At 41.2% G+C, this 144,179-nt stretch overlaps 1 protein-coding gene across 1 annotated transcript; it reads right to left on the bottom strand.

Moving 5' to 3' along the window:
• Positions 1-32,967: 32,967 nt before the first annotated feature.
• On the bottom strand, positions 32,968-109,094 carry cwc22 (CWC22 spliceosome associated protein homolog). Its single transcript, XM_033023836.1, has 21 exons — positions 108,878-109,094; positions 79,160-81,675; positions 75,968-76,158; positions 74,919-74,986; positions 73,471-73,584; positions 70,388-70,621; positions 67,064-67,192; positions 65,885-66,053; positions 65,722-65,775; positions 61,082-61,217; positions 60,410-60,616; positions 59,865-59,927; positions 55,100-55,207; positions 52,241-52,325; positions 49,776-49,836; positions 42,925-43,002; positions 40,064-40,216; positions 39,430-39,557; positions 36,841-36,942; positions 36,531-36,754; positions 32,968-33,924 (listed from the first exon to the last, which is right to left on the bottom strand). Exons 1-21 carry the CDS (start codon positions 108,886-108,888, stop codon positions 33,341-33,343), a joined length of 5,415 nt encoding a protein of 1,804 aa, XP_032879727.1. The 5' UTR covers positions 108,889-109,094; the 3' UTR covers positions 32,968-33,340.
• Between the last annotated feature and the right edge of the window lie 35,085 nt (positions 109,095-144,179).

Genomic DNA, 144,179 nt, shown 5'->3' with positions numbered 1-144,179 from the left:
TCCAGCACTTTGTGTCTATCTTTGGTATAAATCAGCATCTTCAGTTCTTTCTTTCTAAGTTTTAATGTTCAGCTTGTGGACCGGGCGTCAGAGCTGGGAAAAGTAGGAAATTAAACCAGTTGTAGGGAAGGAGGAGGAGAGGAGGGAACAAAGAGAATACAGGTAGTGGAGGTCAAGACAGGCTGAATGGCATAAGTGGCAAGTGGTGGTGGACGGGATGATCATCGCTAACTCTCCCCGTCCTGGTGAGTATTTCCAGCATTTTCTGTTTTTTAAACGCCCAATTTCCCAAATCTCCAATTTTGTGTTTTAATTAATATCTAGTGGTTGTATTTGCAGATGCAACAACGATATTGGAGCAATTGAAGTCATTATGGAATGGTGACAATCCCAAAAGAACGGGATTATCAACCCATCAAGTCTATTTGTGTGCAACCGCAGTGTGCTGTGATCATCCGTTCTGCTGAGCCAGGCACTCTGTACAGAACTGCACAGAACCGAGGAGCAAACATTGGCCAGGGGACTTGGGATGTCTCCGCTGTTCTAATGTTATGGCGTATCGTGCTTCGGTCAGAAAGCAGACACGGTAATTTGCCACGTCCGACGATGCAGTATCACCGCTGACAACGAACGGGTCGCTTTGGGACAACCTGCCTTACACTTCCAATCCGAAAATGCGAATAGCTAGAGATTCACAGATTGTTGGGCAGACCTATTTAACCGGAATTCCAACAATAACCGGGTAAGAAGAGTGATGAAGTTGATCAGAACACGGCTATTTAATTAAGACCACCCCACCCCTCCAAATACACAATTTCTATGTCAATTGACGAGAGAAAGTGTGTTTATACGGTTGCTACACTGCCCGCATAAGAATAAATTCGAAAAAGTTTTGTCTCACTCCCGCACCGTGGAGAATTTGAAAATAAAAGTTGAACGAAATCAGAGCTAAATCATGGGGACATTGAATTTAATCCAAGGCTTTCTCACAGTAATCCTGGTACAATGCATATACAAGGAACTGCATACGCTGGAATCTTGAGCAAAACACAGAGTGTTGGAGGAACTCAGCGGGTCAAACAGCATTTGTGAAGGGAATGGGCAGGCGATTTTCGGGACGGGAATCGTCTTCTTCAGACCGATAGTAGGAAGGGGGAAGAGGGCTGTCAAGGTATATCGATTCGCATTCTGCAGCGAATCTGATATTTTCAGACTGCTGACATCGTTGAACAACACAACTTGTTCAATCGCCCTGCCCTCGCAGTGGTAAATGTCGTGGTCCCTCGCTCCCTCCTCTGATAGTGTTTCAAGGAACAGAGTGCGATTCTGGCGAGGATTGTGCGGCAATATAATTTCTCCTCGCCCTTGCAGCCTGCTGCACAATTCTCAACTACAAGTTTCCCCGGGAGAACTGGTGATACCCGCCAGGAGCAAGGAGTTATTAAAACAGACCCAATTCCAGAGCATTTAATGTTGATTCTTTTCTTTACTCGTTGCCCGAGGACAGTCAAAAATAGGTCAGTGGTAGATGGATAAAATGGGATTTTTTAAAGTAATGTAGTAGCAATGAATGCCGCCATTAGGTGGCTTTATTATCCTGACTAATTGTACCTCATCTAACCAAGACAGCAAGCGGACAGATGTTACTTGTCACGTCAAACTGCTGGTATAGGTATATCTCTCTCAAACGGCAATATAGTTCATCTTCGAAAAAGCTTGCATATGTATAATGCAGAATTGGTCATCTGGAACTTTTCCCCCCACACACAAGCATGGAGTGAAAAAGCTCGCTGCTGTAATTCCTTTCTAATCATGATTATCGCAGACATTGCACGGGGATCAAGGATGCTCTCACTTGAGTCTCCTGGTTTCTCAGGTGGCTGATGAGGCCCCAGTGGAACCCTTGATGTTGGCACTGATGGGTCTGAAAATGGCATATGGAGAGGATGGGGAATCTGGACTCTGGTGAATTCATTCCACCATTTACGCTTCTGTGTGCTCCTGCTTCACAGACTCGTTTCGTAACACTACACAAAGTGATCGTTCTCTCTTTAGAGGCGAGCAGTCATGGATCAATACTTACCAAACGCCACTCGTCTATCTCCATCTAACTTTCCCTTTTTCACGACACTTTTCACATGGAACGGTGGACGTTAGCCTTTTGCCTCTTCCCTCTTCCCTTCACAATGTTCACATTAAATTAACTTAATCCAGGTAAAAGTGATGCACTTGCACTTCTTTCAGTTCGTTCTTCACGATGGCTCATTTGCACAGCAGAAACTAAATTGGGTCATCGCTGAGTAGAACACCTCTACTTAGTCTGAAGATAGACACAAGACTCAGTGGGACAGGCAGCATCTCTGGAGAAAAGGAATAGGTGACGTTTCGGGTCGGGACCCTTCTTCAGACTAAGAGACAGGGAGGGGGACACGAGAGGTATGGGATGGTGCAGAACAAAGCTGAGCCTGCATCATGAATGAATTGAAGGGTCTCGACCGGAAATGTCACCTATTCCTTTTCTCCTGAAATGCTACCTGACCCGCTGAGTTACTCCAGCATTTTGCGTCTTATCTTCGATGCAACCAGCATCTGCAGTTCCTGCTTATTACTCTTCTTAGTCTGCAAGGGTGGCCCTGCGTTCCAGTCACTCAGCACTTTAATTCACCGTCCCACATCCAGACTCATTCCTGACCTCCCCACCTCCATCCACCCACACAAGCTCAAAGAACAGCATTTCATCGTCCATCTGGGAGAGTTGCACTCCAAGGTATTTATATGTCTGCGCCACCTCAATGTCAGCCCCTGCAACGTTGACCGGCTGAAGGGGGAGCTTGGACCTGCCAAAGTTAACCACCATCTCTTTAGTCTTGGCTGTGTTCAGGATGAAACAGTTCTCTTTTCTCCAGGCACAGAAGGCACTGGTCAAGTTCCTGTATTCCTCCTCCTGCCCGTTCCTTACACATGCCACAATCGCTGTGTCATCTGAGTATTTCTGTACGTGGCATGTGTCAGACTTATAGTTAAAGTCTGCAGTGTACAGGGTGAAGAGGAACGGGGCCAGAACCGTTCCCTGTGGGGCTCCAACATTGCACACCACTGTGCCAGAGACACTGTCCCCCAGCTTGACAAACTGTGGTCGACCCATCAGGTAGTTGTATATCCAGGAGATAATGTGGAATCCACCCCCATCTTGTCATTCAGAATCAAGGGTTGGTTGGTGTTGAACACACTTGAGAAGTCGAAGAACATAATCCTCACATAGCCACCTGGTTCGTCCAAAAAGGAGTAGATCCAGTGCAGCATGTATAGGACTGCGTCATCCACCCCAATGTTCTCCTGGTACGCAAACTGTAGTGGGTCGAGTGCGTGCTGGACCTGTGGTCTCAGGAGACGAATGAGTAGCCGCTCCATTGTCTTCATGATATGGGATGTGAGGGCCACCAGTCTGTAGTCGTTGATCTCGGTCGGCCTCCCTGCTTTGGGAACCGGCACGAGACATGATGTTTTCCATAGACCTGGTACCCTCCCTGACTGGAGGCTCACGTTGAAAATGGTCTGGAGCGGCTCCGGCAGCTGAGCTGCACAGTCTTTCAGTAGCCTGGGTCATACACCATGAGGGCCAGCTGCTTTACCAGGGCGCAACCTCCTCAGCTCAGCTCTCACTTCGTCCGCAGTGAAGAACAGTTGAGGGGGTGCCGGCATAGGAGGTGCTGCAGTGGTGTTATTGGGGCTGCCTCATGGAGGTGATGGGGGGGGAGAGGCTGCACCTGTGGAGGTGGGAGGGGATACCAGATACTCATTGGCCTTGTCCACGTCTCCTGACGGCTGGCTTCTCTTCTCCTTGAAGCCAGTGATGGTTTTCAGTCCTGTCCACACCTCTTTGCTGTTGTTGTGCTGCAGTTTCCTCTCCAGCTTCCTTTTATAGTTCCCCTTTGCCTGCTTCATGCTCCTTTTCAGGTGGTGCTGTACCCTCTTGATCTTTTCCCGATCACCAACTTTGAAAGTCTCCTTTTTCTCATTTCGGAGGCCTTTGATGTTGCTTGTAATCCAAGGTTTGTTATTGGGAAAGCAACAAACAGTTCTTACTGGCACAACACCATACCTACAGAAGTTGATGTAGTCCGTTATGCATCCAGCCATCCTGTCAATGTCCATACTGCTGTTGAATTCCTGTGGCTCCATCAGTATGTCCCAGTCTGTGCATTGAAAGCAGACCCTCAGTGATTCACTGGCCTCTGGTGTCCACTTTCTGGTTGTAGGCTGTCTCAGTACACAGGATTTGTAAGAAGGCCTTAGATAAACCAGGTTGTGATCTGATTTGCCAAGTGGTGGAATGGCTAAGACACTATAGGCCTCCTTGTCATTGACATAGCACAAGTCCAGAGTCTTATTGTGCCTAAACATACAAAAAGTGAAAATAAATAAGGGGATTACACTTTCTATATCCAAAGAGCAGGTAACATTCCCTATAGGACTTAACTAATGATGGATGCCAGGCAGAACTATTAACAATAGTGATCATTCCTTGTGTAAGTGTAATTAATTTACAATCTATCCAAACATTTGACAATTCAACAAGATTAAATGTTTCCATCAATGATCCAGACACACGTTTTTAAAATTAATATATCCCTTTAATTTCCATTGCAAATGAGATTTCATGTAATACATAACACAATAGTAAGTTTCTTGTAACTTAAGTAGTTATCAATGATATATTTAAGTCATCTTGATTGTTTCCAGAAAATGCAAAATAAATTGGCCACATATATTTGATACTGAAGGCAGAAGCTGTAGTGCAGTAGTGTTTTCTGTCTAAGCTGTGAAGTTGAGGGGCATTTAATCGAGAATGTCAAAACATTCAATACCAGGGGGCATTGGCTTAAGATGATCACTGGATGAGAGAGAGTGAGATAAATCACTGTAACAGCAGACAAGAAAAGGTAAATATCAAACATTCTTACATTTAACAAGTATCACTTGCCTACAGCAGACATCTCAATGGTGCATGGCCGTCATAAAAGCTTTCATAAAACCCATTTGATTTTATTGAAAGTACTTCATACAACAGGATTTTGAAGATAACTGTCAAACAATATTGAAAAGATTTTTCAAGCCTTTGATTTCCAAGTAAAACTTTTATAGGGCTGTTTGTGTCTTAGTGGAAGGGCAAATAGAATTGGCCCGTGTGTTGATGTAGTTTTGCCTCGATTTGCAGTGTTAAAAAAAAGTCCCAGTTTACCTCATAGGCTGAACCAGACTATTCTGAGAAATGTTCCATTTGATCTTAGGCTGATTATCAAATTGTATCTCCTCTCCATCACTACTGATATTATTTTGTTCATCGGATGTGTATGTCACCATCAAAGCCAACATGTACCAATTATCTCTGAACTAAGCTAGTGGTCGAGTCAACCACACAGGCCAAAAGGGAAGGATGACAGATTTTCTTCCCTGAAAAATGTTAGCAAACCAGTTAGATTTTGTACACCAACCCGTTTTCTCTATGGTCACTATGAATGATGTTTGCTTTTTAATTCCAGGTTTATTTAATTACCCAAATAATATTATCTCCATCTGCAATCACCCATCTGGTGATGAAATTGGCATTGGCACCTTCAGACTCAATTGTTCCAGTCATCTCATTCTACTCAATGTTCAGCTGAACCTCTGCTGCTGTCATCTTATCCTGCATCTTCTATTGCCCTATCTCCAGTGACCTACATTGATTTCCAGAATGCCAAAGTCCTCATGCTTAAATCTTTCTCTGTGAAACTTTCAAGAGTTAGATAGAGCTCTTTAAGATAGTGGAGTCAAGGGATATGGGGAGAAGGCAGGAACAGGGTACTGATTGTGGATGATCAGCCATGATTACATTGAATGGCGGTGCTGGCTCAAAGGGCCAAATAGCCTACTCCTGCACCTATTGTCTATTATCAAGTTAGTAAACTTTCCTCATCTCTCCTTTACTCAGACACTATCTTCTTAATGAGGCCCCCAATTCCATCTGCATTATGCTTCCCAATTCCCATGCTTCCAGCATTATTTTCTTCAATTCCACTATCCCCAATATTTTATCAGAAGCTCATCCACCTTACCAAGATTTAAATCGTCTTCAGTGCTATCAATTGTTTCGTTCTGCTTCAGTGTAAGCGTGGGAAGATCTCACTACATTAAAGACAAAATACAAGAGATAGATTTGTATTGAAATATTAGTGCAGTGCTTCAGGATTGTTAAAGAGCGTGTAATGTTGAATTATGACACTCTGGAAGTGTTCAAATACATGCAAACACAATGGCACGGAACACAACGGGAGTCTGTCCAGGCTTTCAATCAAGATTTTGGCTGTTTTAACTTTTTGGCTGTTTGCACTTTTCACTATATCCTTCAATTTCCAAAAATCTATTGATGCCTGTTTTGATTTTAACTTTAAGCCCTGTAAAACATTTCAACATTTTAATCTACTCCAATGTATCTACACTCTGGGGAATACAGATCATGCCTCAACTCAATCACGCCTCTTACTGCAAACCTGCAATGCCTGGAAGCAGGCAAGCAAGTTTTCTTTAAGTGGAGAGTTTTATTTAATGCACTTCCTTAATGGAGAATATTTTTTTTGGATTAGGAGACCAAGAATGTACACAAGTTTCCAACTCTCTCACAAGGCCCTATTAATGCAACATGTCACCTGTCCACCTACACTTAAATTGTCCCATTATAAAGGCAAACTTGCCTTCCCCTTGATATGCTGTACAATGGCTCTTGGTGACCTGCATACAAGTATACCCAATACCCTTGACCATCACCTTTACTCAAATCTCACCAATATTTCTTCTTCATCTGAATCAAAGACAGTGCTTGCTTATCAATTTAATTTACCGTTTATTGGACTAAGCCGTGCTAGATAATATATGATCTTACTCAACAATATTTCTACTTCAACCATATATCAGTTTGTGAAAGACACCAAGGAGACACCTTACATTTCAATTGCCCGTCACCCATTGCTCAGTGCTGCACTTGAGTTAAAAGTTTTACTGCTGTAGGCTGCCAACTTTCCTTCATGAGTAAACAACACATGCTCATACATGCAAGTTCATCAGTACAGGCTATTAGAATTGGGTTGATACTTTAGCTCTTCAACTTTTTGCAAGTCAATTTGAGGAAAGAATATTGAATATTATTGGAAATGAATGAGGCAATGTTGTTTCACATGAGTATAATAGCTTGGACAATAACGCCATTATTCAAAGGGAATAAATTATATTTCAAATTACCAGGGTCCAAAATTTGGCTTTGGAATTGACAGGAAAAGGAAATGTGAGAAATAATTTGGCACGTCATGGATAAGATGTATGCAGAGAGATTGTAGTGAGCAAACAATTGACAGAGATCAAGAGATGGAGAAAGTTAAAGCAATCAAAAGATAAGACTCCATTAAAGTGAACTGGAAGTGGACAATCACAGTCAAAAGAGTGGAATATAGAAAGGAATTAGAAAATGGGAGGGAAACAATCAAATAGTGAAATGAAGAGAAACAAGTTTTACTTTTGTCTGAGAGGAATGCGACAGAAAAGTGATGGAATTTTAGTTAGTTTCTGCTGGTTCAAGGACTATACTGGACCTTTGGAAACATCTGTTAGAGGGATCTGCAGTTACAAATATGTAACTATTTTCCGCAGCTCCCTTCTTTTGAACAAAGATACTTAGCACGACATGGAAATCAAACAATGGCTTTCGTAGATCTGAAATTATGGATCCGGTATTCGTTTTAAACAATGGTGAGAAATGAAGATGACATCAAGGAACATTTGAGGATAGACATAAAATGCTGGAGTAACTTAGCGGATCAGGCAGCATCTCTGGAGAAAAGGAATGGGTGACATTTCTGGTTGAAACCCTTCTTCAGACTGAAAGATAGAGGGGAGAAAGGGGGGGGGGGGGGGGGCGGACCATGGGCAGAGCAGTTAAAAAAAAAAATCAGGGACATTACAATTCATTTTAAGACCGGCAAGAAGCTTCTGCTGATATGTAGCCAATAAAATGTGGAAAACAGGTGTCAGGTAGAGAGTTGAAATCTTATCAGTTCATGCTGAGCCTCCTTCTGGACCCAGTCCTCAAATTCTTTAAGCTTCTGCAATATGCACTTTGTTAATTTATTCAGCTTTCTTACTTTCAACATATTTGCAAGGCAGAATATTTTTGTCAGCATGATTTCTTGAACCATTTATTTGCCAGAAAAAGAAAACAACCACCAAATTAGAGTCAATTGTGCTTCTCAATTAGTGCAAAAGCTCAAAACAGCTCCAAACAAAAATGCAAGTGAGGTATCTCACTTAACACTCAAACTGAATACAAAGTACCGCAAGTATTCAAAATTGACAGTCTAATCATTTAGCAAGAAAGTCAGTGGAGTTCAGTTCACAACATTTGCACAAAGACATCTCAAAGTAAAAAATTTGAGGAAGAGAAGTTAAAATTAACCAGAAAGGGAAAAGATAATCTGCTCAGTTGCAAGAGATATTTTTTTATTATTTTCGAAGCGGGAGGCCAGAAACAAGGAGCAAGGGAGGAAATTAGGATTAATTCTGGACAGTGGATTTTTATGATGGAAGGAGAAGGATTCAGGATAATAGTTTGACTGTGGTGACCTGATGGGTAAAGTATGCATCTCTAGAGTGGAACACAATAGGTCATTTTTTGAAGATGTAAGCTGAGATATTGGGTTTAAAATTGGATGGTTGAAATGGCAAAACTTTAGAAGAATTTTAAGATACAGGTATTACAATGTTATACTTGGCCATGGGGAGCCAATTAAATCAGCATTTAAAAAAAAGTGATTTTATTTTTGTTCTCAAAAGATCAATGTTGTTGATCACTTGCACATTCATGGGCAGTGTTCAGTGTGAGCTTTGGGTGGCCAGTGAGAAAAGAATGGGAAGGTTATGTTGGAAGAAGGACAGAGATCAAATTTGTGTATTCATGCTCAGATACGCTGAATTAAAAATTGAAAGCATGTCAAGTGTGAATCTGCTACCATTTATTCCCAGTGAGAGATTTGGAGGATATGTTCAAGTTGCCTGTAAAATTTACCTTTATTGTGATCATTAGTTTCTGCTGCATATTGGAGAAGGCTTTGAAGATGAATTGTTCGATCGAATAATCACATTTGCACTTTCTATGTAATGTTACATTGAACTTTAATGTTACTCTTCAACTTTACATAAAATGTGATTTTAAAAACAGCAAAGTTCAAAGGGAGAATACATAGAGATAAAGTATATTGTTTATACTAAGTTTAATTAGGACATTAATGTGAAGGCAGAATTTTTGCAATGCTAATCTAAAACATAGTAATTTTGGAACAGGTTGAAACATTTACCAGGATAATCTATTTAATAGAGAGCTGAGTTTATGGAATATATTGCAAATCTAAATATTCAGTGGTTTTCCACTCAACAAAATAAAATGTAAAATTTAAATTAACAAATTAATCAAGTCCACGGCAGTATTATGAACATTTACTGTAAATGTTACCAGGATGTCTTCACTGGAATGTAAAACCTATAGTTCAACTTAATCGGAGTGTACAACTGCTGCTAATTCTTTTCTCGTCTTCCTGATATTATTTTTGAAACTGCCTACATTTAAAAATTCAACTTCACTTGCTAAGGGAGAAACATACTAGATAACATGAGCACAGGAGTGAGCAAGCAATGGATTAAGAGATTAAATTGCAAATTATAGTATCACAGCTGTTTGAGAAGGAACATATGCAATTACAGCATGGGAGATCATTATTCATCCGATCTCACAATACCTGGTCCTCTATTAAAAGAACATTAATTATGGTTTGCATGTCTACCATTGTTTCTCAAAACACATTCAATGTACCAGTGGTTTTCAAAGTGTCTTTCTGCTAACTTCTCCATTTTCCTACTCTGATCTATAATTGATGTCCTTTGAAAAATACTAATTTCTATAATTTCATCCTATGAGGGAACTCATCAAAAATGATTCAATTATTTTGCTAGATCATGCTCTTTGTTCTAATTAAAAGAACTTTGCTATCTCACATCACTTTGCACACTTATGTTTCTCATCTCCTGTATAATTTGAATAAAGCTCTCTTGTATTCTCACGATATATTTTGAAGTAGGGGAGAATAAGATGTTTTCTGTCCTTATTAAACATTTTTGTTTGAACTTGCAGTCCTCGCCCTTAATTGTTAGCAGAGATTGGTCAATCAACACGAGGTTGGGTGGGGGAGCAATGTGTCCTTACATCGAAGGACAGTTCAGATGATCTGGAGCGAAATGTCTCATCTTGAGGACTACACAGTCATACAGCATATTCTACTTCAAATAGATGTCTAATTGCGTTCCTGTAGAACGCGATTATATCAGTTTTAGGTGTCATGTTCTGGATACCAAGTTAGATGGTAGCATGGATGAATGGTTGCCAGGAAGACAAGATATTCTATCCACATTAATGCCTTTGTGCATTATTTTAAAGGTGTAGATGACTGGTTATTAATTTGCTTATCCATCACAAATGTTTCTCCTCTTTTTCCCTATTAATATCCATTACAAGCACCTCACATATGGAGCTGGGGACCTACCTCCGTGGAGCTGGCCAGCTTTGGAGCGTGGAGAGCTGCGGTGGCGCGCTGCTGCGACCCGACTCCAGTGGAAGGTGACACCGGGAGCTCGCGGGTCTCCGGTGGGAGACTGCTTTGCGGGGCAACGGCGACTTCTCCCGCCCGAATTGCAGGGTTGAGAGTGACCTGGAGCGGGGCCTTACAACGCCCGGCGCGGCTTTAATTTGCCGCGGACTTGCTAGCGCCCGCCGGGGGCTCCAACACCAAGACCCGGGGCAGGGCCCTACATCGCCCGGCGTGGCTTTGAGTGGCCGCGGACTTGCTAGCGCCCGCCAGGGGCTTTGACCTCGACTTCGGGAGAGGAATGGAGAGCAGGGGAGAGACAAGACTTTGCCTTCCATCACAGTGAGGAGGAGACTCACTGTGATGGATGTTTGTGTAAATTGTGTTGGTGTGTGTCTTGGTTCTTTTCTTGTATGACTGCAGAAACCAAATTTCGTTTGAACCTCATGTGAGGTTCAAATAACAAATAAAAGGTATTGTATTGTATTGTATATTACTGAAGAAGGGTTTCGGCCCGAAACGTTGCCTATTTCCTTCACTCCATAGATGCTACTGCACCCGCTGAGTTTCTCCAGCATTTTTGTGTACCCTCACATATTACGTTTGATTTATCCCTTTTTGAAATAATGTGCTTTATTATTTAACAATATAACTTAATTTACATGCTGTATTTTTTAAATAATGCGTACAAATTTACGCATGTTAAAATTCATATGGTTAGTTTATGCATTTTTTAAATCATGTGCTGCTTTTTAGGAACATAACCTCCATGTAGAATGCTTGGTGCCTGTATATACAGTAGTTTTGGCACCATCTTTTAACTCATTCTCATGCAAAAATTGCATATGGAAATCTGAAATAAAGACAAAAATTGCTGGAAATGTTCACTAATTAGGTGGTTAATAGTGAAATTATTGCCCAAATGTGGATTTGCATCTAACAATATAAAACAACAGTGACCAATCTTCCCAAGAAACTGGTATTTGAATATCATACCGTGTTGAAAACCTGCAAGGTAATTAGTTTGCCTACAGCAGTCAGAATGTGCATTGAAGTTTGGGAGAGAGATAGGATCATTTCAATGAACCACTTTAGTTTCATATCAGTTTCAGGATAACTGCAATTGAAAAAGAAATCCCTTTCGGAATGCTTTTCAAATTAGGAAAGATGCAAGAAGACATGTTGGATCTTCAACATTAAAAAATAAAAAGATTACTGCTGCTCTAAGCATTAACTGTGCCTTGGCATTTCAATGTGTGGACACTTCATTGCAACTTCCTCATCATGGACCTGCTCACCAAGAGTAAAATGTGTGCATTTCAAAATTTAATACTAACAACAAAGGCCAAGTTGGCAATAAAATGATCAATAGATAGATCAAGGGGTCCACATGGTTTTGTTCAACATCACAGATGTAAAATGTTATTTCCAGTGCCACATCCCATGAACAGGTCATAGTCTGAGAGCAGTGATACTCTCTCTTACACATTTTATATACCTTCTGAGGCAAAAACAAGAATAAATAAGCATCAAATTTAAATTTTAATCAGTGTTGGCGGATGTTTTAATATACTGTAATCATTCCCTCCTACAAAATAATGTTAAACTGCATTTGAGACTAAGGATTGTGATTGCAATTAGGAATACAAATTAAACATTATCAGAGAGAGAGTACAATACATCACCTGATTAATAACAACAACAAAACTGGTTCTATTGAAAGTGTGTTTCCAATGTAATGCCTTTGTAAGATTTAAATATTTTCACAGGATCTGAACATTCCCATTCCCAGGAGCTGCATATTAATTTGGGGCTTGGGGAATGGGAACACAGCAACAAAAATGTACTTGGCTCAGGTTTTATAAAGCTAAGCATATGCACAGTTCTTTTATTTTGCAATATCATCAAAATGTACGGTCTGACTACTAAACCAAAGTGGACCAGTATTGCTTACCTGGGCATTGACAAAAGAGTAGAAACAAAACTAATTATGCAGGTTTTGATACTGTACATATTTGATTTTTATTTTCAGAATTAATAGTTCATAAGTCATAGGAGCAGAATTAGGCTCTTCGGTCCATACTCTGGCATTTAATCATAGGTGATCAATCTTTCCCTCTCAACCCCATTCTCCTGCCTTCTCCCCATAACCCGACACCCTTACCAAGAATCTGTCAATACCCGCCTTAAAATTTACCCTGGTTTGGCTTCCACGGTAGTCAGTGGCAATGAATTCTACAAATTCACCACCCTCTAACTTAAAACATTTCTCCTCGCCTTCTTTCTAAACGCACATCCTTTTATTCTGAGGCTATGCCCTCTTGTCCTAGGCTCTCCCACTGGTGGAAACAATGGTGAATCTAGGACCAGAGGCATTAAGCATTAAGAGCAATAAGCATTACCTGTTAGTTAAAGGTTTATAATACTTGGATGGAATGTGGCAGAACATAAAAGAAAAACTGTTCAATATAGTTTGATCCGTATCCATTGCCAGTCAGAGGCAACAACCCAGATTGTATTTATTTTCAGTGTAGAATATATTTACTGTGGTAACGGCAAAAAATGTTCCAGACACCAAGAAAGATGAAATATGTTTTTATAATTACAAGAAATGATGCTCAATACAATGCACAACCATAGCCAATATTGTACAAGTTATAGCCACATTTCAGTGCAGATACCATAAGCCCTTTGCAGTGCTTGCCATTGATGTGCTGCAGCTTAAGTGTATTTGGTTGGGTGGGGAATGAGAAGGATGGAAGGGGAGCACCACAGGTGGTAGTCACAGGACTGTCATTTAGGAATTATTACTTCTGTCTGTAAAATAAATGGACTGCTTCAATCAGCTGCAATTCATTCCACTACTCTTCTGTTCACCTAAAATTCATATATTTCATTTACTCAAAATTAGTATATTTCATATACTCTCAATCCTTCAGTATTCATATTTGAGATTGACCCAAAGATGAATCAAAACAATAGTGTAGAAAGATTAAATGTAATTGATGCACAATCACAAAACTAAATAATAGTCTATTTTCCAAATCATTACAGAAGTGCAATAGTTCATCAAAATGCTCAGATAAAACATGCTTCAAGGGTTGCATTTTGGACCCTATGCAGACAGCACTGAGTGGTGACTTTACAACATGTTATGAAGCAGGTTCATTTCAGCACTGTGATTCACTCAGTGATACAAAACTGGAAGTGATGGGTTACCGGTCAAACAAATCATCCAAGATTATAATGAGAATACCTGCAATAAATGCAGGAAAAGCGTAATTTTCAAATGCATTCTGGAGCTTATAGCTTCGAGTATGCTGGTTGAGTTAGATGAGGGCTAGCGGAATCAAAGGATATGGGGAGAAGGCCGGGTTACTGATTGTGGATGATCAGCCATGATCACAATGAATGGCAGTGTTGGCTCGAAGGGCCAAATAGCCTCCTCCTGCACCTATTTTCCATGTTTCTATTAAATGGCCCTCCCTTTTAGTGATGAAGGCTCAGTGCTAAGTGCAACTGAAATTAAGGTGGCAGTAATGGTCAAGAGCAGTTTGCTCATCCATAGTATGTGGGATTGGGTGGACAAGGTTCTGTAGCATTGAGATTCTGCACTCTAGGAGCAAAAACTGAAAAGACCAGTCTGCGTTCTTAGGTCAACAAAATATGTTGTCTCACCACTTCATAGAAGAACAGGAAGGTTACCACACCTGCCAATATTTATCTCTCATGCAATATTGAATTATCCAATTGATTATCTGTAATTATCCAATTGTCACTCGTGGAAACTGCTGTGTGAAAATCATGGTTTTCACACAATATATATTCCCATTCACTGCAATCCTGTTATGGATTTCAGAAGGTGAATGCAAAACAGGTATCACAAATGTACAAAGTTTGACTGAAGGCAAGGTCAAGAAAGCAGGAAGACATCAAAGGCTCACCAACAAAGCAGTGAACCAGATGTACCTGTGCCTCACTCACAAGCTACAGATGTTAAAATGTTCACTTCCTGAGGTCATGAAAAGTGATATGTTGATACCAAAGCAGAATAGCAGAAAATGGCAAAGATTGAAGGGTAACATCAAATTGACATCACATCATTCAAACATCTGTAAATGCGAGTCTCAGAATACAAGCTCAGAGCCTCCACTGATCATTGAGCTCATTGTTGCTGCAGAGATCTTTAGTGAACCAAGACACCCAGTTGCCAAACACTTTAATTTCCCCTCCCATTCTCAACACTGATTTTTCTGTCCAAGGCCTCCTCCATTGTCAGTCAGGCCAAACACAAATTGGAGGAACAGCACCTCATCTTTTGCTTGGGCAACTTACAGCTCAGCGGTATGAATATTGATTTATCTAATTTCAAGTAACCTTTTCATCCCCCTTCTTTCCATCCCTCCCCCACCCATGTCGTACTAACTTCAAAGTTGTCCTGTTGTTTCATGGTCTGTAACTCGTTTTCACTGAGCTCACAGCTAACAATGGCCTGTTTCCTTCATCATCGTTACTTTTTTCATATCTTTCATTCATTCATTCTATATCACCATCTATATCTCTCGTTTCCCTTTCCCGACTCTCAGTCTGATGGAGGGTCTCGACCGAGAAACATCTATTCCTTTTTCTGCAGAGAAGCTGTCTGACCCATTGAGTTACTTCAGCTTTTTGTGTCTATCTTCGGTTTGAACCAGCATCTGCAATCCCTTCCGACACACCACTGGTTGCTGGTCTACGCCTATTTTTGTGTGTAGATGAACCTTGGATCTCTCTTTCCAGTCCTTCCATTAGTTTACAGACACAGCATGGAAACAGGCACTTCGGCCCACCAATTCAACGCCATCCGTTGATTACCCCTTCACACAGGTTCTATGTTGTCCCACTTTTTTTTACACATTGAGGGCAATTTTGAAAAGCCATTTAACCAATAGACCTGCATGTCTTTAGAATGTGGGAGGAAACTGAAGGAAACCTATTCCGTCACGGAGAACATGCAAATTCCACACAGACAGCACCCAAGGTCAGGATCAAACCAAAGTCTCTGGCACTGAGGGTCAGCTGTGCCACTGTGCCGCCTATTACTTTAGGCAGCTACTGCCATCCTAGCAGAGATTTCAATTGCACCTCTTACGACCTCATTTACTGCATTCAGTATTCCTTCTTCATTCGTGTGACCAAGCAGAGACGAGGCAACCGTTCCACCGAACGCTTGCACTAGGTCTGCCCACGTGAGAAAGTTTAAAGAATTAAAAGTTACAAAATGGATTCAGCTGTAGATATAGAAGCAATAAAATAGATGCTTTCACCTTTCTCCTATTACACTAGCAAGGCTACAGCACTATGACAAAAAGATCTTTTCGCCATTCTTCCATAACACTAGCGAGATAACAGCACAACTACATGAATGTTTCCCTTTATGATATAAACATCAGGAAAATGTTCATTGGCTCGTACTCTTTACTCTATAAGATTACAATGTGTGTCAACTAGGTAAAAAAGCCAAATGCTTGATCTGCAGAAAAATAGCTTCTGCAGCATAACCATATATGGGCTAACCTTTCCTCTCTCAGAAGAACCTGTCAATCTTAACAGTACAATGCTCTGTAAGATAAAGTATTGCTGAATTGCTGATTATTGGGGTACAAATATATCTGATTGATCATTACCTCTTTGTGTGGGGATAGAGTGGCTCTATATTCTGTGGTTTACATACTGTAAGAGTTTACTGCCACACCCGTCTGGCAAAATAAAGATTTTAATGCTTTATTACTAATTTTTGTGTTATCTGTTTGAAGTAAAAACGAACCTTTACACACGCATGTTGGAGTTCTCAGTTGCTAACCATTTTAACACCCCATTCACGTTCCTATTCTGCACTTTCCATTGTCAGAGTGAGGCCACATGCAAAAGAACAGCAATTCATATTCTGCTGTGATAACCTACAAACCAACTGCATGAACATTGACATTGGCAGGCCCTGAATACCACCACAGGCTGGAGGACAAAATCAGGGTGAACCAAGCATCTCCAACAGATGAGTTCAATGCCCTTTTCACAAAGCCATGTCCTCTATCTTGCGCTGGTGCTGTGCCATACATCTCAGTGGCAGAAGTTAGATCTGCTTTCATGACAGTAAACTCTCGGAAGGCAGCCTGCCTGGATTCCCTGGATAGCTTCCGAGTTCATGTCATCAATGGGCCACAGTCTTCAGTGATATTTTATCAGTTTATTGTCCAGTCTCCTACTGCTTCAAGAAAATATCCATCTCTACAATTTATAAAATCTAATGAGTTGGGGAAATCATAGTGGCTTTTGTGTTATCCACAGGTTAAACTGTTTGGTTCCATTTTTAAAGGTGACAAATGACACTGAAACATTTCTGGCCCTGCGATATTGAAGCTGGTGTAAAAGCAATTACAAGTTAATTGTGTGTGATGAAAATGTTAAATAGGAAAGGATTTGTAAGCCAAGCTGTAATCAATTACCCATTTAAATATCTGAAACCTGCAGTCATCTAAACAAGCCTCAGCCCTTGCCAATTATTATTTCATTTGGCAGGATTGTGCGCCAAAACCCATGTTTGACATACTATCCCAAATCTATCTCTTCCACAAGCTTTTAATACAAAACGATAACCACAGCTTATGCATTGATACCATTCAAACCAATACTGTATTGGTAGAATTCATTACTGAATGCCTGCTGGTCTAGCTTACATGTTGGCTGAATTACATGAATTACACCAACATTTGCTGGTATTTCGTGGCAAATATCAGTAAAGGGCTCAAACGTCTTTTAACAATTTTATGAAGAGGTATGTTTTTATACATTTATTCTCCTGTTTCACTGAATATATGGGAACATCCATCTATATATTAATGCGTATAACAAGGTTTAATCATTTTTGATAAGCAAAATATCAATACCAAAATTGTTATTTGTGTCGGATTTAATCAAATGAATCCATCTTCATGGAATAGATTCAGCAGATTGAAGAGCGATCCTTTATCTAAAAACTTGATTTTTCTAACATGGCAGTATTCTGATCTGATACTTAAGTTCAGGACTGAACCCATCTGAAGGTTTTCTTCCTTGCCATCATGTCTCTGTTGCCTTGCTCTGCACTCAACATTCAAAAAAGCAGGACCCCAGTAATTGTGTCCCAAACATCAGTCCTATATTCCATTGCAAATTGTTTATACTTATGTTTAAATGAAGACAAAAAGCATTTCCAGTATTTTGTATAACAGGGCATCAAGCGCCTCTAAGCTGGTTGTTGATATGTATTTGTTGCAACGTGACTGGGCCTGATTCGCCATCACTCCAATGATGGATAATCAGGTTGTTTAATACTATATAAAATAAATGTCAGCTAACAACTTAGAGGCTATCACCTTGATTCGACTAATGCCTAACAACTTACCACCCTGCCCAGCCTTTGACATTAGTGTTGTTTTTGATGCCTCCCTTATCCTCGCCAAGCAAAAATTACTTAATTGACATAGTACACAGCAATATTTAAGTCTCAGCTGCAGAGAATGGAAATTTCTAACAAAAGGCTAATGCTATTAATTTACAATAGGATGTAAAGTGCTGATGTATTTATATATTCATCCTGTTATGGAATATTCTATACGTTTCAAGTTAATTAGAGCACATCAGCATTTCAGCATAAACAACTGCTCTATCACGAAACGTAAAGACATGCCAAATAGCACACAAAATTGAAATGCAAACTATCATTTATGTCAATCAAATTGTTGTTCTATGCTCAATAGCCAAAAACATTCAACATTTGCTATTTTGAGTTTATTGGAAATGTGCGACTAAGCAAAAAAATAAGCAAAATAAGCATGAAACATTTTTGTTTTTGTTGGCATGAGGTTTGGTGTCTCGCTTTCTCCTTGAATTCAGATCCTCCATTGGTCTTCTCCATCTTATACATTTCTTGAGAGGATAGCAATTTCAACCTGCTGCTGAAATCATGTTTCATTAGCTTTTGGAACACTTGAATAGTAGCAATGTTAAAAGAAGCAGAGAATCAAACTGCATTGCTTTATTTCAAGTAAAAGTAGGTCAAAAAGGAACGATAAATCAATCTTAAAAGAACACCACGCAGCCTAATTAAAGCATTCTATATATTCAGTAAGTTGGATAGTTGAGTACACAGTAGCTTGATGGTATCCATTATATAAAACAAATAATTCATTAGGAGCAGTCCCTTCACAATCTTGAATTGAAAAAGGATGAGACAACACGTTAAAACCCCTTCAATTAAAAAACTGCACAAGAACACAATCAACTTAACATTTTAAAATTCGTAGTGATGGATAAATATACTTTTACATAATCTCTCTTTATCCATGCCCACGATTCTTACACAAACAAAAAGATTGCATTGACTGCAAATTAACATTTAATTCCAAATTAACACAATTTTCTCATTGTTGCTTCAGGGCTTAATTATGACTCTCCAAATCTTGCAGATACTGGAAATAAAAGAAAAATCCAAATCCAAAAATTCCTTTCTTAGGAAACAAAGCTATGAAACCTTAAACATCTCTGCATTCACAGCAGAACATCATCTTAAACACAAATATGTGACCAGTTCAGGCATGTAAAACTTACATTCTACCTGGATACAAAAATTGCAGCATACCAACAAAATCATGCAAGTTTACAAGATCAACATTTTAAGTTGTGGTGCACTAATTTTTTTTTACACTCAAAGAAATACTTTAAAAGAATAATTTGTGGTATTAAATTGAAACAGTGTGTCTGATAAATAAAGCAGGCGGTGCCCTTCATGATACACATTAATTGCAAATTTCAATACCAATTAATGTACCATTCACTTCTTTCGATACACTTTACATTTTCAATACCTTGTAACTATCTTTTGACTGGTGGCAGACCAATTTCCCTCTGGCATAAAGTGGTATCATATCATAAATATTTTACATTTCTAACAGCATTGCAAACAATTTAAATGGCAGGAGTGATCAGACACCCCGTCATTCAGTAGATGCCACATTTAACATAATTTATTTGATCACCGTATGAGCACATTTTCTATCAATTGCTGAGGTGTCATGTTAATCTTCATGCTCTCTGGCCTGTGTGAGTTGGAGTAATCTCATTATGTGAAGGATGACGTCTTTTTCAAGGTCCTTCAAAACTGAGTGGAGGAAGTGCTGCCCATGCTCCAAATGTTTTAGATGTCCCAATGCAGAATTGGCACTTTGTTTAAAAATGGCCTTCTATGGAATGCAAAGGACCTTCTATACTTCTGAAGAAAGGTCTCGACCCCAAATGTCACCCATTCCTTCTCTCCAGAGATGCCGCCTGTCCCGCTGAGTTACTCCAGGTTTTTGTGTCTATCTTCCATACTTCACTGCTACTTGGATTAACATTGGTCATACCTGATCATAATTCTCCTCAAGTTGGAGATTCTAGCATGTCGTCCAGATTACATTTCAATAAAAACCATCTTTAGCTTTTTACCCACAAGGTAGTCTACAGATTTCCCGAGCCACTTAACTGCTGCTTCCCTCACAGGAATGCTCCTATTCCATTAGTCTCTACTGCTCCATCTTCTGCATAGTATGCTGGGCCACAAATACATCGCATCCTCATCACTTTCAACATCCAATATGTTTACACTTCTATATCTGAGTAACAAATTTACCAACCCACTTTTTTTAGTTTCCCCTCCTTGCAAGTTTTTGCCCCCCAATGAACAATCTAAGCTTGAATTTAGCTCGAACCGGCGCGTTAGCGTTGTATTTTGGCAAGTTAAAACAGTTAGAGTAAATGGCGTGGACCTGGAGAATATTATAGAACAGAGAGGCCGAGGGATACACGTTACATAGTTCATAAAAGTGGACAGTAGACAGGGTGATTTAAGGTGTTTGACATGCTTGCTTTAATCTGTCTGGGCATTAAGTGCAAGAGTTGGGATGTTATGCTGTAACTGTACAAGATGTTGGTGAGACCACACTTGGAATATTGTGTGCCGTTTGAATTGCCTAAGTAAAATATGTCATTAAGCTGGGAAGGACGCAGAAATTCACAGGGTAATAATGAGACTGAAGGGCTTGAATTACATGGGGAGGCTGGATAGTCTTTGGCTTTGTTCTCTGGAATGTAGAAAGCTGAGGGAGTGTTCTTAGAGGCATATAAAATCTTTTGAGACGTAGATCGATAAGGTGAATGATCAGTCTTTTTCAGAGTGTAGTGGAGTCTAACACTAGAGGGCATAGATTTTATTTATTTTTTATTTTATTTTTATTAGAAGTACAATAAGTTACAATAATACACACCACATATATCTTATTACATTTGTTGTACCCCTTCATTTTTTGAGCTTTAAGAAAGATAGAAATAAAAGAAGTAAGGAAAGTGAGAAAGGGTCGTGATAGTGCAAGAAAGTGTTGGGAAAAGAAAGCCCATTAGAAAGAGTGTCAAAGGGCTTTCTCACGGTGCGACCTGAAGCAAGACTTAACAAGAGTTTAACATCGTGGGAACCTTCTGCGATAGCAGTACGGCATTCGTGGACCACCGAGGACCTCCGTGGCGCTAACGGCAGGTAGTCGTGTAACTTTGTAAGGTCGGGAGAAAATTCAAAACATTTTGAACTTCTCCAAGAGTGACTTGAGCAGCATTGCAACATTGTATGAACGCAGATGCCAGTGCGATATTCGTGCGATATCCGTAATGACTCTTGCAGGTACCGTGGGAACTCCTGCGAACGGTAAACCCGGAAGCTTGACAGAAGGGACATAAGGTGAGTAAAAAAGGTGGTCTCAATATCGCCAATGGACCATGTGTCCATCGAGGATGTCCCACCTAATTGTCATTGTTTGAGAATCTTTTTCACAGTAAAAAGACTTGCAGAGATGCCTCTCAGAAAAGCGCAAAGAAAGGGGTCAAAGAAAGTCAGAAAGTTTTTAGCCATGCAGGTAAATGAGGAGGAAACTCAGCAAGAGACAGGTGGAGAGGCAAGAGGAGATGCCAGAGATACCACTGCCTGTGGGCTCCTTGGAGCAGGGAGAGGGTGATCAAGGTGGATTTGAGATTGCCTCCCCAGTAGCTGTTGCCTCCCCAATATCCTCAGCAGACGATAACATAAAGGTAAGATGGCAGAAGGTAAGGCCATATAACTTCAACAGGGAACAAGAGGGGGAACTGGTGGAGTGGTACCAATGCAATGAGATTCTCTATGACAAATCCAGAGAGGATTATAGAAATAGGGAGAGAAAGCGCAACCTGCTGGAGACGAAGGCTGCGGAGTATCCCGGGTGCTCATGTGAGTGGTGATGTGATGCTCATGTTGGTGGCTCCACATTTTATTATATCCTGAAGTGTGATAAAGCTTTTACCTCAGCATTTTGATTGTCATTGCTTGTTTACCTCACTGCTAAATAAATTTATTTTTTACTATCAGCTTGATGTCTGCAAATCGTCATTAATACATCACTACAAGATGAATGTCTCTAATGTTATAATCCCTCTCATGCTGAAACACAAAATACCTTAATGGAGGTGATATAATCACATTTTCACTCATTTACATTTTTGAGTGTGCAGGACCCTGAAATGTTCAGCTATTTAAACGTGTTCTTCACCTCTTGGTAGAAAATGAAATAAGACAATCAGCACGGTAAATGTGATACAAAGTCTTTATTCCTATTTGACAATATAAGAAGACGAATTCTGTCACATATTGAGAGGAGATGCATCACACAAAACATTTGTCTGTAAAAGGGCCTCGCAAACATGAAATACAACAAATGAGGCACGCAAGATTATTTAATACACATTATATCCATCAACCTCCGCTACAAGCGTGAACTCAGGCATTTAAAGGGACAATGCAATGTTCTAAACGGCAGGTTTTGCGGACGAACATCTTATAGGAAGCACTTTTCAGAGGACAACACTAGGAAGTCAGCTTATAACATGCAGTAGTGTTCCTGTGGTCGGCTACCCATCAATATAGCTGTCCTGCCACGGCACACTCCCCAATTGTGAATTGTAGTAAGCGCAGAGATGGTCTCTTTGCTCTTTCACACTGGATGTGCCCGAGTTACCTTTCAAACGCTGCAGTGAGACCATTTTCAACTTGTTCGCACCACTTCTCCAAGCACCTAGTGTTACTTCCCCTGTGTCACTGTCCACTATGTCACCGTCCACTATGTCACCGTCCTGGATGGATGTTGCTGATCCAGCAGCTGCACCTCTCATTCGGATCAGGTTGTGCTGAACACATGCTGCATATACTATACTCTCCACATTCTGGGGCCTCTGCTCCATTGTCTTGAGCAAGCATCTAAATCTGTTTGCCAAGATGCCAAAAAAATTTCTACTACCCTCCTGGCCCTTGACAGCCTGTAATTGAAGATCCTCTGTTCCCTAGTTAGATTCCTCTGTGGATATGGCTTCATAATCCAGGGCCGTAGTGCAAAGGCTTCATCAGCAACCATCGCATATGGGATGTCCGGGCTGTCTTCTCCTGACAGAGGTTCTGGATCAGGCATGCCTGCTGTTCTACCTTCCATTTTCTTTCCAAGCCAGGTTTCTTTCCAAATTCGGCCATCACCAACACTTCCAGGTGTGCCCACATCCACATACAGGAAGTCGTAGTTATAATCAACCACCGCCATGAGTACAATTGAGTGGAATTTCTTGTAATTGAAATAATTTGATCCACCTCCGGGTGGTTGACGAATTGCCACATGCTTGCCATCCAAAGCCCCACATGTGTGAGCAAAGTTCCACCTGTTTTCAAACCCCAGTGCAACTCTCTTCCACGCATCTGGTGTACTGGGGCATTCCATCACTTCAGCTGAATAAAATTGGATGATCGCCTCACAGGTTTCTCAGACAATACCACAGATGCTGTTGGTGGCGACAAGAAAGTTGTAAGATAGACTTTTATAAGAATCGCCTGAGGCCAAGTAGCGGAGGGTGATTGCTATGCGCAACCCTGGTTCCAGTGCCTTTCTCATTACAGAGTCAGTCTTCTTCAGCAGAGGTCCCAAATTATTCTTTAACTCATTAAAGAGCTCAGGTGAAATTCTGACAACGTTTTTGAATGCACTTTTATCCTCTTCGCACAGCACATTAAGCAGTTGCTCATATTGTCCAAATTGAGGTCTCCGTTGAAACATGGGCTTAACCCAGTGAGACTTCCTCTTAATTCTCTTTTTAATTAATCTCACCCTTCTGCCTTCACGCAAGCGTTTTCGATGCACATGTTGCGCTAATGCATACAGCGCGTCAATGAAAATAACAACCAGCCTGTACTCGAACCAACTTTGTATAGGCATGTCTGCAAATGAGCCAATACTACGAACGGAGGATATTTATATAGTGTGTGAAAAAAAGTGACATAATTTGTGCCACGAGATTAACTACGCTACAGTCCACGATGTTCATTCACGATTAACGGGAAAGATCGGGAGACGGACAAGTCACTCGCACAAATGACAGAATTGCCGAGTACCGTGGGAACTCTTTATCTACCCCCCGTTATATCGTGCGGAACTCGTGCTGGACCACGACCACTTCACTCTTGTGACATCTTGCGTCAGGTCGCACCGTGAGAACCGGCTATTAGAGAAGAAAGTTAAGAAATATACCCTAGAAAAGAAAGAAAGAAAGAAAGAAGGAAAGAGAAACAATCGCTCTATCATAAAAAAAACTCCGCAAAAAGGGATATACCAACCATATTTTTCATCCCCCGTTACCAGATCCTGGCACCATTTATTTTTTAAATTACTATTGCACCTTATGCTTGTAGTAAGTCCATAAATGCAGACCACGTCTTTTGGAAGTGGTCTGCTTTGCCTGCGAGGAGGAGTCTCATATCTTCCAGGTGTAATGTTTCGAACATGTTTGAAATCCACATTTTTATTGTTGGTATAGGAGCATTTTTCCAGAATTTGAGTATAAGCTTTTTTCCCGTTATTAGCCCGTAATTAAATAAATTCTTTTGAAACACGTTTAGTTCAGGGCTACCTTCCATTATTCCAAAGATAATCCATTCTGCTTTTGGTATCAGTTTTATTTTAAATAATTTTGTGAAGATTTCAAATATTTCGTTCCAGAATTTTTGGATTTTTATACAAAAAACAAGAGAGTGCGCTATGGTAGCTTCTCGAGACTGACATTTATCACAAATGGGTGAGACGTTAGGGAAAAGTTTGTTTATTTTGGTTTTTGAATAGTATAATAATAATAATAATGGATGGGATTTATATAGCGCCTATCTAATACTCAAGGCGCAATACTCATAGTCTATGTAATGTTTTGAATTGAATTAGAGTGTGTCTTACATTGATCGAGCATTTATGCACATATAGTAAGTGTTTATCCCAGCTCTTTTGACATTTTTATAGCTAGTTCTTGTTCCCAGTCTCTTCTAATACTGTCAGTTGTAGGTATTTCTATATTTAAAATAATGTTATATAAGTATGATATTAAGTTTGCTGATTCGGCCTTTGTCTTCATTGCTTCGTCCAGTAAGGCTGGAGGCATATTATGATAGTCTTTTGTATATTTTTTCAGATAGTCACATATTTGAAAATATTTAAAATATTGATTATTTCTCAAATTATATTTCAGTTGTAATTGTTGAAATGATAGTAATTTTCCAAATTCATACAAGTCTCCGAGCGTTTTGATTCCTATTCTTTCCCATTGTGTAAATGATTTATCTATAGTAGAGGGTTTAAACGACAGATTATTGACTATTGGCGATAAAAGAGATAGATTTCTTAATTTTAGATTCTGTTTTATTTGTTTCCAAGTTCTAATTGTGCTATGTATAATTGGATTTTTATTGTAATTTTTGTTATTCAGATTCATTGGTGAGAGGAGAGTCGCTCCTATATTGCACGGGGAGCAGTCCTCTCTCTCCATTACAATCCAGTCCACCTGCTGGGCAGAGTTGTCCAGCAGGTGAATCATATTTTTAATATTTACTGCCCAATTATAGTACATAAAGTTAGGGAGTGCTAGACCACCCAGCTCTTTGGGTTTGCTCAGATGTGTTCTTTGTATTCTGTGGGATTTATAGTCCCATATAAAATTTGTAATGTTTGAGTCCAGTTTTTTGAAACACTTTTTTGGAAGGTATATAGGGATTGATTGAAATAGATATAGGATTTGTGGTAGAAAGATCATTTTTATAGCATTTATTCAACCTATTAAAGACATCAGGAGCGTTTTCCAGACTTTGATTAGAGTATTTAGATTCTTAAGTAAGGGACTATAATTGTCATTAAACATAGCTTGATAATTTCTAGTAATTTCAATTCCCAAATATTTAAATTTTTCTGTGGCTATTTTAAAGGGGAATTTTAAGACATGTGTTGAGTCTTTCGGTTTTATCGACATAATTTCACTTTTGTTCCAATTTTTTCTGTATCCTGAGAAAGATCCAAAGTCCTCAATTAGATTTAGTATGTTTGGTATACTAATTTGGGGTTTTGTGATGTACAGTAGTACATCGTCTGCGTATAAAGATATTATGTTATTTGAATATTTTGTATTATAACCGTAAATATCCAGGTGTGTTCTGATTCTTTTCAGCTAAAGGTTCAATTACCAAAGCAAATAACAGCGGTGATAATGAGCATCCTTGTCTATTGCCCCTTGATAATTGGAATTTCGTATATAGTATATTATTAGTTAATATTCTAGCCGTAGGTTTGTTATATAATTTTATCCATGCGATGAAGTTCTCTCCCATTTGAAATTTTTGCAATACTTTAATCATATAATCCCATTCTACTTGATCAAATGCTTTTTCTGCATCCAATGAAATGATTGATAACTCTTGTTCTTGAGGTTTGTGTGAATGCATTATGTTAAGCAGACGTCTCAGGTTATTAAATGTGTCTCTTGGGTATGAATCCCGTTTGATCCGCGTTTATTAATTTACTAACATATTTACTTAGTCTTCTAGCTAGTGTTTTTGCTAATATTTTTTGATCCGTGTTTAACAATGCAATAGCTCTATATGAACCTGGTTCTTCTATGTCTTTATCTTTTTTAAGTATTAATGTACTAGTTGATTCTGCTAGTGTTTCAGGTAGGATTTGTTCTTTAAAAGCATATGTATACATTTTCTGTAAACGTGGTGTAACTATGTCGTAAAAACTTTTATAAAATTCATTACTGAATCCATCTGGTCCTGGTGTTTTTCCATTCTTTAATGTGTTTATTGTGTCTTCTATTTCCTTAGATGTAATTTGTGCTCCCATTTCCTCTTGTTCCTTCAATCCTAGTTTTGGTAGATTACAATTGTCCAGGAACTCTGAAACTATTTTTTTGTCTGTTAGCATTTTGGATGTGTATAAATTCTGGTAAAATTGAGCGAATCTTTTATTGATATCATTGGGTAGTGTTAATAATTCCCCTCTATCTGATTTAATCTTTAAAATTGCGTGGTCTTTTTCCCGTATTTTCAGTTGGCGTGCCAGATGTTTGTGGGGTTTATCCCCGAATTCAAAGTGTTCCTGTTTTGTAATTTGGAATAGTCTTATAACTTTATCAGATAACTTATTTAGTTTAAATTTCAATATTAATATTTTATTATGTTTATCCATAGTTGGATCTTTAGCATTATCTATATCTAGTTGTCTGATTTGTTCTTCTAATTGTCTTTGTTCGTTCTCATTCTTTTTGTTTTGAAAAGCTTGGTATGAGATAATGACTCCTCTAATAAATGCTTTGAAGGATTCCCATAGTAAAATGGGCGATATGTCTGGTGTATCGTTTGTCTCAAAACATAAGTCCATCTGCCTTTTTAGATATATACTCCCTTGTGGGTCTTTTAAAATTTGCAAGTTAAACCTACAAAACGATTTATTTGTAGACATTCCTTCCAGTTTTAAAAAGAAAGTTAGCGGGGAGTGATCTGAAATCGTATTGGTGTGATATTTAGGGTTTATAGTATAAGGGATTAGTTTTGTATCCACTAGGAAATAATCTATACGTGAGTATGTTTTGTGTACCATTGAATAAAACGAGTATTCCATTCCAGTCGGATTTGCGATCCTCCAAACGTGTTATGTTTGTATTTTTTATATATGTATTTAAGAGTTCACTAGTTTTAGATTTCATAATACCTCTGTTTTTGCATCGATGTATCTAAGTACGGGTCTAAAACACAATTAAAGTCTCCTCCAATTATAACATTTTGGTAGTTGAACTCTGCGATTGTATTCAAGATTTTATTAAAAAATTAAGGATTATCAAAATTGGGCGCATATATATTTACCAAGGTGATTGGCGTAGCATGGACCTCTCCTGTAACTATAAGATATCTCCCTTCCTTATCTGATATAATGTTCTTTGATTTAAATGGTATTCCTTTGCAAATAATAATTGCGGCACCTCTGGATTTCGAGGTGTGTGAAGAGTGATATGTTTGGCCTATTCAATTCGCCCTCAATCTCATCTGATCTTGGTGTTTTAAGATGCGTTTCTTGTAAAAAAAAGTTATGTCCGTGTTGTATGATTTCAACTGAGCTAGTATCTTGCCCCTTTTGATTGGTTCATTAATACCCCTTATGTTCCAGCTACAGAATGTGATTCCTCCCATTTTCTTTTGTTTATCGTCTTGCATTTTCGCTGATTTTAATACCCTTAATTCTCATGGTGCATCCATATCTCAGGTCTCTGGATATTTGGGAACGTTTACGCTACTAAATTCCTTTGGTAGATCCCTTTTGCGATTGTCCTTAAAAAAAACCCACCTGGTTGTGACATATTGTGATAAAAAAAATAATTGAAAAGGTGAAATTAGTGTCTAGAGTAGTCGACACTGTAGTAAGTGTCCCACACGTCTGTGGGATTTGACATCAATTCGACTTCCAATGTTGATGTTATACAATTAGCTCCGCTCCCTTTATTACTCTTAGCATAGGAGGGCGGGACCTTTTCAAACTCAGTTGTATTTCACCCGATTACACTATATATATATATTTCATTAAGACTTATCAAATCGTAGATAGGGCATAGATTTATGATATCTTCAAGAGAGTGATGTATATAGCTATAGGGCTAACGGAACCAAGGGATATGCGGAGAAAACAGGTGCAGGGTGCTGACTCTGGATAGACACAAAATGTTGGAGTGACAGCGGGACAGGCAGTCTCTCTGGAGAGAAGGAATGGGGGACGTTTCGGGTCGAGACCCTTCTTCAAACTGATTCTGGATGATCAGCCATGCATTCCTGCACGTATTTTCTATGTTTCTAAGACGATAATGGGAAGATTGAAAGGCGACCCCCAAAAAGCAAATAATTTCACACAGAGGGTAGTGGGTAGACGAAATGAGCTGCCAGAGGAAATGGTCGAGGTGGGTATAACTACATCTAAAATACACTTGGACAGGTATTTTGATAAAAAAAAGATCTTAAGGGTCATGGACCAAAAGCAGGCAAATAAGACTAGGTCGGTTAGGCAACTTGGTCAATAGGGACAAGCTGGGCCCAAAGACCCATTTTTGTGTTATTCAAAATTCAAAGGCACTTTTCTCACGAGGCTTTGGAATTGGCACCCAAGAAATCTGGCAGATCTAAACTTCACAAGACTGTGAATCAGTAATGTTCTATAAGTTTGATAACCAGACCTCACTACCTCTTTGATGTGTCATTTTCACACCTTGAATTCTTTATCTGTCTCCCTCTCCTCTGATTCTGTCTGAAGGATCTCGACCCAAAACGTCACCTATTGCTACTTTCCAAAGATGTCCCGCTGAGATACTCCAGCATTTTGTGTTTATCTTCAATGTAAAAGAAAATCTGCAGTTCCTTCCTACATATGTATTTTAGCTTGTTCGACAGTCTTTGTAATATTATATGTAAGGGGTGCAATTCTGCAACATGGCATGGTATGTCGGTTTAATTTTCACTTAAACTACATTGGGAAACATTCAAGTAAAGTAGCAAAAAACGAGCACCTTGTGCTTCGACTTTGCAGCCGATCGATCAGTAACCTCATTTGAATTAAGTCGTATGCTTGTATGCGAACAAACAGATTTTGGTCCAAGAGCATTGACTGCTGAAGATGAAGGCAACGATGCACTCAATTTACCAGTGGAGTCTGCATTCAGGAGCTGTTGCTATTTCTAACATGTAGATAGCATTGATATCCTCAGAGACCTGGTGTTAGTTCATTTTCATGAAAAATTGCAATGGAACTCTGCCAGACTACATCAGGTTGAGAATCAACATCAACAAAATGGTAGAAGAAATAACTACGACACAGTTCATGCAAATACAAAAACTGTTCACTTTGAAGTTAGTTATCCTGCATGAGAAAAGGTAAACCCGTGATATAGTATAAAGATAAATATAGCCCTTAAGGGATAGAGCAATCAGCAGTAACACAGTGGTTCACTACAACATTCTGTGACATTGTAATCGAGCAAAAAAATAATCCAGGAGATTCTGTTCTAGCTCAACAGAGCGTAGATACGTATGTCATCAATAGTTATCAGAATCACCTTAACTTATGAATTTATTAACCAGCAAAAGCAAGTAGCGCTCCAATTTTGATTGATCTTATCAGGGACATGAATGGACCAGATTGGAACTCTGCACCGTTGACTCAAGCAGTTTGAAAAAACTTTTATAATTATTAAACTGTTGACTTTGCTCCATCTACATTGGGAAACATTCAAAGCACACCTCCTTTTCAATTATTGGCAGTCAGTGCTGATTTCAGAACAGCTATCCACACAACACATTTACCAACTGAGAAACTATTCAAGCCTCCCCCCCACCCCCCTCAAAAATGGAAGAATACCCAAACTATTCAACAATGATTGCTGCCGTTGATCATGAAATTGAAGGAATCATTGATTGCCCCATGGAGTGACAACTACTTAAATGCTTAGTTGTGCAAACATCTGCAGCACTCAATTACAGACTTCATCATAGCCTTATTCGAGTCATAGAGATGAAAGCTGAACATAAAAGGAGAAAAATCAAAAAGCATGAAGTTAAAATAGCTAATTAAAGCTTGTAAGCATTTCTCGTTCAAACAAGGTTAACTGAAGCACCCTTTCAAAGGCGTGTGGAAAAAACTGCCTTGCCTGGAGGCCACTAGCACAACTCCTGAACTTCACTTCTAATGCTCCCCAGAAGAGTTTCTTTGACTAAGCAGTTTTGTCACAGGTCTGACATAAAGCTGAATTTATGTCAATTGATGATTCAGCTCCATTCTGAATTCTTCTAAAGGACAAATGTCATAACCTCTTACGGAACAACTTGGCCAGTATCCAGATTTGGCCGATTAGCAGATGTTTAGCAGCATCAAGTAAAGGCTAGGCAACAATTCTTCTTCAAATGAAGATGACCAACTCATTTCAACACTTCACATCAAAGTCCAGGGCGATGACTATCAAATAAAAGCAGAACGTCCAAATTACAGTCAGAATCTTTTTCTCCCAGAATGGAAATGTCCAACACGAGAAAGCAGAGCGATATGGTGAGAGGATGAACGCTTATGGAGATTTAGACTTTACTTTAGACCACCAATCACCCCGTTCACTAGCACTATCCTACACCCGAAGCCTATTTACCGAAGCCTAATTAACCTACAAACCTGCACATCTTTGGAGTATGGGAAGAATCCAGAACATCCAGAGAAAACCCACGCGGTCACAGAGAGACAGCACTACAGTCATGATCTAACTCGGGTGTCTGACACTGTAAGGAAGCAACTCTACTGTTGCACCAGTATGCCGCCCTAAAGGTGTGTGGCGTTTTTTTTTTTTACAGAGAGTAGTGGGGGCCTGGAATGCATTGCCAGGGTGGTGCTGGAGGTAGATACAATAGTAGCATTTAAGAGGCTTTTAGATAGGCACATGGAAGTGCAGGGATTAGAGATGTGAACCATGTACAGGTAGTGAGATCTGTTTAACTTGGCATCATGTTCGGCACAAACATTGTGGGCCGAAGAGCCCATTCTTGTGCTGTACTGTTCTCTGTTAATACCTGATGAACCTGGCCAAACTAACAAGTGGGTATTCTCAAACAGATTTCTTCCTTACCTTTTCCATGGTCAGCAAGACTCATTGGGGAAAAATGGTTTACCCGTCATTCACCTAGAGGGTGTGTATTCAATATCATTTAAAAAGCTCAACCTCATCCTTGATCAAGAGGAACCCTGGCTGTTTAACTCCATTGCTGCAATATGTAATGTTGAGATGTCCTGCGTCAGAAATACCACTGTGCCCTGACTTTGAAAGCTGATAAAACAAAATGAGCAAGTTATGCAAGTATAACTATCTTCTGGTTCTCCTTATCCTACCAACGACCCTAAATTGAACATGGACTGACATCGTGTTATTAATGTTGAAATGCCCAATTCAAAACTGCTTAATTAATGCAAATTCTTTGGTCGTTCAAGGAGAATTCTCATCATCCATTCTCAGGGTGCAGTAATGACGTGGTCTTGGCAATATCACCCAAATCTGGAGAGCTTCTTTTTTTAAATCATAAAACGGATCATAGGTCAATTTGGCAATCGCTGAAGTAGATTGTATGTTGATCATTTTAAGCATGTGGCCATTGTAGAAGGATTCACCTTTTCAAAAACGTATTAAATAATATTAACACACTTGAAATGCCCGTCTACAGATTCATCCAGTACTTCAACAATCATGAGTATACTCAATAATACACCAGATTTTCCCAACTGCAAGGGAATGGCATTTGTTTTGGCTTGCAGCATTGAAGACATTAATATTAAGAGACAGATTTTAGTATTTGGTTAATAAAACTATAAACGATAAAAGGATCATGTTGTTTCTCTGACTAAGCTAGATTTTAAATTTATAAAACCAAAATTAGGCTTTAGATTACCAGTGAAGTAATAAAACAACATGATTACATTTTACAGAAGCAACACTGAAAAACTGTTGACATCACAAGATTAAGCAGTAATGCAGTGTTCATGTATTGAATGACATTTTCCAGGATAATTTGCCTGCAGTTAATACTAATTACCCAAGATTCAGAAAAGGCACTTTGAAACGTTAATTTGCAATTTTACTATACATAAGCACTAAAGTAAACATTAATCTGGACAAATGTTCATGATATACATATCAAATTAATATGGTACAAACCAGCATTTAAAAAATATAATGGCACATTTTCATAAATCAAACTATGTCTACTTCTTTAAGTCACAGGTTTATTGGTGACTCTCAAGTCGTAAACAATAATGTAAAACAGAACTTATGAAAACAAAAAAGTACTTGATTAAAAACCTCCAAATGGTGACATATCTGCACGATTTTTATTTGAGTTGACAAACAAAACATTTACATGAAACAAGAGAATGTCAAATCCTCTATAAATGCATTATCAAATGTATCACTGTCCACAAAATAATTCTGCACACCTTTCAGGTTTGTCCAAAAGGAAGAATTGGTTGAAGGTATTTACTCAGACTTTTTTTTTTTAATGCAGATTTCATTAATTACAAAAGATGACAACTGGAAATAGCAGTTTGTAAGATTCCAGTGGAAACGTACAGATCAGCAGTTGCATTCAAGACGTGCTTCCTTTTCCTTTCATTATAGGATTTATACTGCCTTCAGAGTTTGGCAATGCAGTTTTTTTAAAGTAGCAGCATTGTAAATGCTCGTCAGTGTCTTCTTGGAGAATTTTCCCTGCACCTGTCATCTTCTTTTCTACAGTCCTTAGAACGTTCTGAATATCTACTCTCCTGGCGATCATTCTTTCCAGGTCGCTTATCGACGCCATTTTTTGGGCGGTCTTCTTCACTACTTCTTGAGGTCTGGATTTCTTCACGACACTTCTCTCTAGATTTTGACACTTCTTCTCTATGACTGTGATGATCACCTCTATCCTTGTTCCTGGAGCTGTTCCTATCATTTTCAGAACGAGAATGGTTTCTTGCATCATTTTTCCTGTATTCAGCACGTTTATCTGCAAGGTCTCTGTTCCGCTCATATTCCTTATCCTTATCACTTTGTTTACGATCTCGTTCACTCCTCTCCTCTCTATCATATCTGGCAGAGTCCTCTCTTCTCTCTCCAGAATGCCGGCGAGTTCTGCCACCACTTCTTTCCTGCTCCTCACTGCCACTTCGATGTCTGCTTCCCTGCTCTTTTCTAGATCCTTCTCTCTCATTTGGTCTTTTTCTGTTTGCCATTTTGTCTTCACCTTGTTCCTTTTTGTTCTGGACTTTCTTGTTCTTTGAATCATCTGGAGAACAAAAAGCATAAATGTGTCCTTAAACTGTCCTTTACAGCAAGCAAAGAAATTTCATCTATAATAGATCTATAATATAGATCTTCAGCTCAACTGAATGGGAAATTGAGAATGCACAATCCTTAAGAGTTCTATGACATGAATTGTACAATTATTATGTGCGAGAAAATGGCATTTATATCTAATGTTTCACCTGCATCTTCCATCTAATTTCTGGTAGTAATTATATATAATATATAATTTCAATAAAAATTGCTGAAAAATATCCAGGTGCCCAAACTGCAACACTCAGTAATTCTTTAAATGGAGAAATAACAGCACCTACATTGTCATGGCCCATCAAAACATTAAATCTGGAATTTATGAAGCGTGCCTCAGCAGAGCTAAAGAAATATAAATCTCTAGAGTGAAACAAAGGAGGCTACAGTGAGATTTTTATGTTCAAACACTGCTATTGTTTACAGATTATCACCCAGCTATTCCAACATGGGCCTGATGGGACTGGGTCACGTGGGTTGGGTTTGGATTGGGTCAGCAAAAATTCAAAAAAACTGCATACACTGAAAACCTAATCGAGGTGGTATTCCCACTCTAGTACTTATCCTTGGTGGTAGAGGTTGCTGTTTTATGATTAGCCTGAGTAAATGCAATACATTTCATGGATGGCGCATACAGCAGCCTTGGTGTAACTGGTGGTAGGAAATATGAATTTTATAAAAGGGCATTTCATTGAAATGGAGGCAGACTGGATGCAAAGGGGTGTTTCCCCGAGTTCGGGGTGGGACCTAAAACAAGGGGTTACAATCTCAAGACACAGAGTATGACAATGAGTATTGAGCCAACAAGAAATTTTTGCAAAGCACAATGAACCTATGGAATTCAGCTAAGTTGCTGAATATATTCAAGGAGGTAGACAAGAGTGGTAGACGCAAAAGGCACTGGGGGATTTGGGGAGAGAATATGAATATGATATCAGGATACAAATCATACCAAATGGCAGAGCAGATTCAGGCTATTATTAATACCCTACTCAAGCTATTAGTCAGGGGAGTGGGAAATTAAAGATATGGAAGGGTAAGGGAAAAGCAGATCAAAGCAGACGATAATCAAGGAAATGTGGAATTGTTCATTCATTGTTAGCTATGGGGAAGGTGACAACGAGGCATACGATCAGTAAAATTAATCAGAACAGTGAAACTAATCGGAGAATTAGGTTGGGGGATGCACAGAGAGAGAGGGAAAGCAAGGGTTACTTGAAAAACAATGTCCCGGTTCAATGATCTCAATGATAATCTTCAATGATAAAATGGGACGACAGATGGCACAATGGGCTAAGTGTTCGGCTGGCAACCGGAAGGTAGCCGGTTCGAATCCCGCTTGGAGTGCATACTGTCGTTGTGTCCTTGAGCAAGACACTTCACCCACCTTTGCCTGTGTGTGAATGTGTGTGAGTGTTTGGTGGTGGTCGGAGGGGCCGTAGGCGCAGATTGGCAGCCACGCTTCCGTCAGTCTGCCCCAGGGCAGCTGTGGCTACAGAAGTAGCTTACCACCACCGAGTGGGACTGAGGAGTGAATGAATAATGCGATGTAAAGCGCCTTGAGTATTAGAAAGGCGCTATATAAATCCCATCCATTATTATTATTATTATTATTAATGATCTCAGTCAGAAATCTAGGATGGGCAGCAAATTGGCATTTATTCTTTTAGGAAAATTAGTTTAATCAACTGACCACTTTTCTGCACAGCAGGTGTCAGTCTTTCATCTTTGCTTGAACTAATTGTTGGAACCTCCTAGTCATTGTAGGAGCAGTATCATCAGAAAAACTGAAGTGGTTCAAAGCAGCATCTGACCACCGCTTCCTCAAAAGCAATCAGATTATAAATATTGAGTAACCAATTTTCCCAGATGCCCAAAAAGAACAAATTACAAGATATCATCATGCCTTCCTTCCCAACCATCCTTTAGCACTTGCTGCTAGTGTTCACATAAACGGAATCAATTTTGAGCAATAGATGAGAACTCTATTGAAGCCCAAGGAGATGTACCTCAAACACGTGTAGACAAGAAGCCTTCTGTAAATATTATAATTTAAAAAAAAGAAATTGTGTTCATGCCACAATTTGTGTTCATGTCAGGGGTTATTGGGAGAAGGCAGGAGAAGGTTAGGAGGGAGATATAGATCAGCCATGATTGAATGGCGGAGTAGTCTTGAAGGGGCAAATGGACTAATTCTGCTCCTATCACTTATGACCTTACACTTGCTTTGTAAACACAGCCTGAGCATTTCCAAAAATTGGTTATGACAAAACAGAATGGAAGAAATGTACCTCTCCTTTTGTAAAATAAGTTTCTCAATGTAGTCCACTTTACAATGAGAGGAGAGAGAAAAAAAATAAAGCAAATAACACCATAATTATGCTCGGCATGAAATGGGAATCTCGCCAGACTTCATATTCATATCTCCGAGGTAAATTCCACAGCAAAAATAACAGGAGTAGGGGAATACGTTGCTGAAGAATTTTATTTTATTTTTTCACTTTTTAGTGTGCAGACATGTTTAAATATGAAGCAGGGATCGAAAGCCCACCATGTACATACCCGAGTCACTGCTACTGCTGGAGGATGAGCTGCTACTAGATGATCCTGAACTGCTATCACTATCACTGCTGCTGCTGCTACTTCCAGATTCCGAATCAGAGGAAGAATCAGAGTCGGAGTCAGAAGAGGACGAGGATGAAGAAGAAGAATCTGATGATTCAACATCTTGCCGCTGCGTCATTATTATTTTCGGTGCATTTTTCAAATGTTCTCGTAATTCATCTCTGTATTGGGAAAAAAAGGTATCTCATCTTATTAGAAATATAGACAAAATACAGCATGAACAAAAAAAAAAGACATTTATACATACGTTAGTCCTCCAAGACCAATAGAAGTAAAGAAATTGATAGCAAATCGAGTATTGCGTGGGTTATCCCTGGGAAAGAGACCTTCAAAGAAAGGCTGCAGGGTCCTGTAATAAAAGGTAAAAACCACTTAAAAAAATCATTGCAATATTTGAAAGATGTAGAAACTTTCATGAGGTCAAATTATATTGGTCACGTGTATTATACTAATATTAATACACCACTACTCCCAAAATCTTTGCTGATTTTCCAATACTATAAAAAGAAATACTGGGTACATGCATTTCGATTAGCTACTAATATTGTGTAAATTCAAGCCAGGCAATTCCAATATAATTTTTGGTGAAGGGCATGTGATGGAGTATTTATTTTATTGTAATGTTTACCAAGCTACTTCAACAAAAATCATAAAAATCCACCAAGACCAAAATGCTGTAATTGTTACTATTTATATCCCAATACATTTCCAGAACAAATTACAAGACTATCACACATTATTTTGGTCATCAACAAATATAATTTTGCTGATGACCAACCTGAACGTCTACCGCCCGGTTGCCCTAACTCCAATCCCAATGAATTGCTTCGAAAGGCTGGTCCTCTCCCACATCAAATCCAGCATCCCTGCCTCACTGGATTCTCATTGATTTGCATACAGGGCAAATAGATCAACAGAGGATGCCATCTCTCTGGCTCTTCACACTCTCCTGACTCACCTGGACAGACAGGGCACGTACGTGAGGATGCCCTTCATTGACTATAGCTCTGCATTCAATACGGTCATCCCCACCAAGCTCACCACCAAACTCCACCAGCTAGGCCTCAGCTCGCCGATATGCGATTGGATCCTGAACTTTCTGACGGAGCGACCGCAGGCAGTGAGACTGGGCCCGCACCTGTCCTCCACTATCACCCTGAGCACCAGCACACCACAGGGCTGTGTACTAAGCCCCATGCTCTACTCCCTCTTCACTCACGACTGTGTTCCTGCATTCGACACCAACATCATCGTGAAGTTTGCAGACGACACAACAGTGATTGGGCTGATCACCAACGGTGATGAAACAAAATGCAGAGCGGAGGTGCAGAACCTGGCGGACTGGTGCGCACGTAACAACTTGTCACTAAACACCTCCAAGACCAAGGAGCTGATTATTGACTTCAGGAGGTCCCATAATGGAGAATACGCCCCAATCTCCATTTACGGGGAAAGTGTGGAGAGAGTGTCCAGCTTTAAGTTTCTGGGCACTCACATTTCAGAGGACCTGCGCTGGTCAAGAAGGCATAGCAACGACTGTTCTTCCTGAAGACATTAAAAAAGACTGGTCTGCCCCAACAGCTGCTGACAACGTTCTACCGCTGCACCACAGAGAGCATATTAACGTATGGCATCTCTGTGTGGTATCTCAGCTGCATGGAGGCGGAGAGGAGAGCTCTTCAGCGCGTCGTCCACAGAGCGCAGAGGATTATTGGGACACAGCTACCAGCCTTGGAGGGCATCTACCACACACGGTGCCTCAGGAAGGCCGTCAGCATCCATAAAGACTCCTCACATCCTTGTAACGGACTGTTCGAACTACTTCCCTCCGGCAGACGTTACAAGGCCTTCTAAGCCCGAACCTCCAGACTCAGAAACAGCTTTATTCCCAGAGCTATAGCGGCTCAGAACCGGCCCTGCTGAGTGCCCCCCATCCCCCCTGGACTGTCTCCCTCGGATGGTCACGTCACACAGCTTATTTATTTATTTTACTTTTCTTTTACATCGGTTGGAAGCCGTATACTAAATCTCGTTGCACTGATGTGCAATGACAATAAAAGATATTATTATTATTATTATTATATGCTTTTGTTTGAAAAGTACGTGCAAATATTTCCATCTGAACAAAAATAAAATGAAGGCATGAGCTATATTTCAAAAACATGGAAAACTAATTAACTGAGATGAGAAAGTAGCAGGAAAATGAATGGAGGAAAGGTGGGGACAGGTGGGGGGAGTGATTACATGAAATTGGAGAATTCTACCTCTATGGTTGGATTATAAGCTATCAAAGCAGAATATTAGCTGCTGTTCTTCCAGCAGAATACGAGATGCAGCTCTTCCATTTTGCTTGTGGCCTCTCTCTGGTCATGGATGAAGCCAAGGATAGAACGGTGGGCATGGGAACCGGGAGTTAAAATTGAAGGAGACAAAATGCTTAGCAAATGGGAGATCCAGCGGGCCTTGGTGGGCAGAGCGCACGTATTTGGCGAAACGGTGGCCGAGTCTAATGCTTGGTCTCTCCAATGTAAAGGAGGCCATATCAGGAACACAGAATGCATTAGATGAGTTTGGAAGAAGAACATGTGAACTTCTGATTGAAAGGGCTGCTAGGATCCCTGGATGAAAGTGATAAAAGAGATGCACGGACAAGGTGTTGCATCTCATGCGGCTGCTGGGGAAGGTGCCTGAGGAGAGGGGAGATTGGGTGGGAAGGGATGAGCAAACCAAGGCAACAAATACAAGTTGGAGCACTCAGCCTATTAGTTTGCTTTGGTAATTTTATTCAGGATACAACTAATATAAAGCACCACCATGGAGATCAGTTCATACTTACATGTCCTGCAGCCTTTGATTTAGTTTGGGGAGTCCCATATATTCACAAAGCTCTTGAAAAAGGATCTTTACAAAGATTCTGCTGGAAGATGTTGTTGTATCTTCACTTAAATGGATGCATTCAAGTACCTGTAAATATGCAGGCAAATGAAAATTAACTTAATTAACTACTTAAAAAGATTAATTAGTTTAATTTTGTATTTCATTCTTCAGCAATATATGAAGTATTCAAAAGACACCAAATACCATAAAATTATATAATTGAAGCATTGCTAATTTTCAAAGGATTAAGGGCTGTATGAAGCAGTTCACAAAGGTATGAACTTCCGTGTTGGAATTTGTAATTCAAGCAGTGACGTTGTCAACACTTAAGAGCAGATGACAGCAATGGTAAAAGGGAAATATAGGAAAATATGTAGGGGGGGAATAAGTTGAGGATTAGAAGGGGGTAAAAAGATTGATTGCGGAGAAAACTATTATTTGTCCAATATTTTGATTTTGATTTAAAAGATACATTTTGAAACATTTTGTTGCACAACTTGAAACATTTATTGGGTCACAATTTGTACAATTTCAGAAAACAAAAAGTATTTGCAGAAAATATCAATGTGAATTTGTCAACGGCTATGACTTACACTCCATGGAACTGAATCCGTATAAAGGAGGTGTGCAAACATTTTGGCCACATTGCGTAGTTTGTTTGTTTCTAAACGATGTATAGTTTCATACTGCTCTTTGTAGATACCTTCAAAAGCTTCCATATAATCCTTCTTCAACATGCAAAAACGCTGCAATGATATTGAAAAAGAAAGTGTGAGGCATTCAATACTTTCCCCATTCACCAAAAGAATATTATATTGAAAAATATGCATTTAAAACCATTCATACAAAATTATTTTCATAGCAGTCTTCTACACATTTAATTATTAACTCAACCAAGTGGGACCCGTTGGGTCCTGTTCCCTCAATGAGCTGTTGCGGGGGGGGAGGGGGGGGGGTGGAGGCGGCCTGCAGCGTCACACACACTAACCACCCCCCCCCCCACACACTAACCACCCCCCTTGATATTATATTATTATTCATTTGCTCCTTTTACCCCATACCCCGCCGTATTCCCTCACGCATAGCCCCCAACTCGCAGGCGCGTCTAGAGAGGGAGAGGAAATGGGGTAGAGAGAGGGGGCAGAGGGCAGGGGCAGAGGGCAGCGACAGAGGGGGCAGGGGGCAGAGGGCAGCGACAGAGGCAGAGAGAGGGCAGCGACAGAGGCAGAGAGAGGGCAGCGGCAGGCATAGAGAGGGCAGCGACAGGCATAGAGAGGGCAGCGACAAGCATTGAGAGGGCAGCAACAGGCATTGAGAGGGCAGCGACAGGCATTGAGAGGGCAGCGACAGGCATTGAGAGGGCAGTGACAGGCATAGAGAGGGCAGCAACAGGCATAGAGAGGGCAGCGACAAACATTTTCAGTAATGTCAAGAATTAAAGCATTACATTTTCAGATAAGTAGATTTTGGACTCCACGGGAAAAATGTCTACCAGAATATGTAAAATATTTTACCGTTACCGTATCGTTTTTTCGCGAAGATGTGATTATAAACAAATACACACACACACATCCAAGATCAGACTTTTAATAGTTACTAGACCAAATGGGACCCGTTGGGTCCCGTCCCCTCTACGCGCGACTAACCACCCCCCGCACACAAAGGGCAGCGACAGACATAGAGAGAGCAGCGACAGAAGCAGACACAGGGGGCAGAGAGAGAGGGGGCACCACTCCACCACTCACCCATAGGTCCCAATACTCACCAGTTCCTAGAGAGGGAGGAGAGCAGAGAGGGTGGGGGGGGCATAGAGTGAAGACTCGAGGACCCGACCGAGGACCGGACCCGCGGACCGGACCGGACCTGAGGACTGGACCGAAACCGGGGAGGGAGGGGGGAGGTGATGTCCCACGCAGCGTGTGGCAGAACGACGCGCGGAGCAGACCCATTGTGACGTCATCAGCGAAAGGCAGTCGTTTTTTAATTTTTATCATATTTGTTGTCATAGTTTTTAACATTTTCAGTAATGTCAAGAATGAAAGCATTACATTTTCAGATAAGTAGATTTTGGACTCCACAGGAAAAATGTCTACTTAGACATATTTAATGTCTAAGTTAAATATTTTACCGTTACCGTATCGTTTTTTCGCGAAGATGTGATTATAAACAAATATACACACACACACACATCCAAGATCAGACTTTTAATAGTTACTAGACCAAATGGGACCCCTTGGGTCCCGTCCCCTCAACTCGCGACTAACCACCCCCCACACTAACCACCCCCATTGCTATTATATTAACATTATTCATTCACTCCTTTTACCCCATCCCCCACCCTATCCACTCACGCATAAGCCACAACTCGCAGGCACGGCTAGAGAGGGAGGGGTGTAGAGAGAGAGAGAGAGAGAGAGAGGGACACAGAGAAGGGCACAGAGGCACCGAGAGGGGCACAGAGGCACCGAGAGGGGCACAGAGAGGGAGGGGAGAGGGAGGGGGGGGGGGCAAGAAGGGGGCAGAGAGGAAGCGGGGGAAGGGCAGAGAGGGAGGGGGTAGAGTTTGAGGGGTGGGGCGCAGCGTCACAGGGGAGGGCTGGTTCCCGAACGTAATATTCCCTCGCTACCAGCTGCAAAACGCACCCGTCCCCTACCCGGTGCCCCCACGGGAGGTGTGGGGGTCAGAGAGGGAGTGTGAGGGGGCAGAGAGGGAGGGGGGACAGAGAGGGAGGGGGGACAGAGAGGGAGGGGGGACAGAGAGGGAGGGGGAACAGAGAGGGAGGGGGGACAGAGAGGGAGGGGGGACAGAGAAGGAGGGGGCGGGCAGAGAGGGAGGGAGGTAAGGTTTGAAGGGTTGGGGGGGGGCGTCATCAGAGGGGAGGCCTGGTTCCCGAACCTCGCTCCAGGCTGCAGGCGGGGCCCGAGTACGGGTGGAGTGGTCAGGGGGGGGTTTCGGCAACGACGGACCGGACCCGAGAGCTCTAGTACAGGGCCCGACTTGCTCTTTCTTCACTCACAGCGCGTGCCGCAGTCTTCAGCTATGATCTTTGGTCTTCAGTCGACAGGGCGACCTTTGTATAACGGGGGGAGGAGGGAGGGGTGAGGGGTGGGAGGTGATGTCAATCGCAGCGCAAGCAGACGGCAGGCAGGCAGATCCATTGTCACGTCATCAGCAAAAAAAAAAGGCGTTTTGATTTCAAAGTTTTATCGGATTTGTGAAGATTTTTATTAATAACTCAAGAAATAAAGCACAACATTTTCAGATAAGCCGATTTCGGACTCCAGGGGGTAAATCTCTACCGGAATATGTAAAATATTTCCCGTTCGGGCGCCGTTTTTTCGAGAAGATGTGAAAACACACAAACAAATAAATACACACACACCCAATAGTTATAGTTATAAGGATATGATATATATGCTAAAACACATCACAATATTTACAATGAATGACTCACCCCCGCTAAGAGACCAAAAAATTTCTCATATGTTCTTTGTTGTGCACAGCAATCTAGAATCATGTTGCATAGTTCTTTCTGTGGAGAGAAAGACAGGTTTAATGGGTTTTCTTTAAAAAAAATGCAAAGTAGGGAAAACAAGGCTAAATATTAGAAACATTGCAGAGGAAGGTCTTTTTCACAGCATGCTTGATTTATTAACATATAATTCAATTTAAGCCATATTTATGCAAAGATGTAATCCTGCCATCGTGAGTCACAATGAGAACAAGCAGGTAAAATTCCAATTCTTTACATATTTTAAAATCTGCAAAATTATTACTGCCTCCATTATACTCACATTGATATTTTACAAATTTGTAATAAAAGGAATATACTAAGAACTGCCAATACAACGCTGTGGCGAGTACACTGAAAGATAACCACTTTATAGGTTTCAAAGTTGAAATAGGAAGAACACATGAATCTGTTCGCATTGTAAGAAAAAATATCGAAACAAATCTATACATTATGAGGCAGCAGCATATTTACTTTCAGCAGCTCATTGTTCACGGAATAAGTATTCCATGACAAGATTCCCTATCACATTTGCCAAATTATCAATTTCTTAGTAGCAGAATTAACATGGCATCATAATTCAGCAAGACATCCAGACTGCATTAGCAATAGTGATAAATATTTGGTATAAAGCAACTTTCAAATATAAATAAACTGCTGCTGAAATAAATGCATTTATGTAATAAAAATATGTAAATCTGCTGCGCTTTCCATTATCTCTAATGTCTTACAAAAAATTCACATTACCCAAGATTATTGCATTTTTAAAAAGCTATTAAAAGTGTTATGAGTTTTAAAACATTTATGATCTATTTAATGAAGTCTGTCTTTACGACTATTTCTTCAAATTTAATTTGTTTTCCACCAAGGTGCACACAAAGGTATTCATATTTACTTATGCACAGTGATAAAATATCACATTGAGTTACTGATTAACTGGAAAAGAGTTACTCTAAAGATCCCACATTGTGCTCTATACAAGCTCACCTTTTCAAATATCACATTCGAACACAAATGGAAAAGACAGCATGATATTGTCTACAAATGCATTTGTGGTATCAGGATAAGGGGTTGCCCATGTAACACTGAGACAAGAAAATGTTCTCTTCACTCAAGAGCACATCTTTAAACTTTCCATTAGGAGACGCGACATGCAGTTGTGATGCTCAGTTACTGTACATGAAGGGGATCATGAGATATGGACATAGTCCAAACACTTAATCTTGACACAGATGGTCAAACATGATCTTGGTGAATACCAGATGAAGATGAAACCTTTTGACCAAACCTTTTGACCATTCCATGTTATCAGCAATAGCAAATACAAATGAAAATGAATTTTAGGCTTCATTGCCAGTTCTCCAAAGCTTGGGGACACATGTGAATATATAGCAAGTTTAGCACCAAGTTCAATGCAAATTATAGCTTCTTATAGGAACTATGGATGAGATACCATCTAAAGATAGCAAGTGGAAGTAAATGCCTTGTTCAAGCACATACATGATGAGGCAATTGCCTGCCTCCTGTTCCATAAATGTTCAATAATTCTATAAAATAAAGCCCAACTTGAGAAACAATATTATCTACTGGAGGTTAAACCTATTTCTTGCAAATCCAATCACCGGTCGTTATTCTCTATCATTCTCATCAATGATTTCCCACTTAGCCACACTTTACATTCGTGAGGAAATCAAATCCTCCCCATTCAAAATGCTTCATTGTCCCTTTGGTTCCACGATAAGATGCATTTTTAAACACAAGAATCTTCAGTTGACTGGGAGATAAACTCCAGAATTCCCACCACCCCATTTGCACTTCAAGAAAGTTTAATGAATACATTGACAATTTCTCTCCAAAAGGTATGTGAATAGTGCAACTCAAAACTATAATCAGGCAAAAATTATTGGGGGGTTTTCTGCAATACCAATCAATTTCTGTTAACAACTGATACTCAATAAAACTGGTTATGTGTTCGTTTGTAAACGAATGAAACAGAACCAATTTTATTCAAAGAGTACTACTGACTAATGAAGCATAATTTACAGGAAATTTACAGACCTCAATTCATTCAAAGTAACACCATAACTTACTGTGTGTCTGGTTGGTACAGGACTATTAATGAGACCTAAAAATATAAAGTTTCCATTATAATTATTTTTTTAACTGATTGCTCAGACCCTATAGAATATATCCATCTCGGGCTATACTGATAACATAAGTTATATGCTTTTTTTCCCCTTCTCTTTCTTCCTACAATGCACAGATTTTCCAACAATAAAAACAAATAACAGGCCATAATTCAAGTCACTGAGTCGGTCTGAAATTATCAAAGAAGGCCTAATAATACCGTCCATTTTAGGCTGAAAACAATAGACAATATTTGCTACTGTTACAGCCTTGGGTGGATTTAAAATTATTCACAGGCAGAGCCACTCTATAATAAAATAAAAACTCCTGCGGTAAAGCTAAATAAATCACTGGTCAATAACTCAAGCATAAATTATAACTAGCAAAAGTATTTTGTAAAAGCATGTCCTTAATACATAATGCCATTTTATGGAGATAAATTTAAAAAGTAAGTTAGCATGTGATTTGGAAGACAAATTGAATGTTGTTTTTCTTACAAAGGGGATTGAGCATAAGGGTAGAATTTCTGTTCCAATAAGCGAGTTCGGTATTCCGACTGCGCATGCACAGGTCATGGGTCACTCGGGATAAACACTCTCGGCGGCTGAGCCGCTGCATGGGTGCAGACCTGCGTCTCGTCCCTAACCGGCCGTCACTGGGCCGTCCTTGTCCGCTCCCGAGTGTCCTGTCCGGGGCGACCCCAGGCCGGCGGGAGACGGAAGGGAGAGGCGGAGCGCCGACTCCAGCTCGGCTGGGCGACGGCCCAGGCCCGCAGGCGGCATGGAAAAGAAGCACCCACTCCAACTCAACCCCGCCCGTCCCGCTGGACATAGGCAGAGTCGAACTGGAACCGGCGCCTCCCCTTCGTGCTGGCCTGGGCTGACACTCCCGTCCGCGGTCCTCTGGACAGAAGACCCTCCTTTCAGACTTCCTACACATTAGACTTTTGCGCCATGGCTGGGATGGATGGGAGTGGGGAATCCCGCGGGCGCAAGGAACAAATGACCTAAAGTTTGCGTTGAGTGAACTGAGTGTTCTTAATGTCCTCGTCCTCGCCGTACACCGGCGTTTTGTGAGAGTGGTTGGATCCAATCTTCAGCTCAGCCAACGTCGGTTACATTATCCGGACAGGCGGCGCGGGATCAGGAGCTGATGTGAGGCATTGGCGATGCTCTGGAATCCTTGCCTGCCACCGCCAAGCAGCAGGTTCAGGGAGGCAGTGCCCGACCCGGGGAGTAGAGGTGTCAGTTCTTCCAACTGTGTGCGGAGGGGCACCAGCACCCGCGGGGTCGCTCACCTGTCAGGCGCTGACTCCTCGATCCTGCTGCTCGGCGGCGGCCAGCTAGCATTCCAGAGCATGGCCGATGCCTCACATCAAGCTCCTGAACCCCCTTCGCCTGTCCGGATAATGTGTCCAACGCTGGCTGAGCCGAAGATGGGATCCAACCACTCTCACAAAACACTGGTGTGCGACGAAGACTGTAAGAACACTCAGTTCACTCAATGGAAACTTAAGGTAATTTGTTCCTTGCGCCAAATCTCCAGCACGTCGAGACAAGAGGGTTCTGAAGTTGCATTCTCTCGATTGAGGACATTTTCTCAACGCTCCTGGAAGCAACGAGCTATGACTTTACCAGTGGTTGTCTGTCTTACTGAAACCTCTCTCTTGTCTCCCCACGCACGTCTTTCAACCCCCCTTCTCCCTCCCTCCACCTCTCACCATCTCTCCACCCGTCCAGTCTCTCCCCGTCTCCCACTGGCTTCTGCCTCCTCTCTCTCGCTGTTACACTCCGCTCTCCCCCACTACCAGGCAACCCGTTCCCTTTTTAAAAAATTCTCGAATGACCGTAGAAAAATCCCATGATTCCTTGCTTTTTTCGAAATACCGAACTCGCTTATTGCAAGCGCTCGGCTGGGAACATAACTGGAATATTGCAAACAGCTTTTGTCGCATTAAAGAGACTTGCATTGAAGATTATTCAAAGGAAGTTTGCTAGTTTGAATATGAAGGTGTTGTCACATGGTGAAAAGAGTGTGCTGGCTGGACTATACTCGTACTATATTTCTAAAATTTAACGCTGTAGAGGCAGAGTCATTGATCATTCAAGGCTGAGGCAGACTATAAAAGAGTCAAGGCTATAGGGATATGCCAAAAAAAAAAGGGAATGATCAGATTACCCATTGTGGATGTTGTGGGAGCAGGATTGAGCAATTGTATGACCTCTGCCTGCTCCTATTCTAGCCTTAACCAAACCAACTGTCATACGATATTGATAACTAAACTAAATCTGACACCAGGACACAAGTGTAGTCGGTATTCCAGAAGAATCAGGTATACTTTATTAAAGAGGAACGAATTATGGCACATCTTATTAAAAAAATGAGACAGAAGGTAGCAAGTATTCCAGATCCAAAACAGCAAATGCATGGATGTCAAAGTACAGTGGCCAGAACTGAGGATGCTCGAAAGTCAAGTACCAGGATGCAAAGATTTCAAAAGATTGTTGGGATAGAAGGTAACAAAAAGTACAGAGGAACAAAGGTGTGAAGTGATTTGTGAAATTTAAAATCTAGTTGACGCCAGACTGGGAACCGATGTAAGTCAACGAAGATTAGGATGCTGTGTACTGAGATTTACTACGTTGGGATACAGTCAACAGAACTTAAGGTACACCCATATTTAGAGGGTAGCAGGTGAAAGGCCAATCAGGTTAGCAGGAGTCAAGTAACAAAGACATCGATGAGGATTTTGACTTCAAATTAACTGAGCTGAAATGCAAGGGCAGGGATGGACATTACCACTTGAGTGAGAGTGGTTTGCTGTGATGATTATATAGTTAAAATTCTGGTTCCAGGTCAAATAGAACATTATAATTGAGAGCAGACCCGTAAAACATGAAGCAGTGGTCCGTGAAATGGTCTGGAAACAGTAGTCAAGAATGGACTTAGTTGCACCGTAAAAGACAATGGGGGAAATAAAAAATAAAAAAATCAGAATTACTGTATTTCGCGGCAATGAAGACACACCTGCGTCGAAGAGGCACCCCCATTTTGAGTCCCTAAATTTTGAAAAAAGGCTGGCGGGCCATAGAATTTGTAACGCTCAGAATTTTTTATTTTTTAAAAAAGTAACAATTCAATTTGCCCAAGGCTTCCTGATCTCCTCCATTCTGAATTACTGAATGGGTGGGGGGTGGAGGGTGATGACAGGTGGAGAGATGGTGGGAAAAACAGGAGCACAGCGGAACAAGTTGAATCAGTTGTGATCTTATTGAATGACAATACAAGTTCAAGGGACCAATTGGGGGGAGAGTTCCTTTTACATAGTGTGGGGAGTCTGGCCCGGGTCAGCACGGGCAGGAGCGTTGAGAAGGAGGGCGTCGGGGATCATGCTTCACTGCTGCCGGGAGCAAGACATGGCCTCTCTTGCTGCGCTGGGTGACACTCAATCAAGAGCAAAGATCATAGAGCGCAGTCGGTCAGCGGGCGATGGATAACAGGAAAGCGGCGGTGGAGCTTACTCCTGTGTCAGCGCAAGCAACCTCAATTGGTCCCTTGATTGCGCTGATACAGGAGTAAGCTCCATTGCCCCCTCTCCTGTTATCCATCACTCGCTGACCCACTCTGCTCTATGATCTTTGGTCTTGGGCTAGTCCCCTCACTGTCCGGTCTACATTGAAAGATACGGACCAGGCAGTGAATACCATGCAGTGTCAGCCAGCGCAGCGAGGCCATGTCTTGCTCCCGGCAGCAGATGGAATTTAAGGAATGGCAGCTGCTCGCAGCCATCCGAGCTACTTCCTTCCCCAGCCACAATGCGGTGGCACCGCGCCCGGAGTGCCGCGGCAGCGGTGAGTGAGTTGCTGGCATGATCCCTGACCCCCCTCCTTCTCAACGCTCCTGCCCGTGCTGACCCAGGCCAGACTCCCCACACGTGTGAACGGAACTTCCTCCCCCTCCCCCGCCCAGCGGCGCTGTCCTTTTACAGCAGCTTCCCACTTTACAGCCGCTTCCCATCAGCTGCCAGCATTGAGGGATAGATTTGGCTATCCCTCAGTCCAGCAGCATCTTTCTTGACTAACAACCTAACCTTCGGCCTTCAATACGCAGGTAAATTTTCGTGTCTTAATTTTGGGTAAAACAATAGCATCTTCATTGCTGGGAAATACAGTATGAAGGAAAAATGAAGCAGTGAAAATGAAGCATAAAATTTGCAATGGGCCTAATGTACAATATTCACAACGCATAAATGGGATACGTAATGAAATGTATTTAATACATCAGAATACCTGTCTGGCAGGAGGAATCATTGCAGGACAAGTATTCCAATGCATGACATAAGATTAATTCATTGTTTCATGCTTCACGCTTCATGTGAAAAAAGGATCTCAAAATGAGATTGTAGGGTACATCAATCTCCAACCTACAATTCCCCCATTATTATAGCATTGATAATAAGAATTGTTTTTGTTTTTAAATCCCTCAGCTAATTTCTTGCTGACCTATTTTCTTTCCGGCCAAGGATGACATTTTGGTTTCATCATTCTATTTGCCGAGGTCAATATTGTAGGACTCGAGAAACAGCTTAAACCAGTTTTACTCCAAATGCGTACCAACAATGAATACCTTCTGCTGGAGAGACTTAACAGATGTAAATTAATACTCACGGTTTGACTTTCAGGAAATTCCATCTTCAATAATTTATGAGCACATTCTTCAAAGTCCAAACTGCAGAAATACAACAACATACCATTTAAAAAATGCCCAAAATATGACCTGAATGAACCTTTGCTTATAGACAAAAATTAACCAACAGATAAAGGTAAAATGAAAAAGGTGAACAACGACACAATGTTAAACTAAAATTATACAATCTGGATTTTTTAAAATTGTTCAACATTTTAAGAAACTTTGAAAAGCACCAAAATGTCAGAAAAAGTGAAATATGACACACTTGTCGCACCATATTGCCTCAAAGCAAAGCATGTTATCCTCAGTGATCCAAGACAATTTTGTATTTTCCTCATATATAACTCCTGCCCTGTGCCTCTCCCCTGCCCCAAAATTAAGTATTTAAATTCAGTCCAGTTTGTTAAATCCCCCTGCTGCAAGTCCAAAGGGATTTCCCAAATAAATGCAATTAACTAAAAACCTTAATATGACCAAGTCAACCAATTGATTTATTTCAGTAATTAACTGCATGAATCAATACTAGGGTTCCATGGTAATGGCTACTTAATGCAAGTATGTTCTTTTCTTTTTTATAACCCCATGTGTTGAAATGATTCCAATAAAAAACAAGAATGGCAACCTAATTAAGATCTTCTCCAACTTCACAATTATAAATTTCAATGGCATGTCACAAATTCCATTACATTTGTTGCATTAACTATTATGCTGCCATCTGAATTACTACTAATCAAGATTCCCTCATCCTGTAAAACTGCAGCAGCTTCCCGACATATTTCCACACTATATATGATAAACTTGATATTTTTCTACATCGAACTGAGTCAATAACAGTGCAGGCACTTCAACATGCACAGTTGCCGAATGAAGGGATGGCATTAGGAGAGCAAACAAGAGGAAAGGTTAACACAGGAAAACAAATTGACATTGAGATATGTAGTAACTATGTGATTTGTGGTGTATATAACTTGCTTCATTATATATATTTTCAAAGTTAAAGTAGCTTGTCATTGTCCAGGAGAAGCAATGAATTCTCCCAGCTGGATTTGTAGAATAATACATTTTCTAAAGACAAATGTCTCATTCTAGGGTTAATTTCGTTCATACCACAACTGTCTGATCAAATTAAAGTTGTGATTTCATGCAGTTTCAAATTATACAAAAAGTACAATATAAAAATTTAGCAATCTAGGTTGTGATGATTACGTGATGTCAATGTTGCACCAGTACCGCAGCAACTCAGCAAAGAACCAAAACTTATATTTTACGTCAACTGGAAAGGTATCCAGGCACCGTACCAGTAAAATGTATTGTACCATAACTACCCTGCTTTTATGTCCTAAGCCTCGGCTAAAGAACACAATATCCCTTATGTTTCAGAAGGACCTGCTTCTATGCCGCATGACTCAGAATATGAATCCCTATAAAAACCAGGAGATGAACCATGGTTCAGTGTAGAGTGCAGAAAGGTCTGCCAGCCTCGGAAAGCTGCAACACAGGACCACCTGCATGCTGAACAGCCAAAACATGCAAAGACCAGATTTACGCAATCCTGCCAGCAACACATTAGCCAATAACTCTGCGTTCCTACTACATGCTACCATCAAAATGAGCCCTCAATTTTTACCACATTATATCTGGAGATGACCCAAAGCAATCGAAAAAGGCAAAGGCATTGGGATCAGACAACTTCCGCATTGAAACACTGAAGACATGGATTCCAGAACCAACTGTACATTTAGCCCAGCCAGTAAAGTGACAACGTTGCCATCGTCCCAACAAACTGCAAATTGCACAGATATGCCCAGTTCACAAAAAGACAAGGACAATCCAATCCGATGGATTACCACCCCATCCACCACTCTCAGTCATCGAAGCGCTGAAAGGTGTCATCAAACAGCATCTACTAATCTATCAATACTCAATTTGGGTTTTGACCAAACCATTCAGTTCTGGACTTTAACAGTCTTGGTCTAAACATGAACCACAGGTGGTAAATTCAGAAACCACATCCCCCAGGCCAGGTGTAACTCCAAGCATTAGTGAATTATCAACCTGATACCTATGTGACATTTCTATTAGAGATCATTATTTTTCTTTAGTTATTTAATTTGTTCAGCTGGTGTATCGCATTGAATTCAAGGAAAAAAAACAAATTGCATTGCTGCACTCAATATCAAGAAGATGAGAGACTTAAGCAAAAGAAGATTTGGTGCTAATAACACATTTCTTTACTGTATTAAAATCAAATATAGTGCCATGTTTTAAAATAGATCTCATTCAAATTCAGATCATCATAACTGATCTGTCTTTAATCATTGCTCGTTAGAATCATCATAAATTTTGAAACATTTGTTTCAAAAATAATATTTTCTCTATGCTCTGAAGCAAAGAAAGGATGTTCTAAAGTTAACATCCCACAAGAACTAAAGTATTTGCTTACCTGGACTGGATAGCAAGATAAATGGTACGACGAAATGATACTAGATTTACTTCAGTCTTGTCATGTATAGTTATTTTCTTTACACCTACAAGTAAAACAAAATATTTCAACTTTTTGAAACTACAAGTAAAAATCTGCAATGCCCAGTGCATCATTCTTTCATTTGCATAAGTGAATTAGAGTCCCTACAGACCAAGACAGAAGAAATAAAACTATGAAATAAGGAGGCAACACAAGGCAGAACGTCTTGATGTAATGTACAGTGCCCTCTATAATGTTTAGGACAAAGACCCATCATTTATTTATTTGCCTATGTACTCCACAATTTGAGATTTGTAATAGAAAAAAATGACGTGCTTAAAGTGTACATTTTCAGATTTTATTAAAGGGTATTTTTACACATTTTGGTTTCACCATGTAGAATTTATAGTTGTATTTACACATAGTCCCCCCCCCCATTTTAGGGCACCATAATGTTTGAGACACATGGCTTCACAGGTGTTTGTAATTGCTCAGGTGTGTTTAAATGCCTCCTTAATGCAGGTATAAGAGAGCTCTCAGCACCTAGTCTTTCCTCCAGTATTTCCATTACCGTTGGAATTTTTTTATTGCTGTTATCAACATGAGGACCAAAGTTGTGCCAATGAAAGTCAAATAAGTTATTATGAGACTGAGAAACAAGAATAAAACTGTTAGAGACATCAGCCAAACCTTAGGCTGACCAAAATCAACTGTTTGTAACATCATTAAGAAGAGAGCACTGATGTGCTTACTAATCGCAAAGGGACTGGCAGGCCAAGGAAGACCTCCACAGCTGGTGACAGAAGAATTCTCTCTATAATAAAGTAAAATCCCCAAACACCTGTCTAAAAGATCAGAAACACTCTTCAGCTGTGGATTTGTCAATGACCACTGTCCGCAGAAGACTTCATGAACAGAAATACAGAGGTTACATTGCACGATGCAAACCACTGGTTAGCCACAAAAATAGGATGGCCAAGTTACATTTTGCCAAGAAGTACTTAAAAGAGCAACCACAGTTCTGGAAAATGGTCTTGTGGACAGATGAGACGAAGATTAACTTATATCAGAGTGATGGCAAGAGCAAAGTATGGAGGAGGGAAAGAACTGCCCAAGATCCAAAGCATACCACCTCATCGGTGAAACACGGTGGTGGGGGTGTTATGGCCTGGGCATGTATGGCTGCTGAAGGTACTGGCTTACTTTTCTTTATTGATGATACAACTGCTGATGGGAGTAGCATAATAAATTCTGAAGTGTATAGACACATCCTATCTGCTCAAATTCAAACAAATGCATCAAAACTCATTGGCCGGCGGTTCATTCTACAGCAAGACAATGATCCCAAACAAACTGCTAAAGCAACAACGGAGTTTTTCCAAAGCTAAAGAATGGTAAATTCTTGAGTGGCCAAGTCAATCACCTGATCTGAACCCAATTGCGCATGCCTTGTATATGCTGAAGAGAAAACTGAAGGGGACTAGCCCCCAAAACATGCATAAGCTAAAGATGGCTGCAATACAGGCCTGATAGAGCATCACCAGAGAAGACGCCCTGGTGACGTCCATGAATCGCAAACTTCAAGCAGTCATTGCTTGCAAAGGATATGCAACAAAATACTAAACATGACTACTTTCAATCACAGGACATTGCTGTGTCCCAAACATTATGGTGCCCTGAAATGGGAGGACTGCCATGACACTATTCAGACATGCACGTATTGAAAGAGAAAAACAATTCTCCTGCTATCTTACTCAAAATAATCCAGATTTACACAGCATGATTTGTCAACAGTAAAGCTTTCGTAAAATTAATTTAATTTAAAATCTTAATATAAATAAAAATCAGTTAAAATGTATTTAATTAAGTTATATTTTGCTGAAAAGGGAACAAAAGCAGAATGTTTAGTATTGCTGCAACCTAAGGGAAGATTAACTACTAAATCACTGCATTTAGAAAAATGTTTCAGAGGAAATAGTGGACGCCATAAGCATAAATCAGAAGCAACTCCATTCCTGGAGTCGCCACCTGTGAGAAGAGCTGAAATGTCATAGCAAGAGCACCGACAAGTGGCATATTGCCATGTCCTATTAATATGTTGTAATTGTCACTACATTTAAGAAGTACACAATTCTGTGCTATCATATTAACTGTTTGGAGACAAATAAAAAAATATTTATTTAAAAGTAAATAGACCAAATACTAGAAAAAAATAATTAAAACATTGAAAACCAAGAGATTAAAAAAAATACTTGGCTAAAAATAACTTGTTAATGAAGGTTAATTGACTTAAATCGAGGCACAAAGTGCATTCCTCCTTTCTTTTCAATAAGTTACAAACAATCCTGATTCAATAGTACACAGGCAGATTAAAATGTTATGTGCATCCACCTACAACACATTTTATTATTGTGTTGTCGTGTTCAGGCATGGGAATCCTTAACTTGCATTTTTCCAACCTAGCTGTCTACACAAACTGGCCTATTATTTTGAAATACCCAATCAAAGCATTCAAGTGATACCATTGAAGAAAAAGAGCAGTTAAAACAGGTGTCATATATGTCCCTGTCCTGGTCAACCACTTGCTGAGAACCAATTTTAAATAGACATCAAAAAATATATTTTGCCAATAAAGACAGGATTTTAAAGAGACTCAACAGAATTTGAATAACTTGCAAAAATAATTCCAGCAAAATCAGAATGTAAGCTTGCATGAATACACAATAGAACTAACAGCAATTATGTCATGAATGGAACTGTAATTTAAACTTTCTAAAATAACCTCTGTATAATTAAGCGTCAAAAAAATTCTGTCATCGGCAAAGAGGATGCACTTACCATCTTCAGTCTCAGCCTCATCCTCATCTTCATCATCACTTTCTGCATCATCATCAGCACCCTCTTCACCACCAGAGCCAGAATCACTGCTACCTTCATCAAGGATTTCTGTGGATAATACATTCATAACTTGTAATCAGCAATGCAGATATTTTTGCAACATGTTGGATTAATTCATGTCAGCTGTGTTGCCTTAAAAATGTTTCTTGTACAGATACCAAAAGAACAAATGATCAATATGAAACAAAGGAATGAATGGCAAACAGAAAATTGTTTCAGAGGAAGTGGTAGTGCATGTCGGCACAAACGATGTCGGAAAGAAGGGGATGAATATTCTGCAGCGTGACTTTAGAGAGCTCGGAAAAATGCTGAAAAGCAGGACCTCCAGGGTTGTTATCTCCGGTTTGCTTCCAGTTCCTCGTGCTGGCGAGAGCAGGAACAGGGAGATACGGGACCTGAACGTGTGGCTGAGGAACTGGTGCACGGGGCAGGGATTTAGATTCTTAGATCACTGGGATCTGTTTTGGGGTAAGGGGGAACTGTACAAAAGGGACGGATTGCATCTTAACAGGTGTGGGACCACCATTCTGGCAGGCAGGTTTGCCACTGCTACACGGGTGGTTTTAAACTGAATAAGGGGGGTGGGGTGTCGAATGGGCTAGTGGAGGATGGAGTTAAAGGGAAAGGGTTTCTTAAATGTGTGAGCGTAGAGACAGAGGGGTGTAAAATGAGGGTAGAAGCAATAGGTAGCAAGGTGAAAAGTAAAAGTGGCAGGCCGGAAAATCCAGGGCAAAAATCAAAAAGGGCCACTTTTCAACAAAATTGTATAAGGGGTAAGAGTGTTGTAAAAACAAGCCTGAAGGCTTTGTGTCTCAATGCAAGGAGCATTCGTAATAAGGTGGATGAGTTGAATGTGCAGATAGCTATTAATGACTATGATATAGTTGGGATCACGGAGACATGGCTCCAGGGTGACCAAGGCTGGGAGCTGAACATCCAGGGATATTCAATATTCAGGAGGGATAGAGAGAAAGGAAAAGGAGGTGGGGTAGCGTTGCTGATTAGAGAGGAGATTAACGCAATGGAAAGGAAGGACATTAGTTTGCAGGTTGTGGAATCGGTATGGGTAGAGCTGCGAAACACTAAGGGGCAGAAAACGCTGGTGGGTGTTGTGTACAGGCCACCTAACAGTAGTAGTGAAGTTGGAGATGGTATCAAACAGGAAATTAGAAATGCGTGCGACAAAGGCAAAACCGTTATAATGGGTGACTTCAATCTACATATAGATTGGGTGAATCAAATTGGCAGGGGTGCTGAGGAAGAGGATTTCTTGGAATGTATGCGGGATAGTTATCTAAATCAACATGTAGAGGAACCAACGAGAGAGCAGGCTATTTTAGACTGGGTATTGAGTAATGAGGAAGGGTTAGTTAGCAGTCTTGTTGTACGTGCCCCCTTGGGCAAGAGTGACCATAATATGGTTGAGTTCTTCATTAGGATGGAGAGTGACATTGTTAATTCAGAAACAATGGTTCTGAACTTAAAGAAAGGTAACTTTGAGGGTATGAGACGTGAATTGGCCAAGATTGACTGGCAATTAATTCTAAAAGGGTTGACGGTGGATATGCAATGGAAGACATTTAAAGACTGCATGGATGAACTACAAAAATTGTTCATCCCAGTTTGGCAAAAGAATAAATCAGGGAAGGTAGTGCATCCGTGGATAACAAGGGAAATCAGGGATAGTATCAAAGCGAAGGATGATGCGTACAAATTAGCCAGAAAAAGCAGCATACCGGAGGACTGGGAGAAATTCAGAGACCAGCAGAGGAGGACAAAGGGCTTAATTAGGAAAGGAAAAATAGATTATGAAAGAAAACTGGCAGGGAACATAAAAACTGACTGCAAAAGTTTTTATAGATATGTGAAAAGAAAGAGATTAGTTAAAACAAATGTGGGTCCCTTGCAGTCAGAAACGGGTGAGTTGATCATGGGGAACAAGGATAGGGCGGACCAATTGAATAACTACTTTGGTTCCGTCTTCACTAAGGAAGACATAAATAATCTGCCGGAAATAGCAGGGGACCGCGGGTCAAAAGAGTTGGAGGAATTGAGTGAAATCCAGGTTAGCCGGGAAGTGGTGTTGGGTAAATTAAATGGATTAAAGGCCGATAAATCCCCAGGGCCAGATAGGCTGCATCCCAGAGTACTTAAGGAAGTAGCTCCAGAAATAGTGGATGCATTAGTAATAATCTTTCAAAACTCTTTAGATTCTGGAGTAGTTCCTGAGGATTGGCGGGTAGCAAACGTAACCCCACTTTTTAAGAAGGGAGGGAGAGAGAAAACGGGGAATTACAGACCAGTTAGTCTAACATCGGTAGTGGGGAAACTGCTAGAGTCAGTTATTAAAGATGGGATAGCAGCACATTTGGAAAGTGGTGAAATCATTGGACAAAGTCAGCATGGATTTACAAAAGGTAAATCATGTCTGACGAATCTTATAGAATTTTTCGAGGATGTAACTAGTAGCGTGGATAGGGGAGAACCAGTGGATGTGGTGTATCTGGACTTCCAGAAGGCTTTCGACAAGGTCCCACATAAGAGATTAGTTTACAAACTTAAAGCACACGGCATTGGGGGTTCAGTATTGATGTGGATAGAGAACTGGCTGGCAAACAGGAAGCAAAGAGTAGGAGTAAACGGGTCATTTTCACAATGGCAGGCAGTGACTAGTGGGGTACCGCAAGGCTCAGTGCTGGGACCCCAGCTATTTACAATATATATTAATGATCTGGATGAGGGAATTGAAGGCAATATCTCCAAGTTTGCGGATGACACTAAGCTGGCGGGCAGTGTTAGCTGTGAGGAGGATGCTAGGAGACTGCAAGGTGACTTGGATAGGCTGGGTGAGTGGGCAAATGTTTGGCAGATGCAGTATAATGTGGATAAATGTGAGGTTATCCATTTTGGTGGCAAAAACAGGAAAGCAGACTATTATCTAAATGGTGGCCGACTAGGAAAAGGGGAGATGCAGCGAGACCTGGGTGTCATGGTACACCAGTCATTGAAAGTGGGCATGCAGGTGCAGCAGGCAGTGAAGAAAGCGAATGGTATGTTAGCTTTCATAGCAAAAGGATTTGAGTATAGGAGCAGGGAGGTTCTACTGCAGTTGTACAGGGTCTTGGTGAGACCACACCTGGAGTATTGCGTACAGTTTTGGTCTCCAAATCTGAGGAAGGACATTATTGCCATAGAGGGAGTGCAGAGAAGGTTTACCAAACTGATTCCTGGGATGTCAGGACTGTCTTATGAAGAAAGACTGGATAGACTTGGTTTATACTCTCTAGAATTTAGGAGATTGAGAGGGGATCTTATAGAAACTTACAAAATTCTTAAAGGGTTGGACAGGCTAGATGCAGGAAGATTGCTCCCGATGTTGGGGAAGTCCAGGACAAGGGGTCACAGCTTAAGGATAAGGGGGAAATCCTTTAAAACCGAGATGAGAAGAACTTTTTTCACACAGAGAGTGGTGAATCTCTGGAACTCCCTGCCACAGAGGGTAGTCGAGGCCAGTTCATTGGCTATATTTAAGAGGGAGTTAGATGTGGCCCTTGTGGCTAAGGGGATCAGAGGGTATGGAGAGAAGGCAGGTACGGGGTTGGATGATCAGCCATGATCATATTGAATGGCGGTGCAGGCTCGAAGGGCCGAATGGCCTACTCCTGCACCTAATTTCTATGTTTCTATGTTTACTAGATTTTAAATCTTAGACCAAAGTCTCACTCAAATCTAGGAATAGTTGAAGAAATGTATGTATTGTGTGTGAAGGATCTTGGTATGTTAATTCAAATTTAAAAATAAAAATTGTGCGTAGAGCAAGCAATTAGGGAGGTAAATAGATTGGGATTTAAAAAAAAGGAAAATACGAGAAAAACTGAATGTCAACGGCATCTGGTCATCCAGCCACATTTTTACCTCCTGCCTGAATTTCTAAGCATTAAAAACATTTTCTGGTATTATTTCAGAATTTCACACCAGTGTTTTTTTCCTCTTCTTTATTTTAAGAGCATTGGGGCACAAAATTGACGGTCTTGCCTTGATTGTGCAAGGCTTTGTTGGACCACATTTATTGTAGTACTATACACTTGTACTTTCACATTCAAGGAAAGGTTCAATTGCCTGGAGTCAGTCCACTGAAAATGTAAATGACTGATGATGCTTGGATGAGAGGGGGGGGGGTGGTCCTAAACTGGTGGTTGAGGAAGCCTGGCCGAAACTCACTGGTTTACAAAAATGAAAGATTAATTCCACTGAAACGTGCGTGATTCTGTGAGGAAGTAACAGAAGAGGTGCAAAAAGATGGTTTATTTTCAATCCCAAAAAATGGAGCATAGTCACGGGCGGGGCAGTCGTTGGATATTGGAGACAGCCATTTAGGGATGATATGCAGACGCTTATTTTACTCGGAGGATTGTACATCTTTGGAAATATCCACCACGAGCACTCAGTTGTTGAGCACATTTAAGGCAGAGATAGATTTTTGGACACCAAAAGGTTCAGGGGATATGGACATCTGTGTGATCACCACATTGGTCATCATTTTACAAAATAATGAAGCATGCAAGGAGGACCATGTGGTTAACTCCTGTTTTGTTTCATATTCTTCTGTAAATCTTGCTTTGTTACATTTTTGTTACTGCAACATATCCCTACTAAAAGCAAATGATCATATTCTCTTACACATTTAAATGTTAAGATATCTCACCTCTTTTTAGATCCTTATACTTTTGTTCATTATCAAGGAACTCAGCATCCATCTTGAAGACATCTATATTTGAAAGAGTTCATAGATTAACCTTGATTGTTATGATAAAAAAATTATTTACAACTAAGGACCAATCCAATTTGGACGACGAATATTGAAAAAATTGCAGTCACAAGGAACTGCAGGTGCTGGTTTAACTCAGTGGTGGAGTAACTCAGTGGGTCAGGCAGCATCTCTGGAGAACATAAATAGAGGACGTTTCAGGTCAGAACCTCTTCTTCAAGCTGCTGAGTTGTAGACAACAGTCCAAACTTCCAACAAGTTATCATTATCTTAATTAATTGCTGAAAAACAGAGGTTTGTTGATATATTTCAGGTTGCCCATACCGGCCACAATATAATGTATTGACCATTTTCCAAGCATGTAAATAATTTGCAAATCCTTTCAAACTTCTACTTTGCAGAGGTGGAGAAAAAGTTTGCGGCGCATGTGAAAAAGTTCTATAAATGTAACATGCAATATATTTTCAAATTTGATGACATACTTAATACATCTTCAGGATTATATTCATCTTCCAAAGGCAGCATATGAGTGAACTGATCATTTTCCTCAACCAGATCAAGGCCTTCGGGTATGATGGGGTGATCCTTAAAACCATCTTTACGAATTGCAAACATCACCTCTATCATGTATTGGACTCGCTTGTCAATCTGAGATTCATGAAGAATATTACGAAGACGTTCAAATATTGCTGTAACAAGAACAAAATAAATAATAAGTGCAAAATAGGAATTAATCTGTGGAAACAAGGAACTGCAGATGCTGGTTTACAATAAAAGACAAAGTGCTGGAGTAACTCAGCAGTTCAGCAGCATGCTTGGAGAACATGGATAGGTGATGTTTCAGGTCAAGATCCTTCTTCAGATTGATTGAGGGGGGGACGGGACGGGAAGAAAGATGGAAGAAGTTCAGGACAAAGCATGGCAGGTAATAGGTGACCACAGACAGACAGGCGGGCAGGGGATGTGTTGATAGACAGATGGTTGGACAAAAGCCTGAGATGAGGAAAAAAAGGTGTAAGGCAAAAGTATGGAAGAGTTGCGAATCGTGAAGCCAGAGGAAGGAATTTAGGTGAAGCGGGATTGGAGAGGTCTGGGTGGGGCGAATATATTACAGGGGTAACAGGTTCTGCTATATTACACAGGTTCAAATGTACCGTTTACTCCTCTGGGAGAAACCTCTGTCAGCTTCATTCCACATTCTTTCAGAAAAGCAATTGATACTTCAACGCTGTCATCCGTGGGCCGCTCAAGCAATAATGTGAGCATTTCCAAACATAAGACTTCATGGGCCTAATGTGGAAGAAATAAACACATTGTTTTCATTCTATTACTTTTATACGTCCTATCTTTATTTTAAACGGTCAGATTTTCAATTTCACAGCCCCAGCTTTCCATAGGATATCCCTATCCTTAATCTGTATAATTATTTTGTTTCTGCACAAACTCTTTTCAGTGACTGACATATGATGGATTCATTTTCATTTGAAAATAACAAATGTTTATGTTGCTCTTGTCACAAGGGGGGAGGGGAGTGGGTCGTGTCCATAATTAGCACTGACACTCCTTTGCAGCAGTAAGGGATCTATATGTTGAGTTTCAGGTGAAATATTGAAAACAATCTGAATTAAGTGATCAAAGCAAGAAATACAAGATATCCTCAGCTACTTGATCAATAATGCTCGCTCAATAAATTCAACTTAAAATACAACTCAGTATATTATAATTCTGCTTTTAGTGTTACACTTAAAAACATAACTGCACCTAAATTCAGAGGGAATTAATTAATAATCAAACATTTTTATCAGCAAAAATGATAAAAAGATAGACATGATTTGATTAGTCTTTAAGATCCTGCCTATTATCGGTTCCAATAAGTTGCAGCCTACATATTCTAATTATTATTAATTTTGCCAGACCATTCACCCTCCTGAAAAACTAATGCACTAAAAAATCTTGCAACGTACTTGGAAACCTCAGTTTTTAAACACTGATCTAAATGACTGGCAAAATTCTTTACAGCAACAGTTTTATTTTGAATGGAAAGAAAAGCAATCCATCACCCATCTTTGTCAAGTCTAATCATTGCGCCCAAATGCAAATTTTATTATACAAATTGACATTTTTGCTTTCAAAAGATTTATCACATTGTTTATATTAGCAACAAATCCGTAACAAAACACAAAGACCTGGGACAGGATTCTGTAACTTCCTCTTTTATATCAATTTTTAACAGGAAACATGCCAAAGTGCTTCATAAGTGGGAAAACAAACATTAAAGGCATTTGGGAAGCAGCTAAAAGCAGGCAGAGAAATTCTCAGAACTGCACAGAAACACAAGATGAACAGGCTTGATGCTGGCTGATCAATGATGGAAATATCAAAACAAGGATTCAATGAAAATCAGGAGATAAACTGAAATCTAAGAAAAACGATATTGTCTACACTTGAGGTGTGAGCCTCACTAGAAATGCCAATATTTATCATTAAACTGTAGCTTGTTGATATGGTTGATATTGTAAATCAGCTTTACAAACCACTGCTGTCTGCACATTTAAAATATGTTCCAGGTTCTGTCACACTGGGAGTTTAAGACTTCAACCAGCTTTGATTAAAGAATTGCATCCTGTAAAGAAAGGTGCACCTTACTTCAGAAAGCCTGCTGTTTTTTTTTTTTACTGTATCAGAGATGGAAGATTTGGACATTCTGTCAAAGAAGTATGCAGACATTTTGCAGATGGTTCATGGTGAAGCCACGCTGTGCTGGAATGAAAGTATTCAATGTTTCAAGGGGTGAATGGATGCCATTGATCTCCATGTCATTCTTCAAGGGAAGTAGGGAATAGTCTATCTTGCTGCTGGCTTTTCCTTCCAGACAACTGAAGGGTTTTGCAAAGTATTTTATTCAGCCTCTATCGATCAGTTTACAACCTGCTTGCTTCACTTATGTCTCTGGTCAATGGGAATAATGGTGAGGAAATTCAACACTGGCAAAGCCGGCTGATGCCATGGGCAGAATGCTAAATACTCGTGTATCGGAGATGTTCATCAATTTGACGTCCTTGGCATGAATCATTTGTCAGTCCACGCCAGGACCGTGGGCAGATCTCCTATGTGATCGGATACATTTCTAACCTAGGAATTGCCAAGTGTCAGAGTTCCATCAGAGCTAGGGAAGCTCTAAGATCTGAACAGTGAATGAACATTTTGAAATATACACCCAGAGGTTTTACAAGAAGTCAAAAAGTGATAAACCACATTTAACCATTCATACAAAATGTTTATCATCACAATTAAATACAAGGATTCGCTAAATTGAAGCCATACACCCAAATAAAGTCTAATTATTGTGACATTTTATATTTCATGCTATTATTGTAAAGAAATTGCTGACTGTATTACAGCGCCAGATTGTAAACTTTTATATAAACTAGAGCAACTTGTTTTGAATTCGGTTTTTAAAAAAAATTTTAAGCCAATTTCTAAAAATGAACCTGAAGTCACACATCATGGCTTGTATTGTTTATTTTTGTGCATCTCGGTGCATTTCAAATCCAATTTGGGTGAAAATGAAACCAAACAGAAACTTAAACTGCATACATTTTTACTGGCCATGATCCCACACCTGTGGCTTTCAAAAGTTGGCCAATTAATGAGAACCGCCTACTTTTAGTCTGAAATGGCTATTAATAAAATAAAGTTTTTAAAAAGATCTATGCATTTCATTTCTTTTACAGATATCAGGACCTTTTTTAGTCTGTTTTTTTAATTATTTTGGCAAGATCTGGGTCACTTAGGAAAGAACACCATTTAAATCCCACCCTAAATTAAACTGAAATGTTTGCCAAGCTGGTTCAACCATAACGGTAGATTTGGAGTTGTGTAGAGGTCAGGGTAAAGACGTAACACTTTTGTCCCTTAAGGGCACAAGTTTTGGTTGCCCCATTACAGGAAGGAGATGGAGGGTTTGAAGAGGGTGTAAAAGAGATTTACCAGGATGCTGTCTAGATTAGAGGGTATTTGTTATTACGAGAGGATGGCTTAACTTGGATTGCTTTCTCTGGAATAGCAGAATCAGTTAAAAGTGTATACAATTTTGAGGGTCATCGATAGGATAGACAACACCTTCACAGGGTGGAAATGTCAAATATTAGAGGGCATACTTTAAGGTTAGAGGAAAGTTTAAAGGAGATATGCGGGGCAAGTTTTTTTTCACAAAAGTGGTAGGTGCGCTGCCAACTGATGTGGTGAAATCAGATACGATAATGGCATTCAAGAGGCTTTTAGATAGGCACATCATGAATACATAGGGAATGGAAGAAATTGGATCATACAGGCAGAAGGGACTAGTTTAATTTGGCATCATATCTAACAAACATTGTGGGCTAACCAGCCGGTTCTGTGCTGTACAGTTTTATGTCTACAAACAGATGGGTATCTGTTACTATCATTAGTATCTGTTACTAATGATTCATTTATTTTACATTTCTAATTCGGGTGATCTGAAACATGAATTTAAATTTCACAGCTGCACAGTGAAACTCAGTATCAATCTCTGGATTACACTGGACAATAGCTATACCACTCATGAACCTACTCAATTCGTACTGATTTTTGAACCAAAAATAAAAAATTATTGCAGGGCTTCACAGGATGGACGCAGGGGACGTGTTGCCTCCAGACTCAGGAGTCTTAAATCAGTCATCAAAGATTCGAGAATCTAGGATACCCATCTCAAATGTTATGTTACAGTTGTGCAAGGCTGCATTTGGAGTACTGTGTTCAACTTTGGTCACCATGCCACAGCGGTCACGGTGGCACAGCGGTAGAGTTGCTGCCTTACAGCGAATGCAGCGCCGGAGATCCGGGTTCGATCCCAACTACGAGCGCTGTCTGTACGGAGTTTGTATGTTCTCCCTGTGACCTGCATGGGTTTTCTCCGTGATCTTCGGTTTCCTCCTACACTCCAAAGGCGTACAGGTTTGTAGGTTAATTGGATCAGTGTAAATGTAAAAATTGTCCATAGTGTGTGTTGGGCCTGTTTCCACGCTGTATCTCTAAACTAAACTAAACTAAGGATGTTTTGGAAAGAATTGGAGAAGTCTATAATTGGAAAGAATGCAGAGAAGATTTACAAGGATGTTGACAGGACTTGAGGACCTGGGCTGTACTGAGAGGTTGGACAGGCTAGCACTATATTCCTAAGAACGCAGGAAGATGAGGAGTGATCTTATGGTGGTGTATAAGATCTTGAGATGAATAGTTAGGGTGAATGCAGAGTCTTATATCCAGAATTGGGGAATTATGAATTTGGCCAAGTACGTGGGTAGGAAAGGTTTAGAGGGATATGGGCCATATACAGGCAGGAGAGACAAGTGTAGATGGAGCATCTTGGTCAGCATGGGCAAGTTGGGTTAAAGGACCCGTTTCCGTGCTGTATGACTCTCTGACTCCATCTTAGATTGCAAAGAGTTGGAACATCTTCACCAATAGAGCAGTGCATCCAAAAATTCTCTGCCCTGGAGGGTTGTGAAGGCTCAGTCACCAAGTTCATTGGCAACAGATTTGTAGTTTTCTGGATGTTAAGGGAACGAAGGGATAAAGGGATGGTGCCAGATAATGATGCCCAGATTGGCTATGATCTTGATGAATGGTGGAGAAAGTTCATCAAAGGCCAGATGGCCTATTTGTTATACTCATGTAAAATGTCAGTAGACAACCATTTGAAATGCAAGAGAAAGTAATAATTATCTTAACACAGACATTGCAGGAACAGAAATTTTAAAGATGTACTTACAACATTCTGATTAACAAGATGACCTACAAATTTGCAGGCTGAAAGGCACAGTTGCTGGAAAGAAAGGCAAAAGTGTCAATTTTTATCAAAATATTTTATACATTTAAAAAAAATATTTTCTGATAGTTGCAAATTAATGAAATAAATAAAATTATTTGCTTACCTTGTCATTTCTGCGATAACCTTTGCGGAAATTTAAAATCAATCTCTTGAGAATCAGCTCCCCAATTTGAGGAAACTTTGAATTTATGATTGCCACAACAGCAGAATAAACATGTGTGAATATAGGAGAGGCAGTCTGTGCCTGGATAATATATCTAGAAATCAATCCCCTGTACAGAAAGAGCACACCGTCAAATACTGCAGAAAACATGAAAATATATTTTGTCAAAGGATTTACTTTTGCAAACAATAGTGTAAAATACTTGGAATAAGCACTTCAATCGCTCAAAACTAATAAGATTGAGAACTTTAGTTTGAAGTTTGACTGAATTTAAGAATATCCCCACATATTTTTTCTAACAAACTGTATTTCACAAATAAGTTCAGTAGCTATCACAATTCATCCAAAAAAGGTGTGTCATAGTTCTGCTTATTTATTACAATAAAAGCATTTTTCCATAGATACCAGCAGAACTATTAATTAAACTTTGGAATTTGAGATAGATCTTGTATATATGCCAAATAATGGTCAAGTTTCCTTGGAAATGATAATGCTGCCATGTGGAAGTGTTAATATTTTCTTCCTCACTTTTCCTCAGCCATGTGCCAATGTGAATGTTAGAAATAATGAACATTTCTGAAAGGTGCTTGGCCTTTAATTCCTGATTAACTGTGATTTGATAAATGACTACACATGTTGAGGGGCAGAGAGAGGGCCAACCATACAGTTTGCCATCTGTAATGAGACATTTGCACACTTTGTTTGTCATGTTAGACCTGATGGAGATTCAGTGACTCCATTCACTTCCATGCAGAAGAACAGCTACAAGGCATTGCTGAAGGGTAATAATCCCTTTTTGTTTTTAAAACTTGATTCAGCAATAGATCTAATTGCTCATCTTAAAAGTTGTTTAAAAAAGTGTCAGTTTTAAGATTATTTTAATGTAAATAATTTAATAGCTGTAGATAGACACAATGCTGGAGTAACTCAGCGGGACAGGCAGCATCTCTGGAGAGAAGGAATTCTCGTTTCGGGTCGAGACCCATCTTCAGATTTTTTTCGATTACAAATCTCAAATGGTGGCGTACTGAGGCAAATAAATAAATTATGGGTCTTTGTCCCAAACATTATGGAGGGCACTGTAATTTCTCAAGTCAAATGAAGTGCACACATACATACCTTCCCCGAACAATATTTTCTTGAAGAAGCTCATGAATAATATTCGCTATGTTGGAGACGTTCACTTTATTGATGAGACCATTAATTGACTTCTTTAGAGCTTCCCAACTCATTCGCTGATATGCCAAACTATAAGGAAAGAGAGAAAAATAGCAGTGATATTAGTCTAGAATTGTATTTCAGTCCATTAAAAAGATAAAGTGGAAATTGGAAACAAAAACAAGATAAAAATTAGTGGAAGTCGGCAAATAATAAACAAAATGCATGTTCTCTCCAGCTCACGAAAGCCTGACTTCTGTACAGCCAATACACTAGAGCCAGCATTTGAGAGACTGGTGGGATGGATTTGCCAGCTGCTACAGTGCTGGAGGCATCTTCTGCTGCACGGGAACTCTGTTAATGGCTATATCTGAATGTTTGAATTAAATGCCCTTGGCTGGGCGATGTTTTTATTTAAAATATTGTTGGCGCCACATCTACCACTTGCAAACGGTTCTCAGGAACAGAACCAGTTTTAACCTGGGAAGCACCTGCAGCAAGTCCTGTACATAAAGCAAAGTTAGCAGTTAAAATACTGCCATAATAAAATACAACAGTTCTGCAGAACATGCTCAATCTGGAGATACTATGTAGGTGGTGGGTTGACCAGAGTAGTTAAGAGCCATTGCATGGTGACCAAATAGATTTATTTTTAACAAATATATCGTGGATACATTAGTATCAAACAGATAGCTCAAGTTACTCAGGGAAGCAATGATATGAACGTAGAGGTAAATCTGGCACACACTGTTTACACACAAGTACAGACCCTCCCCAGGTTATGGCAGAGTTCCTATCCTGTGAATTGCTTGTAACCCGAACAGTTTGCAAGCCGTAGTGTAGCCACGTGGAAACAAGGAGCTCCCATACAAGAGGCCTGCAACCCTACAGCAGCCAGCAATTCCATCCCAATGGTTTCCCAAACGTTTGATCATAAGTGCAGGCTGTACATAAGTCGAGCGTTTGTAAGCTGGGGATGACCTGTAAAGCGCATCTGATTTTCAAACGATTTCACATAAATAGTTGATGAAACTGAGCAGAAGCTCTTAAAGAATGATAAAAGGTGCCGCTAAATGTTTAATATAGAAATCAAGGATAAGTGATCAGAAAGATCCCTTCTGGTGATTGAAGCAATACCTTTTGCATGCATACAAATGATAAACTTCCTGTACTTTTCTTGGCTTTTGGTTCAAGCTTCCCTATTTCATCTCATCTCACACGCCAGCTTCTTCGTTATCCAGAGATTCACAACTTGGCATTTCCACCCTCTCTCTTTGTGGCATCTTGTTTATCCGGAACCCCTTGAATCTTCTCCTTAAATGCCCCCTATTGTTGAGATCGATTGACCTTCAAATAGCTATTTCCAGGCCTCTGTTTAGTAAAACTAGATTTCTTCCAAAATGTAGAACCTTGATTCCTCATCTTTATTTGGCATTGTAATAATCACTGCTGTAAAACAGCAATCCAATTGTCATTCTTTCCATGTGCCCAGCTTCATCGCTAAACCAATCCAGAATTGTCCACCATCTCGTTCGGCCTGCTAAATGCATGTGGAGAATTCAGTGCCTTGTATTTCTGACTGTATGCAAGCTTCTAAGTGGTTTAACTTAAATCCCCATTATTTCTGCTCTCTTGTTTTTGCATTTCACAGAAATTAGCTAACATCCCATCTCAAACAGGATCTTTGAATGTTTATGGTACATTCCCACCAGTTATTAATTGCCTCACAGATAATTCTTCAAACCTACCTAGATACAACGTATCTAGACTAAAGATAGAATCAGAATCAGATTTTATTGGCCAAATATGTTTTACAACATACGAGGAATTTCACTGGCCAGGTCAGTCATATAATTAAAAGTAACAGATCACTTCAAAAACACATTTTAACATGAACATCCACCACAGTGACTCCTACACATTCCTCACTGTGATGGAAGGCAAAATAAGGTTCAAGTCCAAAATGCTGGAGTAACTCAGCGGGACAGGCAGTATCTCTGGGGAGAAGGAATGGGTGACGTTTCGGGTCGAGACCCTTCTTCAGACTGATGTCAGGGAGAGGGAGATACATAGATAAGGAAGTGTAAGGTGTGAAAATAGCACAAAGGGAATAGAGATCAAGGAAAATGTAGAATAGATCATTGTTAGCACGGAGAAGGTAACAAAGCCTACAGAGATAAAATGTAGTCGGAGACAGTAAGACTGGTCGGAGAACTGGGAAGAGGGAGACATGGAGAGAGAGGGAAAGCATGGGTTATTTGAAGTTAGAGAAGTCAATGTTCATGCCGCTGGGATGCAAGCTGCCCAAGCGAAATATAGTATCTAGGGATTCTAGGCTATATTGGTGCCACCTTCTCCAGATCTCACCCCAATATCTCAAGCATCTAAATTCCTAAATCTCATCAGTCATGCATTCATACAATTAGGAAAGAACTGCAGATGCTGGTTTAAATCGAAGGTAGACACAAAATGTTGGAGTAACACAGCGGGTCAGGCAGCATCTCTCGGAGAAGGAATGGGTGATGTTTTGGGTCGAGACCCTTCTTCTGACCGATAAACTAATTTCATGTGAACTGACTTCATGTACTCACTGGCACCCGGTGCCTAATCTCTGAAGTCAATTGAAGTGAGTATAAACTGGGCAAGTGGCAATATGCCAAGGAAATTAGCTTCCGGACTAAAAGGACTAATGTCCTTTTAAGCCCATAGCTTTTCTTTAAAGTTACTGATGGCACGGGCTTTGATGGACAAGACACTATGAAACATGCAGAAGACAAAGAGAAGACTTCAGTGACAAATTTTGTAAAGGTGGCAAAATGCACAGGCATGCTATAGACGAAATTTAACAGAGAAATGTATGAAGTGATACATTTTCATGGGAAGAATGAATTGGGACAACAGAATACAATGGGTGCAATTCTATGGGACTTCCAAAAACAAAGACCTGAACATATGCAAGCCCCGATCTTGGGAGTCACAACAGGTTGAGAACATGCCCACAGCATTCAGGATCCTATGCTTTATAAACGGAAGCATAAGGATTGCTCTCTTGATCGCAGTTGTAAGGTGGATTGACTAAGATGTTCAAAAGTTAAGAAGTCTCATAAAGAGGAACTGCTCTTAAGGGCAGAAGCATTGAGAACCATAAAATAAAGACAAAAATAAAGAAAATAAAGTTTTACGAATAGGAGCGTAAAAATCAGACACCTGATTGAAATGCCAGATTTATTCACTACCCTACAGTAAGCAAATTAGTAAACCAGATCTTAACAATTTTCAGCTTACCTGCTTTTGTCTGCAATTTGTTCTTGCATCATTCTCAATCGTGCAGGAGGAATGTACGCTCCACCTGTCAGTGTTAAAATAGGATCCAATTCTGCCTTTTTCTTTTTCAATGGTGGTTCAGAGGAGCTCTGATTGAAATCATCTTTATTTCTTGTTATCGGTGATGGCGATTTTGCTCTCTTCTTGTGGTCTGATTCACGGTCTATGTTCATGTGGCTCTCTTTGTCTCTACCTCTAAAATAAACAATTCTCAAGTCCATACAAAATATAAATCTCATATAACCTCATTTACTGTATCCACAAAATCCAAATGTCGATCCCAATTGTAATGACATTTTTGTATTATAAGTTCTTCAGGCGATACTTGAAAACTCTCCAATACACTGTAACATTGGTGAACTGTCCAGCACAGAAAGAACAGAACATCATATCTCATATCATATTTCGTGTTTGTGTGTGTGTGTGTGTGTGTGTGTGTGTGTGTGTGTGTGTGTGTGTGTGTGTGCGTGCGTGTGTGCGTGCGTGTGTGCGTGCGTGTGTGTGCGCGCCTTTGAAACATATTTCCTCGAAAACCAGACGCAAAAACGCAAAGAATTTTACATATTTCGGTAGGGATTTAACATGATCTAGAATCCTTTCTAGATTTGGTCGATTATTTCCCCAGATTTTGAATAAAATTGTTCACAAAACATCAAAAAAATTTAAAATCAAACAGCTGCACGAGTCACAGTGCCACCTCACAGATGTCCAATCACAATGGATCTCATTTACATAAATGACATCACAATGGGACAGGTGTGGGAGATTGGAACCTTCATGTGGTCCCACTAAAATCAAACTGCTGCATGAGTCAGTGCCATCTCACAGATGTACAATCACAATGGATCTCATTTACATATGATATCACAATGGGACAGGGGTGGGAGATCTCTCCCCCTCCATCCCTCCCTTCCACCCCCATGCCTTCCCCCACTCCCCCTTCTCTCTCCCCCCTTACTCTCTCCCTCCCCTTTCTCACTCCCCCCCTCCACTCCACTCTCTCCCCCCCTCCACTATCTCCCCCGCCCCTCCACTCTCCCCCCTCCACTCTCCTCCCCCTCCACTCTCTCCCCCGCCCCTCCACTCTCTCCCCCCCTCCACTCTTCTCCCCCACCCTCCTCCTCTCACTTCCCCTCATCCCCTCTCCTCTCCCCTTCCCCCACCCTTCTATATTCTCCTCACCTACCCTTCCCCCCTCCATCACCCCCTTACCCTACCCGTCTCCCCTTCACCCTCCCCGCTCTCCTCCCCCCATCCTCATCCCCCTCTCTCTCCCTTCCCCCCTCCTCTCATCCCCCATCTCCCCCTCCCCACTCTCTCCCCATCTCCCTCTCCCCTCCTCCCCCACCCTCCCCCCATCACCCACCCACACTCTCCTCCTCCCCTCCACCCCCCTCTCCCTCTGTCTCGCCATTCTGTCTCTGCCCCTCTCTCTCTCTCTCTCCCCATTCTCTCTCTGCCCTCCTCTCTACCCCCTCCCCCTATCTAGACACGCCTGTGAGTTGGGGGCTATACGTCAGTGGATAGGGCAGATGGGGTAAAAGGAGCAAATTAATAATATCAAGGGGGATAGTTAGCATGTGTGCGGGGTGGTAGTTAATGTGTGTGATGCCACATGCCGCCCCCCCCCCCCCCCCCGCAACCGCACCTTGGGGGAACAGACCTTGGTCTCGTGTTCTTTAAAAATAAATTCCAATTAGATGCTCTTTCTGAAACCTTTGAAGTTTGCTTATCTTTATATATTTATCTTATTTTCATTTGAAAGTTCTTATTAAACCTGCTTCCACCTGTCTTGCAAACTGTAATTCACACCTGCTTCTTTTGTTACTTGCTCTTTAGTCAGTGTTGGCTGTTTCCCCTTATTTGCTAAATAAAACATGTCCTTGTCCCTGAACGGCTTCATAAAATCCCTCCACAACCTTCCCAGTTGTCTCTGATCAAAGGAAATCACTCCAACGTATTTCTCTCAAGTATTTCTCGATAACGTGATGAAATTCTCCCTACAGTAGTGACGTTATCAGGTTCAGGTTTTGCACGTTTCAGTTCTTCAAATGTACTTAACACACTTAACAACTAAAAAAAAAAGCCCTGGCCAATGGCAAAACTTCCACTGGAAAGCTTTGGATGGACAAAGTAATACTAATCCACGTAACATATTTTTCTATTTGCCCAAAAACAATATAAGATTCAAATAAGATTAACTGGCCCATATATCCATAGACATATTTCAAGGCGATTAAATTAAAATAGTTATGCAGAAAATGACCTTACGTACAATCAGCTTTGCAACTGTTAGTTCATTTAAAATTCCAGACACATCATTCTGCATAAAACATGCCTTTCTAGGGTGATGGAGGGGAAATGTTAGAAACCTATGCTAATTGCATGGATTTAGAAATAAAAGGTCTTGTTTCATTAATCTGCTACAAGCCAAAATAAATTAGTTGTAAAGTCTCATCTAAACTTTTCAAGGGCATTTGACTATGAATGTCACTGGCAGGATTCTTAAAAGATAAATGAATTAGCAAGATGGATTGAAAACTGCCTTAACAATTAGAATCAAGAGGTTGAAATAAATAGAAAACACACTGCCTGGTTTTGCGGAAAGTTCTGTGACATTTTGATGTCAGGATACCGTGCATGTCACGTTAGGCTGCAATAATTTGTAGATAAATACTTTGTGGTAGCATTACAAAGTTCAGTATTGATATGAAGCTGTTTATTCGGCACATAAGAAATCCTGATGGTTCAGCATCTGCTTCTGAGGATTCTGCTCCCTTCGCACCCTTGAATTTTATTATTCACTAGTAAGTTTACTACTGTGCAACATCTTAGAAGAAATGAGTAGGGGTATTAATAGGAAATAATATCTAATAGTCCAGAAAATATGCTAGTCTTGCACTACCAGATTACTAGAGTATTAGATTATCAGTGTTATACTGTATGTAAGCTGCGAGTGAACTATAAGAACAGACTATGGAACAAAGAGCCTTTTATTATCATGTCAGTTATTGACTTATTAATGCAAAGTTTGAATTAAATACCTAGATTGTAAATTTCTATCATTATGTCTGCCATTGCTGGATGGTCTTCTGTCATAGGTATTCCTGTTGGTATTTCTTGGGGATCTTGATCCTGATCTTTCACGACCTTTACGTCTGAGAAAAAAAGGCCAGTTAACAATCATATTTTTCTGATGATTTGTGGAAGAGCATCCTCAACAGTAATTACTTACAATTGTCTACAAATTAATAACTTGCAGGAAGACCAAGCCATCAAAAGAAACCATTTCACTCAGGATCAGATTTGTATTGCTGCAGGCAATCAAACTGAAAATTGAATCAATCTGCATTTCAATGTATTCTCTCAATTCTTGCCCAGTGATATCCTCAAGAGGAAGGAAAGCCATAGAAAATATTCTGTAAATCATGGGGCAGCCAGCAATTAGCTGCTGATCAATAGGTATATCCGTAAAACAACCATCCAACCGACTCGAGATGTTTAGATCTCTTCATTAAATTATCGCAGTTCTTTCACTGTCATTTCTCGAGTTAAAAGTTCATTTCTGTTTCAGTATTGATTAAAACGTGAAAAAACCCTTGACACAAGTGTTAGAATTACCCTGCTTTTTTGGAATGTGTCCTCTTTTTGAATCAGTAGTTCCTCAGATACCATACAACAAATTCTTATTTTTGATTTAAGGTGAATTGGTTTGTAGCTGCTATGGTTGCCCATTTCAAACTCCCCACAGTCAGCTATGCTCTTCACATTGCTTAACAGTATCTCAAGTCACATTCAATTGCCTGTCTCATTCAATTCTCTGCCTTCAATTCACATTCAATTCTCTCCCTCGAAGGGCCGTGGAGGCCAGTTCTCTGGATGCTTTCAAGAGAGAGTTAGATAGAGCTCTTTAAGATAGCAGAGTCAAGGGATATGGGGAGAAGGCAGGAATGGGGTACTGATTGTGGATGATCAGCCATGATCACAGTGAATGGCGGAGCTGGCTCGAAGGGCCAAATGGCCAACTCCTGCACTTATTGTCCATCACTTGTCGAACAAGTACTCGAGATAAATGACACATCTTTGAAATGTTATTTATTTCCAAAGCCTTTCAGTTCAATTTAAGTTTGTATATCACATATTAAAGCTATTAATTTGCTTTCTACCAAGATTTGAATATGACATTTTACATTCTTACCTATTTTGGGCTCCATTTGCATCTTTTAGGTTTCACACTTCTTTTGTGATTTCATTTTATACTACCAAAGCTTTGACATCCCTAGTATGAGCTTTAAAACCATATTTGCAATCTGGCCTCTTATCAATAGTTTATTTTGGTAATGCAAGGTATTTACTAGCAGAAAGATACTCCATCTGTTTTTGGTTCAAAATTACAGGCATGAGGAAATTGGATCAAAAGCTGAAAATGTGTTACATTAAGTCATTAGGTTAACAAACACATTCCTAAGTAAGCTACAAGATCCAACTTTACCTGTGCTCAGGGGAAGAGCTTCTTTGACGTGGACTGTGGCTGTCTACCCGCTCCTGATTTGAATTGAGCTATGAAGATATAAATAATATCAAAGTTGTAGAAACAATTAAGCAAATCAGCCTTATTATTCTGACATTAATATATGTATCTCTCAAAGCAAACGATCAAGTAAAATTCTCTGTTTCTTCCTAAACTGGTGAAGGTAATTTAAAGAGAGAAACACGAGGAACTGCAGATGCTGGTTGACAAGATAAGACAAAGCTCTGGTGTTACTCAGCAGGTCAGGAAACATCTCTGGAGAACATGGATAAGTGGCGTTTCGGGTTGGGACCCTTCTCCGTAAGGCTTGGGATGACAGTGGAGAAGGTATAAAGACTTGTTAATGATGAATGGAGAGAGCAAAAAAAAAATTGGTTTTGGGAGGACATTTCTAAGAGCAAGTCAGAAGGAAAAGTAGCTGGTCATGAATTGGAGGTATGTGGGGGTAAGTGGAAGGTTGTACTGGGACCATAAAATGTCTTTAGCAGAAGTTTCACCAAGTTTGTAGTTCACATACACGTTTAAAATCATTTGGTAAATAGCTTGAGTTCATGTGTAGGAAAGAACTGCAGATGCTGGTTTAAATCGAAGTTAGACACAAAATTCTGGCGTAACTCAGCGGGTCAGGCTGCATCTTTGGAGAGAAGGAAAGGGTGACGTTTCGGGTCGAGACCCTTCTTCATGAGTTAATATTCATTACCATCCCACTGTGCTGAATAAATCAGCTGTCAAGAATTTCCCATCTATTGTTATCAACAGGCTGTTCTTTTAATTTAGCCAAAAACAGTTCAGCATGGCAATGACACAAGCATATGGCCAGGTCACTCAAGAATTTGATCTTTACTGGAATTGCTGTGCGGTTCAGAGAATACCAAGAGATCAATTTTGGTAGTAAGGAAAAATAAACCTTATTCAAAGAACACATGACAAATACAATTGCAGTTCTATAATAACAAATATTTAAGTAAACCTATTGCCTTAAAACATACATATTAACTAAATTATCTTACCTGTATCTGTACCACGCTGCTTTTCATTTTTTGGACAGCTGCACCACTGCTGGCTGCACTTTCCTCACTGTCTGAGCTACTTGAAATCTCCCCATCTCCAATCCTCTCAGGATTCTCCAAATTATCATGGACTTCACTGGCAGGGACAGTTTCACTCTCATCCCGAAGAACACTTTCAGTCATTTCTATGCCTGACAAAAGTTGATAGACAATCACATTTTCAAATCACAATTTTAGTTGTTTTAAACGAGAAGCAAAATATTCACACTCCTTGAATAACAAAGTAAAAATGAATATATGCCCCAAATAAACTTTAAAACATTCTACTAATCTCAATGTGCTAATTCTACAATCTTAGCAAATAATTTTAAGTTATATTATATTCAACCTAACTCCATTTATAGTGTTTCCTGAAGTATTCTTTATCAAATACTACACATCATCTTAAGGACAGAGAGTGGACAACAAAGGTGCATTTTCTCATTACATTAATATTTTAAGAAATATGAGTATCCATTACCAGTTTGCAGATTGTGGCTGACAATCTATAATAAAGGTGAGGTTCTATAATCTGAAGCAACACACAAGTTATAGTAATGTTATCCACTTTGGAAAGACAAATGCAAATGCAAATTATTATTTAAATGGACTAAAACTATAAAATGCTGTGGTAGAAACAGATCTGAGGATCATACTACATGGAAACTGGCACAAGCCTCAGCTGTGTGAGCACTAGAAATGGGTCATCAAATGTTGATGGCTCAGTGTAGAATGAACCACTGAGGCAGCCTGTGAGGGCTGGACTGAGCAGTGTGGTTGCTTTACACTGACATTTGGGGCACCCTGGCTGATGAGAGCGAGCATTGCAGCAGGTACTCCACATGTTTGCAGATCAACTAGATACTAGCTACCTTCTTCCTTCTGCCTTCCTGCTGGATGTGATGGAAGCTGATATCTTCTCTTCTGCTCATACAGCTCTCCCCAGCCTGGTGATTTATCCACGCTAACAAGATTTATGAATATTAAGCAATGGACCAATCAACCTGATGGTGTTAATGATGACTTGAAGGTTAGTTTTGGAAGTGATACAAATATTTGAATTTTCATTCTCTCACATGTCACATTGCTGAAGGTCATCTTATTGCCCTTTGCTGAAGGACATCACATAATTATTTTGTAACTATGGAATGAGGCAGGTAGTAGAGATGAAATGTGCTGCGATGATCAAGCTAAATGGCATTATATAAATTTATAGTTTATAAAAAATATATACCTAGAACTCAGTCATTCAAACCCTAGACAGAGCCACCTGGTGTTCATATCGAAGATGAAACATCAGTACCACTACAGGCATATTTAAAATAAATCTATCTGACTGGACAAAGGATGACAACTCCAAATCATCAAGATTTCATGTCTTGCTCATTCCAAGACTCACTGCACAGCAGAATTTAAATATAATCTGAGACAAGTAATCATAGAAAGAAAACAGAAGACTCCAACTCATGAATGACTTAAAAGAAAAATTACCTGGAAGAAAATGTCGGAAATGCAGAGCCCATTATCAATTCAACATTATAAATATATGCATGGGCTAAATTCAAATAAAGCAGCATACTGAGAATTATCTCGCAGTTCAAAGAGGAAAGATTATGACTTTGCACATTTTGTGATGAAGCAGCCATTAACAAAGTTTTAAACATAAGTGTGAATGCCATGATCATTAAAGAAATAACTAATTGTCTAAAGCATGTAATATAATGCAGTAATTATACACCGAGCCAAAAGGTTTCAGCAATTTAATTTCTGAATTGACTCCATATAACCATATAACAATTACAGCACGGAAACAGGCCATCTCGGCCCTACAAGTCCGTGCCGAACAACTTTTTCCCCTTAGTCCCACCTGCCTGCACTCATACCATAACCCTCCATTCCCTTCTCATCCATATGCCTATCCAATTTATTTTTAAATGATACCAACGAACCTGCCGCCACCACTTCCACTGGAAGCTCGTTCCACACCGCTACCACTCTCTGAGTAAAGAAGTTCCCCCTCATGTTACCCCTAAACTTCTGTGCCTTAATTCTGAAGTCATGTCCTCTTGTTTGAATCTTCCTTATTCTCAAAGGGAAAAGCTTGATCACATCAACTCTGTCTATCCCTCTCATCATTTTAAAGACCTCTATCAAGTCCCCCCTTAACCTTCTGCGCTCCAGAGAATAAAGACCTAACTTATTCAACCTATCTCTGTAACTTAGTTGTTGAAACCCAGGCAACATTCTAGTAAATCTCCTCTGTACTCTCTCTATTTTGTTGACATCCTTCCTATAATTCGGCGACCAAAATTGTACACCATACTCCAGATTTGGTCTCACCAATGCCTTGTACAATTTTAACATTACATCCCAGCTTCTATACTCAATGCTCTGATTTATAAAGGCTAGCATACCAAAAGCTTTCTTTACCACCCTATCTATATGAGATTCCACCTTCAAGGAACTATGCACGGTTATTCCCAGATCCCTCTGTTCAACTGTATTCTTCAATTCCCTACCATTTATCATGTACGTCCTATTTTGATTTGTCCTGCCAAGGTGTAACATCTCACATTTCTCAGCATTAAACTCCATCTGCCATCTTTCAGCCCATTTTTCCAAATGGCCTAAATCACTCTGTAGACTTTGGAAATCCTCTTCATTATCCACAACACCCTGCAATAATATTTACTTGTTTTATGTTGTGCTGCAATTGAGCTCTGTGTAGGTCTCTGTGATGTTTAGAATTTAGTGATGCAGCTTGAAAACAGATCCATTGGCCCACTGAGTGCACGCTGACCAACGCTCACCCATTCACCCTATGTTATCCCACTTCCACAGAATTTACAGAAACCAATTAACGTAGAAACCTGCACGTCTTTGGATTGTGGGAGGAAACCGGAAGGACCCGGAGAAAACCCAAGCTGTTACAAGGAGAAGATATAATCTCCCCCACAGACAGCACCCGTGGTCAGGATCGAACCCAGGTCTCTGGCGCTTTAAGGCAACAACTCTACCAGTTGCATCACTATATCATCTGGTGCAGAGAATATCACATCAATGTGTTGAACATGATACCAGGGGATAGATTTTGGTTACAGAGGTATTGGATTTTGGTTACAGATATTGGATTACAGTACAAAGTCACTGTACCTGATTGGTCCCTTGATTTTCTGCTCTCTTCATCCTGTGCTTTGGGTGAAGATGACCGAGAACGTCCTGATAACTGTCTCAAACTAGAAACTGGACTGCACGACTTGGATTTTATCTTGTGAGGAGGTGCATCAGGACTTTCAGATCCAGATCCAAAACCATCCCTCCTCTCAGGGGAAGATGATCGTTGTCGCTTTTTCTGAGGACACTTTGGTTCCTTTCCATCAATGCTTTCTAAAACGGGACTCTGTTGTCTTTGACTGGTGATATGTGGACTTTGGATATTTGAATCTTCCACTTCAGAGCTTTCTACAGTTTGTAGACCCTTGTCACCTGTTGGATCAGATGACAATGTACTGTCCGGTTCCTTATTTTCAGGACTTACTTTTTGACAGCAACTTTCTTCTACTCTTTCAGTGTCTGATGGAGACTTTCTACTTTTTTGAGAGCTAGGTGTAACCTGCAAAGGGGAGGATTCTGATGCGTCAGATTCGTGTTTTTTTTCACTGGAAGATACTTCATCAGGACTCTGTATTTCCTTCTCAGTTAATGGATATCCATAAACACTATCACACGAAGTTGGGAATTGGGATTGGTCTTCCACAGGAATGTGACTCTGAGAAGGGATTTTTCCGGTACTATCTGCAGGACAAAGCGTTAGTTTTTCAGCTGATGTCTGAAAATCTTCAAACCTATCTTCTTCTTTACCATCAGGGCTTTCTCTCCCACTGTCAGCTTTTGCAGGCAGTGGTGATGTCTCTGAATTAGATCCTTTCTTCTTAAGGCCATGAAGTGATGTTGGCTGCTCTGAATCAGAACCAGGCTTGCCACTTTTATCTTCTTCACTGGATGATGAAGAAGATGAAGATGAGGATGAGGATGAAGAAGAGGAGGAAGAGGAAGAGGAAGAGGAAGAGGATGATGACGACGATGATGATGATGTGCTGGATGATCTTCGTCTTGAACTTTGAGAAGGATTTCTACTCCTATCTTTTTTACCTTTCTCTAAATCAAAATCTGTACTTTTCAATTCTTCGTTGCTGACATTTGGAGGCAAATCTTTCTCAAAACTCGGAGAAGCACTTACAATTTTATTGCTTGTGGAATGTATGCTCTCAGGCCAATTTTCTTTTCCTTGGTCAGGACTTGGTTCTTGGCTGTATTCTTCCTGGTCTGCAGGCATTTTACTTTCTTCCAGAGAATCTGGTTGCACCATTTTGGTTTTCTGAAATTCAGGAATTTCATGGCATGATGATTTGGGACTTTCGGTCTCTGGTTTCTGTGTTTCTTTTGGACTAGAGCATGATGAAGCTTCGGGTTTTTCTTGCTGTGCTCGAGGAGTACATTCACGATCATCGCCTCTACTTATGGAGGAGACACTTGGAGAATTTTGTTTTGTACTTTCAGGACTGTTATTTCGGGAACACTCTCTAACTGAGGTCTCAGCAGACTGTTTTCTATAACTTGGGGATTTGGTGCTTGGCTCATTACTGTCTGGACTGTCAGAAGTTTTTCCTTGTGTAACAATACATTCTTCTTTCCTTCTACCCAATTCAGATTCTTCTATTTTGTTACTTTTCTGTGATTTGTGCCTTACATTTGAAGAATGTGAATCAGGACTCTTGGAACTTTTATGATCTTCTCTGCGAGGACTACGAGACGAGTTAGGTGATCTTCGACGTCTACCATCCCTGGTTTTCTCCTTTGAATCAAGATTAGGATGCAATTCCCTTGATCTTGATGGACTATAGCTTCTTGAATGTGTTTGATGTGTACTTTCATCTACCTGTAAACCTCTCCTGTTACTGGTTGGACGCGTTTCCTTCGATCTTCTATCCTTACTGTCGGGACTTCTTTTATGGCTGTCAGCTTTTTCTGATCTACTGCTGTACTTTGAAGTAGTAGCCTCTTTCCTTGATGAACGGCGAGGACTTCTGGAACTGGACCTGTATTCCCTCCTTTGTTGTCTGGGGGAAGAGCTATTAGATTTTCTTCTGTGTCTTCTGCTCCTATCATCCCCAATTTTGCTCCTTGAATCCGGACTATATCTTCGCCTAACCTCTTGAGGACTACGACTCCTTGAAAGATCTTTCCTAGAACTTTCTGGAGAACATCGCCTTCTGTCACTCTCCGTTCTTTTTTCCTGCGACCGGCTTGATTGTTTGGTATCTGAGCGCCTTTCTTCCCTGATAGTCGACTTTTCATTCCTTCTGTCTCTGTCAGATGTCCTCATTCGGTGGTCCCCATGTGAGGAAGTTCTGTCTCTTCTCTCAAAGTGCCTTTCCTCTTTTTTCCTGGGATTTCCTGGTGATCTGCCTCTTTTTTCCTTAAGACCTGACGAGGAACTCCCACTACTGCTTCCAGAACTACCACCACTGCTGCTGCTGCTGCTACTGCTACCACTGCTGCTGCTGCTGCTACTTCCACTTGAATTGCTTGAACTGCTGCTGGAGGAGCTGTTACTACTGCCACTGCTGCTGCTGGATGAGCTGGAATCACTGTCACTGCTGCTGTCCCTGAAGAGAGAAAAATATAATTTGAGTTATCTGTGATAATTGCCATTCAGGAAAGCAGACAACGTTATCAAAGACCTTTCCCACCCCAATCATTTCTTCTTCTCCCTGCTCCTGTCAGGCAGAAGTATTCTCGAACCTTGAAAGTGCGCTCAACCAAATTCAGGAACAGCTTCTCTTATCAGGCTTCCGAATGGTCCTTCCATAAGCAAGGGCAAGTCTGACTCCCATCTCCCTATTACAGATATTGGACTTTGTCTCTGGAACAATTGCACTATAACACTGTGAACTTGATTCTGCCCTCTATATCTAGCTACAAGTTGTACTTGAGTTTGGCTTGATTGTATTTATGGATAGTATCATCTGATTTGATTGGCTAGCATGCAAAACACAGATTTTCACTATACCTAGGTACACATGACAATAATAATCTTAAACCACTGAAGTCAGATGATACAAATTGTTTTTTTTTGTAATATTTGTCCTTTTAAGCATTGTGTTTCTCCCAAACAATTTTCCATTTTGGTCTCTATGGATTGGCATTGCAGTCTTCCAGTTTTTTTTTCAAGCTTGCTGAGGGTTCTCTTTTGAGGTTTGAATTCAAACCTCAATCTGACAAAATGCTTCATAAAACTACGATCTCTAGCCTGAGCAGCAGGCAAAAAGCAAATTCCTCGTACACTGACAATGACAATTAAAGTTGAATCTGAATCTGAATGATTAGTATGATTGTGAAATACCAATTCCATGACATCAAAACAGAAGCTTTGACAACTAGCAAAGCCCAGCAGTTTTGCCAGTTTAGAACTACACCAGCAATTCCTGTCCAACGGTAATCACCACAAACTGAGGAGGTAACCAGATTGGTGTGCAAAAATCACATGCAGGCCCAACCAAGTAGAGTAACAACTTCATCCCCTGAATGGTAATAGTGAAACAGACAGACGGTTTATTTTAATGGTATTCCTGGAGCTTTCAGATCACTATTCCTGACGCCAGCTATTCTTTTTTCAGACTTATTTATATACCCAAATTTAAAAATTGTAGCGATGGGATTATAACTCATGTATCCACATTTTGTATATTCTATTTCCTTAAGATATAAAAACATTCAATTCATTGTGTCATTGCCAGTTCCCCAAGCAATCCTATTCTCCCCATATCTATCTCCCTTTTCACTTCTCTACTCTATTCCACCACACACACCAATTAACCTAACAATTAGCATGTCTTTGGCACATGGAGAAAACCCAAGTGGTCACACGGCATATGCATAAACCCAAAACTGACAGCGGCGGAGGTTGCAGCTGAGCATCAGTTTACCGGACATGAGACAGCTATGCTGCCTACAATACCAACATGTTGCCCTGATTCAGGCCTCTAGATGCTAGTTTAGTAACTTAACCAACCTTTGCTATAGAAGAAATTCGCCATTTTAAATAAGAGTGATAAGGAGTCATATAGTGTGGAAACAGGCCCTTCGGCCCAACTTGTTGACACCGGCCAACATGTCCCATCTACACTCGTCTGACCTGCCTGCATTTGTTCCATATCCCTCTGAACCTATCCTATCCATGTACCTGTATAAATGTTTCTCAAACGTTGCGTTAATACCTGCCTCAACTACCCTCTCCAGCAGCTCATTCCATACATTCATCACATCCTTCGTGTAAAAAGAGTTACCCCACAGGTTCCTAATAAATCTTTTCCTCCTCAGCTGAAACCTGTTCTCAATTCCGCTACCATGGCAAAAGATTGTGCATTTACCCGATCTATTCCTCTCATGATTTTGTACACCTCTACAAGATCAGACCTCATCCTCCTGCTCTCCAAATAATAAAGTCCTGCCCTGCTCAACCTCTCCCAATAGTTCAGGCCCTTGAGTCTTGGCAACATCCTTGTAAATTAGTAATTAGTTTTTGAATGTATGACATGCAAACATACATGAAAGCTACTAAATTGTAGATAATTTCAAAATTTCTGAATAATTAAATTAAAAAATAATTTAACTCGTCTCACTTTTTGTTTGATATTTGCAAAACTAGAGCCGAGTTGATTGCCCAGCAAAAACAATGGCAGGCTGGACTTCAGATGATCGTGGAAGTATCAGATTTACTGATACACTGGAACGGCTGACATTTGCTATCAGGATCTAGACCTTTATTTATCTTTTAAAACCAGGTACAACATTTACAATGAAATCTACCCTAATTTCTATGTTTCTATTAAGACCGAGGTGAGAAAAAAAAGTTTTCACCCACAGAGTTGTGAATTTGTGGAATTCCCTGCCACAGAGGGCAGCGGAGGTCAAATTACTGGATGGATTTAAGAGAGAGTTAGATAGAGCTCTAGGGGCTGGTGGAATCAAGGGATATGGGGAGAAGGCAGGCACGGGTTATTGATTGGGGATGATCAGCCATGATCACAATGAATGGCGGTGCTGGCTCGAAGGGCCGAACGGCCTCCTCCTGCACCTATTTTCTGTTTCTAAAACTAACTGAAGTACACAGAAAACCACAACATATTTGTGACGCATGTTTTATTCATACAAGTACAATATAATGCAGTTAAAGTCTAAAGTGATCATAAAGTGCAATCATGTCTAAAAATCAATATCTGTTTTTCCTTGAAATGCGAGATATAAAGACTTTTTCTTGAACAACATAAAAATCATTGCACAAATAGCAATGAATTATTTTGCTGAAATACTCTATAGGGTTCTCATTTATGCACAAATGTATGTTGTGTGTGCAGGAAGTGAGATTTGGACAGATACGTACTCTGCAAAGGAGAACTACCAATCCATTTTTTCGTGACCATCTAACATTTAAAACAAAACAATAGATTTTGGGCTGATAGCAAGTCAGGCACTGAGGGTCTGTTACAGGGGGACAAGACTAATAGTGAACCAGGCATCTCAGTTCCGGCCAAAGAGAGACACAAAATGCTAAAGTAACGTCCACCGTCACTCCCACCAGGCAGCATCTCTGGAGAGAAAGAATGGGTGCGTTTCGGGTCGAAACCCTTTTTCAGACTGAAAATCATGGGAAAGGGAAACTAGAGATATGGACGATGATGTAGAGAGATATAGAACAAACTGGACCAAGTGCAGACCCGTTGGGTCTGCTCCCCCAACGTAATATTCCATCACTCACCTGTCCCCCCAGCGCAACCACTTCCCCCAACGCAATATTCCACCACTCAAGCATTGCCCCCCAACTGTGCAGGCGCGGCTCATTTCCCCTCATTCCCCCGCACACCCTCCCCCTCCTCTTCACCCTCCCTCTTCATTCCCCTTCTCCTCCTTCCTACCTCTCCCTCCATCTCCTTTCCCCTACCCTCAGTCACTCCCTCCCTACAAAACTCCTCTCCCCTCCCTACCATCTCTCTATCCCCCACTGCTCACCACCCCTATCCCCCCCACTATCCCTCCTGCCCTCCTCTATTCCCCACTAGCTACCTCCCACCCCCCTCTACCTCTATTCCCCCTCCTGCCCCACTCTCCCTCCTCACCTCCCCCACTTATCCCCCCCTCTCCCTCCTTCTTCCTCTCCCTCAATCCACCCATTCTCCTTCACCTCCCCAGGATTCCCCCCCCCCTCCTTTCTCCTATCCTCAGTCATTCCCTCCATTCATAAACAGCAGTTCTTTCCTCCACAGGTCATTCATTGTTAGCTGTGGTTTAGATCCCGTTGACTTGACGATTGTGTGTGTGTGTGTGTGTGTGTATGTGTGTGTGTGTGTGTGTGTGTGTGTGTGTGTGTGTGTGTGTGTGTGTGTGTGTGTGTGTGTGTGTGTGTGTGTGTGTGTGCGCGCGCTCCGCGCAAACTGCTCGGCCAAAACACCATCCCTCGGGGGGGGGGGGGGGTTTGAATCGGTGTTCGTCACGGTGGGCACCACGAGTTTCGACGAGCTGGTGGGGTAGATCTCCTCCGAGAGGGCGAGTTACCGCAGGCGGAGGATTCGGACGGTCGCAGCCATTCACCTAGGTGGGGCGGGAAGACAGGACCGCCATTGCCGCAGAGGGCGGGTGGGGGAGAGGGGTGAGTGAGGGAGAGAGAGACGGAACCAGTGCCTCCACTGTTCCCCCCCCCCCCCCCCCCGCAGCCGTCCCCGGTAGAGACGGTACACAAGTTACTGTGAGAAGGGGAGAGAGGAGTTTGTGAGTGAGGCGGGAGAGTCCACGGTGCAGGAACGGGCGTCGCTGTTCCGGCCGTGGCACTGGCTGACAGGAGAGACCAATCTGCGCATGCGCGGTTTTAATTTTTTTTTTAACCATAACTTTTAAAATATACCATCGATCGGACAAAACTTGTTGCACGCAGCAAAGGAGTAAGGTGGCGAAAAATCGTAGCACTATCGTGTGCCGTTTTTGCGCAAATAGAAAAACCACGCAAACCGGAAGAGCACAAGATCAGAGTTTTAGTTATGTATAGATGAATGGTGGACACAAAATGCTGTTCATGAACAGAAATAGAGGCTACACTGCAAGATGCAAACCACTGGTTAGCTGCAAAAATAGGATGGCCCGGTTACACTTTGCCAAGAAGTACTTAAAAAAGCAACATCAGTTCAGGAAAAAGGTCTTGTGGACAGATGAGACGAAGATTAACTTATATCAGAGTGATGGCAAGAGCAAAGTATGGAGAAGAGAAGGAACAGCCCAAGATCCAAAGCATACCACCTCATCTGTGAAACACGGTGGTGGGGGTGTTGTGACCTGGGCATGTATGGCTGCTGAAGGTACTGGCTCACTTATCTTCATTGATGATACAACTGCTGATGGTAGTAGCATAATGAATTCTGAAACTGCTCAAGTACAAATAAATGCCTCAAAACTAATTGGCCGGCAGTTCAGGCCACATCAGGACAATGATTCCAAACTTCTAAAGCAACAAAGGCGTTTTTCAAAGCTAAAAAATGGTCATTTCTTGAGTGGCCGAGTCAATCACCTGATCTGAACCCAATTGAGCATGCCTTTTATAAGATGAAGAGAAAACTGAAGGGGACGAGCCCCCAAAGCAAGCATTAACTAAAGATGGCTGCAATACAGGCCTGACAGAGAAGACACCCAGCAACTGGTGATATCCATGAATCGCAGACTTCAAGCAGTCATTGCATGCAAAGGATATGCAACAAAATACTGCACATAACTACTTTCATTTACATGACATTGCTGTGTCCCAAACATTATGTTGCCCTGAAATGGGGGAACTATGTATAAACACAGCTATAATTTCTACATGGTGAAACCAAAATGTATAAAAATACCCTTTAATAAAACCTGACAATGTGCACTTTAATCACATGTGATTTTTTCTATTACAAATCTAAAATTGTGGAGTATAGAGGCAAATAAATAAATGATGGGTCTTTGTCCCAAACAATATAGAGGACACTGTAATTTAAACTGAGCCATTACTCTCATTCTCCCCTATCAGAGCCATTGTATTGAGAACTGAAGTTCGTAGAAAAAGTAATTTCGAAAATATGTTCTTTGAGAAGAAAAGTCGACAGAGGTCGCCATAAATAAAAAGATCAAACAAAATCCAATAGTTTTACTCAAAATATAGCTATCATTTATCAACCAATGTGAAAACCTTATTAACATTTTCTGTTCCTTTTGGGCAGCACAGTGGCGCAGCTGATAGAGCAGTTGCTTCACAGCACCAAAGACCTGGGTTTGATCCAGACCTTGGGTGCTGTCTGGGTGGAGTACGGACATTCTATATGGGTTTTTCACCAAATCCCAACGACACACTGGTTTGTAGGTTAATTGGCCTCTGTAAATTTCACAATGAGCACGGAGTGGATGAGAAAATGTTGAACTAGAATCGTCTTTTTGACTCAGTGAGCTCCATGTGGTATCTCTGAACTAAACTAACTGAACTACTGATCAAGGGTCTCAACCCAAAACATCATCTATTCCTTTTCTCCGGAGATGCTGCCTGATCTTTGGAGTAACTCCAACATTTTATGTCTGAACTGAACCAGAATTAATTTTGCTTATATATTTGCAATAAAATCATTCACTTTCATGAAAGAGCATTTAGACTGGCACAAATGAATTTAAAAAAAATCAATTGCTATGAAATATCTACCTTGAAAATTAAATAAGGTTATTCTAAAATAAATTCTAATTTTGCTACTGTTCATATTGAAGTCGGTAAAATTGCACCACCATCTGGCCTCAAGAGGTAGAGATATAATATATGATAATTCCGATATACAGGTTCATTTTTGCTGGTAGGAGGGATGCGAAAGAATCTCAATTGATTCCCGCTAAAAAGGCTAACATTTGGAGTGACCATTTTCTCAATTAAACTACGGTAAGTCATTAATAAAATGCAATCAGGAAGCTGAATGAGAACTTAGGCCCAGATAAATGTCATCTGCAAGCAAAGCTAACCTGAACCATTTTCATATTATATTTATGAACCATTACAGAAAATCCCTTATTGTGTTATGCTATTAACTTTCTATTGCCATCTTTCAAGAATGTTTTTTGAATCTTAATGCTAAGAGATTGGAGATTGCTGGGATCTTGACGAAGGCCTTTGCATTTTCTCTAGGCACAGGCGATGGGCCAGAAGACTGGAGAGCAGCCAAAGTTGTTTCTTTGTTTAAGAAAGGAAATGAGGACAATCCAGGAAATTATAGACTGATGAGCCTCCCATTAGTGGTAGGGAAGCGACTGAAGAGGGTTTTTAGCGATAGTCAGCAGGTTTTAGTGCAGGGCAGTCATTTGTTGCAAACTTAATTGACTTTTTTTGACGAACTGAGAAGATGATTGATGAGCATTGTAGGTCAGTGGATGTTGTCTACTTTGACTTTAATAAAGCATTTGACAAAGTCCCGTAGGGTAAACTGATCCATAAGATTACGAAGCCTAGGATCCAAGATGGCCCGGCAGCTTGGATTTAGAACTGGCTTACCCATAGAAGACAGAGTACTGGTGGAAGGATGTTATTCTGGCTTGAGATCGGCGAACTATGTGTTCCACAGGGATCAGTGCAGGAGCCTGCTGTTTGTGATATATATTAATGACTGTTGAAAATGTAAAGGATTGGTCAATATGTCTGCAAGTAAAACAAAAATTGGAGGAGTTTTGAATAGTGAAGGTGGCTGACAAAGCAAGCAACAGGATATTGGGTCAGTTACCTACATAGGTGGAGAATGGCACATGGAATTTAATATAAGAAAACACGAGGAGTTACACTTTGGGAGGTTAAATACATGGGGAAAGTGTAGTTAATGCAGGACACTTAACAGCATTAAGGTACAGAAGGATCTTGTTGTCCCAAGTCAAAGCTCCCTGAAAGTACCAACACAAGTAGACAGAGTGGTAAAGAAGGCATAGTGTGCTTCCCTTAATCGGTATGGGAAATTGGGTATAAAAGTCAGGAAGTTATGTTGCAACTTTACGAAAAAACTTTGGAGTATTTTACGCAGTTATGATCATCGAATTACAGGAAGGACGTGGAGGGTTTGGAGAGGGAGCAGAGGAGTTTTACCAGATGCTGTCTGGACTAGAGGGTTTCAGCTATAAGGAGAGGTGGGGCAAACTGGGATTGTTTTCTCTGGAGCTTCAAGGTTGAAGGGAGACCTGATGGAAGTACAGGTGCACAACCTTTTATCCGAAGATCCAAATAACGAAAACCTCCGAATAGCGGACATTTTTTCGGTCCTTGAAGAAAGGTCCTTGAAAACGTTCACCGAGGGCGGCCCGCAGAGGTGACAGCGGAACCTCCGGTCGGTCCTCGAAGAAAGGGGAACTAAATCCCCATTCATAAAAGAGAAGGTGAGGGTATATTGCGCAGGAGGGTTAATAATTGACAATATGCTGCTGCCTGCCCGCTGAGTTAAAAAGTTCCCACGGTAGACTCACGATACACAGTGTATCGTGAGTCTTGCGTGGGAACTTTTTAACTCAGCGGGCAGGCACCAGCAGATTGTCGCTCCCTTCAAATTCACCCCACCTACACCCCTCTGCTTCCCGGCCATGTGTGTGACCCCTTCCCTCCCCTCTCCAGCTCCCCGCCCATTGCACCGGCGCGGGGGCTTTGCACTGTCTTCACATCGGCGATGCCAGTCACTGGAGACGTCAGGACCAACGGGACACCGACCCCCAGGCCCACTGCAAGCACGGAGATCCCAGAGACCCACAGCCAGCAGCAGCCCAGCCCCGTTCCAACTCCAGAGGAAAACTGCAAACTGGCCGGAGGCGTCAGGACCACCAGAAGCCGTTCCCCGATGGGCCGCTACGGCGACAAGTGGCAGTTCGCCCACAGCCCGAGCTGTGCCCCCTCATCGGGACACCAACCCCCAGGCCCACTGCAAGCACGGAGATCCCAGATCAGCAACTCCAGCCCAGCCCCGCTCCAACTCCAGAGGAACACGCTCCCCGTATGGGCAGAAGCTGATGGTGTGCAAGGTACGTCTTGTTCTTGGGGTCGCGCAGCTCGGGCTGTGGGCGAACTGCCACTTGTCGCCGTAGCGGCCCATCGGGGAGCGGATTCCTCTGGAGTTGGAGGGGGAGGGGGGTATTGTGCTGTTTGACCGCCCCCTACTATCCCAGGGACAGGGAGACAGGACGTTCACCGAGGGCGGCCCGCAGAGGTGACAGCGGAACCTCCGGTCGGTCCTCGAAGAAAGGGGAACTAAATCCCCTTCATAAAAGAGAAGGTGAGGGTACATTGCGCGGGAGGGTAGGAATCCCAAGACAAAGTTGAATGAGCGTTCACCGAGGGTGGCCCGCAGAGGTGACAGCGGAACCTCCGGTCGGCCCTGGAAGAAAGGGGAACTAAATCCCATTCATAAAAGAGAAGTGGAGGGTATATTGCCCGGGAGGGTATATCGCCTACCTGGAAGAAACCGGACATTTTTTCCAGGATGTCGTCTGCACACCAAAGCTCACGTTTGGCGCCAAACGCACGTCGCCTCTGCTGCACACGGATATAAGAGTGTGAAAATGTCGCCTTTGGCCGCCTAAGGGCATGTAGCCCCGCTAGGGTGACATGAGTGCGAGAGGTGATTCAATGCTGCGGTCACATTTACAAATTCAGGAATTCATTCAACACACTGCATTTCATACAGACATTTATTCTGCAAGAAAAAACTACATTGAAGACTCAAACTCGCGACCGAGGAACTGCCGGGATCAAGGCGCAAACTCGCGACCTTGCGGATATGAGCCGAGCACTCTACCACTGAGCCAGCCATTAAAATCTACGCTAAAAAATTTCCATTCCGAAGGCCGACAAATTCCGAATTACGAAAAGTGTCTGGTCCCAAGGCTTTCGGATAAAAGGTTGTGCACCTGTATATAAAATTATGAGAGGCATGGATAGGATTGACAGTCAGAGCCTTTTCCCCATGGTCGGAATGTCAAACACCAGTGGGCATAGCTTTAACATCAGAATGGGAATGTTTAATGATGTGCAAGGTGATTTTTTTTATTACACAAAGTGGTGGGTGCTTGGAACATGCTGTCAGGGATGGTAGTGGAAGCAGATGATAGTGATGTTCACGAAGTTTTTAAATAAGCTCATGAATATGCAAGAAATGGAGGGATATGAATCACATGCAAACATATAGGAGCATAGTGTTTGGCACAGTCAACACAGCCAGAAGGGCCTGTTCCTGTGCTATACTGATTTGTGGTCATAAAGACTGAGCCACATCCATGGTTCAAGAAAGTAAAGTGACATATATCGATTTTAATTGGAACTCCTGCAAAAAGTTGTGTAACTGATCAACCTTAATAAAAATAATGAAATTGCATTTTTTAAACCTGTCCAGTATTCCTTTGATAATTTGCCTTGTATTTTGTTTAATTTAAAACTTTTGGGGGTTTTATTAGCCGTGGAAGAGCAAAAATCATTCTAAGACTTATCAGATGGGGACTTCCAACCCAACTTCTTCATTCTACATTAAGGTAGGCAAGAATTTATATGACAAAGCATTCTGAAAGGCACCATAACTGTGTTAAGATGCCTATAGGCATTCACAACAATGGACTTACTTTTTAAAGCTACAAACATGACAGCCAGTGTATACAATGTAAGGATTAATAGACAGAAACAAAATTAGTAGTTAATACATTTTAGAATGACTTGTTCCAAACTTGCTGGCAATAAGGAGGAAATTCTTTAATAGCACCATTGTATTTATATCCAACACAGTTAAAGGTCTTTTCAACAATGGAGCATCTCACAGTACAAATGCTCCAGCGCAGACAGCACTGAAATCTTCGAACGGCAGTATGAACAAAAGTGATGCATGAAAGGATTACCAATTAGCCAAGGAGACATTACATTACATACAGTGATCAATTAAAAAAGGCTTTTTAGCCTTGGTTATCTTTTCAGGTTCGAATGTACTCTTAATTTTTATGATCCTGGAAAACATGCACAAAGGCCTGGGTACACAAAAATGCTGGAGAAACTCAGCGGGTGCAGCAGCATCTATGGAGCGAAGGAAATAGGCAACGTTTCGGGCCGAAACCCTTCTTCAGACTGATAGGGGGTGACGGGGAGAAGGAAGGAAAAAGGAGGAGGAGGAGCCCGAGGGCTGAGGGATGGGAGGAGACAGCCCGAGGGCTGAGGAAGGGGAGGAGACAGCAAGGGCTAACAAAATTGGGAGAATTCAATGTTCGTGCCCGCAGGATGCAGGCTCCCCAAGCGGAATATGAGGTGCTGTTCCACCAATTTCCGGTGTTGCTCACTCTGGCCATGGAGGAGACCCAGGATAGAGAGGTCGGACGGGGAATGGGAGGGGGAGTTGAAGTGCTGAGCCACCGGGAGGTCAGGTAGGTTCTTGCGGACCGAGCGGAGGTGTTCGGCGAAACGATCGCCCAACCTCCGCTTAGTCTCACCGATGTAGATCAGCTGACATCTAGAGCAGCGGATGCAGTAGATGAGGTTGGAGGAGATACAGGTGAACCTCTGTCGCACCTGGAACGACTGCTTGGGTCCTTGAATGGAGTCGAGGGGGAAGGTAAAGGGACAGGTGTTGCATTTCTTGCGGTTGCAACGGAAAGTGCCCGGGGAGGGGGTGGTACAGGAGGGAAGGAAAGAATTGACAAGGGAGTTGCGGAGGGAGCGGTCTTTGCGGAAGGCAGACATGGGGGGAGATGGGAAGATGTGGCGAGGTCACGTTGGAGGTGGCGAAACTGACGGAGGATTACTTGTTGTATGTGATGGCACAATGGCCTGCTCCATTGTCTATTAGGGGCAGACTGAAGTGCTGGCCAACAATTTGGATTTTCCTAGCAATCTTTTTATGCTAATGCTCTGGTTGCTCTAAATTGACCACAAACTATCACCTTGGGGCAACCCTGTTTGCACAAAACAATTAAATACATCAGCGCATGGAGACTCACAACCCATTGAGTGAAGGTTGTGACAAAGGACATCAGTATGTAGTTCAAAGGACAAAGGAAAAGGACATTTATTGTCACATACCAATTGGTGCAGTGAAATTTGAGTTACTGCACTTCGTTCTCAAGCAAAATGATTTGCTAATGAACCATCAACATGTACCAATTAATTAACTGAAAAATTAACTAAATTCCTTTACATTGTTATTTCCTGTTTGAAGGACACAATTCTCCTAATTATTCCCACACTAAAAAAGTTCAACATGCTGCTTAATTATTCCCTCACTTCTATTATTAATCTAATTCACAGCATACAAAAACAAGAATTTTAAAATAATGAACATTAATATAAGATATTCACAACTTGTTAAAGAACATAGTTATCCCTTTGTTTTGCCTGTTCCAGGATGTCAGAACAACACTCACAATTAGACGGTAAAACTCACTATCACATCATAGCCGACATGATGAGAGTTGGTGCAATTAAATCCATATTAACTGATGTGAGAATAACTGCAGATGCTGGTTAATACACAAAAGGATACAAAGTGATGAGTAACTCAGCAGGTCAGGCAGCATCTCTGGAGAACATAGATAGGTGGCGTTTTGGGCCAAGACCCTGATTGACTTGGGAGGAAGAAAACTGAAAAATGGATGATACGGGTCAAAGCGTGGCAGGTAATATGTCTGTTACCCATTATAAGACTCCATTCCAGTCTGTGGTCATCCTACTCGAACCCTCGGACTCCATCAAAACGATAGAAGGCAGCCTTGGAAGCCTTATCCCATTACTCAAACCTCACGTCAAAAACCTTGCCGTGATATTTGACTCAGCGTTGAAATTTGACAAACAAGTCAATGCCGTGGTAAAAGCTAGCTTCTTCCAGCTTCCCGTACATCGGCAACATCAAGTATCGTCTCGGCGATCATTTTGCTGACTATGTGCTTGGTCTGCCAAGGCTTACTGGATCTCCAGGTAGCTAACTATTTTAATTCTCCTTCCCATTCCCACGCTCACCTTTCTGTCCTGGGCTTTCTGTCCAGAGTGAGGCCACATGCAAACTGGAGAAACAGTACCTAATATTCCACTTGCATAGCTTACAACCCATGGTATGAACTTTGAATTCTCAAATTTTAGGTAACCCTCTCCCCCATGAAAGAGGCCCAGGTAGAACACCATCAGCACGAACCTGAAGGGGTGAAAGGTTTGTCTGTCCTTGAAATATGAACACAAATGCCATGTACACTTTTATTTTGCATAAACATTAAATCTGTGCTATTTTAATAGAATCCAAAAAGTTACATTGTTCAAAGATTTATTGACGAACAGTACTATGAAAGCTCCATCACAATGTGTCATTTCATCACATCTGCTCAACACATTGCAACAGTGACAACTTGTATTCATTAAACCCTTTAACAGAACAAAATTCCCAAAGTGTTTTAAGTATCAAACAAAATTTGACACTGAATCATGGCAATCCTGTATTTATATCATAACTCTATCAGGAATCAAACTAATTCACAATGAAGTGCAAATAATCATTGTTCTTATCAGAGCAATATGATAGGTAACAAATATCACTAATCCATTTTATTGATGAAAATTGAGGGATACATTTGGCCAGGACTCTAGGGATAATTCATCATTAAAATGTTGTTCCAACATATATTACATCTACGCGAGAGACCAGCTGGCCCGCAGTTAAACAAATCAACCCAGAGCAGGGCTCTCACTTAACTTTTTTTCTCTGCTTTCAGCCGGGCAACCTAGGCAGCTTTTTAGGTTGCCAAATGACAGTTTAGGTGATCATTTAAGACGGCTTGTATGACGCGTGCGATAATGTGCTCGGACGAAGTGCATATTTACCAATCGGAAATTATGCTCAATGAAGCATTCACATATTATTTCTGCTTCAAATAAAGTCACAAACTAAACATATTCACCAATCAAGACATGATATATACCACAATGACATGCAGCAAAATTATAATACAGTATCTCAACTATTTTTACACATGGCAATGAATGCAATTTCTATTATTTCTTTCCACTTTCCAAAATGTGGTTGATTTATTCAGGGTATGATCAACCTGTGTCAATAAATCCTGGGCCATGGTAACATATATGCATAACCATGCGGGCCCGTTATTCGCTCCGACCTACCATCACCCCGCACTACAGCCATCGACCGGAAACGTCACTTATTCCTTTTCTCCAGTGATGCTGCCTGACCCGCTGAGTTACACCAGTTTTTTGTGTCTATCTTCGGTATAAACCATTATCTGCAGTGTCAAGCCGGGCAAAATGACCAGGCTTTTAGATTGCCCAGCGGGACCTTAGGTGGCCATTGGCACCTGAGCAACCGTTATTTTCGAGCCCTGCAGAGACTTCTAAAATAAATACTCCCTAGGTTAATGACTGCAAGATCTCAACTTCTCAAAGAAAGATGTAAAGAAACAGAAGTTTATCAAAATAATTTCAAAGCTTTTTGAGTTCCGGCTTATAAAAGGTAAATTGTGCAATGGAGGAGCAATTACAATAAGATACTAGTGTTATTTTTACCCTTAATTGAGGTTTTCAGGCTCAGTCACCGCCAAAATTTGTACGACGGTATCACTCTCATCAGCACTGTCATACAAACATGTAAACGTGCTGCAATAAGCCACTTGCTTCCTCAAACGTGCTCCATAATTTAATAGAATCGCAAATCTGATTTTAAGCATATTTTGTGTTCCATCTACCCAGAGTAACCATCCCTTTGCTTAAATATTTAACTGCCTTGAAAATATTCCTCCAGTCTAAAATGGTTGGCTCACTCACTTATAAGCAGTAACCATTAATTCTGGAGCTCTCAAAAGGAAACCCCTCAGCCAAAATCAACCGACTTACATTCTCCTACCTCAGCCACTTCAAAGTGCTTAATCCAAGCAAACAGCCAACGCGAATTAAACATTCTAGTCTAATGCTAGACCAAACTAAAAAGCACTTCCTGGGTCAGTCTGGAATTAAACTAAATGGATTTCCAGTGCACAGTATTCTTGTGGGAGTTTTTCCAGCACTGAGCTGGGAACAATTACCAGTAGTTTAGTTTAGTGATACAGTGCGGAAACAGGCCCTTCGGCCCACCAAGTCCCTGCCGACTAGTCCCGCATATTAACAATGTCCACCACACACTAGGGACAATTTAAAATTATACTAACAATTAACCTACATACCTTTGTAGTGTTGGAAGAAATCGGAGCAACCGGAGAAAACCCACGCGGTCACACTGAGAACGTACAAACTCCATACAGACAGCACCAGTAGTTAGGATCGAACCTGGGACTCTGACGCTGTAAGGCAGCAATTCCACCACTGCGCCAGTGTCGCCCTAAATTCTGCTCTGACGCAATAGTTGCCCTTCTAAGAAACCTTGTGTTATAGAAAATCGTGTTATTAAAAAAGGGGAGGGGGGGGGGGGGGGGGGGGGGGGGGAGCGAGGGGCTGGACTTGCAATAACAGTAAAAAAAAATTCCTGCAGGATATTCAAAAATATTTATTTAATAGCTATAATTTTATTATTGTTTCTACCAGCTAAAGGTAGGTATGTTGCAAAGCCTACCTGAAGCGTCGCTGAAAATCTGTCGCTGCGGGTGTGCGCGATTTGGGCGCCGTTTAGAGGGGGCGGGTTTAAATCGAAGATGTTCAGCCTTGTAAAATATTAACGAAAAATCGCTGAAAGACCCCGTCGCAAAAGCTATTATTAGTTTTAAAGGCCTTGAATAATAGTTATAGTAGTTTAAAAATCAATCTCTAAACCCGCGACCACCAGCAACCGCAGGGTCTCATAAAGCAGACAACTGAAGGTAAGCTGTATATTTTTACATTAAAAAGGGCTTCTAAGGATCCCTTTATACAAAGTTTAATATTGCGAGTAGCTCATTTTGGGCCCATTATATCCCGCAGTATTTTTCTCGGCATTTGGGGGCACAAATCTACCGCAATGTGAACGTTCTAAACCAGCGCGTTCCACAGGGAAAGCTGATTTAAATGGACTTTAATTTACAGCAATTGAACACTAAATTCCTTCCATTTGGTCTATAAATTAATGTAAATGAGATTTAAAAATCATGTTTTATTGTGAATTATTTGTGAATATTATTTGGACATTTAGGCTATTTAAAAATGTTAATCATTTATTAAGAAATGGATAGATGTTTAGATCTAGTAATTGAAGTCTGAAATTAGCTACAATTAGGTAACTAACTAATTATTGATATAATTTGATATAATTGATATAATTTGATATAATTTAATTGCCACACAACCAAGGTCGGTGGAATTTGGGTTGCCAGCAGCGGTACAGTAATAAAGAACACAACCACAATAAAAATTAATTCAGTTCTCTTAATTTTTAAGAAAGTTATGGGCTTTTGACTGTTCACGATCACAGCTTTTTTGTTATGTCCATAGAAAATCAATAGGGAACAAGATGCTCATTTCCGAGTACGAAAATGGCCATAACTTTTTAAATACTTGAGATATGAAAGTGAATTAGGTGTCAAATTAAACTTATTTTTATGCTTTATCTGATGGGATAAATTGCAGACTTGATTTTTTAAATCTCAAAATTTTGTAACATTGCTACTAAAGGTAGCAGAAAAACACTGCGGGATATAATGGGCCCAAAATTAGCTACTCGCAACATTAAACTTTGTATAAAGGGATCTTAGAAGCCCTTTTTAACGTAAAAATAAACAGCCTACCTTCCGTTTTCCCCTGTATGAGATCTGGCCGGTTGCCGGCCGTCGGGGGTTTAGAGGTTAATTTTTAAACTACTATAACAAGTAAATAAAGCTCATAAAACTAAAAATAGCTCAAGCGAGGGAATCTTCCAGCGATTTTTCGTTAATAATTAAATAGGCTGAACAAGCTCGATTTGAACAGCCTAGGGAAAATCGCGTTTTAAACCCGCCCCCCTCTAAACGGCGGCAAAATCTCGCACACGGACTGGGACAGATTTTCAGCGACGCTTCAGGTACGTTTTGCAACATACCTACTAAAGGCACTAAAGGCTGTAGTTGGAGGCGTAACTGGACCATTCTTTGGAAATGCTTCTTTATTAATCTTATTCATTGCTATTTTCCTACCTACAGAACTATATTTTTTGTTTTAATTCAATTTGTTAGAAAAAACGGAGTTATGAAAGAAACGCTTCCGTGTGTGGTCACACACGTGACCAGTCGTACTAGACATCTGACCCCAAACATTCTCAGCATAACATGAATATTTCATTTGATAAACTTAAAAAAAAAAAAGAATCATATATACAGTACAAAACAATATACCTGTAATGCTTTCATAATTAGAAGAGATGTTTTCCACAATGTTTCATATTTTTGGTCACACTGCAATGGCCCAACTGCAGAAACTTAAACTGCATAATCCGCAAAAAATATAAGGCTGAAAATTTCAGCAAAACACAAAGTGCCAGAGGAACTCACTAGGTCAGCAGCATCTGTGGAGGAAATGGACACACGGCATTTTGGGTTGAGTCCCTTCTTCAGACTGACAGAAGTAAGGGAAGGAGGAGGGGGGGGATAAAAAGGGAAACATGGGACTAGGGGATAGGAGACGAGTATACGAAGGGGGAAAGGAGCAGAGTAACTGGGGGGAGGGGGGGGTGCAATGTGTGTGCACCAGGGTGAAGATTTTTGTGCATATTATTGCTATACGTTACACTGTTTAATGGAGTATCATTGCACAAAAGCAATTGTCCTCAATAATAATAATGGATGGGATTTATATAGCGCCTTTCTAATACTCAAGGCGCTTTACATCGCATTATTCATTCACTCCTCAGTCACACTCGGTGGTGGTAAGCTACTTCTGTAGCCACAGCTGCCCTGGGGCAGACTGACGGAAGCGTGGCTGCTAATCTGCGCCTACGGCCCCTCCGACCACCACCAATCACTCACACACATTCACACACAGGCAAAGGTGGGTGAAGTGTCTTGCCCAAGGACACAACGACAGTATGCACTCCAAGCGGGATTCGAACCGGCTACCTTCCGGTTGCCAGCCGAACACTTAGCCCATTGTGCCATCTGTCGTCTCAATGTCAATGGCCACTCGCACACGGTTAAAATAGCAGTTGTGTTCTTAAAGAAACAATGGTGTCTGATTACCGCGGAAATGTTATATTAAGCGCCCGACAGTGTTCTTTCTATCTGTCAATTTCCAAAGTAACTTTTAAGTAGTTCTCGTCTCCAAAACTATATTACAACCAATTCAGCCCACATCATGCAAATTATGTTCTCTAATTATTCACATGCTACATTCAATTGTGCTATGGAAACCAAGCGTTATAGTAAAACCACCTGTTCTTAGCTTTTAAAAAAAAAAAAGAGTTTTACTACAATTTTAAGCACCAGAAATGAATTCACTGCTTAGCACACCTTAAAACAATTCTTGATGCAGATTTTGATACTGTAAATTCTTCTGGATCACCTCCCCAAAAATGGGCTATCAAATTACTCCATCCACTTGTTTCTCCTCACACAATGCACTGTTTGTAATGGCCCCATCAACCCATGCCCCCAATCTCCTACAATTAGTAATTCTCGGTGCTTTAAAAACCGGACCCGGTGGTTGTTTTCCAACCTAACAACCCTTCAGCCACAGCACAACTCCATGACATTCTCTGACCACTTATTTTACTGTCTCATTTTATCTCTGTAAGGTGACAATCCAGTGGAAGCCACCACTGCAAATAATGATCATATTGTTCACATGTAATTTCATTTCTGGCCAAGCAAACAACAGTCCGAATCTGATCGAAATACTTGCCTGAAATGTGGCTATGAAAACCTGTTACTGATACGTAACACAGCAGCTCAACAGCACATTTTACATGCAACCTTGATAAAATTATTAATCATGTTCAAAATCTTCAGATTATTTTCTCAATGACAGTCCTTGATTTTGCATCCTAAGCCACATGCAGAAACTGCAAATCAACAGAAGTATGTGTTTATCCTCTCAAGCATCCATCACTTACTGGCTCTAATTGATGAAAAATGATTTACTTCATAATCTAAGAAAACATCTTGTGAATCGTTTAACAATAATATAATTTCTATACTATTAACCTTGTAAACGCATTATCTGCATTTAATCCTATGAACTACCACTGGACATTCAGCAATTTATTAAAAATGGAACTGGTCACTTAGTAAATCAGTCCATTGAATAGAGATTAGGTCTGGAAGTAAAATGGTGATGATTTTCATACAACTATTGCTGTAAGCTTAAATCTTACTTGTATTTAACCAGGATAATTTTATTTCTGCACAGCAATATAACCAATGGGTTTCTCAATAAAGTAACAGATTAAATTATGGTATATCAAGGATGATGTTTTATTGCATTGAACAAATCGGAGTATCGGTTTCTTCTTATGCAATAGACCGGCAACTCTTCATAAAAAAGATTATCTTGCGACGCACACAAAAAAAACGAAAACCTAAAATTACTTCACTGCAGCATCTACCACAACAGGTTGGCCTTGCTCGTCTTGGTTTGAGGCATGCACATTGTGTAGATAAACTAACATAAAAACTCCAGTCTAGGATGTTCGATTCACCAATTGGCAGTTGCTGGAATAACTTGATATTCGTCTTGATTCCCCAGTGAAGCCACACTAAATTGATAAAGTGCCTTGCTGATCAACACACCAGGGAAACTGCTCCAGTGTTGTGCTGCTGGAAGGTGTTGTTTCCCAACTGGAGTGAACCTGGGTTTTCTGTAACTAAACATCATAAGTGCAGGCACCTCAAAATACACGGTCGGCAAGGGAGATTGCCTACAGTTGCCCTCGACTGCCTGTAACTACATAGTGACCCCACTCCACTGCACTACGAGTTCAACTCGCGGAAAATATTTCAACTTGCTGAAAATTTTGCCGCGACCTAGCTGAGGCCGCAAGTATTCGGGAACTTCCCTCGAGCATGAAGGAGAGTTCCAGTGACCTCATAGGACCTCCTAGGACCACGTGTCGACCATGCTGCAAGTTTGAGTCAAGGGCAAACTCGTCGATCAGGTCGCCGCAGTGGGACAGCCCCTTTACTCCTGCTTCCTTCTGAATCATCAAAATTGAAACTCTGAAATGTTTCCCAGCTACGTCATTTCTTGGCACGGGGCATAAACATGTAACAATCCCGCCCAAATGATAAGTCAACAAGCATTTTCATGGCAATCATCTGTGAAACAGATGTGATGTGGCAGATTGTGGCATGTGTAAGGAACAGGCAGGAGGAGGAATACAGGAACTTGACCAGTGCCTTTTGTGCCTGGAATGAAGAGAACTGTCTCATCCTGAACACAATTAAGACTAAAGAGATGGTGGTTAACTTTGGCAGGTCCAAGCTCCCCCTTCAGCCGGTCAATGCTGCAGGGGCTGACATTGAGGTGGTGCAGACATATAAATACCTTGGAGTGCACCTTGATAACAAACTGGACTGGTCTGTCAACTCTGACTCCCTCTACAAAAAAGGCCAGAGCAGACTCTTTTTCCTCAGAAGGCTCAAATCCTTCAATGTGTGTAATGATATGCTGCACATGTTTTACAACACTGTGGTTGCAAGTGTTATTTTCTATGCTGTTGTCTGCTGGGGCAACAGCATTAGTGCAAAAAACAACAAGAAGCTGGACAAACTGGTTAAACGAGCTAGCTCAGTGCTGGAGGGGAGAGTAGACTCTGGGATGGATGTGCTTGAGAGGCGTATGAGGCACAAGGTGCAGGTCATCCTGAAAAACCCCGGGCATCCCCTCCATGTAATTCTGGAGAGTCAAAAGAGCACTCGGAACAACAACCGGCTCCTCTCCCTGCCCTGTAGAACGGAGCGGTTCAGGAGATCCTTCACCCCTGCAGCCATTAGATTTTATAATTCGGACCGCCAGGCTGTAGGGGGATGCATTTTGCAATTTTTAATTTTTAACTGTTAATTAATGGTCTTTTTAAGTATTTATTGCTCTCAGGTAGTGTCCACATTGTATTCTATGTATTTTCTGTCTGCGTGCGTTTTGAATCTGTGGGTTTGTTGGTTGGGGGCTTCTGGACATCTGAATTTCCCTGAGGGGATCAATAAAGTATTTATTATTATTATTATTATGTCATCAGTGAGCACAGGATGGATCATATACCTTCTCCAGGCATTAATGATAGGGAGGTGACATGATGGGCGGGGCAAGGCCAGCCTGCACAACACAGTGGGGAGTTTAACACACTTGCTAATGCTTCGCAAGTAATAGACATTACAGCCACAACTGCAAGATGAATGGGTGGAGGGCACTATCCAGAATAATGTGACATCTGTTCCTCGTACAATCAAATATCAGGCTTGGTTTCCAGCCTACAATGAAGATAATTATAGAAAATGAAGCCAAAGGGAAGAGAATTCATATCTTCCAATAATGCACGTTTTCTCTCATTTCAATTCTTGGGAGATCTAAATTATGAGACAATGAAAAGTGCAGATGTATAGATTTCAAAATGTACAAAATGTAATGGACTTCTAAATTTACATTTGAATACACAACTTTCTGAATTTATATGCGCAAGTCATGTGGCAGATACCGTGAGTGTATTAATGGTCTCCACATAAAGCAAGCAAGTAACAGGCTTTTGTGGATTGCAATCATCACAAATTCTGGGCCAATGGTTTGGTAAAATGTCTAAAAACTGATTATTTCCATTGATTAGGGTCAATTTAAAGCCATCATAGATAACTGCGAATGGAGACATCTCTTGGAGAATTGTTAAATAATGGAACACTTTGTCAACAAATCAGTGAACACGTCACACAGGAAGGAACAACATCAAGAACAGAACAGGCCAAATCAAACAGTTCTTTACTACTCCAGCAAAGATACAGGGACTAAATGGTCTCATTATGTACAATATATCCCATAGACATTCCTGATCTTTTTAGTCCAATTAAAACAGTACATTAATAATACATTATGAACACAGGTTTTCCCCAAGATTTACCCATATTCTTTCATGTTATTATCATGTTTCTAACACTAAATATTAAAAGCAAGGTGTAATTCTTAATAATCAGATTGAAAACACTATGGGTGCAATTTAATGGCCCTGCAATGCGAATATGAAAATTGAATAGTAACTTCAAAGAGAACCAACTCTTCACAAAAAGTCCTTGGAAATGTTTCAATTACTTTACTTTCTTAGAAAGAAACCTCAGTACATTTTCCTTTCCATAAAACTTGATTACTGGCAAGATGGCATTGATAACTAACAAAATCAATGGAGAAAATAAAGAATATGACTTAGCTTTCTTGAACAGTGTTCTTTCTGTATGAGAAATGTTTACACAAAATGAAAATCCAAATAAATAACTAATTCCATCCAAATAAACCCATAAAATATCAGAAATTGCAAATAAATGTAGCAGTCATCTATCTCACAGATAAAGTTAGTTTTGCCTGCTGATATTGTTGCAAAAGCTTAGGCTCAGATTTAGCAACTGTAATGATAGAAATTAGTATATCATTAACTCTTAAAAGTTATGGCAACTTCAGGTTTTGTTCATTTTTGGTCGAAGTGGCAACAATATAGTCCTTGTGGAGATTGGTGTCAAATTGGCCAGATTGGATTTGACCTTATTTTTGTGAACATGAGACATGGGCAATTTTCTACATTGTTCACTCAAGATTCAGGGCTAGTTCTGGAGTGCAGGTTTAAGGTTCTACAAGTGGCATGTTTTCTGCTGTTTTGTTGATATGATTTGCAGTGAATCAAACTGGCTGAAGACTAGCCTCTGTGATAGTGGAGATCTCAGGAGGAAGCGGAGATGGATCTTCCTTTTCCAGCATTTGTGGCAGTATGTAGTTGCAAATGCTTCAGCTTAGTTTACAGCACTTATTTCTAAGCTGAGGATGATGATATTCTTAGAGCCACCTCCTTCTATTAGTTATTTTCTTGCCCCCTGCCATTCATTGTTGGATGTCACAGTACAGCAGAGCTTTTATCTAATCCACTGAAGGTAAGATTGCTTAGCTCTTTCTTTGCAAAACATTAGTATTTATTCTTGTGCTAATGTTTCATTAGGCTAGCACTCATTTTGTGTGTGCCTACTGCTGCTCTTGGCCAAGCTTTATTCACTCTTAATTGATTCTCCTTGATTGTAATGGTAGAGTAAGGAATATGTGAGAGGTGAAATTATATATTGCGCTGCACATTCCTGGTGCTGCTGCAGGGCTGCCACATCTCATTGATACCTAATTATGAGTGTTATATCTGTTCTGCATCTGTCCCACAGGAATACCACACAACATTGTGGAGGATCCCTCAATAAGAAAAAAGGACTGCATCTCCACGAGGACAATGTTGTAATCACTTCAACCAGAGTTATCTTGGAAGGTTGCACCTGTCATGCTATACTGGCGAGGTTGAGATCAGGTAGATTTGTCCCTAGTTTGTTCCACTCATGAGCTGCCAAAATGTTTCTGGCAAGTATGTACCTCACGGCATGGCCCAGTAACTCAGTCCTGGTGCCACTATAGGCATTGAAATCTCTCACCCTTGAAACAGTATTCATTTATCAGCTGGGGGAGAAGGGTGGGTATTTGTCAGGAGGGTTACTTGCAACTCAGAATTACTTGCCCATATTTGGCTTGGTGCCATGAGATCTCACGGGTCAACATTGAAGACTTCAAGAGCCATTCCTCCCTGCCTGCACATCACTGCACCACCATATCTGCCCGGCAATGAGACATTCAAAGAGGTTGCAAAGGTGGAATACCCCACCTTTGCAGAGCAAGCTCCTTAAATATTGACTAGAACAGCAGCCCCCAGATGTTTTGAAGGAAGACTTTGCAAGGTCAAGCAGGCTGGAAGCAAAACCATGTGCCAAAATCATTAAATTCTGAAGTTGTCGGCAATTCAATCTCTTCCAGAGGTTGCATTATTTTGTTATGCAAATTTCTTCACCATAACACAAGAAATCAGTTGAATCACTGAAGCCGTCATCAGTTTATAAACTACACCGAGTGCAAAACGCATTCTGAAAATGCTTTAATACATGGTTGAGTTGAATTTTTAGTAGCACACTTAGTAACAATTCATGCTCAGCTAATTATCTGGCCAAGTTTCAGTATTAATATTTCAAAACCATTTTTTTTCCATTTTAAATTAAATTTATGTTATTTCAACTTGTTCCTGAATGATACCTACTTTCTAATAATTATTTCATACTACAAAACATTTTAATTATTAACAAACAGTTGCGCTTTTCCATCCTAAGAAACCTTAATATAATTTGTCAGTCAGCCAACTTGGTTGACAATCAGGGAGTGCTGTGAACTTTCCCTTGAGAGTAACTAATGGCAGTAATTGGGCAGACCAAGCCATTGTGGGTGTCTACATTTTTGTGGCATCTTTCATTCAGCCTGCAATGAGCATCCCTACTAAATACAACTTGGAATTAAAATTCTCACAAATGGCAACATTTTCAACTGATATTATATCAGAGCATATTAAATTATAAATGTATTCATTAAAAAAAATCACAATAAGTATTGCATTTAGATTCTGTTTGAGAAACAAGTTTCAAAAAGTACAGGAAATGAACACATTGCATATTCTTTATAAATGAATCAACACTCTTCTGCAAAACAATGTGACATCCAGCTTCATGAAAAATCAAATAGCAGTGAGTAAATTTGTTTGTTGGGTTTGAGAGAGTGGGCTTGTTGGGTGTGATAAGCAGAACAAACAAAAATAGTAAGATTCGACGTAAAAACCAGATCATTTGTAATCAAATGTTCCTCCATTAATTTAATACACAAATTATTAATTGGTTGAATTTTCTTCTCTCCAGAGGATGCATGACACTATTCAGACTAACAGACAATATTAACTGGAATCTGGAAAATATATTAGGTTCAGTAGAAAGAAAAATATCGTTTTGTGAAGTTGTTTGATATCCCTTATAATCAATCCTTCCAAGACGTAGAGTATATTGTTTTATTAAGAAAATGCAAGAAATGCTGCTCTTTTCAGACTTTTAATTTGATTTTTATATTCAAATACTTGGCATTTAACAAGAATGGCCCCAGAACCCTGAACACAACGATCCAAGTTTCAACCGTCAGACTAATTTCATTAAAGAGGAAGTGAACCAACTGGAATTTTTCCTACAAAAAGTCAGCATTGCTTCAAGTTTACAATTGTAACTCCTCCTTATTTTTTTTTCTGCTCAACCAAGTATTTTAATCTCGTTTGTTATCCTTCTTCATCCTTTACCTGTGAAATGTATCTAATCATCTCTTGTAGTATCAAATTCAATTTTTTTTAAATTTAACTTCCTTCACATAAACTTTAATGGTTTACATTGAATATAAAAGAATGGTAAGTTTAAAATCAAGGTAAACATTTTGAAGACTTCAGTTTGAAATTCAGATGTTTTGAACAAATGTGAGTATCAAAATATGAAAAGCAGATTGGATTCAAGGACTTAAACTGGGAAAGCCCTTGATGCAATCTGCAGAAACAAAGACGTTTCAAAAGCAATGGACTAACATGTTATTATATATCAATGCTCTTTCAATGTGGGACATACCTCCAACTAGGAATTTCATTATTTTCATTAAATGTTTTTGATAAATATTGGGCAAGAAATTTCCATGACCTTCCAATAGCTCTTTGGATCTTTGGCATTCATTCAGGGAGGGGAAACATCAGTATGATACCATGCAAAATATAGCATTCCTGTCAGTACAACATTGATATGTAAGCCCAGTGTATGAATTCAAGCTCTCAGAGCAAGATTAGAACCCTCAATCTGCAGAGGACAAAAACGATGCCATTAAGGAGAGGATGACATTACTGCACAAACTACATTACAATCTTAATGAGCATTGAAAAATAAATTTGATTACTTCCTCAAGACAAAAAAAAATGGTGGTAGATAAGAAAAATATTCACAGAAGGGTAATTCAATTACTGATTCCCAAGGGAGTCTTTGGTCTCCGTCTGACCAGTTATTAGTTGCTGGATTGGCATTATGTACATGAAGGGCTCCAAGGACATTATTTTAAAATGCCTGGATTTAGGTACATTATGGCCTACTTCGAATTAACCATGGTCAGGTCTCCAATCCATGAATTTAAGTATATGGATTCTAAACTCAGGCTTATCTTTTTTTTCCCCCAATCCAAACAGTTTACTTGATTGAAATGTTCTTCAGAGACAGTCTCACGGGGCAGAAACAACAATATGTCGATTCTTAAAAGGTTTCTGCTCAACATTACAAATGCTGAAGTCCACTAGGGGACAAAAAATGCAGATTTTCTACAAAATTGTATCTGATATATATGTGCCATCTTTAAAAAAAAAAAAAATCAGCATTGCACCCCCCTCCCCCAATAAATGTCTACCATTTTAAAGGCCACAACAACTTCTATTTGGTGCCATTAATAGAACTAATCTGTTTAAGAAGGAACTGCAGATGCTGGAAAATCGAAGGTAGACAAAAATGCTGGAGAAACTCAGCAGGTGAGGCAGCATCTATGGAGTAGATGGAATAGAACTAAAATATGGAATAGAACTAAACTTCATGTTTTACTAGATTGCTGATATTTTTACTGTTCTTTATTTTCTTATGCCAGGCACTGTACATTAGTTAACAAACTATACGACTAAGCCACCAAATGAGATAGTCAAGTATGGCTGTCAAGACTTTACACATGCCCAAAGGAGGCAGAGTTCAGTTGAATTATACATGTAATACAATGCACATTTAATCTAAGGGATATTTCCTTTCAATGGTTGCAAGTCATGATTTCCCCTCACCTACCCAAGTTGCTGAAATATAATTAGGTATTCCGAATGCCATCCCAAATTAGATCAATAATTCAAAAACTAAGTCTAGAGTCGTGTCCAAATGGTTTGATGACTCACTGGCCATATTTGCTAAAACAAGTCAAAATATTTTAAATAATCCGTATATTTCAAACATGTTTACGACATTGAGGTTTGTCTGTCAACACCCAGATCTTGGCTTCAATGTTTTTGTATTCAACATTCATGATGTTAGTTTCACATAAAATAACTTTCATATACAAGCAAAATTCATATTTGGTACAAACTTGTTTTTGAATCCTAAATAAAATACCCAATACCCAATGTAACATTACTTTACTAAATTATTCAAAGTTCAAGACTAAATTAGCAAAGCCATTTTGTCAAATCAAAAACTGACCTGCATATCACAGTCAACAAGAAATTATGAAGTTTACAAGTTTACATTTAGAAATGGGAGCAAAACAATCCAAATAAACCAAATCCAATCACAGCTTGCCAGAAGAAATTGGAAAACAAAAACTGTGCCCCTCCAAATGAATAGCAGCCTGATTCAGGGTTTTAAACTGGAGTTTGAAATCCAGTCTGAAGTTTGAAATGTGCAGCTCTGTCGGGACACCGGCGCTTATGTTTGGGCAGTGTCACAGGGCCCACTCGCCCTCGCCCTCGCCGCCGCCGCCGCCGCCACACTGCCAGCAATCCCTCTATATTCCGGCCTGGTTCCAACTTCTTCACGATGGCAATTTAATCCAATCTGCCACAGCCGAGCCAGGCCAGGCCGGGCCGGGGCGGTGTACGCGGCCGCAGAGACACGCAACACATGGGCCCCGACCTCAGCCTGCAGCGCCGCCGAGCCGCCGCAGTGCCAGGCCGGCTTCCTGGTCGCCGCCAGCCCCAGGCGCGGCGGCCTATGCTCGCCCAACACGGCCGGGAGCGGGCGGAAGGTGCGACAACTCACCGTCTGGCCATCTCCGAGAGCAAGGGGGCAGCTGGCGCTTGGTGCGCGGCCGGGCTCGGCGCGATGCTGGGCTTCCTCACAACGAAACTTTGTGCGGCCGGGAGCTGTAACTTTCACTTTGCCATATGGTGGGTCCCAGTGCAACGAGACGCAGAGAGGCCGCGCAGCGCAGCGCCGCGCACGGTGACGCCGGTGCAGCTGCTCCCAACCCAGGCGCGCACCCCCTCCGGCCGGAGGCTGAAGCGCAGCGCCCTCCACTCGACTCGGCTCGGCTCGGCTCCACTCGGCTCGGCTCGGCACCCCCCACCCCCCACCCCGGCTCTCGCTTCACACGCCAGCAAACACACTCCACGATCAGGCAACCACCCTTCTCCCCTTCTCGCGTTGCAAACGCGCGTCCTGCAGCTTTCCGCGCTCACTCAAGCACCGGCTTCCATTGGAAGAAGGATCTCGACCCGTCACCTATTCCTTCATCTCCACAGATGCTGCCTGTCCGTTGAATTACTCCAGCATTTTGTGTCTGTCTTCCACTTCATTGGAGATACTTTAGCCTGAATGGTGCACGACTTTTCTTTTGCGTGAAGGCCTAGTCTTACAATCCAAAACATTCCCAAGGCCCATCACCAGAAGGAAACAAGTTTTTTTCTTAATTATAGTGTCATCCAGAATGGAAACAGGCCCTTCGGCCCAACTCACCCATGCCGACCAAGATGCACCATCTAAGGTTGTCAGTCCCATTTGCCCCATTAGCCATTCATCACTTTCTGCCAATTAAACTACCATAGATATCAGGGCCAAGACGTCCTGATGCAGCTCTCTAAGACTTTGGTTAGGCAGCACATGGAACGTGGCATGCAGTGCAGGAGTAGGCCCTTCGAGCCAGCACCGCTATTCAATGTGATCATGGCTGATCATCCACAATCTGTACCCTGTTCCTGCCTTCTCCCCATATCCCCTGACTCCGCTATCTTTAAGAGCCCCATCCAGCTCTCTCTTGTTCGTTATTTCTACTTTTTTGTTTTTTTTTAGTGTGTCCAAGTGTTTGTTTTGGTGTCTCTTGGTGTGTCCGGTGTGAGGGGTGATGGGGAGGGGAAAGGGGGAAACCACTTTTGGTCGCCTCCTCCATGGAGAGGCGATTTTTTCCATGTCGCCTCCCTTGCGGCCGAACAGCATAGCCTTTCCCGGAGTCGGGCCCGGAGTATCGGCAGCAGGCGCAGCATGGACTTTCCATCGCGGAGCGGGCGAACCCTTGCCGGGACGGGAGAGTCTATAGAACATTGGAAAATTATCACCAATGCATCCACGATTTCTAGAGCCACTTCCTTAAGTACCCTGGGATGCAGACCATCAGGCCCTGGGGATTTATCAGCCTTCAGTCCCATCAGTCTACCCAACACCATTTCCTGCCTAATGTGGATTTCCTTCAGTTCCTCCGTCACCCCAGATCCCCTGGCCACTACTATATCAGGAAGATTGTTTGTGTCCTCCTTAGTGAAGTGAAGTACCCGTTCAACTCATCTGCCATTTCCTTGGTCCCCATTTATTGGAAATGGTGTGGAAGAGGTATATCAGAATGTGTAGGAAGTAACTGTAGATGCTGGTTTAAACTGAAAATAAACACAAAATGCTGGAGTAACTCTGGGACAGGCAGCATCTCTGGAGAGAAGGAATGGGTGACGTTTCGGGTCGAGACCCTTCTTCAGACTGATGTCAGGGAAAGGGAGATACATGGATAAGGAAGTGTAAGGTGTGAAAATAGCACAAAGGGAATAGAGATCAAGGAAAATGTAGAATAGATCATTGTTAGCATGGAGAAGGTAGCAAAGACTGTTCTTCAGACGGATTATCAGAATGCTGCTAGGTGGTATTAGCTACAAAGAGAGGTTGGGTAAAGTTGGATTGTTTTCTCTGGAATGCTGGTGGTTCAGGGGAGACCTGATAGAAGTAGAAAAATCATGCAAGTGTGAAACGTTTCCTCGGGTTGGAAATGTCAAAATATTAGCGAGAATTCTGAGTACTGAAATGCAACAATGTAGCTAATAGATATCTATCTATCTATCTATCTATCTATCTATCTATCTATCTATCTATCTATCTATCTATCTATCTATCTATCTATCTATCTATCTATCTATCTATCTATCTATCTATCTATCTATCTATCTATCTATCTATCTATCTATCTATCTATCTATCTATCTATCTATCTATCTATCTATCTATCTATCTAGTATAGTATATCTTTATTGTCATTTTCCTGAGTACTCACATACCCAGAGGAAACAAAAAAACGTTGCTCAACCAGTGTCCATTCAGTGTGCAGTAAAAAATAAATAGAAATAAAAATACATATATCATGAACAAGTTAAACGCTCTACTCTCTACTAAACATCACCAGGCGTTCCGATTGGCAGCGGCACGACAGTGGCTCTGCTGCAATGTGTCCAGGTTGGTGGTTGGTGCGCGATACTTTGGCAGGGGGCAAAGTCCGTTTATCAGTCTTCTCGCCTGCGGGAAGAAGCTGAGGAGCATCCTGCTGGTTTTGCAGCTAATGCTCCTGTACCTCTTCCCAGATGGCAGGATGGAGAATATGTGATGCGATGGGTGGTAGGGGTCTTTGATGATGGAGATGACTCTGCTGATACATCTCTTCCTGTATATGTCCAGCAGGAAAGGGAGTGGAGCACCAATAATCCTGCTGGCGGTCTTCACAATCCTGTCTAGTTGGTGCCGTTCGTACGCCTTGCAGCTCCCGAACCAGGAAGTGATGCCATAGGTTAATGTGCTCTCGATTGTCCCCCTATAAAAGGTTTGTAGGTGTGTAGTGGGGAGACCTGCTTTCCGTAGTCTTCGGAGAGGGTGTAGTCGCTGCTGGGCTCTCTTGACCAGTGCTGTGGTGTTGGTCGTGGACGTCAGGTCATCTGACAGCTGGAGTCCTAGGAACTTCACGCTGCTGACCCTTTCCACATCAGCTCCATCGATGTGCAGAGGTGTATGGTGTTGTTTTCCCACCCTCCTGAAGTCAACCTTAGTTTTTCCCACGTTGAGAATGAGGTTGTGGGATTTGCACCATCCTGTGAGCAGCTCCACCTCCATTCTGTACACCGACTCATCATTGTCACTGATGAGACCCACCACTGTTGTGTCATCAGCGAACTTTTTGATGAAGTTGTTATTGAGTCTAGCAGTACAGTCGTGTGTAAGCAGACTAAACAGCAGGGGGCTTAGGACACAGCCTTGGGGCGAGCTAGTGCTCACGGCTATGGTTTTTGATGTCCTACTGCCCACCCTGACTGTCTGCTGCCGTTGCAATAGAAAGTTCAGGACCCAGTTACATGTGCCAGCATCAACCCCCAATAGCTCCAACTTCTCCACCAGCTGCTGCGGAATGATTGTGTTAAAAGCAGAGCTGAAGTCTATGAAGAGGATCCTGGTATAAGTATTTTTCCGATCAAGGTGTGACAGTACGAGGTTCAGTGTTGTTGAGACTGCGTCCTCTGTGGATCGGTTGGCTCTGTAGGCGAACTGCAGTGGGTCTAGGTCGGCAGGTAGACTATTTTTGATAGGCTGCATAACCAGATAGATCTATCTATCTATCTATCTATCTATCTATCTATCTATCTATCTATCTATCTATATCTTCTATCTATCTATACTATTACTAAAACTCTCATCTTGTCCACTTACGTTGTTTTTAAATTTGCGCAAAAATGGTACCGTATATTGCTAAGATTTCTTTACCACCTTACTCACCGTTCTCCTCTGTTCCAAGCACACCAAGTTTTGTTCCAATCGGTGAAATATTAGAAAAGTTATTGATCTGTTATTTGTCCCTTCTGGCACCCGCTGTCAATCACCGGGGCGAGGAGAATAAAGCCCCGGAGGTCGGGCTGAGTCCGTGAGCACGTCCAGAAGCCACCCGTCCAGAAGCCGCCCATCCAGAAGCCGCCCGTCCACCAGCGCCGAAAATAAAGGAACGGAGTGTGGGTTGTGTTGCGCGGACGGGGGCGGGCTGTGTTCGCGGGTGGGGGCAGGCTGTGTTCGCGGGGGGGGGGGGGCTGTGAGCATGACAGGTGCTGGGCACGGGAGACCGGAGCCGAGTCCTGGAGCCGGTTAGTGTGGCCGGGTCCTGGAACCGGTGAGCCCAAACACCCCCCCCTCTCCTACACCCCCCCTCCTCTACACCCCCTCTGCTACACCTCCCATCCCCTACACCCCCCCTCCCCAACATCCCCCGTCCCCCAAACCCCCCCTTCCCGCGCACACCCCCCCTTCCCGCGCACACCCCCTTCCTGCGCACACCCCCCTCCCGCGCACACCCCCCTTCCCCACACATACCCTCCCCTACAACCCCACGCCTCCCGTGTGACAGGCCAGTTGGTCTAGTAAACAAATAAATAATAGTTCAATAAATAAACAAAAAAATAGAGGACAAAATGAGTTCAAAATGTATTTGGAGTTTGTAGTGTTAATGGAAACTTTTGCACTGAACAGTAATATATTGCTACCATACATAAAAGTATCATTAGTGAATCCATTACTGATTTAATCTGTTACCTGTGATATTTTTTAAATTACTGGAATGAGTTACTCCAATATCTCACTCGTTGTATATGTTCAAATATCCCGTGGAATAATCCTCAAGCCACCACTATCTCCCACATGTTATTTTTGAGCTATTTACTTTTTATTACTGCCACTCTTAAGAAGGGAGAGGAAGGCCAAGCATGTTACCCCTGATAATAGAGCTGAGTCGTGACTATATTGTTACTGTTAGCTTTGTACCTTCTATTTTTCATAATAGCATGCTTTAAATTATGCAAGGTACTAGATGGTGGAGAATCTAGAATGGGTGCAACACAGTTACCAAGACCCAGCCTCAATTGCAGTGCCCTAGGTTAGATTCTCTCCTCTGGGTACCGACTTTGGGAGCTTCAGCCACCGGTGCCTGCAGACTTACCATCGTGGAGCTTGCAATCCCGTTGCCAGGGATTGACATTGGAGCTCCAACCGCGGATGCCACATCGTGGAGCTTGCGATCTCTGGTTTGAGACAGACTTCGGGAACTCCAAGCCGCAGGAGCTTCGACCGCCCCAACGTGGGAGCTTTGAATGCCCCGATCGCAGGAGCTTTGATCGCCCCGACTGCGGATGGATCGACTGCCCCGACTGTGGGAGAATAAAGAGGAAGAGGATTGGACTTTTCTGCCTTCCGTCACAGTGCACAAGTATGTGGTACTTGTACACTGCGTGCGTTAACTATAGGCTACGAATTATGAAACATGTCTAGCCAAAAAGCGGCCCATGATATAGATTCAACAGTTTCCTTCCACATGCCAAAACTGTAGGTTACTTGGCTTATGTAAATTGGCCCTGATGTAAGTGGGTGATCAGAAAATTAACGGAGAGTTGATGGACATGTAAGAAAGATTAGGTTTCAAGAATTAAGTGAGGAATGGGACTGATAAAATTGCTTTGCGAGTCAGCATAGACTGAATGGGACGATGACCATTTTATCATGATGAACTAAAATAACACTTTCTTGATATTATTGCATTGAATTAGCCAAGCTAGTGGGCAGTTTTCACTTTCTCTGTGTCTTCTGAATTCCTTGGAAAATATTGAATATCATGCTCCTTCGCACACTACTTCACATTAGAGGTATATATCATAGATAAGATCTAATATCTGTTCTCAGATCCTTTGAAATTCACGTAAACACCCATATTTGTTCTGACCAAATCTACCCCATCAAAGGATGAAACACTGCATTATAACTGTGAAGATCAGGAACTCCACTAAGGCTCACATCGGCCAGATTTTGTCGAGAAGGTATGTGATGAAACATGAAGTTCTTTTACATAGACTAGAGGTTCAATATTTAATCCACCAATTTGGTTGGAACTTCACACATATGAAACAATCCATACATCAGCTGTGAATTCTCGACACCTGAATGTTGTAAAAGGATTTATTTTCTACATAAAAGTGTTTTTCTTCTTGGGTTGGATTCAGACATTTGTTTGATTTGATTTGAGTTGGCTGAGTTTCAGGAACCGATGTGGTGAAACAATATACAGGTATGTTTATATAGATTTGCCCATAAAGAACCTTCAAAGCTCTGATGGTCTCACCACTTACATCTAATATGGTCTCTGTGTGATCCCTCTGAAGCGTCATCCCGTTTCTGGAGATAGGTCAGTTTAAGAACAGCCAGGAGGTTGTAATATTGCTTGCCTCATTCAATAATAATTTAATAATATTTAATAATTTAATAATTTGTTTATAGGGACAGTGCATATTAATGAACATTTGCATGTAAATATGCGAGATTGTAGCCAATCAGTAGCTAATTTCCGTCTCTAGTCCCAGGCAAAGGTAGGTGAAGTGTCTTGCCCAAGGACACAACGACAGTACACACTCCAAGCAGGATTCGAACCGGCCACCTTCAGGTTGCCAGCCGAACACTTAGCCCATTGTGCCACCTGATACACTGATTTTTCAAACTCTATGCACTATTTTTTCTCACAATTAGAATAAGAAAGAGTCAAACAGCTCAGCATAAAATGAGAAATTATAATATGTTGTATAATACAGGACACGAGCGTGGGAGTTTTATAAATTAATTCTCCCTTTCTCCAATTCTGTCATCCAAGGCAGTGGTGATTTTGGATGACTGTACTTTCTCTCTGGAGTTTCACTACCCAAGAGGAAGGTTTGAGGCGGAACTGATAGTACCAACTGTGATTGTGACAAGTAAGTGCAGACTGAGTGAAAGCCAGGTATTATTAACACCTGGCCCCCCGCTGGGTTCCGCTTAGTTCTCGGTGGCCCCCCCACTGGAACCCTCTGTTCTCAGCATCCCCCTGCCAGTCCCTCTTTGTTCTTGTTGCCCCCACCCCCACCGGGTCCCTCTTTGTTTTTGGCGGCCCTCCTTATGTTGAATTGATTTCAGTTTAATTAATTGGGACATTTAGTTTCTTGAAGCAATGTGCAAACAGCAGCCCAAAATATATTGAGATTGCCTGTTCTTTATTTACCTCAATTGTTTCATGGAGACAGAAGTAATTATAATTGGCTGCCTAGTAGATTAGGGTGACATGGTCCTATCCTTCTGAAGTTCTTAGATCAAAGATATCTCTTTTATTATGGAAAGCTTTGTTTCATTGATGTGTAATCCATTCCCCACATGACATGTCAGGGAGGAGGAACCTTCAGATGGCATCAGCATTGATTTAGAGAATTTTATTTCACGAATGAAACATCTTTTATATCAAACAACGGCTTATTTTGTTGATCTTGCTTTAATTTTAAGAAACGTTTACACGCTATTACAGGGTTGTAATGGTGGGGGCAAGTGAACGACCCATATTCAGTAGAAATGGATTGAGGTTGAAGGCAGACACCAAAAGCTGGAGTAACTCAGTGAGACAGGCAGCATCTCTGGAGAGAAGGTAAGGGCCTGGCCCACTTGGGCGTCATTTGCGTGTAATTTACACAACATCATTTATGCGTCACGACGCACGACGCGCGCGTCATGCCGCGCACGTGATGCGCACATGGTCTGCACATTACTGCAGATGTTGAAGGAGCGGAGCCTTCTTAAAAAGTACAGACGGCTCTGTCCCTTCATGTACAGGGCCTCAGCGTTCCGAGACCAGTCCAGTTTTCTGTCCAGGTACACTCCAAGGTATTTGTAAAAGTAAGAGCAATAAAAGTAAAGGTTAATAAAAGTAAAAGTAAGGAAAGCAAATCGAAAAATAAAAGGGTTAAAATTATTGAAATATGATATATAAATTATTGAAATATGATACTGTGTTTATTTGTTTATTTGATTCATAATACATAAGATAAAATGAAGGAAGTGATAGGAAAATTGAAAGGAAATGTTGTTAATGTGATTGATAAGTGAGGTAGTGGACAAGTTGAAATCAAGAGATCAGGCAAGGCAAAGTTAAGTCTGCTGAACAAATAGAAGGAAAAGAAAGAATAATGGAAATCTTTTAAAATTATTGTGAGGAATGGAAGACAAGAACTTTGTAATTAAAAGAAAGAGTTACTCTAAATTAAATTTGTGAGGAGAGGAAAAGATAATAAGTGAAAAGATAAGGGTGAGAAATCAAAATGGCAATTTGGAAACAAATGAGAATGGCCAAAGTAGAAAATGTGAACAATTTGCTCTTTGTCCATGTTCTGACCTGGACACACTTCCTCAGCCACTTGTATTTCCACCTATCACTTGCTAGGCATTGTCCCACCCCCATCACTTTTCTCAGCTTTCACCCCCGACCACAATTAGTCTGAAGAAATCCTGACCCATTATCTCTCCTATCCGTGACTTCCAGTGATGCTGCCTGACCAATTGAGTTACTCCAGCACTTTGTGTCCTTTGTTTGAAGCAGACAGTTAGACAATGGGATTTAAATAAATCAAATAAGTCTAACATTAGGTGAATAATGAAAATAAAGAAATAACTGAGTAAGAATGTTATATCAGGAGAGATAAGATGTACATATAGGAGAGGAGAAGGTAAGTCAAGGATAATGTAAGCGAATGCAGATGTGCAGCATGAAAGAAGTTTAAAAAAGAGATAGAATGGGAATGAAATGCAAAATGAAATGGGTGGAGAGCAGCAAACAGCAACACTCAGAATATTGGGTCAAAGAAGTATTATGTCTCTTGCACCACCAAATTTGTCCAACAATGTTTTCCACTAATGTTTTTATTGCACAGTTTTTCAATTTTTCCTGTTTTGAAGCTTTATATGTAATTTATGTATAATTAGTGTTTTTGTCTGAGTCTATATGTCTATGATGCTACTGCAAGCAAATTTTTTATTGTACCTGTAAATCACCATACCTAGATAAACTCAACAACTTGACTTGAGTCGACGACACAAATTATGATGATTTTTAAACTTATTTTAGTGGGCATTGCTGGCAAGAGGCAATAAATATTTAATTTTTTGCCAGTGTTTCAGTATCTACTGCAAGACTTTCATCTCAATTACAAAATGGCATGTGACTGCAGAATTGGAGAGGATTTAAATACCAAAAATGTTCCAAATTCTTTGTACTAGATGCTTCCAACTAAATCTCTCTGATGGATTTTCTTCAACAGATAAGGGAGGATTATCCAGGTAATTTGTCCAAATCTTGGTCACATCTTGCATTAGAATGGAATTGTTATGTACAGAGAAAAGCAAACTGAGAATCTTGTAAATCTTTGCCTCTGAGTTCAGAGGCAAAGATTCACAAGTAATCTCTGAGTAAGATAATAATAATAATAATAATAATAATAATAATAATAAACTTTATTACGGACTCGAGGTCCAGACAAGGGGCAACATTACATAAAGAGATTGAACGAAAGAAGAAGACGTAGTTTAGAAGATTTAAGGAATCCAATTGTTAAATAAATCACTTCATAATTCAAGAAATATTTATAAGGAAATAACATAATATCTGTTGTTGAAAATTAACAGATGGGAGAATTAAGAAAATACTAGTTAAACCTCAAACGTTTACCAATGCATTAACCTTCTTTTATCTTGCTCAGCTATTATGGTTGGTTGCTTCAATTAATAATAGGGTCAAATCTTTCCCATCGCAGCATGACCAACCAATTAAGCAACCTTTGCATTATAGGTAATGCAGATGATTATACCAGGATTAGCACCAAAATAGCACCAAAATTGTGATCAATTGACCAAACAATGAGAATTGCTGAAATGAACAGCAGGATTTATGCTATTTGTGAGGAAATGCAAAGGAGAGGTGCACTGAGAACAACATTTCAATCATTTTGATGATGATTGAGATTGGACTAATTGAACTATAATTGACCCAGTGTATCGCTGCCCTCCTTTTTTTACAGTAGCGGTAATTTTCCATTTGTCAGGTAGATTGCAGTTATTTTGGAAAATGTGCTTAATTTTAGAGCAGAATTTTACAGTTTTGCAGACAGTTGGTTGTTGAGTATATAGCCTCTGTGATTGCAAGTACAGGAGTTATGTAAGAATACAAATTTTCCATAAATCACAATTTCTGTGAGCGCCAATTAATCTAAACCTTTAGTTATAGTCTTCTCCTGTCTGGTTACAAAGATGCAGAATTAGGATGCCCCATATCCACTTGCTAGTTCTGATAGTCTTAAAGTATCAACGGATTTTACATTCAGTTGTTTGATAACATATCTTACATGTGATAATAGAATAGAGTGCATTGTAAATCTCTTAAGTGATCTTCCTCTTATTACAATTAATAAGACTTCATCCACTTCACCACTAACTTCCATCCGGCACTCAAATACACCTGGACCATTTCCGACACTTCCCTACCATCACTATCTCCATCGCAGGTGATAGACTTCTGACCGACATCCACTATAAACCCACTGACTCCCATGGCTATCTGGACTACACTTCTTCCCATCCTGCCCCCTGTAAGAACTTCATCCCCTACTCCCAATTTCTCCGTCTACGCCGCATCTGCTCCCAGGATGAGGTGTTCCATACCAGGGCATCGGAAATGTCCTCATTCTTCAGGGAACGGGGGTTCCCCTCCCCTACCATAGATGAGGCTCTCACCAGGCCTGGTCTCTTCCATATGCCGCAACACTGCTCTCTATCCCCATCCCCCCACTCATAACAAGGGCAGAGTCCCGCTAGTCCTCACCTTTCACACGACTAGCCATCACATACAACAGATAGTCCTCGGTCATTTTCGCCACCTCCAACGTGACTCCACCACTCCCCACATCTTCCCATCTCCCCCCTGTTGGCTTTCCGCAAAGACCGCTCCCTCTGTACCTCCTTGGTCAATTCTTCCCTTCCCTCCCGCACCACCCCCTCCCCGGGCACTTTCCCTTGCAACCGCAAGAAATGCTACACCTGTCGCTTTACCTTCCCCCCCAACTCCATTCAAGGACCCAAGCAGTCGTTCCAGGTGCGACAGAGGTTCACCTGCATCTCCTCCAACCTCATCTATTGCATCCGCTGTTCTAGATCAGTGATTCCCAACCTGGGGCCATATGGCCCCATAGGGGCCATGGCAAATTTCAGGGGGGCCACAGAAATTTTTTGGGATTTAGGGGGCCACAGGTTCAATGAAGGGTCCACAGAGCTACCACCCTGTTGCCTCCTAAATTTCAGTTCTACTAAATTTAAATCTATGTAGTTGAAATATTTTTGATGTTTGTGGAATAGATTAAAAGAGAATATATGTGCAATTAATAGACACTGATATTTTTATGGAAGGTATTATAATATTGAAGTACTTTTTTTTCGCTAATAATGTCAGGGGGGGCCACAGAAAAATTAAAAGATCCCAAGGGGGCCATGAGCTAAAAAAGGTTGGGAACCACTGCTCTAGATGTCAGCTGATCTACATTGGTGAGACCAAGCGTAGACTTGGCGATCGTTTCGCCGAACACCTCCGCTCGGTCCGCATTAACCAACCTGATCTCCCCATGGCTCAGCACTTCAACTCCCCCTCCCATTCTGAATCCGACCTCTCTGTCCTGAGCCTCCTCCATGGTCAGAGTGAGCACCACCGGAAATTGGAGGAACAGCACCTCATATTCCGCTTGGGCAATCTGCACCCTAGTGGCATAAACATTGAATTCACCAATTTCCGGTAGCCCTTGCTGTCTCCTCCCCTTCTCAGCCCTCGGGATCCTCTTCCTTTTTCCTTTCTTCTCCCCATCCCCCCCCCCCCCCCCCCCCCCCCCCACCCTACATCAGTCTAAAGAAGGGTTTCGGCCCGAAACGTTGCCTATTTCCTTCGTTCCATAGATGCTGCTGCACCCGCTGAGTTTCTCCCGCTTTTTTGTGTACCTTCACTTGTACTGAAGTGGCCCACATTCTGATATACGTTTGATTACTGTGGGAGGTTACATTTAAACAGTTTTTTAAAAGAATGGTTGGCTTTTGAATTAACTAGCTGCTACCTCCATTCCACACCTGCTGAAGAACATTTGTATTTCTGTACCTAACTTTTCTATCTTTGAAGAATTATTAAAAAATTCACAGGAAAATTTGCATGAAGTTGAATTTTCATGTCATCCATAAGCAGGGGATCCCTCTATGTGCTTTCTTAGTAAAAATGTGCATTGTATGAGCTGAAGGGAGGGGATGTTTATGACAGTTCATTGGCAGAAGTTGAGTTCGACCTCCACATTGCACCATTGAGAATGGAGTTGATCATGCATTCATCTCTTTAGTTGGTTAATGGATGTTGGAAGGACTGTATGTTGACATTGGCTATTGGACATGGGATTGCTCTACTCTGCCCGAGATTCTTCTCCCGTGTTTTGCACTCCTCACTGACCTAGATATGTTTTTGAATATCATAGCAAAGGAGCAAAATGAAAATCATAGAAGGCATGAGGTTACACACAGGTCCTTCTACTGCAAATGGCCCATAACATCTCTTCGTAATCTATCCCATTTGGCTCATGGTAGCACCACACAACATAATATAGGCATCCTCGTACAGGAATGGGACCTTGACTCCATTAAATTAGTAAACTGGTCAATCTTGGTTTTGGACATTTGCATCTGTAATAAGGAGGTTACTGAGGATGAAATTAAGTAGATTTTCTTTCCTAGTGTTGTGTTTCTCAGCATTTGGCTTTCAGCCCAGTTTGGCAGTTTTATCCTTCTGGACTTAGTCAGCTCAATTAATGGCAGTAGCACTGAACTGCTCCTGGCGATGGAAATTAAAGTCACTCCCCAGATATGGTTGTTAGTGCTCTTGCAACCATTGGGAACTTGAGTTTAGTTAATGGACAGATTTTGTAACTAAATTCCAGCAGTTCCACTTATAACTGCAAACATTTACAGATTCGAATCCTGTAAATGTGTGATTGCAGAGTCGTGGACTTACTGATCAAATTCCGTGACTGCATTCCACATAGAGATCAGTGTTGGAGCTAAAGCTTGCTGAGACTCCCACACATAGATTGAGGAATCTGCTCATGCATCCTGCTCGAGGCAAAGTCTGGTGTAGGATCTGCAAAACAATTCAATTCAATGTGACTGTCTAGCTCTGGTGAAGAAAGGAAGATGAATAATTTTGGTATGGTGTAAGGTTTGGAATTACTTAAAAGAGCTTTTTAGCCCATTTTCACAGCTCCAGGCATGATTGATGTGAGAAATCGGGTGTTGTCTGTGTGGAGTGCGCATGTTCTCTCTGTGACTGCATGGCTTTCCCCTGAGTGCTCTGGCTCCTCCATTATGTGCTAGTTGGTAAGTTAATTGGCTGCTGAATATTACCCCTTGTCAGTGCCTTTTTTTGGTCAACAAAAAGGTACAGGTATGCAAAAAATAGTTCATACCCCTTCTGTCATGGGGTAGACCGAGACTGACTCCCCTCCCCTCCCTCACCCCATCCCAATCTTTGCACATCCCCAATCCTTTCCACTCGTCACTTTAATTTCATGTTTCATGTATTTTGTGTTTTTATGATTGTTGGCAGATCAATTTCCCTCCTGGGATAAATAAAATCTATCGTATCATTTCGTATCATGTGCAAAGCAATTGCCTGCCACACAACAATCTCGTTTTTAACTTTTTTGAGGTGCTGGTAAATCGTACCAAGCATTAAAAAAAAAAGCATAGTTCCTCATAAAGGTGTGTGGCTAGATAATCGTGGATGGAGGACTAATGATCATGTCAAAGATAACTAGAAACATTGGGTTGATTCGGGGAATTGGATTGTTCTGCGTAGCCCTGATGGGCTGAAATTCTATCTGAAAGGCTTCCTTCTATCTGAAGCAATAGGAATTCTGCATACAGGAATTGATCCTGTACCAATTATTGACATAAAAGTCAAGATTGGTAAATTTTTAAACAAAGACTTTGAAGTCCAGAGTTAGGTAACTCGTGGCCTTACATGATTTTGCTCGGCCAAACACAAGACGTGGCAGACTGTGGGCTGTGGAGGGAGGCCACCGAGCCGGCTCCTGCTCGTCCCCCAAAGACGAGAGACCTGAAGGAGCCGGTGATGATGATGGACGCGACAGGCGAGGAGCAAGGCCGATAGGAGAGGGACCGGGGAATAAAGGCGGATGGGTGAAGAGAGGGATGTCAGTTCGCTTGAGAATCCAGACATCCAAGGAGGCCCAAAGCAACCTGGAAACCACTCATAACAACTGGAGCACAGACCATACTTCGAAAATGGCACCAAAAGATGGTGCCTCTTGCATGCGGGATCAGCAGACTATATCTGTAGAATATGCTAATTGGGGATAGACACAAAAAGCTGGAGTAAATCAGTGGGACAGGCAGCATCTCTGGAGAGAAGGAATGGGTGATGTTTCGGATCGAGACCCTTCTTCAGACTTATGAAGACTTCAGCATTTTGTGTCCATCTTTGGTTTAAACCGGCATCTGCAGTTCCTTCCTACAACATGCTAATTGGGAATGTGCTTAGGTATGGCAATACTCTACTGGACTGTTTGTAAGAAATTAATTTCTTAAATACGTTTTTAAAATCCTCTAAAAATAAAAGCACCATTGAGCCATTGATTGAATAGTGAAACAGCCTGAGCAGCCACATGGCCTATTCCTGTTCTGACATTTCTAAGTGAGCTGGTGGGCCATGGAGGGAGGCCACCGAGCCGGCTCCTGCTCGTCCCCCAAAGACGAGAGACTTGAAGGAGCCGGTGATGATGATGGACCCATCGGGCGATGAGCTACTTCGAAGTGATTGATGCGAGTTGGATGTTGCTTGCCATAACTGGATGTGAGCCAGGATTTGTTACATTTTGGCATGGACTGCTTCATTATCTGAGGAACTGAGAATAGCATTGATCAATGCAATCATTAACAAATATCTCCATTGAGGTTGGAGATAATTTTTTTATGAGGTCTTCCAAAATGTATTGAACCAAATTTTCCACTTCAATTCTTGTAGCTGTGCCGTGGGACTAAGATGATCAAATTTCAAATACAAGGCATGTAACCTTCCTCCAGACACAAGGAACTGCAGATATTGGTTTACAGAAAAAAGACACAAAATACTGGAGTAACTTAGCAAGTCAAGCAGCATCTCTGGGAGATGTTGCCTGACCTGCTGACCTACTCCAGCACTATTGTAGTAACTCATATGTCTGACTATTTGCTCACATCATGTGGAGTGAAAGATCTCAGGAAAATATTAACACTACAATTTGGGAGAGGAAATGGGTAGAAATGAAAGACAATGTTTTGAAACAGATCAGTAGTAAATAAAAAGCATACAAACGGAAGCACGGTGGTGCAGCAGTAGAATTGCTGCCTTACAATGCCAGGGACCCGGGTTCGATCCTGATAGCAGGTGCTATCTGTGTGGAGTTTGTACGTTCTCCCCGTGATTTACGTGGGTTTTCTCCGGGTGCTCCGGTTTTGCCCTGCACTCCAAAGATGTTCAGGTTTGTAGTCTAATAGGCTTGGTAAAATTGTAAATTATCCCATTTTTGTGTGTAGGATAGTGTCAGTGTGCGGGGATTGCTGGTCGGCACAGATTTGGTGGGCTGAGGGGTCTGTTTTCGTGCCGGGTCTCTAAACTAAACATAGGAAATAGAAGGAAAAGGGAGGCAACTTGAAGTAAGATTTAAAAAATACTAGAATAAGTGGGACCCGTTGTGACCCAGCATCACACGGGAGGGCTGGTCCCCCAACGCAATATTCCACCTCTCCACCAATTCCAATATTGCTGGCCAGTGGGGGGGGGGGGTTCTGGAGCACTAGTATGTGTTGTGGGTCAAAGGGACTGGCTTCCAGAGGGCTAGTATGGACATTGTGGGCTGAATGGATTCTTGGGCTGGCAGCTCAGTCACTCTGGCCGGGCAGCTCAGTCACTCTGGCCGGGCAGCTCAGTCACTCTGGCCGGGCAGCTCAGTCACTCTGGCCGGGCAGCTCAGTCACTCTGGCCGGGCAGCTCAGTCACTCTGGCCGGGCAGCTCAGTCATTCAGGCTGTTGTGCACTGAAGGAACTGGTTTCCAGAGGGCTAGTATGGACATTGTGGACTGGATGGATTTTTGGACTTGCAGTTCACTAAGTCATGGGTGGTGGGCTGGCACTTCAGTCACTTACAGCTGGTGGGCTGGCATTTCACTTACGCATGGCTGGTGGGCTGGCAGCCCAGTCACTCACAGCTGGTGGTGGCAGTTCACTCAGTCACCCCTCTTCCCTTCTCCTCCCACTCCGCTCCATGCCATTCCCCTCCCCCACACGCATTCAGTCCATCTCCCCTCAATCTCCCCCCATGCACTCTTAGTGGCTCTCCACACACACACACACAGATACTCAGACACTCACGCAGACACACACACAGACATACAAACAGACACTCATACACAGAGACACAGTCAAACACTCACACACATACAGACACTCACACATACACTCATACATAGACACTCACACACTCATCCACAGACACAGCAACTCATACATACGCACGCACAGACAGACGATGCGCACACACACTTTAGAAGCAATACTATCTGCAAGCATTTTAGAACCAATAGACATTTTTTTGCAAGCTTTAGAACCAATAGACATTTTTTTGCAAGCTTTAGAACCAAGACATTTTTTGCAAGCTTTAGAACCAATAGTCATTTTTTTTGCAAGCTTTAGAACCAATAGACATTTTTTGCAAGCATTTTAGAACCAATAGACATTTTTTTGCAAGCTAAGCTTTAGAACCAATAGACATTTTTTGCAAGCATTTTAGAACCAAAAAAGACACATTCTGCAAGCATTGTAGAACCAAAAAAGACACTTTTTGCAAGCATTTTAGAACCAAAAAAGACACATTCTGCAAACATTGTAGAACCAAAAGAGACACTTTTTGCAAACATTTTAGAACCAATAGACATTTTTTGCAAACATTTTAGAACCAATAGACACTTTTTGCAAGCATTTTAGAACCAATAGACTTCTTTTGCAAGTATTTTAGAACCAATAGACTTTTTTTGCAAGCATTTTAGAACCAATAGACATTTTTTTGCAAGCTTTAGAACCAATAGACATTTTTGCAAACCAATAGACATTTTTTGCAAGCTTTAGAACCAATAGACCTTTTTTGCAACATTTTAGAACCAATAGACACTTTTTACAAGCATTTTAGAACCACTAAGGGCACTCACATTTGAGTAGACATGTGTTCAGTGTATTCACAGCCTCAGAGAACGTGACCCTCTGCCTTCCTCCCTACTTGAAGAGGGAGGAGTGAGGCACACCCACTTCCTGGTTTTATAGTCCCTCCCCCCTGCCGCCAGCCGGGGGCAGCAGAAATGTTGGAATATTGTAAAAACATTAATATCTCTGTCATTTTCCATCGACGGGGAAAAAATCCTCGGCACACATGCGGCGGAGTGGGGGCTCTGAGCAAGGTGGCCCCAAAATGACGGCCGTAGGTGGCGGCGATTTCTCTTCGGAAATCGCAGCACAAATGGCCAAAAGCGGTCAAGAACAGACATTTAGTAAGATTAGATTGAAAACCTGTTGGTATAAAAAAAGGGGAGTGAGTCCTCTAGAAAGATAACCCTTTTTGAGGGCAAAGGGAGATCAGTGAATGTGACCAAAAGTGTCTCGCTCAAGGTGAAGCAACCTGCTCTGTGACACAGGTTCGACTCCCTGCAGGAGTCATAATCAGCAAAGAAAGCTTAACAGAAACATTTGATTTAAAAGTGCATTTAGGGAAGTGAAGCAGTGAAAAAATGAGAATATACAAGGAAATAAAAAATAACCAAGAATAATATATTGAAATGAAGCTACATTTAATGCATGAAAGTGTTCAAGGATATAACAGAAATAGGCAAGTTTGTCAGAAAATTTGTCAGAAATTATGTGAAAATTTAGGGTAATTATGACTAAAAGTCAAAAAACGGGATAGTGGTCACTTCGAAAAAGGATCTTGTCGTGAAAATTCAATACCTTGTCACCGTGCCGCCCCAGAAGGTCTAGGGGCGGCACGCACACCCCCCATCCATATTAACGGGACGGAGGTGGAACGTGTCTCCAGCTTCAGGTTTCTGGGGGTCAACATCTCCGATGACCTCTCTTGGACCCACAATACCTCAACACTGGTCAAGAAGGCTCACCAGCGTCTCTTCTTCCTGAGGAGACTAAAGAAGGTCCATCTGTCTCCTCAGATTCTGGTGAACTTCTAATGCTGCACCATCGAGAGCATCCTTACCAACTGTATCCACGGGTGAAAACTGCCCAACGCATCACCGGTTCCTCACTCCCCTCCATTGAGTCTGTCCAAAGCAAGCGATGTCTGCGAAGGGCGCGCAGCATCGTCAGGGACTGCTCTCACCCCAGCCACAGACTGTTTATCCTCCTCCCATCCGCGAGGCGCTACAGGTCTCTCCGTTGCTGGACCAGCAGGTCCAGGAACAGCTTCTTCCCTGCGGCTGTTACATTACTTAACTCTGCACTTCGGTGATTGCCAATCACCCAACCCCCCCCCCCCCCCCCCCGGACATTCCTTCCATCAGAAAAATTGCACTACTACTACTGTATGTACGTATATATATTTATTGCTCATATTCTATGTTCGCTCTTCTGGGGAGATGCCATCTGCATTTCGTTGTCTCTGTACTGTACACTGCACAATGACAATAAAGATTGAATCTGAATCTGAATCTGACCTATTTTGATTATTTGCCATATTGATTAGATTCCAATATTTCAATAAATCAGTGCATTTGTTGTGGTGTAAGTTGTGGTGTGATTCTGACATATTGGTAAAGCATTAATGTGTTTGGTGTAAATGACTGCCAGAAGAAGACAGAGTTGCCAGAACATCATGTCCAGTACAATGTATCTTTAGTTTGATACAAGTGCTACCAAAAGAGTCCCACAAACACCTCTTAACTTTGTACGCCTATACACCCAGGCAGGAAAATATTGGCATGTTGAATATTCTCATATTTACAAGTAACTAGGAAAAAACACATACATTTAGTTATACCACACGTTTATTGTTTGCAAAAGCTCCAGGCAAGACAAGAAGGAACACAAAGGAATACATTATCTTAGACAGTTACTTGCCTCGGCTAATCCGATCACATCTCCCAATGGTGATCTCTTCCACCAAGGACAGGGGCATCATGTGCTTGGAAACACCACCAATTGCGAGTTCCCCTGAGTCACACATAGTCATGAATCCAAAACATATTGCTCCTCCTCCACTGTTGCTGGGCCTAAATCCTTAAACGACCAACATCATGGGAATAATTTCACCAGCAATTTATCAGGTGGCTCACAACCATCATCTCAAGGACAAATGAGAACAGTTGATAAACATTGTTCACGCAAGTAATGTACACATCCAGGGAAATGAACACATTTTTTTAAATGAGTTTTGGTGTAATGATTTGCCTGCTGCTTTGGTCAGAAGATTGGTCGGAAGACAAAGCCATGAAGCCATTATTGAAATTCAGAAGAAAATAAACTGTCTTGAACTTGCTGTGGAAGAAGATCATCTTAAGGGCCTGTCCCACTTACGCGACTTTTCAGCGGACTGTCTGCGACCTTTAAGCTCGGGGGCACTCGCCTGAAAAACCGCGAGCTGGAACGACCGTCAGCGGCGAACACACACAAACACATCGCAAAGGCAGGGGCCAGGGAAAGCGGGGGTGCGCTGTCTGAAATTCACACGGTGCAAATCTAAGGTGATACCCGCGATGAACAGGAATGTTAAAGATGGCTAGCACAGTGTACAGTAAGTCCTTTAAAAGAGAGGGGAGGGGAGAAGGGGGGGGGAGAAGCAGTGGAGACACTTTTAATAAGCCAGACAACTTTTAATAAGCCAGCGATACACAGTTGTGAAGTTTAGCGGGCATTTAACATTACTGGTCGGTTTTCCTTGGTTCTGAAAACTCGTGCTTACATTTATTTTCCCCCAATTGTGCCAATTAAAATGCCCGGTCAGCAAAGGAGTTTCCGACGGCTACCTCGACTACCTACAATGACATGGCGACCCCACTACCACTGCACCACGACTTTTTACCACCATTCAGGAACTACTCTCGACCATGAAGGAGACTCACCAGAGACCACCTACGAACATGTGGCGACCATGTTGCGCGCTTGTCCACTGAACTCGCAAATAAGGTCGCCTAAGTGGGACAGGCCCTTAACGATGATTGTTCAGAAGTGCACTGAGTCAGACTCACACTCTGGCAGAGTAAGAAGATTTGGCAAGCCATTGCCACAAGTAATGTTCCTTCCAAATTCTAAAAGTGCCCCTGTTGTAAGTATGAAGTTCACCAGTGGAACTGAGCAGAATCTATTTTGATTATGATAGATTGGGAATGACTTTCAGTGCAAGAAATCACTTAAAATTGTTGTAACAACAAACTCTCTACTTCAGAAGGATTTAAATGGAAATGTTAGCACTTATAATTTGAATTACTGCATATGATGAAATAAACTTTGCACCCAAAATAGAAAATTATTTAATAATGAGAGCAAATAAATGTACAATCCAAACTGTCAAAAAGCATTTCTGTATTACACAAAGTTAAGCAGGTTCTGGATCACAAATCACCCCGCATTCTCTACTGTTCACTTTTTTTTCACAAGGTACAGGGATGAAGGGGATAGAAACATAGAAATTAGGTGCAGGAGTAGGCCATTCGGCCCTTCGAGCCTGCACCGCCATTCAATATGATCATGGCTGATCATCCAACTCAGTATCCCGTACCTGCCTTCTCTCCATACCCTCTGATCCCCTTAGCCACAAGGGCCACATCTAACTCCCTCTTAAATATAGTCAATGAACTGGCCTCGACTACCCTCTGTGGCAGAGAGTTCCAGAGATTCACCACTCTCTGTGTGAAAAAAGTTCTTCTCATCTCGGTTTTAAAGGATTTCCCCCTTATCCTTAAGCTGTGACCCCTTGTCCTGGACTTCCCCAACATCGGGAGCAATCTTCCTGCATCTAGCCTGTCCAACCCCTTAAGAATTTTATAAGTTTCTATAAGATCCCCTCTCAATCTCCTAAATTCTAGAGAGTATAAACCAAGTCTATCCAGTCTTTCTTCATAAGACAGTCCTGACATCCCAGGAATCAGTCTGGTGAACCTTCTCTGCACTCCCTCTATGGCAATAATGTCCTTCCTCAGATTTGGAGACCAAAACTGTACGCAATACTCCAGGTGTGGTCTCACCAAGACCCTGTACAACTGCAGTAGAACCTCCCTGCTCCTATACTCAAATCCTTTTGCTATGAAAGCTAACATACCATTCGCTTTCTTCACTGCCTGCTGCACCTGCATGCCTACTTTCAATGACTGGTGTACCATGACACCCAGGTCTCGCTGCATCTCCCCTTTTCCTAGTCGGCCACCATTTAGATAATAGTCTGCTTTCCTGTTTTTGCCACCAAAATGGATAACCTCACATTTATCCACATTATACTGCATCTGCCAAACATTTGCCCACTCACCCAGCCTATCCAAGTCACCTTGCAGTCTCCTAGCATCCTCCTCACAGCTAACACTGCCCCCCAGCTTAGTGTCATCCGCAAACTTGGAGATATTGCCTTCAATTCCCTCATCCAGATCATTAATATATATTGTAAATAGCTGGGGTCCCAGCACTGAGCCTTGCGGTACCCCACTAGTCACTGCCTGCCATTGTGAAAAGGACCCGTTTACTCCTACTCTTTGCTTCCTGTTTGCCAGCCAGTTCTCTATCCACATCAATACTGAACCCCCAATGCCGTGTGCTTTAAGTTTGTATACTAATCTCTTATGTGGGACCTTGTCGAAAGCCTTCTGGAAGTCCAGATACACCACATCCACTGGTTCTCCCCTATCCACGCTACTAGTTACATCCTCGAAAAATTCTATAAGATTCGTCAGACATGATTTACCTTTTGTAAATCCATGCTGACTTTGTCCAATGATTTCACCACTTTCCAAATGTGCTGCTATCCCATCTTTAATAACTGACTCTAGCAGTTTCCCCACTACCGATGTTAGACTAACTGGTCTGTAATTCCCCGTTTTCTCTCTCCCTCCCTTCTTAAAAAGTGGGGTTACGTTTGCTACCCGCCAATCCTCAGGAACTACTCCAGAATCTAAAGAGTTTTGAAAGATTATTACTAATGCATCCACTATTTCTGGAGCTACTTCCTTAAGTACTCTGGGATGCAGCCTATCTGGCCCTGGGGATTTATCGGCCTTTAATCCATTCAATTTACCCAACACCACTTCCCGGCTAACCTGGATTTCACTCAATTCCTCCAACTCCTTTGACCCGCGGTCCCCTGCTATTTCCGGCAGATTATTTATGTCTTCCTTAGTGAAGACGGAACCAAAGTAGTTATTCAATTGGTCCGCCATATCCTTGTTCCCCATGATCAACTCACCTGTTTCTGACTGCAAGGGACCTACATTTGTTTTAACTAATCTCTTTCTTTTCACATATCTATAAAAACTTTTGCAGTCAGTTTTTATGTTCCCTGCCAGTTTTCTTTCATAATCTATTTTTCCTTTCCTAATTAAGCCCTTTGTCCTCCTCTGCTGGTCTCTGAATTTCTCCCAGTCCTCCGGTATGCTGCTTTTTCTGGCTAATTTGTACGCATCATCCTTCGCTTTGATACTATCCCTGATTTCCCTTGTTATCCACGGATGTACTACCTTCCCTGATTTATTCTTTTGCCAAACTGGGATGAACAATTTTTGTAGTTCATCCATGCAGTCTTTAAATGTCTTCCATTGCATATCCACCGTCAACCCTTTTAGAATTAATTGCCAGTCAATCTTGGCCAATTCACGTCTCATACCCTCAAAGTTACCTTTCTTTAAGTTCAGAACCATTGTTTCTGAATTAACAATGTCACTCTCCATCCTAATGAAGAACTCAACCATATTATGGTCACTCTTGCCCAAGGGGGCACGTACAACAAGACTGCTAACTAACCCTTCCTCATTACTCAATACCCAGTCTAAAATAGCCTGCTCTCTCGTTGGTTCCTCTACATGTTGATTTAGATAACTATCCCGCATACATTCCAAGAAATCCTCTTCCTCAGCACCCCTGCCAATTTGATTCACCCAATCTATATGTAGATTGAAGTCACCCATTATAACGGTTTTGCCTTTGTCGCACGCATTTCTAATTTCCTGTTTGATACCATCTCCAACTTCACTACTACTGTTAGGTGGCCTGTACACAACACCCACCAGCGTTTTCTGCCCCTTAGTGTTTCGCAGCTCTACCCATACCGATTCCACATCCTCCAAACTAATGTCCTTCCTTTCCATTGCGTTAATCTCCTCTCTAATCAGCAACGCTACCCCACCTCCTTTTCCTTTCTCTCTATCCCTCCTGAATATTGAATATCCCTGGATGTTCAGCTCCCAGCCTTGGTCACCCTGGAGCCATGTCTCCGTGATCCCAACTATATCATAGTCATTAATAGCTATCTGCACATTCAACTCATCCACCTTATTACGAATGCTCCTTGCATTGAGACACAAAGCCTTCAGGCTTGTTTTTACAACACTCTTACCCCTTATACAATTATGTTGAAAAGTGGCCCTTTTTGATTTTTGCCCTGGTTTTGTCTGCCTGCCACTTTTACTTTTCACCTTGCTACCTATTGCTTCTACCCTCATTTTACACCCCTCTGTCTCTACGCTCACACATTTAAGAAACCCTTTCCCTTTAACTCCATCCTCCACTATCCCATTCGACACCCCACCCCCCTTATTCAGTTTAAAACCACCCGTGTAGCAGTGGCAAACCTGCCTGCCAGAATGCTGGTCCCACACCTGTTAAGATGCAATCCGTCCCTTTTGTACAGTTCCCCCTTACCCCAAAACAGATCCCAGTGATCTAAGAATCTAAATCCCTGCCCCGTGCACCAGTTCCTCAGCCACACGTTCAGGTCCCGTATCTCCCTGTTCCTGCTCTCGCCAGCACGAGGAACTGGAAGCAAACCGGAGATAACAACCCTGGAGGTCCTGCTTTTCAGCATTTTTCCGAGCTCTCTAAAGTCACGCTGCAGAATATTCATCCCCTTCTTTCCGACATCGTTTGTGCCGACATGCACTACCACTTCCGGATGTTCACCTTCGCCCTTGAGGATTTTCTGCACTCTGTCCGTGACATCCTGGATCCTGGCACCAGGAAGGCAGCACACCATCCTCGCATCCCGTCTGTTGCCGCAGAAACCCCTGTCCGTACCTCTCACAATGGAGTCTCCCACTACAATGGCGTTGCCTGCCTTAGGCCTTTTTGGTTTTGGCTCAACAGCCCTATTCGCATCACAAGCCAGTCCGCCGCCCAGTGTAAACACCTCTTCTGTCCCGACAGCTTCTAAGTGGGTGAACCTGTTCACAAGAGGTACAACACCCGGGGACGTTGGCATTCCATGCTTCCCTCCCGTTCTCACTGTCTCCCACCTTCTCTCTTCCAGTACCTTAGGTGTAACAATCGTACTGTAGGACTTGTCGAGGAACGACTCCGTTTCTCGGACGAACCGGAGGTCATCCACTTGCTTCTCAAGTTCCCCAACACGGCCCTTCAGGAGCTCTACCTGGATGCACTTCTCGCATTTGTAGCAGCCAGAGGCACCAGCGGTGTCCTTGACCTCCCACATACTGCAAGCATCGCACTGAATCAGCTTGCCTGACATCTCCTTCTTTCGTCTCTACCTCTCAAGCGTATTGCGTGGTCTCCTCTCCTCAGCCTCCTCGCCGAAGACTCACACTTTTCTCACAGGGCACTTCCCTCGCAAGGCCGCTCAATCACTGCTGCTCGCTAAGAGCCGTCTTGCTTAAATTGACTGATAAATTGCCTGATTTACCAATTTACAAACCAAATTCCTCAGTTTTCAACTGTTTTCCCAGCACTGACTCACTTCTCTCCTCCCACTTGGGCTAGAGCCAATCAGTCGTATCTCTTGCTAAACTCCTGCTGCTGTTGCTCCCAAAACTACAGCAGTTCTGAGTAAAGTCTGCCTGTCCTTGGCCTCTACTTTAACTGTTTTCACTTCTCTCCTCCCACTTGGGCTAGAGCCAATCAGTCGTATCTCTTGCTAAACTCCTGCTGCTGTTGCTCCCAAATCTACAGCAGGATGGTTGACAAATAGGGGTTAATGTTTATTTATTATTTTATTTATTATTTATTTATGTTTTTTGGTTACTTCATACATATTACTTGTATGTGTATATCAGTTGTATGTATATATATGTCTGTATGCATCTCTAAAAATTGTCTGGGGTATTATTATGATTAATTAATTAATTATTAAATATGGAAGAAGGGTTTAGGGAGAAGGGGTGAGATTAAATAAGTTATTCTTCTTCTCACTCCTTTTCGAGTTTGTAAAGAAAAAGTGTTGGACATTTAAATTTTGCTTTATGCTTTTCATTGCTTTGCAAATATTGCCTGGAATGTCCAATTGTTTGACTATTTCGATTTTGTTGTTGTTATTTATTCCTATTTATGTCTTTACTTGTTCGGAACAAATAAACAAATCAAATCAAATCAAATCAAATAAATGCATTTGCAATTTATTTTCCAATAAAAAAAACATTTCAGAAAACAAATTAAAGATTCTCAGTTTCTATTTTCATTGATACACATTTAGTTACCAATCCCCCACCGGAACACCTACAAAATCCTGATCCTCACCTACAAAGCCCTCCACCATCTGGCCCCCCCATATCTCACTGACCTCCTCTCCCCCTACCAACCCTCACGGTCCCTCAGATCCACATCAGCTGGTCTCCTCTCCATCCACAAGTCCAACCTCCGCAGTTTTGGGGACAGAGCCTTCTCCAGGGCAGCTCCCAGGCTCTGGAACTCCCTCCCCCAACTGATCCGCAATTCCGTGTCCCTCACCATCTTCCAGTCCCGCCTCAAGACCCATCTCTTCACCTCTGCCTATCCTTAGCCCCACGTCCCCCTCCCTTTTCATCTGTGCATTAATTGCCTCATATTGTGTTTTGACTTGTATTCTGTCTTTCCTTTGTGTACTAGTCATGTCTCTACTATTTATTTCATTCCCCTTACATGTTTTTCCTCTACCTGATAAATTTTTTTAAGGTGTCCTTGAGACTCTTGAAAGGCGCCCATAAATAAAATGTATTATTATTATTATTAATTTAATTTTACTACCAATTTTGAAAGTAAACGTTATCCATTTTGTAGAACACATTCTGGAAACCAATTGATCATAATGCATAAATGGAATTATGTACTTGAATATAAATGAATCAAATGAAAGTTTAAAAAAATAGTCTATTGTCTGACAATCTGACCAGCATAATGATGTCTTCAATATTTCAGAATATATTTATTGCTCTCTTCATTAATCAATTTTTTAGTTTGGAAATAAAGTTTATTTCAACATCTGCAATGATTCAAATTAGAAGTGCTAACTTTTATATATTTAAGTACCAAACAGTTAGATGATTTCTTGAATGACCTTCGTGAATTGCCCAGTGAGACCTTTCCTTAAGAAGGCAAAGGTCAATGAAATGAAGCTGCAACGATTACTGTCTGATCAAATTAATCTGTCTGTGAGCATTGGGTGTGGGGTAATAAATTCCACCTTTGCTGCTCCTGTTATTACTGACAGTCCAGCTGAGACATGAGGGAGCCTGGCAGCCCCTTTTACATATTATTCTCATGGACTGTCCTGTGGAGCTCAGGCATTCTCCACAGCTTTAGTACAAGCTGTTGTTTTTAACCAAATGAACAAGTACTACTGATCGAGGCTGTCAGTATATCATGAAGCAATCCTATTCAATCAATTGGGTTTTACGATTGAAAAACTGTAAGATTGAGGAAAGAAATGTCTGAACATAATAATGGGTAAAATATACAGATCACACGCTTTATAAAACATTTAACACACTGGAATTAACCATTCAAGATCCAGCCAGTTACTGTTCATGCTTAAAAAAAAGTGAAATGATTTTGAATTTGAATCATTGGATCTGAATTTTTAACTGGACTTTTCTCATAATTACTACTGAACAAGATTGCAGGTTCTGAAAAACGAATTTTGCAAGAAAGAAGTGACATATCCTCAGAATAATGTTTGAAAATTATATTCTTTTTAACAAGCTACAAGGAAATGACTTCACCGCCAATTTGCATAGAAACGGGGACCTTAGCACTCATTCCCTGCAGCCTAGTGGAGAGAGCTTCAATGATTGCAACAAAAATAATCAAACTTTGTCTTGACTTCAACTTTCTTTCCCACAATGAGATATCCTGGGAGTTGCTTTCCTTACACATCTACCCACCTGCCATTGGATTTTATTGGGAATAATAGAAATGTAGTCCAAATTCCCTTTGAGAATTAAGGGGAAAATTAAAATTCAGACTTACTGTAAGTGGTCATGTGAATAAATTATTGTTCACATGGTTGATCGACCTGTTAGGTTAGGTATTAGAGGATGCATACGATGAGTGGAATTACATTGTGGGAAGAAGTGAGAAGAAGTCATGAGAAACAAAAATGGTAAAATTATGAGAGTACAATAATATTTTGTAAGTTTAGTATCTGCTAAAGAGACATTCCTCCTGTGTGATACGTAATTGACAAGCTAGGCTTTGAGTCCACCTGCTGCCAATCTCAACTCCAGTTTTATATTTTTTGTCAATCTTTTCCGTGAGGAATTCTTATTTATCGTGGACCTTGCAATCTCTGGGGAAGATTCTTGCTGAAATCGCATTTGCTGAACCTTTCACATGGACAGTGAATCGTGCAGAAGCGGTGGGAAATATTGAGGCATCATAGAGGTGGCAGGGATAGCAAGGTCCACGATAATAGAGATAGCCAGAGATAGCAAGGTCCACGAGATGTCCTCATTCTTTAGGGAATGGGAGTTCCCCTCTTCCAACATAGATGAAGCCTTCACTAGGGTTTCCTCAATATCCTACAGCTCCGCTCCTGCTCCCCCCCCCCCCCCCCCCCCCCCCCCAGTCACAACAGGAACAGAGTCCCCTTAGTCCTCACCTTTCACCCCATCAACCGTCACATACAAAACATAATCCTCCGGCATTTTTGCCACCTCCAATGGGATCCCACCACGAGCCACATCTTCCCATCTCCACCCATTTCCGCTAAGACTGTTCCCTCTGCAACTCCCCGGTTAACTCGTCCTTTCCCAACCAAACCACCCCCTCTCCGCGTACTTTCCCCTGCAACCGCAGGAGATGCAACACCTGTCCCTATACCTCCCCTCTCGACTCTGTCCAAGGACCCCAACAGTCTTTTCAGGTGAGGCAGAGGTTCACTTGTACCTCCCCCAACCTGCCCCGCTGAGTTAGTCCAGCATCTTTGGTTTAAACTAGCATCTGCAGTTCCTTCTGAAAACAAAACATATTTTTTGTTCAATTATGTCACAGTTCTATGTTTCAAATATGGGTTGTGAAAATAACCCTCATTATCCGGATCTGGGTTGCCTTCTCTGCCTGCGAGATCTGTTTACATTTTGGTTTAATCTGTCCTTCAGATTTTGATGGAGGTGCAAATGCTACACACCTTATTCCGGTTCCTATGTAGATTAGGGAAACAGGGCCTTCCAGTACTGGGCATATCCCGTCGCTAAATCACTGTAAGAGGCAGCTCGAAGGCCCAATATCTTACAAAGGCGGCGGAACGGCCAAGATGATCCTGACCTATTTCTGGACTTGTTCTGTTGGACTTGTGTTAAATTCAGTGCTAGTGTGTTTGCCAAGTAATGTTGACACAGTTTATAATTACACAATTTGGACACTGGGTGGCTCTCGGGACTAATTCTGAATTGTTTCTCATGCTTTCATCTGTGAGGTTTTCATTCTTATTTCACGTTTTTATGTATTTATGAACATCGCTGTATTTTTAGACCTTAGCTATGCCTATTTTACCTTTCGTGTAGCTTCACCATCAATGACTGATTGCCTCCAGAGTGTTTTTTTTGTGAGTCATATAAAAAAGGCCATATAAAAACAATGAATTCATACCCTTAACTGTCAGACCACCCTGTCTAGCAATAAAACCCCCTTGTCTGTTCATACTGTGTTACCATCATGTCCACAAATTACATTCACTTTCCATGCGATACTTTATTACATTATTTTCCAATGAGCCGTACAGTCCAAAGAAAAGGCATTCTTTGTCTGTTCAGATTTACAGGCATAGTTTAAATGAATGTAAATTTCCATGTTAATCCAAATTTATGATCCCACACTGCATTAAATTTGGCTTATTGTTTAACAATTGTCCCTACAGGTGTTTTAACATTTCTTTTAACTATAATTTTTTGCCATTGGTTCACCATCTCTTATGCTAATGGTATACCAATTACATGCTATTTCTAAAGCCCACTTTCAACAGAAAGTATTGAGTGGAAATACTTTCACTCACAAATACCTCTTGTTACCCATAGATACAGGAATACTTGAATAGGAAAAAACAGAAGCTGGAATAAGTCAAACTGCCCATTAAACTATACTGTAATTGAATATTTTGGCTGTGTCTCTTAATCTCTCGTGTTCTTATCTCATCTCATTCCTTGCTGTTAAAAAATCTTTTAATCTCACCCTTGAGAATACTCACTCTATTCCCATGTACTCACTCTATACCCATGGCTGCGTAACCAGTCATAGTGCGAACTCCATCATCATGTTCGCTGACGACACCACTGTTGTGGGATGTATCACTGATGGGGACGAGTCAGAATATAGAAGAGAGATCGAGCAACTGTCCATATGGTGCCAGCACAATAACCTGGCCCTCAACACCAGCAAAACCAAGGAACTGATTGTGGACTTTGGAAGGGGTAGGATGGGGACCCACAGTCCCGTTTATATAAACGATTCGATGGTGGAAAGGGTCAAGAGCTTCAAATTCCTGGGCGTGCACATCTCTGAAGATCTCTCCTGGTCCGAGAACATCGATGCAATTATAAATAAAGAACATCAGCGCCTCTACTTCCTGAGAAGATTACGGAGAGTCGGTATGTCAAGGAGGACTCTCTCTAACTTCTGCAGGTGCACAGTAGAGAGCATGCTGACCGGTTGCATCGTGGCTTGGTTCGGCAACTTGTGGGCCCAGAAGCAGAAAAGACTACAAAAAGTAATAAACACTGCCCACTCCATCATCGGCTCTGACCTCCATACCATCAAGGGGATCTATCGCAGTCGCTGCCTCAAAAAGGCTGGCAGTATCATCAAGGACCCACACCATCCTGGCCACACACTCATCTCCCCGCGACCTTCAGGTAGAAGATACAGGAGCCTGAAGACTGCAACGTCCAGGTTCAGGAATAGCTACTTCACCACAGCAATCAGGCTATTAAACTCAACTCATATAAAATTCTGAACATTCATAGCTCATTATCTGTTTATTTGCACTTTATCTGTTTATTTATTCATGTGTGTATACATTTATGTAATGGTATATGGACACACTGATCTGTTCTGTATTATTCATGCCTACTATATTCTGTTGTGCTGAAGCAAAGCAAGAATTTCATTGTCCTCTCTTGAATCTTGAATATATTCAATAACTGAGTGTTCTCTGCTCTTTGTGATCAAGAATTCTGAAGAATAAAAGATAGACACAAAGTGCTGGAGTAACTTTGTGCCTATCTTTGGTATAAACCAGCATCTGCAGTTCTTTGTTTCTCCAAAGAATTAAAGCCACGATGAAAGCAATTTCTCCTCGTTATGAGACTGCATTGCCTAGTCTCACTGGCTGAACACACATCAAACAATCTGATATCATTTGAAATAAAAAATCGAAAATAAATCTGATCTGCTGAGTGTTTCCAGCATTATACATCAATGATTTAGATATAGGGATTAAAAGTAACATTAGGAAATTTGCAGATGACACAAAGCTGGGTGGCAGTGTGAACTGTGAGGAGGATGCTATGAGGATGCAGGGTGACTTGGACAGGTTGGGTGAGTGGGCAGATGCATGGCAGATGCAGTTTAATGTGGATAAATGTGAGGTTATCAATTTTGGTGGCAAAAACAAAAAGGCAGATTATTATCTGAATGGTGTCAATTTGGGAAAAGGAGATCTGCGGGTCCTTGTTCATCAGTCACTGAAAGTAAGCATGCAGGTACAGCAGGCAGTGAGGAAAGCCAATGGCATGTTGGCCTTCATAACAAGAGGAGTTGAGTATTGGAGCAAAGAGGTCCTTCTGCAGTTGTACAGGGCCCTAGTGAGACCACACCTGGAGTATTATGTGCAGGTTTGGTCTCCAAATTTGAGGAAGGACATTCTTGCTATTGAGGGAGTGCAGAGTAGGTTCACGAGGTTAATTCCTGGGATGGCAGGACTGTCATATGTTGATAGAATGGAGCGGCTGGGCTTGCATACTCTGGAATTTAGAAGGATGAGAGGGTATCCTATTGAAACCTATATAGGGTTTGGACACGCTAGAGGCAGGAAACATGTTCCCGATGTTGGGAGAGTCCAGAACCAGGGGCCACAGTTTAAGAATAAGGGGTAAGTCATTTAGAACGGAGATGAGGAAACACTTTTTCACACAGAGAGTTGAGAATCTGTGGAACTCTCTGCCTCAGAAGGCCAATTCTCTGGAAGCTTTCAAGAAAGAGTTAGATAGAGCTCTTAAAGATAGCGACATCAGGGGATATGGGGAGAAGGCAGGAACGGGGTACTGATTATGGAGGATCAGCCATGATCACAGTGAATGGCGGTGCTGGCTCGAAGGGCTGAATGGCCTACTCCTGCACCTATTGTCTATTACTTATTGTCTATTATGCATTTTTATTTCAGATTTCCAGCATCTGGTTTATTTTGTTTTTCAATTTCTATCACCTCCTTGTCAATCCCTTTAGAATCTTTACATATTGGTTATATAGCACAGAAACTGCCCTTTGGCCCATCGATTTCACAATGACATCAGGTACATATTTTACACTAATCTCATTTTATTCCAATCATATGCCCTCCCAGATTCTACCATATGGGGCAATTTACAGTGGTCGATTAACTTACCAATCAACAAATCTTTGAGGCATGAGAAAAAACCTAAGCACCCACACAGTAAGTGTGATCATCAACTCCACATAGACTGCACTGGAGGCCAGGATTGAACCTGGATCACTGGAGCTGTGAGACACCAGCTCTGCTCGTGGTGCCACAGTGCTGTCTTGAATAAGGACATCACTTACTTATCTAAACTCAGTGGTGTATTTGTCAAATGTATTCTCTTCTGTAAGGACAATCCACTCCTCCTGGGAATTAATCCACACTGCATTAACTGTAAGGAAGATATGTCGTTCCTTAGGTTTGGAGACCAAAATTGAATACAGTATTCTCCAGTGGGCTCACCAAAGCATTGTTCAATTGAAGTAACACTTGCTTACTTTTGTAGTTAAATCTCCTTGCATTAGAGGCAAATGTATAATTTGCCTTCATAATTACTTACTGTACCTGCAGGTTAATTTATTTATTTTCATAACCAATACTATGAATTCTTCCAGAACTTCAACATTTGAACATTTGAAAACTTCGGCTTGTACTCGCTAGAATTTAGAAGATTGAGGGGGGATCTTATAGAAACTTACAAAATTCTTAAGGGGTTGGACAGGCTAGATGCAGGAAGATTGTTCCCGATGTTGGGGAAGTCCAGAACAAGGGGTCACAGTTTAAGGATACGGGGGAAATCTTCTAGGACCGAGATGAGAAAAACATTTTTCACACAGAGTGTGGTGAATCTCTGGAATTCTCTGCCACAGAAGGTAGTTGAGGCCAGTTCATTGCCTATATTTAAGAGGGTGTTAGATGTGGCCCTTGTGGCTAAAGGTATCAGGGGGTATGGTGAGAAGGCAGGTACAGGATACTGAGTTGGATGACCAGCCATGATCATATTGAATGGCGGTGCAGGCTCGAAGGGCCGAATGGCCTACTCCTGCACCTATTTTCTATGTTTCGATGTTTCTATTTATTATTTTCGGAACATTTACAAACATGCTGTTTTTCCACTCTTCTTACCAAGGTGAACAACTTTATATTTTCCCACTGCTTACTTTATCTCATACCTTAATGGGCCTGTTCTACTTCGGCGATTGTTTCGATGACTGCCATAGTCATAGCTGGTCGCCGAAAAAAACGACGACTTACGACAATGTCCACGAAAATGTCTACAACAACCTACCACCTAGTCGACGTCAAGCTACCGACAACCGGCAACCAATTAGGATGTCCACCTAAGACCACACCTACGACAACCTACATCCACCCGCGACAAGCTATGACAAGGTAAGACAATTCAGTCGCCGGTTGATGTAGGTAGTCGCCAATGGAATTCACCGAAGTCAGCACAGGCGACAACCTACGTCATCCTGGCGACAACCTATGACAGCACCTACGTCAGGAGGAGTCAAGCTACGACGAGCCTCAAGCCTAGTTACCTGTAATCACCTAATAAATTGGCTAAGAGGGAGGGATTCTTAAGATGGCACAGTGGCGCAGCGGTAGAGTTGCTGCCTTACAGCACCTGAGACCCGGGTTCAATCCTGACTACAGGTGCTGTCTGTAAGGAGTTTGTACGTTCTCCCCGTGATCTGCATGGGTTTTCTCCAGGTGCTCCGATTTCCTCCCACACTCCAAAGACGTACGGTTTGTAGGTTAATTGGGTTTGGTAAAAAATTGTAAATGATCCCTAGTGTGTCGGATAGTGTTAATGTACAAGGTGATCGCTTGTTGGCATGGACTCAGTGGGCCGAAGACCTGTTTCCATGCTGTATGCCTAAAGTCTAAATCTCTTAACCAGATTATTCCTGTGTATGAGGTACTGAAGTTGCCCACTTAATCAACCTGATTCTTTTTACATCACCATAGTGGTTACTTCACATTTTACTTTGCCGCTTAATTTTGTATTATTTCTCAGTTCCAAAGCCTTCCTTGTTCGCCCACTTTACGGCCTTGCCCTTCTGGTCTCAATTACCTGAACTCAACTGAAATTGATTATATTTGCCGATGATACGAATATTTTTTGTTCCGGTGACAATTTGAAGCAGCTTTTGGAGGTCATCACATCAGAAATGAATAAATTAAAACAGTGGTTTGATGTCAACAAATTGTCTCTAAATTTAAGCAAAACAAAGATTATGCTATTTGGAAAACATAAAATAAACCCTCAAGTACAATTGAAAATAGATAACATAAGTATAGAAAGAGTATATGAAAATAAATTTCTTGGTGTGATCTTAGACCACAAAATCTGCTGGAAACCACATATAAACCACGTCAAAGCAAAACTGGCAAAGTCTATAGCAATATTGGGAAAATCAAGACACATTCTGGACCACAAATCATTACATACTCTGTATAATACACTCATATTGCCATATCTGAGTTACTGTGTGGAGATATGGGGTAACACCTACAAAACCAACCTACAGAAGTTATGCACATTACAAAAAAGAGCAATAAGAATGATCAATAACGTTGGATATCTTGAACATACCAATTTATTATTCTTAAAGTCACATACACTGAAGTTCACTGATCTGGTTAAATTTAAGACTGCACAAATCATGTACAAAGCAAGAAATAATTTACTTCCAAGAAATATACAAAAACTGTTTATGGAAAGGCAGGAGGGGTATAATTTGAGGGGAACATAATTTTAAAAAACTCAATGTCCGAACGACTCTTAAAAGTATGTGCATAGCAATCTGTGGTGTGAATTTGTGGAATGGTCTGGAACAGAAGATAAAACTTAGCACAAGCATAATTCAGTTTAGAAAGATGTACAAAAACACTTGTTTAAAAGGATATTGGGATGAGGATAGGTGATTGTGAGTGGGATATTTGTTATACTGATTGTATTGGGAAGGGTGATTATAGAGTGATGGGTTGTATATATGACTAAGATACTGTATAGTATATGAGGGTTTTTTCTTTTCTTTTTCTTTTTTTCTTTTTTGTATGGCTGTAAATATTTGATTAGTGTATAAATGTAAATAATTTGGTGTACATATAGTGGCTGGTGTACATATGGTGTACATATAGCTGCTAAATTTGTATAAGATAATTATAAGCAGTTGAATAAGGGGTGGGAATTAATAAGCTTTGGCTTCTTCCTGCTCCTTTTCGGACACATACGATTTCATTTATTTATAGATATTGTTTATGACACTTTATAAATATTCTTGTTTTGTTTTTTGTATGCTGTTTCACACTTGCTTTTTATTCTTTTATTCTGTTCGAAATAAATAATAAAATAAATAAACAATAAAACTCACTCAGATTGTTGTCATCTCCTTTGTCATCCTCATTCACAAATCCACAACACAGAATGA

The sequence above is a fragment of the Amblyraja radiata genome, chromosome 7 (assembly GCF_010909765.2).
Source record: "Amblyraja radiata isolate CabotCenter1 chromosome 7, sAmbRad1.1.pri, whole genome shotgun sequence".
Classification (NCBI taxonomy): domain Eukaryota; kingdom Metazoa; phylum Chordata; class Chondrichthyes; order Rajiformes; family Rajidae; genus Amblyraja; species Amblyraja radiata.
The sequence above is the reverse complement of the archived record's forward strand: the minus strand, read 5'-3'. Positions and strand labels throughout refer to the sequence as shown.

Bases quoted from the DNA above. Each gene is read 5' to 3' on its own strand.
- cwc22 (XM_033023836.1), bottom strand. The intron at 60,617-61,081 runs GTACATTTGAAC...TTCTTGTTACAG, and splicing joins TTCTCCCAGAGGAGTAAACG to CAATATTTGAACGTCTTCGT. The intron at 40,217-42,924 runs GTGAGTCATTCA...ATATCATTGCAG, and splicing joins TTTTTGGTCTCTTAGCGGGG to CGTTTTTGCATGTTGAAGAA.